General features: G+C 38.5%; 17 protein-coding genes, 1 long non-coding RNA gene and 1 pseudogene across 29 annotated transcripts in view; 9 read left to right on the forward strand and 10 right to left on the reverse strand.

The window, feature by feature from the left end:
- Window positions 1-19,376: 19,376 nt before the first annotated feature.
- Window positions 19,377-20,262, reverse strand: LOC106655641 (trafficking protein particle complex subunit 3-like). Its single transcript, XM_014376139.2, has 2 exons — window positions 20,044-20,262; window positions 19,377-19,953 (listed from the first exon to the last, which is right to left on the reverse strand). The coding sequence occupies exons 1-2, from the start codon at window positions 20,080-20,082 to the stop codon at window positions 19,456-19,458; spliced, it is 537 nt and encodes a 178-aa protein (XP_014231625.1). The 5' UTR covers window positions 20,083-20,262; the 3' UTR covers window positions 19,377-19,455.
- A 1,087-nt stretch (window positions 20,263-21,349) lies between these two features.
- On the forward strand, window positions 21,350-26,798 carry LOC106655667 (actin-interacting protein 1). Of its 4 annotated transcripts, none has more exons than XR_002763517.1 (9): window positions 21,350-21,953; window positions 23,698-24,226; window positions 24,309-24,606; window positions 24,689-25,114; window positions 25,211-25,489; window positions 25,610-25,612; window positions 25,708-25,858; window positions 25,935-26,140; window positions 26,707-26,798. XR_002763517.1 is itself a non-coding variant. In XM_023459936.1 (8 exons), the coding sequence occupies exons 1-8, from the start codon at window positions 21,938-21,940 to the stop codon at window positions 26,042-26,044; spliced, it is 1,812 nt and encodes a 603-aa protein (XP_023315704.1). In that variant the 5' UTR covers window positions 21,350-21,937; the 3' UTR covers window positions 26,045-26,365. The 4 variants fall into 4 exon arrangements, 2 of the variants coding, with proteins under 2 accessions (XP_023315704.1, XP_014231667.1); XR_002763518.1 differs by having other exon boundaries at window positions 26,676-26,732; XM_023459936.1 differs by lacking the exon at window positions 26,707-26,798 and having other exon boundaries at window positions 25,935-26,365.
- A 41-nt stretch (window positions 26,799-26,839) lies between these two features.
- On the reverse strand, window positions 26,840-31,706 carry LOC106655668 (protein abrupt). Of its 3 annotated transcripts, none has more exons than XM_014376184.2 (4): window positions 31,439-31,706; window positions 29,176-29,388; window positions 28,904-29,080; window positions 26,840-27,878 (listed from the first exon to the last, which is right to left on the reverse strand). In XM_014376184.2, the coding sequence occupies exons 2-4, from the start codon at window positions 29,359-29,361 to the stop codon at window positions 26,853-26,855; spliced, it is 1,389 nt and encodes a 462-aa protein (XP_014231670.1). In that variant the 5' UTR covers window positions 29,362-29,388; window positions 31,439-31,706; the 3' UTR covers window positions 26,840-26,852. The 3 variants fall into 3 exon arrangements, 2 of the variants coding, with proteins under 2 accessions (XP_014231670.1, XP_014231669.1); XM_014376183.2 differs by lacking the exon at window positions 31,439-31,706 and adding an exon at window positions 30,619-30,925; XR_002763519.1 differs by lacking the exons at window positions 28,904-29,080; window positions 29,176-29,388; window positions 31,439-31,706 and adding an exon at window positions 28,167-28,888 and having other exon boundaries at window positions 27,792-27,878.
- A 346-nt stretch (window positions 31,707-32,052) lies between these two features.
- LOC106655633 lies at window positions 32,053-34,063 on the forward strand. Its single transcript, XM_014376130.2, has 2 exons — window positions 32,053-33,173; window positions 33,244-34,063. The coding sequence occupies exons 1-2, from the start codon at window positions 32,153-32,155 to the stop codon at window positions 33,822-33,824; spliced, it is 1,602 nt and encodes a 533-aa protein (XP_014231616.1). The 5' UTR covers window positions 32,053-32,152; the 3' UTR covers window positions 33,825-34,063.
- An 818-nt stretch (window positions 34,064-34,881) lies between these two features.
- On the forward strand, window positions 34,882-39,475 carry LOC106655655 (casein kinase II subunit beta). 2 transcript variants are annotated; one of them, XM_014376155.2, is made up of 5 exons: window positions 34,882-35,939; window positions 37,472-37,547; window positions 37,630-37,732; window positions 37,923-38,304; window positions 38,411-39,475. In XM_014376155.2, exons 2-5 carry the CDS (start codon window positions 37,476-37,478, stop codon window positions 38,517-38,519), a joined length of 666 nt encoding a protein of 221 aa, XP_014231641.1. In that variant the 5' UTR covers window positions 34,882-35,939; window positions 37,472-37,475; the 3' UTR covers window positions 38,520-39,475. The 2 variants fall into 2 exon arrangements, with proteins under 2 accessions (XP_014231641.1, XP_014231638.1); XM_014376152.2 differs by lacking the exon at window positions 34,882-35,939 and adding an exon at window positions 36,793-36,827.
- A 1,390-nt stretch (window positions 39,476-40,865) lies between these two features.
- On the forward strand, window positions 40,866-44,831 carry LOC106655652 (serine/threonine-protein kinase mph1). Its single transcript, XM_014376150.2, has 6 exons — window positions 40,866-42,462; window positions 42,542-43,282; window positions 43,356-43,519; window positions 43,589-43,809; window positions 43,890-44,246; window positions 44,330-44,831. The coding sequence occupies exons 1-6, from the start codon at window positions 41,441-41,443 to the stop codon at window positions 44,348-44,350; spliced, it is 2,526 nt and encodes an 841-aa protein (XP_014231636.1). The 5' UTR covers window positions 40,866-41,440; the 3' UTR covers window positions 44,351-44,831.
- A 131-nt stretch (window positions 44,832-44,962) lies between these two features.
- On the reverse strand, window positions 44,963-48,797 carry LOC106655654 (nucleolar complex protein 2 homolog). The gene is made up of 9 exons (XM_014376151.2): window positions 47,500-48,797; window positions 47,329-47,411; window positions 47,188-47,258; window positions 46,960-47,117; window positions 46,640-46,873; window positions 46,350-46,562; window positions 46,153-46,272; window positions 45,940-46,071; window positions 44,963-45,861 (listed from the first exon to the last, which is right to left on the reverse strand). Exons 1-9 carry the CDS (start codon window positions 47,587-47,589, stop codon window positions 45,367-45,369), a joined length of 1,596 nt encoding a protein of 531 aa, XP_014231637.1. The 5' UTR covers window positions 47,590-48,797; the 3' UTR covers window positions 44,963-45,366.
- A 160-nt stretch (window positions 48,798-48,957) lies between these two features.
- On the forward strand, window positions 48,958-56,805 carry LOC106655656 (RNA-binding protein 25). Of its 3 annotated transcripts, none has more exons than XM_014376156.2 (10): window positions 48,958-49,080; window positions 49,765-49,930; window positions 50,018-50,390; window positions 50,477-50,671; window positions 50,745-50,860; window positions 53,306-53,595; window positions 53,844-54,567; window positions 54,644-55,627; window positions 55,707-55,853; window positions 55,933-56,805. In XM_014376156.2, the coding sequence occupies exons 2-10, from the start codon at window positions 49,814-49,816 to the stop codon at window positions 56,023-56,025; spliced, it is 3,039 nt and encodes a 1,012-aa protein (XP_014231642.1). In that variant the 5' UTR covers window positions 48,958-49,080; window positions 49,765-49,813; the 3' UTR covers window positions 56,026-56,805. The 3 variants fall into 3 exon arrangements, with proteins under 3 accessions (XP_014231642.1, XP_014231643.1, XP_014231644.1); XM_014376157.2 differs by lacking the exon at window positions 48,958-49,080 and adding an exon at window positions 49,099-49,430; XM_014376158.2 differs by lacking the exon at window positions 48,958-49,080 and adding an exon at window positions 49,538-49,618.
- LOC111693886 lies at window positions 50,868-53,011 on the forward strand. The gene is made up of 3 exons (XR_002763525.1): window positions 50,868-51,138; window positions 51,241-52,505; window positions 52,935-53,011. It is a non-coding gene; the product is annotated as an uncharacterized LOC111693886 (long non-coding RNA).
- Window positions 56,806-56,944: 139 nt separating the features above from the next.
- On the forward strand, window positions 56,945-59,677 carry LOC106655657 (m7GpppX diphosphatase). Of its 2 annotated transcripts, XM_014376160.2 has the most exons (5): window positions 56,945-57,150; window positions 57,966-58,458; window positions 58,689-58,834; window positions 58,921-59,257; window positions 59,331-59,677. In XM_014376160.2, the coding sequence occupies exons 2-5, from the start codon at window positions 57,966-57,968 to the stop codon at window positions 59,504-59,506; spliced, it is 1,152 nt and encodes a 383-aa protein (XP_014231646.1). In that variant the 5' UTR covers window positions 56,945-57,150; the 3' UTR covers window positions 59,507-59,677. The 2 variants fall into 2 exon arrangements, with proteins under 2 accessions (XP_014231646.1, XP_014231645.1); XM_014376159.2 differs by lacking the exon at window positions 56,945-57,150 and having other exon boundaries at window positions 57,303-58,458.
- Window positions 59,678-60,388: 711 nt separating this feature from the next.
- Window positions 60,389-64,530, reverse strand: LOC106655614 (dyslexia-associated protein KIAA0319-like protein). Its single transcript, XM_023459962.1, has 10 exons — window positions 63,922-64,530; window positions 63,659-63,864; window positions 63,145-63,585; window positions 62,192-63,064; window positions 61,833-62,123; window positions 61,395-61,748; window positions 61,218-61,313; window positions 60,905-61,132; window positions 60,512-60,655; window positions 60,389-60,439 (listed from the first exon to the last, which is right to left on the reverse strand). The coding sequence occupies exons 1-9, from the start codon at window positions 64,359-64,361 to the stop codon at window positions 60,513-60,515; spliced, it is 3,072 nt and encodes a 1,023-aa protein (XP_023315730.1). The 5' UTR covers window positions 64,362-64,530; the 3' UTR covers window positions 60,389-60,439; window position 60,512.
- A 1,698-nt stretch (window positions 64,531-66,228) lies between these two features.
- On the forward strand, window positions 66,229-84,914 carry LOC106655650. Of its 3 annotated transcripts, XM_014376146.2 has the most exons (7): window positions 66,229-67,092; window positions 74,515-74,934; window positions 75,467-75,657; window positions 76,023-76,152; window positions 76,236-76,376; window positions 77,639-77,672; window positions 78,823-79,076. In XM_014376146.2, exons 1-7 carry the CDS (start codon window positions 66,915-66,917, stop codon window positions 78,842-78,844), a joined length of 1,116 nt encoding a protein of 371 aa, XP_014231632.1. In that variant the 5' UTR covers window positions 66,229-66,914; the 3' UTR covers window positions 78,845-79,076. The 3 variants fall into 3 exon arrangements, with proteins under 3 accessions (XP_014231632.1, XP_014231631.1, XP_014231633.1); XM_014376145.2 differs by lacking the exons at window positions 77,639-77,672; window positions 78,823-79,076 and adding an exon at window positions 79,295-84,914 and having other exon boundaries at window positions 66,230-67,092; XM_014376147.2 differs by lacking the exon at window positions 77,639-77,672 and having other exon boundaries at window positions 66,230-67,092; window positions 78,823-78,910.
- Window positions 71,428-73,122, reverse strand: LOC106655649 (zinc finger Y-chromosomal protein 2-like). The gene is made up of 3 exons (XM_014376144.2): window positions 73,001-73,122; window positions 72,814-72,925; window positions 71,428-72,742 (listed from the first exon to the last, which is right to left on the reverse strand). The coding sequence occupies exons 1-3, from the start codon at window positions 73,033-73,035 to the stop codon at window positions 71,528-71,530; spliced, it is 1,362 nt and encodes a 453-aa protein (XP_014231630.1). The 5' UTR covers window positions 73,036-73,122; the 3' UTR covers window positions 71,428-71,527.
- Window positions 84,915-85,915: 1,001 nt separating the features above from the next.
- LOC106655651 (uncharacterized protein C45G9.7-like) lies at window positions 85,916-88,000 on the reverse strand. Its single transcript, XM_014376148.2, has 3 exons — window positions 87,821-88,000; window positions 87,294-87,422; window positions 85,916-87,229 (listed from the first exon to the last, which is right to left on the reverse strand). The coding sequence occupies exons 1-3, from the start codon at window positions 87,875-87,877 to the stop codon at window positions 87,041-87,043; spliced, it is 375 nt and encodes a 124-aa protein (XP_014231634.1). The 5' UTR covers window positions 87,878-88,000; the 3' UTR covers window positions 85,916-87,040.
- Window positions 88,001-89,593: 1,593 nt separating this feature from the next.
- Window positions 89,594-90,545, reverse strand: LOC106655639 (exosome complex component RRP40). The gene is made up of 2 exons (XM_014376137.2): window positions 90,251-90,545; window positions 89,594-90,157 (listed from the first exon to the last, which is right to left on the reverse strand). The coding sequence occupies exons 1-2, from the start codon at window positions 90,436-90,438 to the stop codon at window positions 89,635-89,637; spliced, it is 711 nt and encodes a 236-aa protein (XP_014231623.1). The 5' UTR covers window positions 90,439-90,545; the 3' UTR covers window positions 89,594-89,634.
- A 338-nt stretch (window positions 90,546-90,883) lies between these two features.
- Window positions 90,884-92,066, reverse strand: LOC106655615 (putative choline-phosphate cytidylyltransferase). The gene is made up of 6 exons (XM_014376107.1): window positions 91,974-92,066; window positions 91,804-91,903; window positions 91,606-91,722; window positions 91,385-91,536; window positions 91,086-91,304; window positions 90,884-90,997 (listed from the first exon to the last, which is right to left on the reverse strand). Exons 1-6 carry the CDS (start codon window positions 92,064-92,066, stop codon window positions 90,884-90,886), a joined length of 795 nt encoding a protein of 264 aa, XP_014231593.1.
- A 787-nt stretch (window positions 92,067-92,853) lies between these two features.
- LOC106655616 (V-type proton ATPase catalytic subunit A-like) lies at window positions 92,854-94,895 on the reverse strand. The gene is made up of 3 exons (XM_014376108.1): window positions 94,353-94,895; window positions 93,404-94,274; window positions 92,854-93,332 (listed from the first exon to the last, which is right to left on the reverse strand). Exons 1-3 carry the CDS (start codon window positions 94,893-94,895, stop codon window positions 92,854-92,856), a joined length of 1,893 nt encoding a protein of 630 aa, XP_014231594.1.
- A 33,986-nt stretch (window positions 94,896-128,881) lies between these two features.
- On the forward strand, window positions 128,882-130,732 carry LOC106655617 (annotated as a pseudogene).
- Window positions 130,733-138,814: 8,082 nt separating this feature from the next.
- The window catches only part of LOC111693887, a 2,084-nt gene continuing 1,776 nt past the window's right edge, over window positions 138,815-139,122 (reverse strand). The window contains exons 11-12 of the mRNA XM_023459963.1: window positions 139,076-139,122; window positions 138,815-139,006 (exon numbers count right to left, since the gene is read on the reverse strand). The exon at window positions 139,076-139,122 is cut by the window's right edge and continues 49 nt beyond it. The gene's annotated coding sequence lies outside the window, so the exon portion shown is untranslated. The remainder of the gene's footprint in view (window positions 139,007-139,075) is intronic.

Here is a 139,122-nt window from a genome sequence, read left to right on the forward strand (position 1 = left end):
TTACCGTGTGGCTATCTGATAATCAGGCATACGTAGCGGCTTCGTCCGACGAGTCTTTGCTTCGTCATTAAAATTTTTAGCTCCATATACAAAATGTCTTCTGGACGAAATATCTCCTGTTTTTTTTTTTTTTGTGCGGCGTAGCGATTTGGTAAGGCCAACAAAGTTCCGCGAAGAGGAGAAAAAAAATCCAGTGGGACACATTTCGTTTACTCACTTTGCTTGAACACACACGACGACGGCGATCGCGCGCGGTAGCTACTTTGCTGCCAATTTGGAACGACACGATTTAACATAATATATAACCGCGCGCGGGATCGGTCATGTATAAAGGATCAACGACTGTCGTCGAGAAATTTATTGCCCATCGTGAATTTTACAAATGGTTTTGTAAATTCAAGTAATAGATGAATGGATATCCGATGTATACGTAATACACACCTCTGAACTCTTTTATGTGCGTTTGCCCACTTGACAGTCGGAGACGCGAGCTTCCTTTGCATTTAGTGCATTCTATACGGGATGCGTCGTACCGATCAGAAAAATAATGGACAAATTTGGGTTAAGGTCAGTTCGACCGTGATTTTTATAGTCAATGGAATTACCGAAAGTACAAGTGACGAGCAAACATTATACGCGGGTGACTAATAGCGTTAAAAGTGTAAAACAGAGTCAATATTTAGGTAAAATATTGGTCAGTCGGTCATTCAAATCAGCCACGAGTTTCAAAAAAATGTAACTACTCTTTCTTATTTTTTTAAGTAATAGATATTATAATTTATTATATTAAATAATTATTTATAAGAAAAATCCGATAATAATTAATTATGGATTATCTGGAAAATTTATTGAAACGAATTATTGGCAAAAAAATACACATTACGTAAAGTACGAAGATGTCTAATATACGTATTTATGCGTATCGATTAAAAACCATTTTAATGTAATAATAACAATAAATAAATAACAATGTAATAATGTACATTTACAGTAGCCCCTTGTATTACGTGGGGATAAAATCCTAAAAATCAACGGCATTAAATAAAATCACATAATGTAGGACTTATATTATGTAATAATAGTAAAACGTTCAGATTTGTTCGAAAATAAGTAATAAACAATTATATCACATTGATATACTAATTAGAATAGTAGGAATATCAATAGTAGAAACAGAGATTGGTAAAAAATATATTTGTAAAGAGAATGTAGAAATTTTATTTATGCGCCGAACTTAGCTATTTCACTTGCGATTTTCAGAATTGACACTTGTGCCAGCTTGTGGTGATTTACGTAATTACAGAAGTTGACAACGAGGCTGGCCGATGACTTAGAAGAAGCAACAGATCAATGTATGGGCTACATCAGAAAAAAGTTATATTTGGTAAAAAAAAATTACTTATCAACTGAATCTATCTTCCTATGGAACACGTAAAAAAGTAGCTTTATACGAAATGTCAGGTGTGTTTTCAACTCTTGCTACAGGACCTACAGCTGGAAGTTGAATTTTTATGTTATATTTTTTTATTCTTCTGCAGTATGAAGCGACTGCGAAGAAATGTTTAAATACTTTTTCATGTAATATTTTAAATCGAAAGTTATATTAAAAAAAAATTTATGAAAATTAAAATTCTGAATAGCAACTATTTGCATTATCAGCGTAAAAAAATATTTCTCAAGGTCGTTAGCTCGGGGCATCTTTATAAACAAAAAGAAAAAAAATTTTTCAGAAATCCTACAGCGAAAGTCGATTTTCGACTCACTTTTTGAGAGCATATAAACATCAATATTTGCAACTACGCCGAACTAACTCGACGCGTACATAACATTTTTTTTTACTTTCCGAAAAGCATTTCACTCGCTACTATATATTCATCTCTTCAAGCCTCTCTCTCTCTCTCTCTGCATTTGCAAAATAAGCGACGCAAAGTTTTCTAAAACAAAACACCAAAAAGAAAAAAAAAGAAGCCGAGCGCGAAGAGCATCGTGCGATGTGCTCCAGAAAACAAATCGAAAAAAAAAATACTTCACGCGCCGCGTGAAAGTGCAAACGTCGATATCGTACACGAAAAAAAGCTCGAGTGTAATAGCAGCAGCAGTCGGAACGCGCTCTCGGGGTTCAGGAATTTCCGAGCTCGCTGTGCATATTACGCGTCGCGCGTAAACTCGATCTGCTTTTTTTGACAGAGACGCGCGCGAGCAGTTGAACGTCGAAAAAGGGCACGTATTATAAAAAAAAAAAAGAAGAAGAGGCACACACACACGTCTCATCCTCAGAATGTTATTATAATAACGGGTTGAATGATTCGAGCCCTCACGACAGCTCTCGCGAGACGACGAGAGACGCGACGCGTGTCAGAGGAGAGGTGACTACGTTAATCGTTTCTTTCTCTCGCTCTCTGATCCCGATTGATGGATCGAAAAAAAAGCGTCGCGAAAAGATAACAAAGAAGAGAGAGAAAAATAATAATAACGTGAAATTTTCGTGCGAAGACGATCCGCGCAAGCCTACGCATATAAGAGAGGAAGACAAAAAAAAAGGAGGAAAAGCCAATATCACTTTCGCTTACTATTCGCGCGTGTTGGCTGAATTAATTACGCGGCTACCGCAGATACGCGTAATAACAGTGATTTTTCACGTCGTCGTCGTCGTCGTCGTCGTCGTGTAATAACCCTACGCACACAGATCAGCTCTATACCAGCCAAGCGACATTCTAGTTAAAAGAAGAAGCAAGAAGAAAAAATATATAAGGTGATTACGAGCTCACCGGCTTGTCGGCTTTATAGTTCTTTTCTCTCTCTTTCTCCTCTTGTGTACGATTGTTACCTGTTTTGTTTCTTTTTCTTTTTTAATTTCAATCCGTAAGGTCTCGGGGCTTATTAATTATCGGCCAAAATTATGCGCGATACACGGGAGCTGCTATTTGGCGGAAGTTAGACGCCGTTACCGATGTTGTCATTATGTTCGAGTTCACACGTACGTTATATCTAACGTAATGTGCCTGTCGAGAACAAAAAAAAAATATCTCCACCAAATTTCGGTCTATTCCAAGTAGTATAACTATACAAGTCGAGTTTAACCTAAATGTGCTGCTGCTCCTCTCAGATATGCGCGCGCGCGCGCGAAAGCCATCGTTAATGGTCATTATTATATATCGCGAGCTCGGGCTTGAGAAACCTCCGAGTCCATATAATCTAATCATCCTCCCGCCGTAGATATATGTGTCGGAGCCTAAAAGGGGCCCCGGCTTTTAAAAGAGAAAGATCGGCTCTCGTTGCCGAGGCCCGCGAGCCGTTGATCGAGTACTGCTGCTCAGCTACGAGAGAGTCTCTCGCTGGTGTTCTTAACTCTTTCTTTCAGCTGCCGAGCTCTTCTTTGTGCTGCTGCTGCTGCTATGTAAGAGATTAATACTCGACGAGACAGAAGACCATAAGATGCCCTTGGCTGCAGCTTAATTTTCTCGAGCGTGTATACGATGTTCACCACAAGCCCCTTCGCGTGCGCGCCTAAAAGTTGACCCAGTCGCAGCACATCCTCTCCGCATTATTATATATATAGCTTATCTATTGAAAAATGATTGGCAGATATACAACCTCCTCGGCTCTCGGCTGAGCAACGGGATAAGCGAGCGCATCTAGACCCCATTATAATATCCATAGACTTCTCCCGATCCCACAATAACGAAACACAATGCGACGATCGTCGCGTCTCGGGAAAAGGTTTTTGTGGTAGTGTATAAGAAGCGAATGAATCGTTAGCAATTACGCAATACGCGCGCCTGAGCCTAATGAAGTCCCATACACACACATACGGAGCGTCGCGCAAATATTACAACCGGTCTCTCGTGTGTGTGTGTGTGTGTCGCTGAGAGGTGCACACGCGCGAGCCTCTCTTGCCACCTTCGTTTTCGCTCGTACTACTTCCACATACAGGAACGAAGAGAGCAGCACCAGCAGCAGCAGCAGCCGCGGAGCCGAACACACAATTTATCATCGCCGCGTGATTTATTAATGATCAACGAATAAAATAGATAAGTGCCTCGAGTGCCTCGAGTGTGCGCAGTATCTACACGTGTGGGGATTATAAAGCTGCTCACGTATAGGTTTAATACTTTTGGGTGACTGACCCGCCTCGTATATTTATCCTCGCGTCTCGCGAAACCAACATTACTCTCTCTCTCTGTCTTTCTTTCTTTTTTCACTGAGGCATTAGAATACACAACGTGGTGCGCGCGGTTGAAAATTTTTCTAAGCCTTTTGTTTTGACGTTTGCTTCCGCGAATGTTTCTTACTTTCCAATATTGTTGTTGTGTTTTTTTTCATTTATTAATGTCCTTTACTGAGTAATGCGGTTACGAAGTGTAGTGATTGCGCAACGAATTTTGAAAAATTTGACAATGAAAGGAAATTGAAAGTTTTGTTTTGTTTGATTCAATCGTTCAATTTCAAAAATTTAACGAAGTCACTCAGCTTTTCTTTGTTAAATTCAATTCGATTACCTTTCAAATAATAAATAATTTTTCAAAATTCAATTATTAAATTCAAATGCATGTGAGAGCATTCATGTTCTTTTATTTATCACAAATTTTGAACTCAGAAGATGCTTCAACTTATACAATTATTTTCACTATGTCACTTGCAGATTTACAGATAAATGTACGTCGCCATCTATTGGTAGATGCTGGCCTTATTTTGATTAAATTTGCATGACTTTTTTGAACAATTTCAATCAAACTCAAATTAGATGATAGAATTAAAGTTTTGTAGAAGAATTTTTATAGTAGGCGTAACATATTTTCAACAAATTTTCATAGATAAATTTGCGTTGATTATGAATATTTGAATTTTTACGCTTTATTCATAGATCCGCGTCAGAAAGCTTGAAGGACCGAGGATATGATGAAGACAGTATGTTCGAATAATCCGGAATTACGAGGTGACTTATACAAATATTTTTACCAAGTCAATTGCAGTTTTACAAATTAAGGTAGCTGACACCTAGCGGTGGGGGCTGACTCGAAGAACGAGATCCTTTTGTTCATTCAAATTTAAGATTTCTTTTCAACGGTATGATTCAAGTTACAGTAGTCTGATTTACCTTTAATAATACTCTAAAAGAAAATAGAATACGATGCTCTCGCTAATCTGATTTTCTTTGCTGCTTTTCTTATAAATGCCCGAACCTTTCTCGAGATAAGTCGAGTCTCGTAAAAATAACCGCAGAAGTGCACAATTATAGCTTTAAGAATCGCGACCTGATTAGCGAGCCGCTTAAATATACTTATGTACACGTTTAGCCGAGAGCAGCTTGCATATTTCTGTCCATGTATAAGATTCGTCTCGAGGGGGCAGCTCGCGTATGCGCGCGCGAGTGGAAAATTCATAGGTACATATGTACGCCACGCGTCTCCGTCCCGTTTCAATGATAATTGCTAATTTAATGCACGAGCTGAGCTTTCGCGAGCTGCGCACGGTAAAAGATATTTTTGCCGCAATTCGTTTTTTCTCTGGCGTTATCGGCTGCTTTCTGCCAAAAATACAAGGAAAAAACTATTTATATTTTTTAATGCACAGAAATACGAGAGATTAACTAATTTATTTAGAGAGATTGTTCATCGACTACGAGACGATGATAAAGTATATGTGTCAACTCTTCATCAGCGTTGTGACGTTCCACGCCACAAAGTGTCAATTCTCCCTATCAAGACCCGAAGAATCTTTAAGATCTTAAATAAAAAAAAGCAAAAGCGTCATCTTGTCGAATCGCTCAAGGTCGAGAAAAGCAGCAGCAGCAGCAGCCGCAGCATCATGGACGAAGGGACGTCAGTCACATTTGCACCGTTACGCGTTCTCTCTCGACTCGTTTAGGAGCAACGCAGCCACTATATCCTCCTATACACAAGAGATGCTGCTGCTATATAATCACCACGTGCGAGCTATATTGTCCGGAAAAGAAGGAAGAAGAGTGGATTGTAATTGACAGCGACTGCGGGGCCCTTCTTCTTCTTTTGCTGCTGCTGCTTTCTCGATAAATATTATTAAGCCATTAGAGAGTTGGGAAAAGCCGTGTAATGATGGCAACACGCGAGCCACTATAACCGCGTGCCGGAGCACAGATTTTTATTTTTATTTTTATTTTTATTTTTTTTTTGGTACGTATAAGAATCGTAGCTGTTTTTTTGGGGGGGCACGACCTGTTATACGTCGAAAAATTACATTGTTCTCTCTCTCAAATTACGACGTATTAAAAGAACATTAAAAAAAAGGTGTTCTCCTCGGTCGATACGGTGTCAGTTTGAAGGACGCGTGGGAAAAACGAGGAAGACCGATCCTACGTACAATACGAGCTTAATTCTTCGCGTATATCCATCGCTGCTGCTGCTGCTGAAGCTGCTCTCTTATCGACGGATCCGTACTATATACACACACATGCACACTTATCTCTCTCGCACAAGTGCAGATAGTCGCAGACTGCCCCGTATTCGGGTCAATGTTGCATTTTATTACACACACATATCGCAGCTACACATAAACTTATACTTCCCCGATATTACGAAACTATAATAATGCGCTCAAGCTGCTGCCGACGTACGAGAGATCCCCGGGCCCATAGTATCAAAGCTATAACTCATATTACACACACACGTTGCGCGCGGCACACATATTTTTCTCTACTTTAAAACTTTATATATGCGCTGCTGCTGCTTCTGGTCCTCGGTATGTATCAAAGTTTAATAGATTTCACTACGTTCGGGATATAATTATGATCATAAATCACGTGGGCTGCGGTGCGCGGCCTGTGCGCGAGTCTGTATACATTACACATCGAGAGATTCGATTGATCTTGCTATACATACATGTACGGGAGGGTAGTTCAGCGTCTCGCGCGGTCAAATTGCGAAATTTTTCATCGCATTATTACCGATGTGCTGTTACACTTTGTTTTTTCTTTATAATATCTCTAGGTTTTATAATGCACACCACGCGGCACGCGAGAAAGTTTTGATACGATATACACCCGAGCTATACATATGCCCAATTTCTCATCTTTACCGTTAACTTTTTACGGCGCCTTGTAAAAATGTATCCTCCGCGCGGACCTCGCGAATTCTCGATGTGTCGTACACGCGCGCGCGTTTAACCGCAAGAAGAAGCCGAAAAAACATCGCGCACTGCACCGCACGCGTCTAAAGAGTTATTCATTTACCAAATTAAAAATATCGCCCGCGTGCCACGGCAAGAGATACTTGCATATCGCGTATGTGCGTACAAGCGCGTGCACAATTTATAAAATTTATCGTAAATTTTATTGCTCGAAATCGGCTAATAAAAATAATTTACGATTTTAAGAAAGAGAGGAAGGGAGAAAAAAGAAGGAAAAAGGGAGAGAACCCCCTGCGCGCAGTGATGAATTATCAAACTAAACTCGGATATATATCACCCCGAGTATTATATATAGCGTCTTTTTCTCTCTGTCTCGTCGCTTTTATTGCGAGTAATGAACTTGCGCGCGCGATCCATTGTCAAGTTCATGCTCGTGCAGCACAAAGTATATATGTGTGTGTGTATGTACGCGGCACATAAGTACCGCAGTTTGCATAAACAGGTTAATGAATCGAGCGAATAAACGTTCATAAAGGTCAACGATTATAAAAAAAAAAAAGAAACAGAGTCACGACATTATAGGATACTGCCGCACACTGACGTATGACAAAGAAGTGTCTGTACGGCGGCGACCTAACAGCAGCAGCAAAAATGAAACGACTCGACGACTCGACGACGACGAACAAGAATTTAACTGTTAACGATTCCGATTATTGTGATGATTGTATACATTGTGTGTATGCGACATATACACATATTAGCGGCGATTTTCCCGCGGCTTCCTTCGCACGCGCCAGCAGCAGTAGCTAACTCTCTGTCCTGCTTCTCGTTCTCTCCTCTCGTCGTCGTCGTCGTCTGCTTATTGAATTTTTTTTTCGGAAGCTCATTGTAATTCGCACTCTCACGCATACGCGCGCGGCTCGTATTGTATTATATATACGTACGTTAAAGTACGTAACGTCGCGTCGCGTTGTATGTGTCTTCGATTATTACTGGTAGTAGTAGTAGTAGCGAGCTTCATTATTATATCTGTGTCATGCGCCACTGGATAATAACCGTTACGTTACATACGTGCATGCGCCGCGACGCAACAGCAACAACATCTATCGGAATTGCGCTGCTTATAATGCACACAACAGACACAACAGACAACGAGACGCGCAACGTCATATATATATTGTAATCCCTCCCCCCGCATAATTATAATTCGCGCTATATATAACGATCGTGAGATCGCGACGACGACGAGGAAGAAAAAAAAATCATCGGTAAGAGGACAATCGATGTATAGGTACGATAGGAGGTAAACGAGAAGATGATGAAAAAAAAATTGAGTTGCGAAGGTCGTTCAGCGGTGATCCGATACGGTACGCTATGCGGTGGATATACCTTATAGTGGCGGCGGTATAGAGATTGTATTTCTTCCTCCGCGAAGGATAATAAAAAAAAGGACACGATGATAAACTTCGCTTAAGAGAAATGATTTAGGATTATGTTCGCATTGTATACAATAGAGATGGACGTTATAACCGCTATAGGAAGATCGCGATGAGAACAAAAACGCCGTCGTCGAGCGAGCTGCAGAGCTGACCTCTCTCTCTCTCTCTCTCTCATTCATGATATATCTATCATGAGCGCCCAGGACAATCGAGTAATTGCACACTTGCGATCCGCGAAAAAAAAACAACAACAACAACAACACGCGTTTGTATGTGTAAGTTCGGCTTATATATTATATTATATTATATTAAACTGAAAAAGTTGGTGCGTCCCGAACGCAGCAGCGGCGGCAGCACATGATTCACGAACTCGTCGCGGCGATGCACAGTCTGCACACACGGGCAGGTTCTCTTCTTCCCTCGCTGCGGAGCTCATTTTAAAAACTGCTTAATTTTAATTAGCGATCGGCTACGGCGACGTCCTTGAATCTCGTGTGTGTGTGCGCGCGCGACAAAGTTTCGTATACGCGTGCGTGCGTGTATATAATGCGTGTATATAGTGATAAATGATTCATGAGCCAAATAACAAAAATGGATGAATGCAAAAAAAATGTGTGTGTGCGGCGAGATAATAACGAGCTTCTTCGGCTCCGGTGTGTGTGTGTCTGCGTCTGCACATGCAGAAAATCGCGGAATGAAAAAAAGACAGGCAGATTACATTGTAAAGATAAACTTCGCCGCCGCCGACGACGACGACGTCGTTGCGTATATAATGTGTGAATGTGGGCCTCAACGTTCATTTATTGCAAATTAATGTGGAAACATAATTGCGAATATACATTATGTACGCTTCGAGCTGTCTAACCAGAGAGATTCGAGCAAAAAAAGAAAGAAACAACTATCGTCCTCGAAACATCGCGGGATATTCGGGGGACCGAGAGAGAAAACGGCAACGCGACGACAGCATCTTTTTAACTGTATACAATAATGATACCATATAATGTGTGTGTGCGGCGAGCTATTTTGCGATATCTAGTCGAAAAATACGAAAAAGCGAGTGCATATATAGCTACTGGCCTTATGGACACACACACACACAATAGTGCAACATCAGCGTTACAGACAACACACACATATATAGATCTGCACTCGAGGCTCCCGTTGTTTCACCGTTAACGAGTAAGCTTATTATTTATTTATGAGAAGCAAAAAAGACAACGCGCGCCAGCTATGGAGCTCCAGCGACAGATATGAATTTTCCAGCTTCGCAGAATATCCGGACACTCTCCGCGCGCTCCTTTGGGCTCAGCAGCAGCAGCTGTGGAGCTGCTCTTATCAGTTTATGTACGCTGCACTCTCTTTTTCTCTCGTGCTATTCTGGGTTCCGTGTGTGGGTCTGTATCATATTCGCGCGGTGCACACACATACGAGAGTCCTCCCCGTATTACATTGCGAGCTTATCGGCGTATCGGCATCGTATATTAATCGGCATATATGTGTATGCTAGTGGTCCGTCGACTAATGGTATGTTTATATACAGTACGTCAGTGGAAACGGCGATGGCGAGGGATTACACGCGCAGGATACACATAAATAAATGTTGCGATTCTCGTTGTTGTTGTTGTTGTTGTTGTTGAGTCGTTGTTGTTGTAGATTTTTTTTGCTGCTGCTGCAGTTAGGAAACTAAATAATTTATATGTCACGGATTGATGAAGCATGTGCTGCTGCCGCTGCTGCGGGGATCTTTTTTGCTGCTGCTACTTCTCTTCGACTTCTCGAGCTCTCGGGGTAAATTAAATCAGCTGTGTAGTGATACGAGCGCGCGGGGTAGTCTCAATTATTCCTTCATATACACGCATCCAATAACGTTTTAACAAATCCATATAAAGGCGCACGCAGTCCAAGAGTGTAGTAGCAGTTTGTAATAGAAGTAGTTGTAGTACCGAAGCATGTATCTCTCTCTCTCTCTCTCTCTCTCTCTCTCTCTCTGTCTCTACGTCTTGCGAGTCGCGCGCGCGACAAAAAGAAGCCGGTAAATCCGCATTTCTAAAGTGCCCAGAAGGGCTTTTTTCTCTCTCTTTCTCTCTCTCTCTCTCTCTCTCTCTCCCTCTCTCGCATTTTTTCTCTTCTCCTTTCTTTTCTCGGCGTTCATATTTTTCCAATTAACCAAAAAATAATTCGCTGGATTTATGTAAGGATGGAGAGTCTATGCTTATACAATTATGTTGACTTTTCCACTTGCAGATTATACTTGTAAAGATACTCGCCATCTGGCGGTGGATGCTGGCTTTAATGATAATTGAATTCCCATACAGGTCAACGCGAAACTTTTGTGGTTAATTAAACAAATTTTTTGGATCCTCATTTACATCGAATGAATGGCATTTCTCATCGAAATTGATAATGCACAAAAAAAGACAAAAATATTAACCACTATTTGGTGCAATACAAGTACAATTGTAACTCCTAGATTTTTAATTACGATAGAAAATTCCTCAAGTGCGCCAGCATAGACGGATCTCCCCGTGAGACACAGAATTTTTTAAATAATTGTGTTGCCAAGAGTGCTCGGATTAGGACATACTTTTGATATGTTACAGTTGATAAAAAAAGGATTCCTAAGCCGAGATTCTAAACCCCAATGTGACTTATACGCGACTCACTTCGTATCGAGGTCTATTTTCTTTCAATATCAATTTTTTCGCATAAAAAAATACCAGAAAAATGTAAAAATAGCTATTTATGCAACAAGTACCCAAAAGGCGTTTTTGGACATGAGTGTGCGGAAAAAATAACATGCCGAAAAAATAACAAGAGTATTAATTTTCAATCAAAATATTTCAGTTTGCGTGTAGAATTAAATTATCCTTATCGTTCATTCTTGCATTAAAAATAATGTATATTATAACATTTTTGGATATTTTTTTGTTGTTTAAAATAAAATCAGTACCGATACATTACTTTTCAACAAAGATTTCATTTAAAAGAACCTTAAATAAAATGCAATATCGTTCATTTTAATTTTAATGGCTTATTTTACATCGAGTCTTCGTGACATCTAAGACCTATTCAACGGCGTCCGCGTGTAGAATTAGGCGTGTACACATTTGTCACGCCTCGATATATATCGTCATGCCCTTTGTCAACTGCGTTTCATATGACAATTCGAGTGATCGGTCCCTAGACACCCGCTGCTGCTGTGCTCAAGGCGATCGAGACTCAACAAAAGCTCGACTGCAGCAGCAGCAGCATCCACAGAGACGTATATACACATTATTCGAGCTTACTATTATACGCGCACTAGACGCTTGTATTTATTATTAAATACGTGTGTGTGTATACGTCTGCTGCCGTGTGTACATATTTATAACGCAAGTCAATGGGTCGTTTTTGCCCGATGCGCCGCGCAGACGTTTATGAATAAATGTAGAGGCTCTTCTCTCTCTCTCCGCTCCTACACGCGCGCGCATAAATGTAGGTCCGCCAACGGCATATCTGCAGCGACGGCGACGACGAAGGCGACCACCGCGCCATGCGGGATGCAGCACAGCATTGCACTCGCACAAACACACACACACACACACGTAGACGGCAGGAACTCATAACGACGACGGCTTATAAGCGCCTCTATTTCTCTGAATCATATGTATGCGTGTATACCTTTATTAAAAGCTTCTAGATGTGAAAATGCGAGTACCAGTGGTATTAGCAGTCTGCTCTCTTTCTCGTGTATTTATAAGGCGCATTTAATGCGTCCATAATCCGAGAGACGATGTACGATATCGAGACCCAAAGTATACACATCGTGCAGATCGGGTCTCGCGATCGGATCGCGAGCTTGCAGCAGCAGCGGCAACAAAGCTTCGCGGGATTAATGTAACGGCTGTTACGTATATATCTCGTACAAGCGGGGAAAACTAATTTCAGGCAGCTCGTGTCCTTTGCTCCAAAGTACTACTGCGCACAAACACGCACTCGATCTCGCGAATACACGGATTTTCGTGAAAAAAATCCTACTGCCGTGCTCTCTTGCTCTATTATGGATCGTATGTGCGCGCCGAGTTGGTCACCGCCGCCTTTTTTAAGAGAGGATGCTGTGTAACAAGCCGCCCAGAATACAAGCTCTCGTATAGGTGCTCTTAATTGCTGTTTATCGTATAAATAACGTATAGGTAAGTAATACGGCGACAAGCCGGGGATAACGATCTTTTTACAAAACCACCTCGCGAATACGTATACACGACAACATGACTGTGTACACACACAACCCCATACATAAATGGATTTGACAAAAAGGCACTGCGAGCAATCGATGAAAGATGAATCGCAATGGAATCTCACGTATGTGTAATAATAATAACGCGTCGATCATTCTCGAATTCTTTCATATAACGAGAGGGGCACGTTGTAATCCCGCGCCAACTAGAGGTTCCGAAGAATGTAGGCGGCTGAAACACAGAGGGGGTATTAAGAAATTTCGCGCCAAAGGCTATAATGCAACGAAGACGTGCACTGTACGGAGAGGACAAAGTTTTGCGCGAGTGGCATTAGCAGCGCAGTGGAAGTGAGCGCAATTGCTACACCAGAGAGATAAAGCGAGAGAGAGAGAGATGAAGTTTTTGCACGTTGCTCGCTCGGCCGGGGCACGTGCGCCGCCGCGCACACAGAGCGATGATGAGGGAAAATGCGTCGAGGCTCACAGCTAGCTATATAGCTGGCTGTTAAATTAGGCGTGTTTTAAGCGGCATGAGAAACTTTTATGAGACTTCTACCCGGCGCGCGAGGCGCTCTATACGACGACGATGAAGCTTATTATTAACTCTTTTCTAACCGCGAGGAATGCGCACCCCCGCGAGAGATAGAAAGGAGCCACGATTTTATAATATATTTTAACGCGCGCGTGTGTGTAAGAGCGATACTAAGAAGGCTGCTGGGATATCGACGAAAAATAGATTAATAATATCTCGTTTATGAGACAAAAGTTTGGTTTATATTTTCATTCTTATTCTCTATACATAAAAAAAGCTCGATTGCCTCGAGTTTCCTTTGAGCCCGCGCGTCTAAGCAAAAAAAGGCACACTGCACACACACGTTCTCTCTCTCTCTCTCTCTCTCTCTCTCTCTCTCTCTCTCTCTCACCTTCAATCACTCATCTATATGTATACAACATATTTGTATTCGCCCGTTATATCAAAAATATATACCTATATACATGCACAGGTATAAAAGAGTGAGAAAGATAGACGAACGAGCGGGAGATCCATATAACTCAAGTAACCGGTCGCAATCGTGCGCTCGGCGGCGCCATATCCTGCGGGGCCTTTATATACCTCATTCCTTTCTCTCTCTCTCTTTCTCTCTCTCTCTCTCTCTCTTCCCTTTTGCCCGTAGATTTTCTCGGGCTCTCAGCTCGTGTATGTATATATGTATAAAGGCCTTATCGCTCGGTATGATCGACACCGTTTCACGCGGGCGCGCACTTGACCGCGAACCTTTTATATGCATGCGTGTATACGTGCATTATAATGTATGCGTGTGTGTGTGTGTGAGTTAGTATAGCATAGGGTGTATGTATCTCCACTGTATATACGTGCACTCGCGCAGTTCACTCGCTCCTTCGTCATTGCAATCGCCGCCGCCGCCGTGGGAGGCTAATGTCACTTTTTCGCTCGCGATCGTTTTGCAACTCTCTTCTGTATGCGCGTTATAACAATTGTCCCATTGTTGTTTGCACTCGCGATCGTGTCTTTACAAACTTTATGACTTTTGAACGCGGATTTAAATTATGCTTACAGTACGATTTTGTTAATTAATTAATTAATTAGCGCTCGCTGTTTCACGCGCTCCACCAATATCGTTTTTCAATTTAACGCGCGCGCGAGCCACGAGCGATTTTTATCACGTACAATAAAAAAAAAAGACAAAACATAGTGTGTGCACACTGCACATGCGATAATGAGATGGGTGCCCTTCGTGGCAAAGATCTACTGTTGCTGCTGCAGCTGATAATAAACGGTCGTCGACGACTCGCGAATGCCTGGCGCGCGACAAAGAATAATCTTATACGTTTCTGCTTAAGGTATCGAAGAAGGAGCCGAAAATTCCTCGGAAGGTTCAAAAGCCGAGGTGAGAATTCAAGCGAGAGATCGCTAAGAAAGTTTTCGATTATTCCAGGCACGATAACAACTATTCGCGCATCGCGCAACGTGCGTCGCCCGGCTCGGCTGCTCGCGGAGTAAACCATCGTGCAGGAGCAAACGCGCGGGAGGAACTCTTACATCGCCGTTGCTACAACGCTAAATTAATACGTTTAAATGTACACAAGAACGGAGGGAACGTTTTACAGCGTTAGATTTGAGTTTCTATTTTTATATATGGATGTCATATGAAATATTTAATCATTATTTTATAACAAGCCAACGACTGGCATGTGTCTGAAAAGTTTGAATTGTTTTGAATTGTGCCTTTCTGGAGTTTCTATGATAACATAGTATATGAATCATGATATCTTATGTAAAATTTCCTGAACACTTCATATTCATTGTTGAATAATTCATTTGGTACACGTGCAGTGAAAAACTGAAAAGTCTCAGAGTACATGTACAACTCAGCTGGTTATACATAACACAAAAATAGTATAGGCATTTTAGACGAAAATATATAACCTCAAAATTTAAAAAAATTTTCAAGACGTTCTTTAAAGGCTAATACCACAATTAAGCCAAAATTGAAATATACTTTTTAGAATACCATGGAAAATGCATAATAATAAAAAAAAAAATAAAGAAAAATCCAATGCCAATGGCCTGCAAATTCTTAGTACTCGGTCGATCGAGAGTGTCGATGGGTCTTCGATCACGTGTTCACCACCAACACGACACTGTTACAATACAAGAGCCTCGTGGCACGTTGGCCAACGTGCTGACTCCGTATAAGCAAATATATTTAAATTATTCAACTCACCTTGATTAATTTTTTTACATTTATTTAGTATATTATATAAAAGACGAAAAGAATGTAAAGGAGAAAATAATCAAAACGGAAATGATTCATTTTATTCTTTTTTTGTTGATCATCAATAGCAATATTTTACATTGAATGATTCGCATATCTTATGTTTTTGAATAATTTTTTACAAAAAATAATTCAACATTTTTGTATATTTGTTGAATAAATTACAAATATTTACAATTCTGTTCACTACTTTGCAATTATTTTTTCACGTACAGGTAACGTTTTTTAAGGTTATTTTTTTCCAATCTTTTAATAAACCTTTTCTGATGATACCAAGTACCGAAAATACCAAACCGAATTGCTTCTTTTTTTTTTTAAATTAAAGCTCTCAACAAATAATTAACAATTACATATGTTTAAAACCATTTGACTAAGTCGAAATCCATCTAAATTAATGTTTTATTTTAAGATGGTATATTCTCGTCGGTTTTGGGCGATATAATAATTTAATTAATTGTTATTTTTACTGTGTATGATTTTTATTGACAACTGTTTATTATAAACAAATTAATTGCATTTAACCTTTTTCATTAACGGTTATGTGCAAGTTGTAACGTTTGTTTTTTTTCGAAATAAACTTAATCGAGAAAATTTTTATTAATAATTTATTATGAACAATTTCGAATCAGTTTTATTCATATAATATTCGGCCTCGCTCTGGGTTATGCTACCCCAAAAAACGTTTAGTTCCGTCGCATCGGGGTTGAATAGTCGTTCGTTTTTCCTAGGAGAATAAATCTCTTCTTCGTTGATTTTTATTACTGAAGGAATAACTGTTGATATGTTAATATTTTTATTATGGTTCGAAACTGATAAATTATATGATAATGTCGATTCGAAATTGTTCATATTAAATAATTAATAAGAATTTTCTCGATTAAGTTTATTTCGAAAAAAAACAAACGTTACAACTTGCACATAACCATTAATGAAAAAGGTTAAATGCAATTAATTTGTTTATAATAAACAGTTGTCAATAAAAATCATACACAGTAAAAATAACAATTAATCAAATTATTATATCGCCCAAAACCGACGAGAATATACCATCTTAAAATAAAACATTAATTTAGATGGATTTCGACTTGGTCAAATGGTTTTAAACATATGTAATTGTTAATTATTTGTTGAGAGCTTTAATTTAAAAAAAAAAAGAAGCAATTCGGTTCAATAGAAGCCGAGATAACGTTATTTTTTCCAGTGCGCTTCATTTTGAAAAGTCAATTTCAAGTTTTTCGAGCGGCCGGAACAGCTCGCCTCGGCCTTCCCCCACTCCGCTACCCATGCGAGTGTATGACAGAGTCAGAATGTTTTGTTAGTTAATAATATTATCGTTGCAAAAATAACGGTGATTGATAGTTGCATTCGTTTACATATAAAAGTTCAACATTTCGTTCGAATGTATACCAAATTTCAGCTTTTAATGTTTATAAACAAAGGCGTGGTGATTTTTTAAAAAAAAAAGCCTAACTTCGTTTCCAATATAGTTAAAGAGGTCAATTTTTTTTTAAAATTTGCGTAAAAATGCAAGGAACAAGATGCCGAAATTCGATTTGACTTACGACTTCTGGTTCGGCAGATAAGTCAATTTGTTTATAAGAATTTTCGTACACATTTATATCTGGTGTTTATTTTTCATGTCTTTATGAAAAAATTATTGTTTTTATTGTTGCAAATTGACTGGGAGGTCTCTACCTTTAATTTGCGCTGTGTCTGGTCTTCGTACGTTGAGCCAACTCAAAGTTATTTAACAATCACTAGGGGAGTGTTTTTTAATAAACAAATGCAATATCTCGATAAATAATGCACTTAGCGAGATTTTGAAAAATGCATTGGATTCTGCGTAACGAGGGCTACATTTTCTCAAGATTTCATTGCCGTAGCACGTTTTAATAAATAATTATAAACAATTGTAAAAACGGCCACTTTTAGAGGTTTTTTCGACCTAGAGAATAAACAAATGGACGAAAAAATATGAAAAAAATACCAGAATAAAGGTCTTGAAAATGCCTACAACTTTTGTTTGAAACATTTTATCGTAAAACTTATACTTTACGAGTTAAAAAATATAATATGCTTTTTTGCATTTTTAAAGGCTTATAAACAAAAACGCAGGAACAAAAAACAGTGGCATTTTATGAAAATTAGTTGTTTAGGGTACCCAAAATAAGAATCCGTCGTAAAATTCTGGTTGCGAATTTTTTTTTTTCAAAACCTTTATTGATTGGACTAGTGTCTATCTTCTTTGCTTGAAGTATTGAACAGGTATCGCATTTGCTCAAACCCCAAAGAATAGTACATGAGGGTCGTAAAGATTACGCTTGCGACGTTCGTGCAAAAAAATGTGTTTATTCAAGCAGTTCAAGCAGACACAAAAAAACCATCTACAAAAGTCGCAAGTACAACAAATGGTAGAAGAAATATGAAAAAAATCAAATTTACTTTTGCACGTAAGAACAGTCTACGAAGGTCGCAGAGATTATGCATGCCTCAATTGCGAAAGAAAACTTGGTCTAAAATCAGATTTTTTAAAACACCGAAGAACAGTCCATGAAAATCGGAATTATTTTGCATGTGACGAGTTCCAGAAGAAATTTGGGGATCGAAGCAATTTTATAAAACATAAAAAAATTTATAAAAAATAGTCCACGAATGTTTAAAAGGTCACGAATGTGGTAACCATGTTCCTACTGAAAAAACCAAAGTGGAAACAATTTGATAATTTAATTAACTTCAAAAAATTTTGCCAATAATTCTGTAAAACTATTGAAATTGTTTTTTTTTGTAGTGCCTTTATAAATTCACAATTTCATTTGAATATTTTTGTTTTTCCAAAAATGACAAAATAAAATTTGCGAGGAAGTGGCACTGTTTCTTATTTACCACTGAGAACGTAGCGCACTTGCAAAAACGAAATTTTTGGCAATTTTTATAAATAAAATTCATTGACCATCAGTGAAATTTTTAGTGTATAGTCGTTCATTTTCAGTAATATTTTATAATTTTACATTGGCAATACTAATGTATTTCATACATAATAAATTATGATAATTTGTCAGCTAAATTTGGTTTCATCAACTGAACAATAAATTACCTTATTTGTAGAAAAAAAATTGGAGATCGCGATAGATCGTCCTCAACATCGTAGTATTTTTTTGAATTTTGCTTAGATGATCTGAGGCATATTACAAAACATGCCACTCTCTCGTTTTTTTTTAATATCAAATTCAAGATCTTTTTACTATCATTATTATCTATTTACTATCATTAATAATTAAAATTTACTATAATTATTTTTAAAATGATTAATTTATTAATTGCAATTGAAAAATTACAGATTTAAGAAATCTTAAAACTGACAGAAAACGCAGGTTTTACTATAGATGAATGTAAAGATATGACTGAATTTTTACAATCTGAATTTGTTGACGGTTGTAGACTTTTTTATCCTGATAAAACTGATGCCACGACATTCTGGGCTTATTTTAATAATTCTAGAGGAAAAAATATTGGATACTTGACCACTTTCTTTATTTTATTTTATAAATAACTCATAACAATTCATACTGTTAATATTATTTGCTTTCACGAGACCTGATTACTTCTTGTCTTCAGAAAGAAAGAAAAATAAAATATGTGATATATTCAATAGAGACAAAGTTTATGGTAGTGACCTTTGTCCTGTTATTTTTTATGGTAAATTGCAATAAAGGAATTAAACAAATTAAATAAATTAAATAAATTAAATAAATTAGATAAATTAAATGAAATTTTTCTTTTTTAAAAATGTAAAATTCAATAGAAAATTACACTCTTTATTGTAGTTCATCTGACACCATATTTATGACTTAACATCTAACTAATTTACAGTTGATAAAAATAATTATGAAAATCAGTTCTAATCTTCACCAGCTGGTATAGCATCTTCTAATCGTTTGATAAATTTAACTCTTAGTTCAGTGACACTATCATTTTTTAATTGATCTTGCACAAACCAAGCAGCAATCTCCATTTGTACCATTTCGCAAGCACCCCTCAATACTCCTGGTAGAAGGTTACAATATTTCAAGTTCAAGCAATGGTCTGGTAATTCCACAAATTCAGACATAGGATTCGTTTCAAAACATAGACTGAACTCATCACCAGCCACATTCCAATTAGTTATGCTTGGAGTGATTCCTAAAAATATTTTGAATCCACTTTGGATTTTTTCTGCAGTGTCCTTAAAGTCATAACACCTTCCAGATCCTGTACGTGCCAAAAAATCTTCTATTAACCGAATACCCATGTTGTATCCCATTCTTTCCAATTGCTTATTAACATCATCTACATTTTCATAATCTTTTAATAACTGAGATACAAGAGCTCCATACGTTAATGTAAAAAGTTCAGAGTTCTGAAACATAAAATTAGAATACATTTGAATTATAAAATGCTGTAAAAAATATTAATATATTTAAATGACACAATGAATAAGAAAACTTACAACTTTTTTTGCATCTAACTTTATAACATTTCTAGACATGATGTTAACTATTGGTATTGGGAAGATTTAATAACAAATAGCCTTATACTGTGTAATTGTATAGCTATTTATGGTTGCAAATGGAACAAAAAAGTCTATTTTTTTAAAATCGTAACCCCAAAACAATAACAATCGACCACTGTCAGACTGATATAAACATCCACTGATGTACGAATTGGTTCTTCATCTGTCAACTCATTGTATGCAAGTGGATTATGCTAGAGTCGGACGGAATATGTACGATTCACGCCACCGCCCACCGCAGTCACCATCGGGCCGGGCGGCTGTCCATTGCGCATGGAGCATTACGCACGACAACGCACGAAAATTGAAAAATTCAAAATTGTATTATCATTTCAAATTTTACTCACTGAAGTTTTCATGAAATACATTTTCTTTTTAATTATTTGTTGCGCTTTAAAAGAAATTTTGAAACGGACGCGCTTTACCTTAGTAAACGTAAATGAAACGTCATCGTGAATCGATAAATCAAAGCACAACAAATAAAAAGAAAATGTATTTCATGAAAACGTAGATAAATTTGCATTACGTGAGAGATCAGCAAGTAAGTTGAAATTTTTCGTCAAAAGTATCAGCGCGTGGCTCGACCGTGCGATTACAAAAAAAAAACAAAAGACGAGATTCATCTGCCGAGAAAATCAAAACCAAAGCAAATATCGAGGCCACTTTTAATGAAAGTTCCTACTAGAGGCGTAGGTGCAAACGAAAGTTGCGCGCATCAACCGAAACGAGGCTGCTGCACGAAGTCGAAAGCTCGCGAAGCAATATAATTATACTTATGCGGAATTTAGCATAAGTATACGTGCACCTGTCGAAGACATGGAATCTTTTTTATCCGGGCCCGATGAATCGTCTGGGAATTGTCTTATCGTCGAGCGAATTACAATCAGTTGTTAATATAAAATTATTACGAGTTCATGATAAACTAATTCGTAAATTTCAACGTGGCAACGGGGACGACAACGTATCAGGCAGCATCGAACGCAGCATATCGAGAAAAACTTGACAGATGTATATTCAAAATAACGTTTATTATAAACTCGAATGTATTCGAGGGCTCCGAAAAAAGACGAAGAGAGTCTCTCGTTGCTTCAGCGCGACGGCGGCGGTTCGCCGCTCTCTCTCTCTCTCTCTCTCTCTCTCTCACTTTTATAATCTCGCCGCAGTTACTGGTGTATACGGAGATAGCTCTCGCTGCTCCCATATAGTTCGCGCAGCAGTCACGACGACGGCAGCAGATCGTACACACACACATATACGTATTTAAGCACCTCACTCCGCTCGGCGACTCCGTATATACATACTGTATATATTCTGCGTGTGCAGAGAGCAACGAAATTTCGCGTGTCTATATGGACGTGCTGTTCATGTGTGCGTGTGCGTGAGCGTAAACTCATAATAGCGTGGCGCAGAGCGTCATTAAAGCGCCGAGAAAGAGAGTGCGAGTGAGCGAGGTACATATAAGATACACACGAGTCAGTCTTGGCGAAAACCTCGCAGCCGCCGCAATCTGCTTTTCTGCTGCTGCTGCTGCCGCTATCTCGTATATATAGCTCTGACACAGTGATTCGAGTGAGGCTCGAGGAGCAGCTCGCGAAGTATATCGAAAAAAACGACGCACACGCTATTTTGGCGGCGGCTGCTACTGCTGCTGCTGCAGTGACTCCCTGAATTTTCGTCGTTTCCAACGAAACAGTTTTGACTCCGATACGTAGTACTGTCGAAAAAGAAAAGGGACTTCTCTCTCCTACGTTAATAAAACATATACAACGGTACATATACATATACGTGTATCAGTGTGAGACCGAAACAACACACGGCCAGCAGAGCAACAATGTCCTACGAAACGAGTGAGTACTACATTTACGAAACTGCACTCGGTTCACGAGCGTAATAAAAATAATTGCGAACCCCCTTTTTTTTTCGTCCGTACCGTTAAAATTACATATTATACCTGCGGCACTCGACTGTTTATACGCACGCATTGTATGCCGCTGTGTACGCGATATTTATACGCGGCGTTTGGAGTAAAGTTATATTAGCGTCGATGTCTGCTAGATATATATAACATGACTCACGCCGACGACGACGACGATACGAGGCCTCGTTTCCGAGGTTTTCGTGCCTCGTTTCATATTATGTACACAGCCGTCGAAAAATAATACACTGCTCCGATCGGCGTGTCTTCGTTCGTTAAATTTTAAATCATTGCTTGTACGGGAGCCGCGATTGACGCATATAACGTGCGATGCGCGAGATTAAGTGCACACACGAGTTTTGAACGTCTAGCCGGCTGCAGCCGTGTGTGCGTATGGGTGTCCACAAGCGTGCACTTCCTCCAATGCGTATATACGCTTACATTGCTCATATAGGTATGTGTATCGTTAGTACGTGCAAATGTGTCGCGAACACGTCACGCCGACGCGCGAGAATGAATTCGCGTTGTTCGTGTGCAGCAGTCGATTCGGGCTTACTCTCTATATAATATACGCACGAGTTTCGATTTGTTTGCGGTTTTTTATGCCGTATCCTTTTGTGTGCGCGCGGCGATGAAATTACCTGCCTCGCAGCTCGGCAATGATAATGATTCGATGACATTTGGAACACGCAACGCTTTCTGGAGAAAAATCGAGCCAACGTTAGGCCGCGGGGGAATCGATCGATCGTCGTCGTCGCCGTCGTCTAAAAACGAACGACTGCCCGTAATAAATATAGATCACGCCGCGACGAGTGAAAAAGAAACAAGAACGAGCAGCTCGCGATTTTTCGATGCGCGACGCAACGTTATCCGCGCGACGATCGTGTGTCAATTATAAAAAAAAAGAGCAGCCGAGTCCGCGCACACGCCTATACTTATTATATATCGTTTATAACGAGTGCGTCCACTTCGATAAGACGCGCCTATAACGATCTCTCGTTTATATCATAATAATGTACGATGATCGTTGCGTTTTATCTACAAACCGAAAAATCAGCAGCAGCAACAACAACCAACGACAAAAAAAAACCCAATCGATTTGGTGATTCGTTTTTTTTTTTTTTATACACAACAAAAGTCGCGAGTTTAACAACGAACATAATTCCTTTCTCTCTCTCTCTCTTCAACCGTCCATAAAATTCGTCGGTCTCGAGAGTCTTGAAAATGTATTTCGAGAGATAGGACGTATGCACGCAGAGTTGACAAAGTCCTAATCATAGCATAATGTTGCATTTACGAAAATAGTGCTCGGGTGCACACGCTCCGTGCGATGTGGATGCACTCCTAACTCTCTCTCTCTCTCTCTCTCTCGTTCTCTCGCGAATGTCGCACCGGATATTTCGATCTGGTTGCCTGCCAAGAATCGAGGTGTTACACGACGTCAGCTAGATAGAGAGAGAAATTTTCGTTTCGTTTTCTTCGTCGATGTTGTTGTTGTTGTTGCTGTTTTGCATTTTTGATATTTTTGCCTCTCTTCGTTCATCGTATTATTATTATTATATATACGATCAAAGCTCGGCGTGGAGCTTTACGAGCGCGTTACGCGCTCACTTTTCATTCCGAATTCCTCGATTCGAACGCTGTAATACATATATATGCGTCTATCTTCCGCGCAGAGTACATCTTCGCGACGCTGCCGCGCACGGCCAGGGGCCAGCCCCTGGTGCTCGGCGGCGATCCCAAGGGCAAGAACTTCCTCTACACGAACGGCAACAGCGTGATCATACGCAACATCGATAATCCGGCGATCGCCGACATCTACACGGAGCACTCGTGCCCGGTGAACGTGGCCAAGTACTCGCCCAGCGGCTTCTACATCGCCTCGGGAGATCAGTCGGGCAAGGTGCGCATCTGGGACACGGTCAACAAGGAGCACATACTGAAGAACGAGTTCCATCCGATCGGGGGGCCGATCAAGGACATCGCCTGGTCGCCCGACAGCCAGCGCATGGTCGTGGTGGGCGAGGGACGCGAGCGCTTCGGCCACGTGTTCATGGCCGAGACCGGCACCTCCGTCGGCGAGATATCCGGCCAGAGCAAGCCCATCAACTCGTGCGACTTCAGGCCCGCGAGGCCCTTCAGGCTCGTCACCGGCAGCGAGGACAACACCATCGCCGTCTTCGAGGGTCCCCCCTTCAAGTTCAAGTAAGGCTAGACATTATCATCCGCGTCGTGTATCTGCTGTTTGTTTTTCGATGTTGCATTTTTTGTTCTATCCGATCGACAGGATGACCAAGCAGGAGCACTCGCGCTTCGTGCAGGCGGTCAGATACTCGCCGTCCGGGCATCTCTTCGCCTCGGCCGGATTCGACGGCAAGGTCTATCTGTACGACGGAACGAGCAGCGAACTGGTCGGCGAGGTGGGCTCGCCCGCTCACCAGGGCGGCGTCTACGGGCTCGCCTGGAAGCCCGACGGCACTCAGCTACTCACCTGCTCCGGGGACAAGACCTGCAAGCTCTGGGACGTCGAGACGAGGACCCTCGTCGACGAGTTCGTCATGGGCAATACGGTGGACGATCAGCAGGTATAACGATTCGATTATTGATATAATATACAGTGCAGTCGTTCGCTCCGAAGAGAGACTGATTAATTTTTTGTTTACACAGGTGAGCTGTCTGTGGCAAGGCAATCACGTGCTGTCCGTGTCGCTCAGCGGATTCATCAACTATCTCGACCTGAACAATCCGCTGAAGCCGCTGCGCATAATCAAGGGCCACAACAAGCCCATCACAGTATTAACCACGAGCCTGGACAAGAGCACGATCTACACGGGCTCGCACGACGGCTACGTGACCAGCTGGAAGTCGGCTACGGGCGAGAACGATCGCGTCCAAGGCCAGGGCCACGGCAATCAGATCAACGGCATGAAAGCCGGCGCCGATCTCGTCTACACGGCCGGCATCGATGACACACTTCGCACTTTCGACATAGCCACCAATTCGTACGAGAACACGCAGGTGCTGAGGCTTGGATCGCAGCCCAGAGGTTTGGATATTTATAACGGTATGGTGATCGTCTCCGCTGTAAAACAGGTATATACGTGTATACTATATACGCCAACTTTGAGAATTACCGATAATTCTGGCTTTTCGTTCGAGTAACGTTGAATGTGTTGTCGTTTTCGTTAGCTCGTGGTCACGAAGGAGGGTAGAAAATTGTCCGGCTTACCGATCAATTACGATCCGTCTAGCGTCAGTGTCAATCAAGAGACCGGCGACGTCGCCGTTGGCTCGAATTCCGATAACAAGGTGTACGTTTACACTTTGGACGGTAGCAATTTGACGCCGAAGGTGGAGCTGCAGCATCAAGGCCCAGTCACCGACGTATCCTTCAGTCCCGATAACAAGTATTTGGTGGCCTGCGACGGCAATCGCAAAGTTATTCTGTACGTCGCGCCGGAATATAAGGTAAACTCGATTCACTCCGAATATATTTTTTTGCGTCGCTCATTGACACAACTAACTGCTTTGTATGATAGAAATGAACTAACCCGCTTGATTTTTTTTTAACGCTTTGCCTAATGATAGACGGTGAGTAAAATTCCAAGATAATTCAATTTTAATTAAAATATGAATTATTCAATAAGTGCCTTTGTTGATTCTAATTCAATCTATTTTAATTAAAGCTGGCCCACAACAAAGAATGGGGCTTCCACAGTGCCAGAGTCAACTCTGTAGCTTGGAGTCCAGAGTCGAATATGGTTGCCAGTGGAAGTCTGGATACAACCATTATCATTTGGAGTGTTACTAATCCCGCGAAACACACAATCATCAAAAGTGAGTAAAGCCATTAATTTTAATTCAACTTGAATAATTTCAATTCAACATCGTGATCGTTTTTTTATCCGTCTAGATGCTCACTCGCAAAGTCAAATTACTCAACTTAGATGGTTGGACGAGGAGACGGTGATTTCCGTTGGACAAGACTGCAACACGAAAATATGGCGCGTAGAAAAAATCTGATTGAACTGAGGGGGAGAAAATCTGTTTTTTGTTCAATATTTTTCAATGAAGAACAGCTCATCATTAATAATGGATGCATTTTATTTTACTTCATAGGTATTTTTGAATTTAATCGAGTACTTTAAATCGAAATAATGGCACTGCATTATTAATTTTTAATGTGACAATTTATACATTAGTCAAAATTACTATTGTTTCGATTCCGTATTATTTTCAATACGTTACGGATCAAATATTTGTTGATTTTATTCTACCATCATTATTGTAAATTAGAAATGATTTTTTTTTTCTAAAACGTATTCAAAAATAATTTGGATTATAAATTTGTTTTCTTTTCTCAATAATAACAATTATTGATTTCGATAAAATTAATAATAATTATAATAATAATTGTTATTAAGTATAATTTTATATCATCATAAATTTTATAAACTATATACAAATAGTATATATATTATTTATCTATAAACAGATAATTCGAAGCTTTGGAATTGTTTTTCTTTTTTCGTCTCCTCCTAAAAACTAAACGTTCGCGACTAAAAATTTACATACAATATAATATTCAATATCTTCACGAGATCCAACAAATATTAAAACGAATTAACAATTATATATATATATGTCGTTTAAGCAAACAAAGTAACAATTAATGAACACTAAAGGGGGATACCGTAAGAAGGAACTTGCCTCTCGTCTCAATCGATTACGTCACAAATTATAATAAACTACACATCACATTATACGGCTCTCGAATCGATAGTGGGAGAACGCATCGAGAAATGAAGTTTGCACGATCGTCCCACTACTACTAGGGTTTGCTCGTCGTCGTCGGCGTCGTTGTCGCCGCCGCCGTTGTGCTCGTGGACGTCGCTGCCGACGCCGCCGCCGCCGCCGTCGTCGCATTGTGATACTTGGCCCTCTTCTGCTGGGAATTGACGGGCGGATGCCGATAGGACACGTGCTTCCTCAGGGCGTCTCGCGAGCGAGACACGTGGGAGCAGGCGACGCAGCTGTACGAGCTGTTGCTGTGCGTCTCCATGTGCACCCGCAAATTGTACTGATTGCTCAGCTGCTTGCCGCATATGAGGCAAGTGACGCTGGTCTTGTTGCAGCCGCCGCCGGAGGCTCGACTGCTCGCCGGGGCCGACGACGACGCTGGAGCCGGAGCCGCAGCTACTGGCATCTGTGGCGGAGGCGGTGGTGGCGGTGGCGGCTGCTGCTGTGCCACTGACCCCGCCGTCGTCGCCACCGCCGACGCGATGAACGATTTGTAATTCGGATCGGCAGCGAGCACCGACGTTTTGGCGTTGTCCAGCAGCTCTTCCTTCAGGATCAGCGGATGGCAGTGCGATGCCGCAGCAGCAGCGGCAGCAGCAGCCGCCGCCGCCGCCGCAGCCTCGAGCTTGAAACTCGTCGCTCTTCTCTCCCGCTGGTTGAGCTTCGCGTTGATGGAATAGTAGGGCTTGATCTTCAAACTGTAGGGCAGCAGTTCGTTGCCGATCTCGCTCAGGGCATTGGAATTGGAATCGGACTCGTGCACGGCGTCGGGGTGCATGTGTCGTTCGAGTCCCTCGACGCCGGGGAAATCCGCCGAGGACATCGTCTCCGCGATCGACGACGACTCGTGCTGTTGCAGCATATCGGCCTGCGTCATGTCGTCGTGGTCCTTGTTATTGCTCGAGTCGTTTTTCGAGACGCTACTGTGGTGCTGGTGTTGATGGTGGTGCAAATCGAATTTTTCCGATGACGACCGGTGGTGAAAACTTTTGCCGGAGTTCTCTTCGTGGATGCCTGGGTGCTCGAGCGTCTGGTTATTTTCGTATCTCGATGCTTTCTGGAAGACAAATCGGATCGTTTTAATCGAGGGCGCGCATTACTGGGCTTTAGTTGATTCGAGAAAAAAATATTACGCGACTATACATGAACAAAAAATTATTTTACATAGTTTTTAATTATTCAAAAAAATCGTAATTACTATTTTTACAGGTAGAAATTAATGGCAATTATCTTTGAAAAAAAGCATATCACATTTTTTTTACATGGCATCAAAGTTATTTTCAATAAAATAATGTTAAGATAAAATAAAGAAAAACTGATATAAGCATTGTAATATTATCAGTACCTTTGGAGCATACACATAACATGTTTGTTTTTCTACTGGCAGCGCTTAAGAAGGATAATCCAGTTTTTGTTTTGTTTATTTGGTTCGGGATTTGTTGCTGCTTTGCACTCTCACTTTTATATTGTTTGTTGAAACACACACTTAACGATTCTTGATCTCGTGAGGTATCGTTTTTTTTTTGTTGGTTTTTAGCTTGTTTGTAGTTGTTGTTTTATTATTGTCGTTTTGTTGTTCTGTTTTTTTTTTTATACATTTATTTTCTCAAATTCACTATCATTGCTCTCTCGCAGTCGGCGGCGACCATCGTCGTCGTCATTGATAATACAATTGACTCAATGACAGTGAATAAGATGTATTCGAGGTATGGTCGGATATTGAGAGTGGTTTATTGAGATTTTCGTGCTTAAGTCACCTGAACAACAAAAACAACGACGCAAAATCGTTCGATTTTAATAATTGTTAAACAAAGATTACGATAGTTTACGAGAAAAAAAGTGATATTAAATTGATGAATGATAGAGATGATCGAATTCGGCTATTGTATATTTATGAAATATTTATATAACGGATGAACAAAGCGCGTAGTTGTCATGCAGTGAATCGTGTGGATCGGGATATCTTTCGGATTTTTTCGAGGATCGATGAAGTTCGTGAATTCGATCACTGTAGTATGAAACATGGGTGCAATCGAAGGATGGATGAAAATCGAGCGAGAGAGAGACTTGGCGTTACGTTACCCCCGCGATGTCGGCCAAGCCGCGAATGTGTAGCGCGTCGGCCATGGCGAGGAGCGCCGGCAGCTGCTCCTGGTAGATGTTCACCTCGCCGTTGTACATGAAGGTGACGAGGGCGCAGAGATTCGCGTACTCCATGCCCGGCAGCACGATCACTGGGTGCTGCAGACTGTTCATGTCCTGTACACGCGATCAAGGGGGGGTATATACATGAGAAAAGATAAAAACAGGCAGAAAATCGTATATATATATGGAGGGATGATTTTGTTGTATACTTTGAACAATTCTTTGAAGTAGTAGCTGCAGGCGGAGAGTATGAGGCGGTGGGCGTGCACGTGTCGGCCGCCGGCGCTGAGGGTGACGTCCGTCAGGTAACCGCCGTCGAGGAGCTTGGGCAGCGAGCTCAGCAGCGTGTTCTGGAAGTTGTGCCAGCGCAGGCAGAACTGCTGCTGTCCCTCCATTTTTTATTATTTTATATCACACGAGGCCTGGAAAAACAATCGGATGAAAGTGAGCTTGGATCCTTGCCGATCTTCGACGCGCGTATATATACGCGCGCGGACGGACTGTTTTTCCAAGAGAGCTGACGCGAGTAAACAAGCCGAGCGAGAGAGAAGACGGCTTTGCTCAGCGAGGCACATGTGCGCAAGCACGCACACGTACACACACACACACACTCGCGCGTCGCTCCGCTTTTTGTAAATCGCGTTAAAGAACGATCGGATGCGTTGTCGATGCACAATTTTATACTTATACGGGGAACGTAGGCGCGTTACACTTTGCCGATCGCCTCGCAAGCTCGCTTAGCTCCGCAATTGCTCCACAGAGAGCTTGCAGCCGCCAGCCAGCCAGCCAGCGAGTCGGACGGGGTATACGCTGCGTGCACGTATGAAACTCGACACTCGATACTTATCTGGCTCGAACCTATTTATTTGATCGGAGGCAGCAGTCGTGTGTTTGTGCGTGCGTGTGTGCCGTCGTCGTCGAGCTTTAAAGCGCGCATATCTTTCAAGCCTAGAGTAGTAAAGCTCCGCATGCGTGTGTGCGTGTGTATATAATGCAGTATAGAACCAAGAGAGCAGCAGCAGGTTCCAGCCAAGTCTATTATTGTCGCTCTCAAGCTTCATCTCTCGCTCAGCGGGCAGCGGTGCACACGACGATATATAGCCGAGAAAGAGCCAATGCAAAGACGACGGCCGATGCGTAACTCTCTCTCGCCGAACGCGTGCATGGCATGACACATATACAGGCATAGGCCAAATGTATATACTTGGACAGACAGATAGAAAAGGTTATAGCTGCTGCTGCTGCTGCTGCTGTTGCTGCCGCGCGGAGCTGCGAAGCTCTAATAAAGAGCCTGGAGCAAGGTGAAACTCGCACACGCACACGCGCACACACTCGTGCAGATGCACGCGTAAGCGGCCTGCAAGCTCTCGAATATATACCGCGCGCGATTGCGTCGACACACACACGGCTTCTATATAAAAGCTCGATCGACAAGCGGGCCGAATGAATTATTGCATCTTTTGTATTTTATTTATATATGTGTATATCGTTGCGCTCGAATGTTGCTCGCGAGCGAAGAGGCTGAGTCGCGTCGTTAATCATATTTATTATACGAGCAGCAGCAGCAGCGCTCGACCGCATATTTTTTTTTCTTCCATCGAACGATCCATCGATCCGAGCTTTTTTTTTTGATCGAGTAAAGTTGAACTTACTTTCTATTCAATTTTCAAGTCCAACGACGATTTTTTACGTGCAGAGCTTTCTCGATTATGCGAACGACACTTGTTTTTTATTTTATTTTTACACTCGCGATGATCAACTTAACTACGATCACTTATTTTTCTTCCCTTTTTTTTTTTATGTAACAACCACACGCATACGTGCACTTTTTGATCGACGCGTCGATTGAACCACTCGGTAAAGCGCGATCGCACCTTTGAACTTTCGATAACGCACAATTTTTAGACACGACGGAGTGCCGATCGCTATTTACCCTTTCGCGTTACGCGCATATTTTTCTATTTTCTTCTCCAACAGGTACGTGTCCGTGTAAGCGCGTGGACCGTACGTAGGCAGCAGTAGCAGTAGTAGAATACACTTTATAATATATACGTTATGTTAAAACTAAATATATATACAGGGCAAAAATCGTGCGCTGCAACTCGGCGGTTGCGATCTCGTCGACTGTAGCGCAAAACGCACACGATCTCGCGCCGAGGCTCCTCCACGCTATAACAATTCGGCGCTTCTTCTTCGGACCTGCTGCAGGCACGCACTGCACTACTGCTACTACTACTACTACTGCACGTAATTTTTGACTTGCACAAGTCGGCGCGTATATGTTGTAATGATTATTTATATATAGGATCGAGTGAGTGAGAGAGAGAGAGAGAGAAAGAGAAATGACGAGCGCCGCTTTTGAAAGCGGGAAAAAGTCATGAGAATTTTAGTAAATGTTCGAGCAAAGTGAATGAAGTGATTCTAATTTTTTTGGTATAGATTTCGATGTCTCGGATTAAAAAGGCTGATTACCATACACAGCTGCTGTCTCAATCAGAAGGAAATTTTTCGAAAAAAATCCCTGTTCCAAAACACCGAAACCGTATGTATACCATAATGATGTAACTCCAGCCTCCAGGTGCATCAAGAGCCACGTTATAATACACATCTGATTTGATTCATATATCGATCTGTGTACGAGGACAGGCGTCGGTATATAGACAAGTCGAATAATAAACACGAGCGTAGCGCGGCAAAATTGTAACGCGTAAGTATATACAGAGTAAACAATGTGCGTATTAAAAGGGGGGGTATTTCGTAACGTATTTTTGTGAGGCAATAGGTTAATTTTGAATGAAAAATAAATTCAGAGCTCTCGGACCGCTATCTCGAGCGATCGTTATTTTTTTTTCTGTTCTCAAACCTTCCGCGCGTGCGCGTATTTTAAACAGTTCCATTATCCATACACGGTGACTCAATCTCGGCGCGAAAACAGACTCAAAACTTTCTCGGCGACCCGGGAATAAATTATATTATTTCCCAACCGCCTAACACGTGACCGCAGCAGCTTTGTGTGTATGATCGTGCGCCGCGCAACAGTATTAACCGTCGTTTCGCGTTCTCTCGCTCAGTCTCGATCGTGTGCCGCCCCGGTGTGCAGTGTGTTTTATACTACTTCGACTCGCTCGTGCCATATATATTATTGTTTGTTCTACGCCGTCATATCAGAGTTTGCTCTTGCCGAAAATGTATCTGTACGAAGACATGATGTTCGAGGCTGCGCAGGCTCATCTGCAAAAGTTCAAGACGGACGACGAGCGACGCAAGGAATTTTTCCACCTGGTGCATCGTAGCGCGATGGACACGGATCAACTGCTGAGCTTGTTGCACGCGACGTTCCCGGACGTGAGCCAGCACAGCGAGCTGCTGAGTCGGGCGATCGACAGCGACGATCGTCGCGTGGTGGAATTTCTGGTGCGCCACGACGAGCTCGTGCGCGAGCTGAAGTTCGAGGACGGACGCTCGGCCTATCATCACATCAGTCTGTACGACAAAACCAGGCGCATGTTGAAATTGTTCTTCGGGCACGTTACCGCGGACAATTGCCGCTACGAGAACGGCTTCACGTACTTTCACGGCGCTTGCTGGGTGGGCAACGTCGACGCGGTACTGGCCATGATCGCCAAGAAGCCCGAGGTCGTCAATCTCGACTCGTGGATGTTTACGCCGCTGTTCGTCGCCTGCCGATTCAGGCACGAGAGAATCGTCGAGATCCTGCTGGAGCACGGCGCGGACGTCCACGGCGAGGACATGGTGGGGAGAACGGCTCTGCACGCTCTGGCGTTGATCGTCGCGTGCGACTGTCGCGTCGACGCCAACTCGAGGGCCGCGTCGATCTGCGGCAGCAGAAAACCCCTGGGTAAAATGGTCGAGATGCTCCTCGAGAAGGGAGCCGACGTCAATGCGTGCCCGCGACTGGCGGAGAGTCCTCTGCAGATGGCGGTGTCGTATTTCGACGCGGAACTCGCGAAGAAGCTCTTGGATCACGGCGCGAGCCTCGACGGTTTGAAGAAGGACGAGCTATTCGCCCAGGAGTTCACACCCTTCGAGGTGCAAAACTTTCCCTTGACTCTGGACATCGTCGAGACGGTGAACTTTTTGAAATCGGTCGGCTTGAAGTGGGACTTGCGAGATCAACTCCGGATGCTGCGGTATTGGATGAAGCTACGAAGACAAGAGCCCGACCGTGCAGTGGTAGATTTCGATAGTAAGTCCTTCAATTTTTTAAACGTACAACGATCTCACGCGATCGATTTATCTTTCTCTCTCGTTCGTAGAATGCAAAGACGGCGCCGAGATGCTCAGCAAGGATGTATTCAACATTTATGACAAGTTAGAATTTCACATGAAACCAAAAACTGAGACGCACTTGCGGCAGCAACACGAGAAATGCGAATTGCTAAATTTGCGCATCACGTACTTCGATTTCATGAGGTACGATCTCGCGCTCGACAAGGAAGCCACGATGTTGGAGGGCATTCGGGTGAACGAGAACATCTCGCTCTATCAAATTTGTCAACTGAATTACGAGCAGGCCTACGAGATTTTGAGCGAGATCTTGAAAAACACGAAGGACTGGCGAGTGCCGGAACTGCACGACTTGCATCTGCTCAAGCCGATCGTAAAGAGACGAGTGGCGGATATTTTGATCAGGCGGCATTTGGAAACTTTCTTTATCGATCTTGAATCGACCAAGCATCGCGAATCGACTATGTCGCGCGACGATTTCAAAAAGCTTACCAGAACTATAAACTACGATGACTTGTATCGGTACTGCGAGGACAAGGATGAAAGTGATCTACCGGATTGCGTATCGATACCGACAAAAAATGCGATCAATGTTGCAAATAATTCGTAAAAACAACGACATTCGTATCTCGTACGAAATTTTTTGATAATTTTGTACCACGTGTGAATAATTAATATTTAGATATGTACTGGTCAATCGCGCATTTTGCTATAGATGAATAGTAAAATGGAATTATTGTTACTCAGCTTTGTATACTAGAAATGTAAATATTTTGACCTAGTGGAGTGGAAACTCTAGTTGCAGAATGCTGAGCAATTTCAATAAACCGAACGTTAGTGATAATACTATATCATTCAATTTTTAAAATTTCGAAAACCCTAATCTAATCATTTTCCAGCGCTTGTACGAAAATTTATATTTACAGAATACAAACATGTTTTTTTAGCAAAACGAGGCGGACTATGGCACGATTATGCTGGGAAAAACTGTACTTCTTATTCTAACACATTTTAGTAATGCACCCATTAAAATAAATTAAATAATAAATACAAAAAAGAACAGAAATTCGACTCGCTCTACTACCCAACTTTGACTTTCAAAAACTGAGCGCAAGCACAAAAATCAGCGTGAATTTACTCGCCTATGCAAATATCGTATCCTGGCGCGCGGCGTCTATTTTACAACAGAGAGCATAGGCTGTGACCAACATCGGAGTTGCGGACCTACACGCAAAAGCGCGACATCTATCCATCCGGTGATCTTTCTTCTATTCGATCAGTCGATGGCCTTTGCGTACGCAACACGAACACACATACAAACTGCATCGCAGAAGCACACATACACACACGTACTTGCGCACAAGCTGCGACGAACGCAAATCGCGGCGAGGCGACTCTTAACTTTGCAGGTCGGCCCGCCGCGAGTATATATAGTATAAAAGTGCGCATGTGTGTGTACAAGTTTTATACGACTGCACACACGCGTGTGCTTGCGACGGCCGACGACTACGACCGACGACGATCGTACCTTACACATATATATGCGCGCGTAATAAAATATATAACTATATATATAGGATACGATTCTCCCTTTTTGCATTAAGCGCTCGGCACTGCGAAGCGGCGTATTATACATATATATCGCTTGCAGTCGTCCGAGGCTCGACCGCGTATACGAGAGACCCGCGCTTTAGCTGACTGCAGTGTGTGCGTGCTAACGAGCGAACCTCCAACAACGGCATTTAAAGTTGTAAAAGAACAGCGCAACTCGTTAAAACAGCATTCGCTCGTTATTTTTCATGTACAGTGCTCTGCGTGGTGCGCGTCGAGTAACCAATAGAAACATTAATAATAATTGAAAAAAAAAACAACCTATCTCGACTGCTCCGCAAGGCGCGGAACGCGCAGACAGGCTCGTACAAACGCACACAAGCACCTACTACTATACACAAAACGCCACAGCGCAGTCACACACACACACATACGTACGTACGATACGCATACAAACACAAAATCGCACTCTCTCAGACAGAGAGGCAATTTTTTGACGGCGACGACGACGACGCGCGAGACTCTGTGCCTGCCTTTTAGCTCTCTCTCTCTCTTTCTGCACACGCTTCGTCCGTAAGACCAGTGCGTGACTGCGAAGAAAAAAGAAAAGCAAAACAACAAACAAACGAGGCAAGAAAAAAAAACAACGGAATTATCAAAACAAAAATTAACTGTGCAGCTGGTGCGAGACTCGCCACAGTGTGTGTCTCTGTGTGCGTGCGTGTGCGTTCTATAGTACAGCCAGCAGCATACGAGCCAGCCAAGCAACACAGCCGAGCAGTTATAAAGCAGTGTACGATATAGGTTCTCGCACGAGAGTTATCGTCGTCTCGTATAGTACTGCACGCAGGATCGCAGCGATACCGTATCGTTCCGAAAAAAAAGGGATTTACGAATAGTTCGCACGAGACGAGAGCCCACGGGTAAAAGGACTGCTGCTTGCGTCTGTCTCTGCGGAATCGAGAAGGGAAGCGCGCGTGTGTGTGGTTCTGCTCCGCTGCTGTATTTCAACGATAATAATAACAATAACGACACCATCGTCATCGGGGCATCGTCGTCATCCCCGCAGCGCAAGTGCGAGTTTAAGTGAATTGTTCTCGTCTCCACAATTGAAACCCGAGAAATAAGAGCCGATCAGTCTATTGGCAAGCGTGGCTAATCAAGGTACCAAAAGGTGGGTCTCACTCTCTCTCTCTCCTCTTCTATCGCTATCGTCATCATTATTATTATTAACTACGCCTCGCGATAAGCGCATCCTTCGTACTGGCTCTTTCATTTCGATTCCGTACGTATCGTAAATTGTCGAGTCAATATTGGCCCGTTTGTAACATCGGTGCTCGCGTTTTGGCGCAGGCATTATCTCTACTGCTCTTGGGTTTTTAGCTGCACTATATATAGATATAGTCGCGCACGCATGCGAGAGAGACTGCTGCTTGCTGCTGCTGGTATAAGCGTGTTATATATATACCACTATGGGCACATACCACCGCCTTCTCCTCGTCTCTCTCTGTCTCTCTTTGCGCCTTCGTGTTCGCGTTCCGTCCCGTTCTCGTCTCGCGCGAAATGCTTCTGTGTCAGTGCGCGTCTAAAATATAAGTCTGTGTGCGCGTGTATGTGTGTTTTGCCGCATACACTCGTTCGTACAGAGACAGAGACGCAGTCACACACATATATATGTGTGTGTCGTATCACAAATATACACATATATAAGCTCTAATGTGATTCCTCGCCGCTAGCAGCAGCAGCACCAGCAGAGTACCTATAATGTTGTAGCACTGCTGCGCTGCGAAAGAGAGAATCGTCGTCTTCGTCGCCGCGCGCTGTCTTTCTGGCTCCGCTGCTGCTAGCTCTGTGCCTGCTGCCGTGTCTCCTTCGCACTTTTCATACGCACGTTTGTTCTTTCCCGTATTAATATCGGGCATTTTGTCGCCAAAGTCAGTCAGTGCCTCTCTCTCTCTCTCTCTCTCTCTCTCTCTCTGTCTCACTCACCTATAGCTCTTTTTTTGCAATATAATAATTTTTAATCACAAATAGACTCGACGCAGACACAGACACACAGTGGGTATGAACCTTTTATTTTTTGTTTGCTCCTTCATTCGATCGTACGAATCTTGCTTCGAACTTATCCGAGTGTGTGTACATTGGTTATAGTGCGGTGCACGTATATACTCATATACGCGCGAGATTCGCAACTCCTATTTTTGCCTCGAATATATTGGCCCCGTCGCGTGTTCGCAGCAAGTATTGTATATAATATATATATATATGGTGGCACGGCACGATGCTACTGCTGAACTGTAAGCTTTTCGCGGGGCGCCTATATTTGCTTCCGCGAAAGAAGTACATCGTGGAACAACCTCCGAGATAACGACCTATCCTCTATTTCCCTCCTTAGGCGTCTTGCGTTATCGTGCAATGCTTCAACTCGCGAAGCCACGATGAGCAAATTTTGGCTTTTGCACGGCTCGTGAACGGCTTACCTTCTTTCTTTGGACTCGCTGTGCCGCGGTACTCTTTCACGTGTTCCCTCGGCACTCGCTCGTTTATGCAAGTTTCTTTCCCTCCTTACGTATATTTTCGAGAGTGATATGTGTGCTAGTCCGTGTGTCAATCAGAACGTACACGTATACCATCCACGATTGAGCTTTGATACGCGAGTTTGCTAAAAAAAGAAATGATAACCAACGTGATTTCATCTGTTTGCAGAAAGATGAGCAGTTCGGAGGAAGTCTCGTGGATTTCATGGTTCTGCGGCCTGAAAGGCAATGAATTCTTTTGCGAGGTCTGTATACATTTTTGTCATTGTGCGTTAATCATGCACTCTTGATCATTGTAACTGATTGGGCTTTACTCCCTGCTCACAGGTCGACGAGGATTACATTCAAGACAAGTTCAACCTGACTGGTTTGAATGAACAAGTACCACACTATCGTCAAGCTCTTGACATGATACTGGATTTAGAACCAGGTAAGAAAGTTTATTTCAACTGTACTTGAGGCCATATTTATTTGATTCGAATCTCATTAGCATTTAAATGCCGTATCTGAAGAATAAGTTTAATTACGTAGTTCGGTATAAGCATTCCAAACTAAATTCTAACAAGATTTTACATGTCTCATTTCGTATTATCTTAATAAAAATTGATATTTTCTTTTAGATGAGGATCTTGATGATAACCCTAATCAATCTGATTTGATTGAGCAGGCAGCAGAAATGCTCTATGGACTTATACACGCTCGTTATATTCTCACAAATCGAGGAATCGCTCAGATGATTGAAAAATATCAAGCTGGTGATTTTGGACACTGTCCACGTGTTTATTGTGAAACACAGCCAATGCTTCCATTGGGTCTAAGTGATGTTCCCGGTGAAGCAATGGTGAAAAGCTATTGTCCTAAGTGCATGGATGTTTACACTCCAAAAAGTTCCAGACATCATCATACCGATGGAGCTTACTTTGGCACAGGTTTCCCTCATATGTTGTTTATGGTTCATCCAGAATACAGACCAAAGCGTGCAGCCAATAACTTTGTACCAAGGTTAGTTCAAAATTATTGAAATTATTCATATTAATCAAATATCATTTTACTTTGATTCAATCTAAAATTTAAAAGAATTTATTCTAAAAATTTGATCTTTTTTTAGGTTATATGGATTTAAAATTCACCCTTTAGCCTATCAAGTGCAACAACAATCTGCAGCAACCTTTAAACAACCACTGCGCACACTGACTTACAATAATGGAAAGCGCTAAGACCATCAGTATAGTTTAGAAACAAAATAATTCACAAAAATTATTTCTCCACAACAACCGAAATGAAAATCTTAATTTCGTCCTAAGGATTAAATAAAATATTATTTTTTTATATGTGAAACTCTCTTATGCTCTTTACCTGTGACATTGCGTGGCGCATATCTCTGATATTGTTAGTAAAAAAACATCGTAACTTTTATCATTGCTACGTTGGGTCTCAGCAATAACTAATTTTGATGTAGTAGAAAGCTGAAGAGAGAGCAACCATGAGGCGATATTTGTATACTTCTTTTTTAATTTTTTCGATTAAATTTAACACGACTTGAATTTGTTTCTTTAACAAATTGTACTTGCGCATGAAGTCACAGAAATATTTTGTTGATAAGTAGAAATTTTACTGCATTGAAAGAGTAATAACAGTAACGCGAGAAGGGTAAAGTGAAATAATACTATTTGATTTTAAAGAGATAATACACCGTAAGATAGTAGCTAGGACTTATTAAGAGCAATGGACGACCTAACAACAATTTGTTTGTATTGAGTCAAGAGCGTCTTTGTTATAAAGTTGCTGCCAAGTAGTTCCTAAGCTCACACGAAAGCTTTCCCTTTTATTAAAGGGGCGCGCAGGTAGCACACACATAGAGCTAGGATAACTTGAGAATGAAATTGAAATAATACAAAGTAAAATGTGCATAAACTAAATTTCTTACTGCGAAAGATAAATGGATGCAAGAAATCGCGTATCGAACAAACTGAATAATAAGTAATATGATAAAGGTCTGTAAATTCGTGAAATATATTTTGTGATCCTCTGCAATCTCTTAGTGAAATCCACTATAGTTTATATACATACACATAATTGACGTAATTGACTTTTTTACTTTGTAAACCAGTGGGTTTCATTGAGATATTTGAGATGAAAAAAAAATAAATAAAACGAGTTGGTTATAACTTGACTTGAATGTTATACTATTATTATCTAATTATACATAAAAAAAGTCAAAACTGTTTTGAAAAGATAAAAAATAAATGTTTGTGCTTATTTTACTGTTTGATTTCGTAAAGTTTCCTCAAATTGACAACATATAAGAATAATATTCCATTTACTTATTTCTACATGGTTTTTGCTAGAATAATTGCGAACAAATGGTGAATGATAAAATCGTTTCATATACGTTGTAAAGACGAAATTGTAAGATAAAAATTAACAATGAAACGAGTGAATTGCGACCATAGTGAATTGTTGCGTAGATCAACGCATTATAACGATTTCGATTTCTTTTTAATAGAGATCGTTTTTGAGTACGGAGGTTAATTATTAAATATTAGAGACAAACTATAAAATAAAAGACTTAAATTCATACACAATAAAAAAAATAATTCAAGACACATTTGTTATTAAAAAAAAAAGAAAAAGAAATAGAGTTATTATAACGATTGAAAAAAAAAGAATAAAAAAATTTTGCCGACGATGAGAAATCTGTATGATATATAAAGTATACGCAGTTCCGATCGTCGTAAATAATGTGGAAAAATGACTCGCTATTCGCGAACCAACTGAACTTCGTGTGGTACGCTTCGATTACAAGAAAAAAAGTGCATAGTAGATTTTAGGGTACATTATAAATAAGTATTTTGACACAGAATGGCATTTTTGGTTCGTTTCTCATAGATTTTATAGACGATGTATAATAAAAAAAAAATACTTATCAACGATAATAAGTTGTTGTATAACGTATATATGCAACACAAATCATCGTCGCGAGCATACAACACGAAGAAGGTACCGTTGCGTCGCACGAATATTGCGAATCGAAGTAAATAGATTTTTTTAATTATCCGAAGAGAAAAGTAAAAAAAAAAGCGACAACAATTTTTTTATTGTACCAATAATGCGTATAATAAATATTATAGTTTACAAGTACGGGCGGAGACGAGCGTTTCCGTTGTTATAATTTTTAAGCAATTATTCCTCTCTTTTTTTTGTCTCCCTACTATTACAACCGTCGACTAGAGAGATCATAGAGAAATTTTGTTGTTTGAACGACGCTACAATGTAAAATCGATAAGATCAATTTGCGATTAATACACGACTTATTTAAAAATCAATCAGTCACGAATTTTCTTTCTCACCTCATGAAACACTCAATGGAATTGCGTTTGGCCTGAAATGTAAGTTTCAAAACTCCCTCCTACGACAACGCATGCTCGAGTTTCGAGGTCTCGCATTGGCTAACCTCATTCCTCGGGCAAACGAATGCTCGCGGCTCGGCCAATCGCGTTCGACCTTTACAATTTGAATTTTTGCGTACACCGCAAAAAGGAGTCGACTGCGTCAAAAGAACCGGTACTACCCAAATACGCACAATACAAGGCGACGGCGAGGGCAGGGGCATGCGAAATTATCTCGCCAATTCGCTGCCTTTTTCGTGTATAGGGCCGCTGACATAAATAAATAAACGCTCCAAGCTTTGTTACTGTTGAGTTTTGATAATACATCGAGTTGTGCGCGCAGTGTTGTTGTGATAGACAGTCAATCGTGACGATAAACAAAAAAAAAAAAAAATTCAGTTACGGGCCCAGCAGCTGAGCAAAAACAGGTGTGCGAAAAATATAAAAGAATATGATTCTCCATGGAGTACGGAAGGAACAAAGCCGGCGGTGATTTTGCGCATTCGACAAGATCATGCCTGAACTAACCGAAATAGACTTCATGTAAAGTTTTAAAAGCCGGTGATTTTTTTGTCTCCAATTTTATTGTTATTGTTGCTGTTGTTTGATGAATTGTTGTGATTTTTTTTCGGTAAACCACGGAAAACATAGCTTCATAGTAAATATTGCGTTTGAACATTTTTTTTAGACTCGAAAAATTCGAAACGTTCAATTCCATGATAAATTTGTAGTTAATTCGGTTATTAAATATGGATGAGCATTCATTTTTGGAAAAAGACGGTGCACCGGATAATTCGATGGCCAAACGTTTGTCCGAGTCGAGACCACTTTTCAAGCCAGTTTTAGTGAAAGACATTCTAGCCGAACACGACGGCGACGATGATGACAGTGATGATGAACAAATTATCAACTCCGATAATTCAGACGAAGAATCAATTGAACTTGATGGATGTCAGCCTTTATCAGATGAGGCTGGGAATGATGTCAGTGATGAGGGTAAAGAAAATCACATAGAAAACCAAGTTTTCAATCAACCAACACATCAGGAGCATCCGATTCAGCATGCATACCACAGAAATTCTGGTGACTACCCTAGTGAATCTAAAATAGCTGGTAAAAGTAAAGAAGTTTTTGATAAGGTGTACGATCAAGAACTTGCTGCAGAACATTCTCATTACAAAAGTGCAGCCGACTATGCAGCTAGGAGAACGGACTCTTATCCAGCTGATTTTCCAACAGACAAACCCCTAAAGGTTTCCAGAAGTTCTGATGAGATGGTATCTGCATCTGAAAATGCATATGGGCCCATAAAATCACAATCACTGTATCAGTATGCAGAGGAAAGAAAATTGGCAAGAGATCTACCTCAACACAAACATAGTTTGCAGAATATTGTTGTGAAACAAGATATAGAAATTAAAGAGGAAGAACATCATAAAAAGTATGTTGTAAAACAAAAGTCCACAGAAGTTCAACAAAAACTTACTCATAATAATATGCATGCTTCTGACACTCCAATGAAACATCCTCACCTAACAACAAGACCAAATCCAAGTACATCACATAGGAATATTTTTCAAACTCCTCAAAATAAAGCTGGAAATGAATTTACCAAAAATTCATTACAAACACCAGCAACAATATTCTCACACTCATGGCACAAACAACACATGGCTCAAACACCAATGCAAAGTCAACTTTCCAGTAGGGATTCTGTAAGAACTCCAGCTGCTAATTCAATGATATCTCAGACTTCTCGTGAGACTCCAAGGTAAAGTTTAATAAAATCAGAATATAGCTTTTTATTTTAATGATTAATTATTTAATTGAAAATTGAATTTTTTAAACAGAATTTATGGGAGTGAACATAAAAGTGTTCGTAGGCCGCTTGCTGAAACCATGGGATCTAGTCAGGCTTATGGTCCCCAATTACCAAGATTGCAAGAGGTACCAAATGAGTCTCAGATGACTCCACCACTGACACAAGATACTAGCAGTGCTAGTAGGCAAGGTAATTTGTCAGAAAGAAAGTCTGTGTATAAAACTACAATTTCAAACCAAGAAATTAATAACAGACACTCGAGTAACTCAGATAAAATTAGAAGCGAAGCAAATATTCAACAAAATTTGTCAGCACCCGATAGTAGTCATTCCAGTAATTCATTTGATGAAATGAAACCAAAAACTAATCATCATAACAATGCTTACCAAAGTTCCAAGAAATTACCTAGAGTAACTGATAATTATAATAATTATCCACCAAAAGAAAGTCACAGTTCGCAGCCTGTTGCACAGACCAAATCAAGTCAGTCTGAACCTGTACCAAAAATTCAGTGTACTGTACCACAAAAGGACACCAGACAAAGTAAAATCATTACTGTAAAAGATCGACAGTATCTAGTTTTAGGTGTACTTGGGACTGGTATGAGTTGCCAAGTTGTTAGAGCTCAAGATTTATCCACTTCAGAATTAAGAGCTATAAAATGTGTTAATTTGAATAAAATGGATAGAGAGGCAGCTGAAGGATGTTTGCAAGAAATTTGTATGCTTGACAAATTGAAAGCCCCATGCATAGTTCATATGTATGATTTGTAAGTGATTAATATACTATTTTATTTAAAAAATATAAGAGGGGAACAGCTCATCGCTATAAATTAATTTCAGTGAAATAAAAGCACCTTGGGTTCATGTTGTAATGGAGATAGGAGATACAGATTTGAGTCGTTTGTTGAAATCCATGCTGCAAGAAAAAAAACAAATTCCTCTTACAATGGTTCTGTATTATTGGACTGAAATGCTAACAGCAGTTCAACATATTCACAAAAATGGTAATTAAATATCTATCAAGAAACAAGTATTTTAATATTTAGTATTAATATCTTATTCATTATTTTCAGGTGTAATACATTCTGATTTAAAGCCAGCAAATTTCTTGTTAGTTAGAGGCCGATTGAAACTTATAGATTTTGGAATAGCATCAACAATAAATTCTGATATGACCTCTGTTGTTAAAAACTCTACAATTGGAACTTTAAATTATATTAGTCCAGAGGCATTGTTGGACGTAAATGCAGGAAATAATACTAATTCTCCAACATCTCAATGTAATAAGTATAAGGTGAGTGTGATAACTTTTTATTCTAATAAATATTAAAACAGTATGATTTTTATCTGTTTTCAATAAATAATACTTTATAGATTAATCATAAATCGGACGTTTGGTCTTTGGGATGCATTTTATACGGACTTGTCTATGGTGCGACGCCATTTCATCATATTCGTCAACAGTGGGCAAAATTGAGTGCAATCACTGATCCAAAGCATAAAATTAATTATCCATCAGATAATGGAACAGAGAATGTGCCAAAAATTCTTATTGACGTTATGAAAAAGTGCCTTCAGCGTGAACCAAAAGCTAGACCATCAGTCACTGATCTTTTGGAAGTTCCCTACTTGCAGAGCAACATTGCTCGACCAGTTCCTCAAATTCCTAGTACCATAATAAAGAAAATTAGAGAAGCCCTGACGGAAGAAGAATGGAATACACTTGCTGAGGTTTGTAAAATATTATATTTCGTTTCTAATGATTGATTTTTATAATTTAAATTTATTAAAATGATGTATATTTTTTATCAAAGGTACTAGTTGAAAGAAGATGAGCAAATTGGTGTTAATCAACAATTATACAAATTGTACAAAGTATCATTTTTATTGGCTTCAAAGGATGATATTATTATTGATTTACTTTAGCCAAATGTAAAATGTATGTATAAATATTTGCGAATTTACGTATTGTTCTATTTGTAACAAGATTTCTTGAAATATTTTTTAACAAATAGTAATATTGGTGTTAATAAAACATGTAACACTACTAAACATTATATTTTTGAATCATTTTTGTAAGGAATAAATGTTTTTTCAAGTTTCCTAGTTTTTAATAGATTTTATAGTGTTTTATAGTAGATAATAAGTATTTTGTATCTACTATAATTTTACTTTAATTATGCCTTGGAAAAAATTTTGCACCCAAACTTTTACTAATCCAAAACTTTTCAAATTTATATTTTTTTACATAGTATATTCGTATGTAGTGATAAAATACATGAAATAAATTATTCATACTATATCATTTATTTTTAATTATACGAGTCTGCGTTATTTTTTACTGTCGTTTAATTGGAATCATCAAATACTATTGCGTAAAAATGAAATATTTTCGTTTGTATCATAATCAAGAAAAATTTCTTTAGATATATAAAATAAATATTGATACTCTGATAGAAAAAAAAACCTTTGTGGTAAAAATTGATATTGTGGTTTTATTAAGCCTGTTTAATTTTTAATTTACTGATTTTTCGTATCATTTCAAAACTCCATTTAGCATTAAATACAAAATATAGAAAAAATTTTAAGAGCTTATTTTCTACAATTTCAAATACTGCATGTTATGATATTTGAAAAGTAATAAAATATTAGTTATTTTTATTTTTCATTGGCTATATACGTGTAAGTATAAAATAGTTTACTGAGATAACAATCATAAAAAATTAGTTTATATATTAACTATATAAAAAATATTTGACAAATTTACATGTAATTTGAATAATCATACTTGAGTAATCAAAAATTACTTTAACAACTAATAATCACCATTAAATTTATATAATTTTAACAACTAACTCTCAAAACGATCAAGAATTTTTGTTGTATTTACTGGCAAATAATTCTTTTTCGATTTTACTCGCTGTAGTAAAAATTTAGCCAATGGTGTATTTGTTCTTTTAGTCACTGATTCCCATGACTGTATTTCATGCATGTCCGTTAGACTGAGAGTAACGTTAGTTCTTTTCTGTACAATGAACCGGCAATTTTCTTCAATCTTTTCACTTAGCTGTTTAATTTTTTCGTTATAAATGGAAACTTCGCATTTTAATTGAAAAACCTTCAGCTTGCAAAGAACGTGAAGGACCATATCCGGAAAGTAACAGCAATGACTTTGTGATGCTGTGAATTCCAGGATTAATTCGTAAACAAAATTAATCACAGAGTCACTGTAGGCATTTTGATCGACATCCGAGGGAGCTTGCAATATATTTAAAAGCAACCATGGCGATAGAGGAGACCATCGAGGATTTTTTACTCTTCTGTTGAAATCGAATTTTTCTAGTACCTGTACATTTTACCATAAAAGTTAGTTAATAAACCAAAACAATAAATTGAAAATTACAAAATCTAAAAAATTTTATACCTCCGTAAGTAGAGGTAAAACTGGAAGATATACCCCAGCATTTTCACACATTTTTATCAGCATTCGAATGCAATGAAATCTCAAAGGATAAAATTTTTGACTAGGTTTGAGCTTTATCACTGCTATTATCATCTGTAATTATTAGCAAAAATTTATAGATATATATGTATTGAGTTAAATCCAAAGTAAATATTATTTAATTCTGAAACTCACTTGTGCGACAGGATGTAGTAGTTCACGTAAAGTTGATGGTTCTTCTGACATTGAAACTACTTCAGACAAAATTTGCAGCATACTAATGAATTCCCAGTTATAAATATCTTGGCAGTACTTCTGCAAATTTAAATCTTATAATTTGTTGCTATAGGAAGGAGTTAATTTTAATAACAAACTTTTGAAATTCTATTTACCGTGGACTGATCTGCATCAGCTTGTTCAATCATATATCCCATTTGTCGAAGATATGTAAAAGCTATTTTGTAAGAAGTATCATTTTGAAGCAGATAAAATTTCACTAAAAATAATTGCATACAACTCAATTTATTAAGAAATTTTTCAATTTCTTGTTCAGAGTTTTGTTGAAAAATGAGTATTCTTAATTTCACATATTCCATCAACATATCCTAAAAATAAAGTAAATAAATTTTCATAAAGACTTGATAATTAAGGTATGCCTTGATAAGAACTTTAAGCAATTTACCTTAAACAAAGATTCTGGACATATGTTAAATTTTTGATCCGCTACCACAGAAATAAGGCACATACTAGCTGCCATGACTGTTTTAGTCTTACAATCGAGAGACCAATGTGCCAAAACAATACATAAAAGTGGTTTATGTAATCGAGAAAAGCTCCGAATAAATGGTAACATGTCGCATAAGTGGTGTAAAAAGTGTGTACTTTTGACTTGGTTTGTTAATCCACAAGCTGATGCCTAAAATGAATAGATAGATAAAACAAAAAAAATATGAGTAAAATGTTTATGAAGCCATATAAAATGATTAACTAGTTTTACATTACCTTTAACAAACTGACAATGTATATCTTTAGAGACTTCTCAATTTTAGGAAACAATTTAGATTTATAAGGCTGCATTTTATAATCATCATCAATTCGTAGATAGTCCTTTAGAGCTTTCGGAATCAACTTTCCATATGAATTATAATAATTTTTGAAAACTGCAATCATGATAAAATTTAACTTTTGTTTTCTACGATTCCAACGATAACAAAAGTATAGTATGCTTACATTCCGCAAAGTCTGAAATTGTATGATGTTGAAAACTTTCTAATACATGATTTATGATCTTACTGGAGCACCTATGAAAATTATTTATTGTTTAATGAATGAAAAAAAGAGACATAAAACAAAATTGATTAAAAATATTACCCTTCTTGCTTCAATGCAGTTTGCCATTTCTGTATGGATTGTACTGTCAATATTTTCTGGCAGCTGACATCCTCGTCGGAAATCTGCGAGATACACGCGTAAGCCATGGACCAAATATTAGATCGAGAAAAATTAGAAATTTTACATGTTGCTAATAATAGCCTCCTTTACCTGTATATCATCGAGCAATTTCTCGAACGTGGATTCTTCGATTTGGCCCAAATCGTAGTAGGCCGACGTTTCCTGCTGCACGACGGACATCGCGATCAGGATGAGGAAGATCTGTCACTGCTGCGGGTTGTCAATTCTGTATGTGTATGTGTGTGTGTACGCAGCGTGTGTAATAAAGCGCGATCGCCTCCGCAGCGGTAAAATATATGACTGCCGCTGCAGCCAGCTGATGCGGTCCTGTGCTGTGTGTATCAACTCGCTAAAGCATGCGCGAGCGGTAGTTTTGAAATTATTTCGGATAATTGTTCAATGATTGCCAATCGGTGCGCATAATCGCGACCTTGTCCGCTAAATTTCGACCGGGAGCTTGAGCCGATGGTATATTCAATCGAAAGCAGCCTCGGGTTCGCTGTTAAAAAAAAAAAAAAAAATAACTCAATCAAGAGTCGAGCAATTCCGTCACTCGATATCGAGGAAGTCCCGCACGTCCCACACGTGCATCACGAGCTGCAACTGTAAACTGCTTATCTGCGCGTTATTTATAAGACTTCGCAATTCAAATCGCACGTGCGTGTTCCGCTCTTTTTTAAGACACAACACGGCGTTTCGTCGTGCCGCCGCCGCGAGCGAACAATTAAAATTTCGATTTTGTCACCAACCGCCGCAGAGCGTTTTATCCATTGAGGTGGGGAGGGGAGCTGGAAACAATTGTTTCGATTCAGTAAGTGTATATAATCTGTTCTCGTTAAAGATGTAAGAATGATCGAGATATTGAATGAAATCGTAAAAACTAATTATAAAAAATTACTCAAATATAAATGATAAAACGATGATATCTTAACAGCCAGAGGGTAATTACTTTCAACGGTGAACTAATCGTTATCGTTATGTAAAAGTGCAGATGACAGCAGTATAAAAGGTCTAGATTGCAGGAGATAATGTAAGTGTTATAACGTATCAGTGTCTAATGTACCAATACTTGGAAGTTGGATGAAAGGAAAGTGACTTTCCGGTCCTACCATTTCTAAGAAACGAATGAATGAAATAATCTCAAATGATTACATTAGTCTACCGTAATTATTTACGCAATCGATTATTCTTCATTATCCGTTCATTACTCGTAATTATCTTTTTCGACTTCGATATATTCGGGATCACGTGTGTGGTGTGTCTAACAGTGCCTGCACAAAGCGCATATCGGACGCGTCGCTTATGCACGGCTGGAATCCTTTATAATATTGCCGTATCCGCGAAATTTTGTACATCGCCCGCAGTATAAAGTAAGAGCCGCGCAGCAGCAGCGCAAGCGTGCGAAAAATTGCGGCGACCAGTCTCTGTGTCTGTGTCTTTGTTCGAAGCTGTGTGCGTGCGCGCGCCCGTGTTGTGTTGTGTCCATATACTTATACGTGTGTGTGCGTGTTAAACGAGCGCAATGGCGTCGACGAGATGAGGCGTCGTGCGACGAAGGCTGCTACCGAGTATATAGACTCCACCGCCAGTGAGAGAGAAATATATACTGTGTGCAGTAGCATATAAAGCGGTATAATCGCCCCAACGTGTGCAATTGTGAAAACCTTTAGTGTGAGTGTGCATTGCCATTCTTAATAAAAATATTCAAGAATATCTCCTGCGGGCTATATAACAATCGCGCCCGCGACGTGTTGAAAAACCTCGGGCTCGAGTTCTATTCTGTGTGTGTGTGTGTGTTGTAATATCGAACGGCGGGAGCCTCGCGAGCGATTAACGCTATGTTTCAGTCCGGGTCTACTTGACCAGCCTGTGTTTTTTTTTCTTATATCATACATAGATATATATAGACATATATACCTACGTATTTACATCTATATGTGTCTGTATGTGTGTTTGTTAACCAAGGCTTGCATTCATCAGGGACGAGATCATCTTTTCGATATATCTAACGTATTTAATAGGTACGAGTGCTGAGTGTTAGTTTTTCGTATGTGTTCGTGTAAATACCTGTGTATCTGTCGATAGTTCAATTCGTGTATATGCTTTCGTGAGCCCTGCAATCACTCGATAAAGTTTTAGCTTGTATACCTTAACTACGAATAATCTGGACGTGGTAACGATCCCATTAAATAATTTGATCAATAATAACGTGAGATATTCAACTTTCATTGAAAAATTGGTTAATGGTTAATTGACAGATCCTCATGGAGTGTGTGTCATGTGTTTAGCTTTTGTTTCGTTTGGACTAATAGGGTTAAGTTGTGTGAAGTTAATTATCAATCTCATTTGTTGCAGATTAAAGTTAAATATTATACTTGGATAAAGTATAAATATCATTGGCAGTATGTCTTATCCTGGACAAACGCCAATGGGCATACCGGGTATGCCTCCCATGCCTTACATGGTTGGCGCACCTCCATCAATGAATCCATTACTTGGTGGTGTCATGCCTATGGCACATGTAAGTTATTGAATTATTTAAATTAAATTATTTATTAACAAAAATACCAAATTTGCAATTTAACTCAATGAATGGAATCTTTTTTAGCCCATGGTACCTACTCCAGTATCAGCTATGCAAACGTCAGCTCCAGCTGTACGTTATGCACAACCTAGACTTAATGTGCCATCTCAAAAACTAACAGAAAAACCTAAGAGAGAGCGCGAAACAGGCCCACCAGTAACTGTGTTTGTGGGTAATATAATGGACCGTGCTCCGGATATTATGATCAGACATATTCTGGGAGCTTGTGGTCAGGTTCTTTCCTGGAAACGGGTTCAAGCATTTGGGTTCTGTGAGTTTGCAGGGCCAGATGCTGGCTTGAGAGCTGTTAGATTACTTCATGACATGGAAATTGGCACTAAAAAGCTAGTTGTTAAAGTAGATGCTAAAACTAAAGTTCAAATGGATCAATTCAAAGGTTTGTTTTTTTAATTTGACACCTGCTATTTAGCTTGTGATGAGTTGAGCATGACAATTTAACATTTTTTTTTAAATCTGTAACAGCTGAAAGAAGAAAAAAATTAAAAGGAAGTTCATCACCTTTGCAAGATGAGGCTTCTGCTGATCATGGAGAAACAGAAGACAACGATGATTATATGGATGATTCTATGAAGTCAACTGATGAAGAAGCTCTTTCTAGAATTAGAGAAATTATTTCAGAACACTTGAGTGATTTGGAAGCTATTATGAATGAAGCAGGTCAATAAACTTAACTATTATTGTAGAAATTATAAAACTTAAAAATTTTAATTTTACTTTTACTTATTTACAGAAGAACCACCAAAACAACAAGTGCCAAAAGCAGTCAACTTGGATGATGCTGAAATTGAAGAAAGTAAGCGAGACCTAATCACACGAGAAATTGGAAAGTTTCGTGAAGTCATGAAGGTAATGAGTAGCTTTATTTAAGTGGGAATTAATTGAATTTGCAAGTTTGGGGTTGAACAATGGGGTTAGAGATTCTGCGGCTGCATGGTGTAGAATAAAACTTGTTGTAAGTCAAGAAGAACCCACAGAAATATCAGTTATCAAAAAGAAACGGGGGTCATTTGTTTCATAGTTCTATTTTTTATTGTCAACTCCAGAAAGTACTTTACTTTTATTAGTACAACAGTGAAGCTTCAATCTTCAAAACTATTGTGTTTAAGTACATGTACTAGAAAAAAGTAAGGAAAAATTCCATCTTAACACAATTTCAAACAAAAAAAAAAACCATCAACGAGACGAGACGGAGAGCGTTCAGTTTGTTCTTTATTTTATGTAAACAGCCAGTGTTGCTCGGCCTCAAACGATCCGTCATGTACGTAGTACCATAGGTGCTCACATCTACAGCGCGCCTTGGCACTGCCGGCAGCCAACTTCGCATACCGTGAGTAAAATTCTCCACCAACAACAAAAAAATGACAAAAAAGCAACAACCAAAAAGGCAACGCATATAAACGCCTTTTAAAGATATAGTTTGAATACTGCCTTTCGCGTTATGGATGCGATTTATTGATGGAAAATAGCTAAATTGCTGCCATAAAATTCTTCTTTTTTTACTTCTCAATATTCATAAGCACATTGTCATTATCGCCCAAAGTCACTTATCATTTTTTTTATTTTTCATACTTTGTTAGTTGCTATCACTAAAAAAACCGTTTTCATATCTTTTATCTTCTAATATCCATAGAATAGAATCTCTTGTAAGGGCCCTTGGTGTACATAAAATATAGATTTTTTTTTCAAGAAAAGGCCTCTGAAAATTTGAAAAAATGAATTATAATATTACAATTTGATCAGTAACAACTTCATTTTTTCTAAAATTGAGGAACACTTTTTCTTATGTAAGTTTGCATTTATTTTGTGTGTATCGGTGGTCTTTAATATATATCAGAAGAAAAAATATTGGTTTTGTTACATTAGCGATACTTAAATTCAAGATTTGGTTGCATGATACCAAAGGCATACAAATATCAATATTTTTTCCTACTCCCAAAACAAAATGCATAATAAATTATGCTATGCATTCCTGCATGACGAATCAATCATCTTCTTGTCCCTTGCCAATGTCACTATGTAATAAATACAAGCATTGCACATCATATTCATCTTATTGCAATAGAATTGAATTGCTACTCTAGTACACACTTTCCACGAAAAAAAAAAACAAAACTAAAACAAAGATAGAAGTAAAGAACAAATAAACAAAAAAATTTAAGAGTTGGTTGAGGTTTGTCAGAAAAACTTTGTCGAGCACAACAAGCCAAGATACGTGCTTTTAAATTCAACAGCTGGGCGCGCTGATCAACTGTATAATGGCAAAGAAGAAAACTGACTCCCACGTGATACACGTACTCGATTGACGAGTGTGTCACAAGAGGAGAGAGGCAGAGAGAACCAACAATCGTTGACGATGGTTGGTTTTGCGTCAAGACGACGGTGTCTCGCGGCTCCAATTGAAGAAAACTCCGCCGTGTTTCGTTTAATCCAGTGCAACGACTACTAGCCAGTGTATTAGCCCAGACAGCTCGATGAAAAAATCTAAAAATTGGTATTATATCACTGAAACACTTTTTAATTAATTATAATAATCAATTAATTATCTCTATCTCGATTAAAGTTTTTTGTAATTTCTGCATTAGAAACTCTATTTGAAAATTAGGGTATTTTTTTTTTTTAAGGAGCTAAAACGGATTTGTTCACGTGTTGTGAGTACACGTTCAATGCCGTGAGCTCAAAATTATAAATGTTTTATTTTCTATTTTTATTTATAGTTAAATATAAATTAAAATTCCGTCAGTACGTTTTGTAGCAAATATCAAATTAACTGAGTAAAAGCTATGACATTTTTTTTTAATTTTGCAAGCCTAGTTCGTAAAAAAATAACTATAATACACTTGTTAAATATGTTTCGTCACCGACACTCTCTCTCAAATTCTCTTTTTTGGTTTTTCCTCTCGTTTATTTTTCTTGCAAAAAGGCTCTTCTCCAAACGTACATCAACGTTGCGTTCTCCTGAGTGTAAAATTTAACAGAGAAGGATTCGACACACACAGGTTTCCTCATCGAACATTCATTGTCGTGAGTAAGATTCTGGCAAAGACTGCGATTTATGATTTTTATATAATAATTTAAAAATACATACATTTAAATCTTAAGACATGTATTTAATTATATCGTTATTATTATTCTCATTGTTAAGCTGTAAAAGATGAAAATGTTATAACACATGTATCCCATATGAAGATCCTTTAATTCTACAAAATGCAAAAAAAAAAAAACATAATGAGATATAAATTTTTCCAAGATCGAAATTGTCTAAACGTTCTGGTGTCTGTTTGTTTTTTTTAGAAACAAGAAGAGGAAAAGGCTCGAGACAAAAAGAAGCGCGAGAAGGAGGAGCGCGAGGAGCGCGAAAAACGCGAGCGTCGCGAAAAGGAACGAGCGAGCCGCAGCAGTCATCACAACAGGGACGGCCGAGGCGGCGGCAGCGGAGACAACAACAACAAGGAAGAAGACGAGTCGTCCAGTAAAAAGGGCAGCGCCGACGAGGACGGCGAGATTAACAGTCCTCGAGCGGTCACCGGCCGAGAAGACAGCACCGACAGCCGGAGGCGAGACAGAAGGCGCAGCCGATCGAGGTTTGTTATAAAACATTGTTAACGACAATTACTCTCGCTTTATACGAAAACTGGCCTAAGCTCGTTCCTTCCACGAATTGAAAGCAGTCGGAAATGATATTCGACTCGAATTGAGCGATTCATGCATAGGCATTTTCGTAAACTCGTATATTTGTCTCTTGATAAGTCAAGTTATGAGTGACTTGACAAGAAAGTACTCTGGCTTTGCAAATAACTTTAAAGTTAACAATGATATTTCTGTGTTACAGGACTCGAGATCGGGATCGTCGCTCCAGGGAGCGAGATCGTTCACGAGAGCGGGATGGCGATCGTCGAGGCAGGACGCGCGAGCGCGACGGTGATCTGCGACATCATCGCAGCGACCGAGGTGGTGGTGGCGGCGGTGGTGCCGACAAGGACCGTGAGCTCCGCGAGCGGGAGCGCGACCGGGAGCAGCGCGAGCGCGAACGCGAGCAACGCGAGAGAGATCGCGAAAGGGAGCGAGAGCGCGAGCGCGACATGCGCGACAGAGAGCACCGGGACCGGGACAGAGATCGCGACGACGGGCGCAGGACCGAGCGCGAGATCATGCGCGAGCGCGAGGAGGAGGAAGAGGCCAAGGAGAGGAAAAAGAACGAGCGCAGAGCTCGGGAAAAGGATGCGGCCTATCAGGAGCGGCTGCGTGCCTGGGAGGCTCGCGAGCGACGAAAGGCAAAGGAGCACGAGAAGGAGAACGAGAAGAAGCGAGCCAAGAGGGACGCGAGGGAGCGCGAGGCCAAGCGACTCAAGGAGTTCTTGGAGGATTACGACGATGAGCGCGACGACTCAAAATACTACAAGGGCAAAGAGCTCTCGAGGCGCTTGGAGGAGAGAGCTTCCGAGGCCGAAGCCGACTCGAGGGACAGATGCGCCGAGAAACAGGAGCTGCAACGGCTCAAAGAGAAGCTATTTGCAGACTCGAGTTACACCGATCCTGCTGCCGAATTCGAGAGGGTAAGTTCAAATTTACCACGATGACGATACGATTCGAAAACAAACTATTGTAACTAATTCTTTTCTGGTCCAACAGTTGAAGCAAGAACGGGAAGAACAGTACAAACCCAAGCCAGTTATAACGATACTAGACGACGAGGACGATCCTCAACAAATCAAGGTGATCGAGAGGAATTCTCGCAATCGTAATCACAAGTCGAAAGAACCGTTGCCGCCGATCGAGACCGAGCCCATTGACAGTGACAGCGACGACGTGCATTACGCCGACAGCACGACGCCGGTCAATCAACAGCCAGTATTGGGTGGCACGCCACCGCGACCGCATCACATGTTGCAGCAGCAACAACAGCAGCAACAGCAGCAGCATCGCCATCATCGGCATCACAGGCACCGGGGACCCGGCGAGAATCATCACGGCGGCCGCGGCGGCGTCGAAATCATACACGACGACGAGGTACACGTACTCAAAGAAATCGAGAGGGACGACCATACGAAAAATCGTAAAGACAGACCAATGCCAATCGCTTCGCCGCCGGGAGGGAGGTCTCTCACGCCACCTCCACCGATCGACAGACATCATCACTATCACCATCACAATCATCCGCCTGGCCATCACGAAGAGGAGTCAAGAAATTCGCATCACAGTGAAAATGATAAAACCAGTGGTAGCAATTTCGTTCCGTTTGCCATGGCCCTCGGTGGCCCCAAGAACGCGGAACATCACGTGATTGGTAATAAAACTCCAGCTAGTCCGGGCAATCAGCCTATAAATCAGAATTCAAAGGATAAAAAGAAGACGCGTATCGACGTTAAAGACGTTTTCAATAATGACGATGACGATGATACGACGACCAATGCGAAAAAACGCAAACTCGTACCCATCGACTATGGCGAAGAGAAGAAAAATAAGAAGTCAGAAGACCTAGCGAAAAATATCAAGGAAGAAAATTCGAAATCATCAGAAGAAAAAAGAAAACACATTAAATCTCTTATTGATAAAATTCCCACAGACAAATCTGCTCTTTTTGGATATCAACTTGATTGGGCTATCATTGACAATGTAAATATTTCATTTTTTTTTTCACTCTGCATTGAAACTAACAGAGCTTATGCTGATTAAAATTTTATTCTAATTTCAGGCGTTAATGGAAAAAAGAATTCGTCCTTGGATTAATAAAAAAATTATTGAATACATTGGTGAACCAGAGCCTGCTTTAGTAGATTTTATATGTAGCAAAGTCATGGCTGGAAGCTCACCACAAGGAATTTTAGATGATGTACAAATGGTAATTATAATTATAGTAAAAAAAAAAATTTCTCAAGTATTTATGATTCAAATAATATTCAAAATTTGTTCAATTTCAGGTCCTCGATGAGGAAGCTGAGGTATTTGTTGTTAAAATGTGGAGGTTATTAATTTATGAAGTCGAAGCCAAAAAAATGGGCTTAGTGAAGTGAATAATTTGTGCTACTCCTATTTGAATTAAGTGTAGGCCCAGCACAAAGACTCTAATAATGAAATTTTTTAAACAAATTTTAATGTTCAGACTTAATGAATGAGCTTGATGAAACATGCGAAAATACTATATAAATAAAATAACTTATAGTGCGCTAAAGAAAATGAAGAAATGATAAAATTCAAACAAGTGAGATTTATTTATTTAAGTGAAAAAGTGCACGTAGACAATTAAATTCATTGAGTTTGCAATTATCAAGATTTTCTGGACTTGTCAAATAGCCCTAAATAGCAGTATCGACGAATTTTGCTATTTGCAGGCTTAGGTATGCGCATAATAACGTTATTTCATATTAATGATTATTATCTTCTCTTTAAAAAAGAAATCATTGTTCCACTTGAAGGCTCAGGCTATGTTTATATAATGAGAATCCTTTTGTTGAGTTGATGACAACCGATAAAATGCATTCTCAATTTGTACAATTATTTTTCATTTGTGTACAATAATATAACATAAAATATGTATAAAAATTTACGTAAGTACAACCATAAAGTAATACTTTAAGTAAACTTGTTCGATATATATCAGTTTTTTTTGGAGAGATACCGCGTAGCGACACTCCGATGTCAAATGTGTGTGTGGCTGCTCGTAACTCATGTTATAGGAAGGAATGAAAGCCCGTTCGAAAATGTCGTATGTATGAAAGCCTAGGATTATTTTAATTTAGTAATATATGTTTCAAATCAATAATTATAAATAAAAACATTTTGTTATAACTCAGCCGCAACTGCTTTTTGAATTTTTCCTTCTGCGTTGCCGTTGATTTCGAAGATGGCGCTCGGAGTTGACTTGTCTGCAATTCGGTAATTCAGGCTTTCCAGCCAATCTTGAGTTTCTGCAGTTTTGACTAATCATAGCTAAAATTAATTCACTACATCTAGCGTTTTTGAAAAATTTGCTTTGCTTCAGAACCAATTACAACTTGCAAAGGGGCATTTTGGTGTCTTCCGATTTTAACGAGTCTCAATAGTTTTGCTTCGTAAAATGAATAAATAAATCAAAGGAGTTTTTAATCAATTTTGAAAAGAAACTTCTTACCATTTCGACGTGCTTTTAAACTCAAAAGGTAAAGGATTTTAATTTTTTATTATTATTTTTTATTATGATTTTTCAATTATTATTATTTTTTTTTTAACGCGATTAATAATAATTGATCATTTTTAATTCTGCTCCAAAATTATATATGCGTGCGGGGCTTGAGTTTGACGCGACGAGCGTCTGCGTAGCATATCGCATACATGCTACACTTCCTATAATAAGTTACTATAGATTTATATAGGGGCATCTGCCTTTGCGCGAGCGAGAATCGTTTTAGCAACACACATACACCGACTGGAGAGTATTCGTGCGTGTGTGTGTGTAAGACTGTGGGTTCGTTCATGTATGTGCGCGTGCAGAGCTCCGAACCAGACAGCAATGAAGTGAAGTGAGAGTGCACCCATCCATACTCTCGCGGCTCTCCACACTTAGTACCTTACCGGCACGCATTGACTTTTCGCCGCCCTCCCCCGTGTGCTGCTGCGCGTGCATCACACGACACCAAGAGTAGTGACTCTCGTTCATTTTTTTTTTGCGCCGAGTGCGTCTGTCGACAGTCATTGTTACACGTTGTACGTAGCGCGGCATCGACTGTTAATCGAGCCACGGACACGATAACGCATCGTCGCTCCGAAGAAACGGAATCACCGGCCGGCGCGTGTAATTTCCCCACCTACACACACATACACGGCATAAGTTCGCGTGCACCGACGCACATACACGTCCAGCGGATATAGTGTATAGTGTATCATCTATATACACGCACACAGTCTTACACGCACACGCGCGAGCCGCGACCGCATATAGGTACCGCATATACATATTTTACATCTCTCGTGAAAGATGGCGGAGCAAGAAGTGTCGTCGGACGGCGAGAAGTGCAACAAAAGATTCAAATTCGACTCGGATCGAGACAACAACGTGAGCTCGACCTACGACGGCAGCAACAATGCCGAGGCCAACGAGCCCACGAGCAACAACGACCTGGTCGAGGCCGAGGAGGAGGAGGAGGAAGAGGAGCAGGAGGAGCTGGACAACAACGACGACGACGAGCAGGAGCTGAAGGACGGCAGCGTTCACGAGCAGCATCTCAGCCTGGCGAACTTTCAGCTGACGCGCGTGCTCAACGTCAACAGCGTGAGAAAGCAGATATTCGTCGAGGGCAAGTTTCGCGGCTACAGCAGCCCGGCCGTCGTCATACTCGAGAAGAAGGTCTTCCCGGAGGACGAGATATTCCTCAAGCGCGGCTTCTTCAACGAGGGCACCATCATCAGGCGGCTCTTTAGCAACGACGTCTATGGGAATTACGAGTGCTTTCCCACTCGCGAACACAATGGTAAGCTCGAGCTCCGACCAAAAAAAAGAGTCAATTGTCGCGGTCTGTGTTTTGTTTCCGTGTGACTGTCTTTTATTTCGTGTGTTATGGCAGTGATATTTTAGTGTGTTTCTCGGTTAAATTTCGATTTCCTCTGCAGTTTTTTTGCTTTGTTTGTTGAACAAAATGCATGTCATTGTTATGAGAATATCTGGAGATGATAATTTGAATATTCTTTTGAATAATTTTAGGTTTAAATACAACCATCATTCATCCTGCATCACAAAAGCATTTGGACAAATTCATAAGAAAAGAGCTTTACATGGTAGAAGAAAGCTATGAGACTTATCAAAATGTGACACTTCCTCATCTGGAAGCTAATAATTTTTCATTACAGGTAATATTATCTTTTTTCAATGTCAAATAGTTAATTTTATATTTCAAAGATATCAAGATATTTATTAAAAAATTTATTTCTTTTAGTGGGTCGACAATATTTTAACTCATAAAGCTGAATCTGAAAAAATCATTTTTGAAGACAAAGATCCAGATACCGGCTTTGTCATGCTCCCAGACTTGCAATGGGATGGACAACCAGCCACGTTAAATATTATCGTTATAGCAAGGAAAAGAATAAAATCTCTTAGAGAACTGAATGATACTCATTTACCTCTTTTAAAAAATATCAAGGATGCAGGAACAGATGTTATAATGAAGAAGTATAATATACCAGCAGCCCAATTGAGAATTTATTTGCATTATCAACCATCTTATTATCATTTACATGTACATTTTTCATACTTAATGTATGAAATTGCCGGTAAGATAAATTGTTTATATAAATATCTTATTTTGTATGAACTAGAATTATTGAAATTTTTTATGTTTTTCAGGTATTTATTGTGAAAGAGCACATTTACTCTCAAACGTTATTAGTAATATAGAAATGGTTCCAGATTACTATCAAAAGGCTGTTTTATCATTTGTAGTAAAGGAAGATGATCCTTTGTGCAAAAAATATCAAGAGAAAGGTATTTTAACTGTGATTGACAAGTCTGTCGAAAAGTAAAAAAGTGAATAGTGTAAATTAGGAAATTATTTTTTATCTTTAAATTTAACTAGCTTTTTGTACTGACGTCGAAAGTCTTCTGAATCAATATACCAAATAAATTGTGATGGATTACGATCTTTCTTAAAATTTAAATGATGAACTGATAATAAACTTTTCAAAGACATTTTATTACTGAACTTTTTACATAGAGCCTATCAATTCTAAAATATTTATAAGTATGAACACAGAATACTTATAAAAGTAGGTCGTTAGACTCATTGCGCCATTAGAATTTATATATAATATATATAATTTGTATAGAAAACATCTCAGTCGAACATATTAACAATCACAGTCTTGCAGATGTATGAAAAATGATTTTTAACAATAAATTTGTGCAATGACATATGATACATTTACGGGTACCTTTTGCTCAAAGCATCGCCGTTTTTAAAACGAATATGTAATATATTATCGTTAAAATTTGATAATCAATATAAAGTTAAAAACTGTAGTATTACAAAAGCAATAAACCTTTGTATAGTATGCGTAAATTCATCTTAAAAACTGTCGCCAGTTAAAAATGCAAATAATCGTTTTAGCACGTTATAGAAACAGTTAAAATTTAACATCTCGAATTTCCCTAATTATTGATCGAGATACAATTAATCTTTTGCAAAGATAGACGGTAATGCTAGACAGTTCATTTCTTTTTTACAAGGTGACCACTTGGTCCAGTAGTCCGTTGCTTTAAAAGCTATTTCGTTTTTACATTTTTTATATATTCTTATTATACATGTGACTCATTATTGTACTCTATACTGACTAGGCTTCTTCGTTCATTTCTTTTGTAATCGTCGAAGTCAGAAAGCCCGTGCAAGTGTCAGCTGCTTTATTTTGTTCTCTCTTACGTTATCTCCGCTATTTCGTGCTCCTCTATCGGATGGCGCTCTGTAAGTAATTATCATCGACACCGATTGGTTTCACAAAGAGCATCGTCGCAGTTGATCTATATATACTCACCTCATGTTTTCAGCCTCGTACTTTTCAGGAATCCGTTTCGCGACTTGGAGTATTTGCTGCTCTTGTCGTTGGCGAGCTTGTCGAACATCACGTCGTCCGAGTCTGTGTCCGAGTCCGACAGCACCACCTTGCGAGACGTCGAAACTGCAAGAGCCGAGGCGTACGAATCGAATGAGAAAAAATTACTACATCAAGTGGCATAATAAAATGTGATGATTCGGGGTATCCGCTCGGGAAATAACGTCAAGATCCAAATTTTTTTTTTAATAACAAAAAAGAGTCGAAAAATATTTATTCGTCAACATTCGCGAATGTTAAAGTACTCTCGCCTGACGATACAGTCCGAGCGGATACCCCGAGGACTCGTGACGATCGTCTCGTCGCGCTTCGTACAGGTCGTGTTCTCGTCGTCGTCGGCGAGCAGCGAGTATCTGGCCGGCTTCTTCTTCGACGGCGGACGCAGCAGCGAGGCCGGCGGCGCTCGTCTCCTTCCCCAGCAGCAGCAGCAGCAGGATAAGCAGCGGCAGGCGCGCTTGCAGCAGCACGCGATCAGCCACACGGCGCAGCTGCCGACGATGAGCGCGGCGAGGCCGCCGATTATCGCGTACAGAATGCTCCAATCTGGAAAAAAAGTTTCGGGGGAAAATGATTTTCAGACTCGTCGAGCGTGTGTGTGTTTTGAGTACAGAACGAGATGTTTTATTACCGCAATTGGAATCACCGGCTCTCGCCTTGATGAAGTTCTGCATCCAGAAAGCCTCGCAGACGCACTGTCTGGTCTCCTGGTCGCAGGTTCCGTGACCTACGATAAAAGTAAAACGAACTCGTAATTATCCTGGAAAAAAAAAATCTTGGCACACTGCTTTGAAACTCGTATAATCACCGGAGCAATTGTTTTGACAGATGCTGGTGTCGAGGCGCGCCACCGGCAACTGCATGCGACGGTGGCCCTTAGTCGAGTCGTCGCGGAGCTCGCGCTCGAGCTGGTCCACCACCCGCGAGGCCGGCAGGACGACCACCTCCCCCTTGTCCGTCTTCGACCGGACGAAGAACACGAGGATCAGCCGGTTGGTGCGAGGCTCGGCTCGCAAGCTCCGCACGACGATCGTTGCGTCGTCGCCGTCGTCGGTTTTCAGCATCTGTCGCAGCCTCGCGAGCAGCGCGTCCTTCTGCGCCTCGGTGAAGAGGTGCGCGTCGACGTTCAGCACCAGCTCGACCAGATTCAACGATTCGGGATCTGTGACAAAGAGTCGAACGTTTCCAAGATAAAATCCCCCTTCAACTGGTAATGTATAGGAAGCACAAAATATCGAATACCAACCAGGCTCGACGATCACGGTGGCCGTGTCCTCGCTCGCCTCGCCCTGGGCGTCGTAGATCGTCAACTTGAACACGTATCTGCCGGGCACGACGTCCGCGAGCATCAGCACCGGCGACTCGTCCGTGCCCTCGATCACGCGGCCGACGGCCAGACTCTGCGGCTGCCTCGACCAGAGCCAACGGGCGATCCCGAGATTGCCGCTCGATTTCGAGCCGTTGAAGACGAGGGCCGAGACGGGACCGCTGACGGTCCTGTTGCCACCCGCGTCCGCCCTCGACGTCACGTTCTTGTCTGCGTTAACACGAGTATAATATACACGAGCGATAAATATCAATCGCTGATATAATTCTACTACTTACTCTGAACGACTTTGAGGCGAACGCTGTCCTGGCCCGGATTCCCGTCGCTGTCCCTCACCGTCAGCTTGAACGTGTAATCGCCCAGCGACAATCCTCCGACTTGGGTCACGGACTCGTTTGCGGCGCCGAATCTGACCGGCGTCGGCCCGTCCACCAGCTCCCAGCGATAGGACACGATCCGCGCGTCGTCGCGGCTTCTCGAGCCGTTGAGAGTGACCTCGGTCGTGGGCAGGGCCACGATCGTGTCGTCCCCTGCGTCGGCCACCGGTGGCAGGCCCCTGGGCGGCTGCACGCTAACGTGCACCTCCGAGCTCGAGACCTGGCCCGCCGCGTCCTCCACCTCCAGCACGAACGTGTAGTAACCCCGCTCGAGCTTGGACACGCGCGGATACGGCGTGTCGGCGCCGTCCATCACCAGGCTCTTGTTCTGGAGGTCGCGCGTCGTCCACCTCCACTTGACGATGCCCCGGTCGTCCGCGCTCATGTTGCCGTTGAGCACGTAGCTGTTCTCGGGCAGATGGATCACGACGTTCTGGCCGGCGTCGGCGCTCGGCGGATAGTCCCTGCGCTCGATCACCGTGACGTTGGCCAGGGTCGAGTTTCGCGCCCGATCCGAATCCTCCACGGTCAATTGGAAGGTATAATTGCCGGCCACGAGATTGTCCAGCTGCAGAGTCGGCGCGTCGACGAGCAGATCCTTGTCCTGTTCGTAGCCCTTGGGAGTCTGTACCGGTTCCCAGTGGTAGGAGCGGATGTCGAGGTCGTCGCGACTGCTCGAGCCGTCCAGTACGGCTTGGTTGTTGGGCAGCTTGACGATCTGCGACGACGGTATCACGACGGCCACCGGAGGCTTGTTCACGCGTTTTCGTGGTTCTAATTTTTAACAACAAAAAAGTGTCACTCGGAGGTACTTCTTCAAGATCAGTATGCAACGAGTCCGCCTGGGCATTTACCTGGTAAAACGGTGACGTTGACGTAAGCCTCGCCCTCGCTACCGCTCACTCCCTTCGCCGTGACCTTGAGCTCGTACACTCCCTCCGAGAGGTTGGACAGCTGGACTTTCCTCTGGTCCTGGTCGCGCAAGCTCGCCGCGTTACGAGCTTCCGCGGGCTCTTTCAGCAGCGTCCAGGCGAACTTGTAGGGGCCATCGACGCGCTCCTGGACGGGCTTCGTCAACACCTTCAGGCTCACCGAGTTCTCCGGCAGTTCGATCACTTGGTTGCGCGCCCTTATCCACAATGGATTCTTTTTGGGCGACGACGACGACGACGATGACGACGACGACGATGGGGGCGAGGACTTTCGAGAAAATTTCTCGAGCCGCGGCTCGATCAGATCCGGCGCCGCGGGCGGTAAATTCAGATCCTGTATGTCGCGGAACGAGCTGCAGACACCTGAAACGATTTTTTTTTGTTTGTTTAAATATAAGTAACGAGTAATCGAGAGAGAGAGATATTCGTTGCGTACCAGCGAGATTCCTCTTGTATCCCGTCTCGCACTCGCATATGCCGACGCGCGACTTGCTGCTGCTCTTCCGGCAGACCTCGTTGTCCATGCAGTCTTCGCGCAAGGCGCAGCTCAGTCCGTCGGCCTCGAGTGTCACCAGTGGCGCATCATCGGCAGCAGCAGCAGCGGCAGCGGCTTCCGCCTCGAGATTGCCTCGATTATATTCGCTCGGTTCCTCGTCGTCGTCGTCATGTCGCTGTCTCGTGTCCTGCTGCTCGAGCAGCTCGCTCCAGGTAACGAGCCGACCGCCTCCGTCGTCGTCGTCCTCCACGGGCTTGACCAGCACCATGTTGGGCGGCGACGACTGGGCCAGCTCCGGATGATAGAGCGGCAGGCACATCCTCGAGCTGGTGCACTGCAGATGGTAGCAGGTCTTGTTGTAGGTGAGGGCGACGTGGCACTGCTCGTCCTGGCAGCAGGTGGCCACGCAGCCGCGCAGCTGGGTGACGCGCGGCTGGCGCCGATAGACGCCGCCGGTCAGATTGCCCACAGGCGCGTAGCTGGTGAAGACCTTCGGGTAGAGGGCCGGGCAGAGGATCTGCCAGTTGTTGCTGGCCCACTCGCCGCTGACCGAGTAGTAGCAGTTGGAGCCGCAGAGCAGCAGCAAGGCCAGCAGCAGACGCAGCAGCAGAGACCGCTGCGACGACGATGATCCCTGCGACATGGCGGTGGATTTTCACGAGTCTCGCGTTTCACCACGCGACGAACAACGACATGTTATCGAAACAAAAATGATGATGCACGAGCGAGACGAGAGAGCTCCGAGTCGGAGAGCGTCGAGCGAACTAGTGCGGAGCTTTCGTCGCGTTGCAAAAAGCACCCGAATATTATCGGGCGACATACGTATCACGCACACGTGCGCGAATACTTTTTCACGAATACATGATATATCTACTGATGAGTGTAACGCGCGACGAGCGGCAGCTGCCGCTGTGCGTAACGTATATTTTATTATCTCTTCCTGACGATGAGTCTCTCTCTGTTGTATTACAGAATTGATAAAACAGGAAAAACGTAAGCAGCAGCAGCACACGTATAAAGACAGAGAACAGAAGGAAATCTGTATCATTCGCGCGAGTGGGCAGCTACTATCGCATGTACATTACGCCGCCTCTACTTTTTTTTAATTAGCTCGTTAGTGCTCCTCGGCTATATAGCGTTTTGGTATTGTTGACGTCGTTGTCGTTGCTCATCGCGCGAGATAGCCTAGACGCGGAAGATGACGAGCAGCGGCAGGATTGACGACTACTGCTGGCTGCTGCTGCATAAATCCACGCTTAATTGGACGATCCAGGATATCCTCCCGATAGTAGCGGAGCATAATTACGACCTGTGTAAGCGCAGCTGCTATATTTTTTTCTCTTCTTCTTCTTGTTTCACTTCGCTTTTAATTTTGTCGTTGTTTATAAACACACACACACACACAAGCGCACAAACACGCGCGCGTAATTCGCGTTATTATTATTGGATTATAATTTTAACGCGCGTAATCGAGCTTTCGTCGTTGTTGACATACGTATTATACTACTCCTCACGCACACGCAGTCGTTGTCGTCGCGGGCCCGTCTGCTAAACAACAACGCGTTGTGTGTACGTGATGCAGCAGTTCTTCTGCTGCTGCTGCTGATTCTGGTAAGCAAAATTTGCGGGAGGTTCTCTCGGTCGCGATAACCTCATGTGTACACAACGCCAGGATAACGTTTTTGTGCTTGCAGCAGCCAGTGTAGGATTGCGATTGCGCAGCAGCAGCTACAGCTTTCCCCTTTGCGCGCTCGTGATATATCGTATACTCGCGGCTAATGAAAAGCTTAGGGGCGACGCGAGAGCGCAGCGCAGCGCGACATCAGCCGGGGGATGTAGAGAGAGTGGATGTGTTGCGCGTCTACAATACCAACCCTCGTGGTTGTTGACTACAAAAATTAACGAAATAATATTAACAGAAAATGATAAAGATTGTACGAGTAATGCGATTGAAAATGTAATCGCCATCTCGACGACTCTTTGTAATTGATACAAAAACAAATTACGTACGTAGAATTCATCGATCGATCGATTTGTCATCACTTTATCGTCAATTATACAGGATCGAAAAATACTTTGATATTTCCAGTATTCGAGCGCAGCCGAGTAATTAAGGTCGCGGCCATCGACGTACATCATACGCTACTCCTCCGAAAATTCGCGAAACGAACAGTACGATAATAAAGCGATAACCTCGAGCGATAAGGGCCGCGTCCGATATCGCAGCTGGATTTACTATTATTGTACGCGCGCAAGCTCTGCGAATCTCTCGGTCGCCGCTCGAGCGCCGAACTCAACATCGCGATTTATCATTCGCAATGCAATTACAATCGAATCGTCGCGCGCTCGTTAGCTGCTTATATATATACAAGCTCTCCTGTACGGCCGCCAATGCGACGACTTGCAGGTCCTATATATTATCTAGGTACAGTAGCGGCGGTGGTCACTCTCTACAGTTAGCGCTTGCGCGATAGCCACCTTTGCTACTTATAACATGACTCAGAGAGTCGAGAGTACAGTGTACGTTGTGCACACGCAGTGTCTGTGACGAAGAAGCAGCAGCAGCATAAGCTAGGAGCGATAGAGAGAAGCGCCTGCAGTCGTCGTAGTCGGCGCATCGCGACTCTGTGTGCGAGCTGTGCTGCACGGCTCGAAGTCGCCCCCCGCCGTCGTTGCAACGTCGTCCGTCTCTTCGAGCGAGGAGCTTTTTTTCCGCACAACGCAAACTCGACGCACATAATAAGCAGCGACACGCGCGAGACGCATCGATATCGAAAAGGTGCGAGCGAGTTCGGGGGCGAGGATGCGAGCGAAAAAATAGAGGGAATAATCATGCAGTTGTCCCGGAGCTGCGACCGCAGCAGCGAGCGTCGGAATCGTACGATCGCTCGTCCGAGTTGGTGAATCCATAAACGAAATCAGCAACAGGATCGAAGTATAGAGAATCAACGTCCGCGCGTGAATGGTGCTTTTTTCGTGCAACTGTGCAACGTGTGCTTTTTCGTGCGTGTGCTTTTCCCAGTGCAGCCCAAAAGGGATTGCAGTACACATACACACGTACACGCAAAGAGCGAGGCACATACAAAGATAAGCTCGTGGATCAGCTGCTACTGTGCTTATAGTGCTCGTAGTGTGTGTGTGCGCGCGCTCTGCTGCAGCTCTCTAACCCCTGGGCCAAACGAAATAATATGGAAGAATGTCGCACGTCCGCGCCAACGCGTGGCTGCTGCCCTCGACATCATCATCGTCGTCGTCGTCATCGCTGGTGCGCCTCAACAACAACGACAGCGGCAATCGTCATCGTCGTCACAGAGGGACGTCCTTCGCGCGGCTCCTCTACCTATACGCGCTCCTGCTGATCGTCCTTGCTTCGGGTAAATATACTCTTTTACTCGATATTATTGAACACACATCGGAGCACGTAACACTCGATGTGTACGATCATTGTACTACTCTATCCCCCGGCTAGCTGTGCTGTTCGAGCTACCGTGCGTCAAAAGTCCGCAACTCGCGGATCGTTACTTTCGCGATATCAAAGAGGAGAGCGAGAGAGAGAGCGAGAGCTTTGAAAAGCCGTCGAGCTTCCGCAAGCTCCGAGGCAAAATTTTCACATTTCTATCGAACACCCAGTCACACAGTTGCGCCTGTCTGTTTCTCTCTCTCTCTCTCTCTTTCTCGTTTGGACGTGAGTACGAATACGTATCATCGGTTATTTCGACGTACGTATATAGGAGAGCGGGGGAGGACGCGAGGGTAGGTGTCAATAGAGCGCAACACATATATTCGAGCACGTACACGTAGTTATAATATGACGTGTAACTATATAGACGCACGAGCGTCGAGCAACAGTCGACAGGACAGAGTAAGAGAGAGAAAGAGAGACAGGAGTATAGGCAGCAGCCTGGCAAGAGACGCAGCTGCGTGCGCGGCCGCGATATATAACATATTACAAAGCACACGAGGGTAAGAGAGAGGGTGAGAGAGATGCGCGAATACAATGCAACGCACCAATACACATGGCATTCGTATACACCAACGCGAACGGCGCGTCCTCGCCGACGACGACGCCAAGGGGGGAAAAGGCTGAAGGAAAGGTATATTACCTGCTGTCGCTGATATTATATACACACACACATATACGTACGCGTTCGGGCGAATTCGCGTGTACGTGTCTGCGGTGGGTGTCTGTGTGCATACATATAGGTACACACACATACAATATAAGGAGGTTCGATCCGAGCCGCGGCGGCGGCGGCGTCGCTCGTCCGCCTGTCCCATGTCGTCGTATATATACGCGAACGCCGAGTTTATTACCGTGCAGATCCGCGCTCAGTATAGAACGTATATAATTCCGTATCCTTTTCCAACTTTTATGGGCACGTTTGAGCGTGATTAATTTTTCGTATACATAACGATAATCGTTACACGATCAAACGTGATATTCGCTGCTTATTAAAAATTTTTAAATCCGCGCGGTCTCGCGGCATACATTTACGTGGTGTGCTTGCGGCGAATTATTGAATTTAAAGCAGCGTGACGATGTGTTGAGAAACGAGCGTGGCACGGCGCGCGGGACGATGGGTTGAGAAACGAGAATATTTCAATCTATACGCACGATATAATAACGAACGAGATTATGAAGTTCCATTTCACGCACCAAGGACGCACGCACGTATACGCGTTGATTAGCGCAAAATGTGTCGCGCGAAACGAGTTCATGCCCTTATAAACGCAAGCCTCGCGTATACCCGATGCAGGGACAAAATTATGATTATATACGCGTGCACGTCGAGCAGCTGCACGTTCGCTCGAGCTTTGCAAGCACACGCACACACAAACACACGCACGAGCGATGAAAATAATGTATAGCGCAGCTTTGAAAAAGGAACCAACTCTCGAACGACAGAGAGGATTTCGCTCTCGGGTGCGCGTAATTTCTCAGGCTCGAACGAATCTATATAAATTAAGGCCAGTATATACACAGGGAGTAGCTGCGGCACAAGCAGTGCAGCTTTTTTCGTGCTTATATAAACGCAAGCGAAGCGTCGATGTATATATGCATTTGGTTTAGATGCACACGGGACACGAGCCGTGCACGCATGCAAATCGTACAGACCGAGAGGGAGCGAGATAGAGAGAGAGAGAGAGAGAGAGTAAGGTGATTCACCGGTGAGCCCGAATCACAAGGGGAGATAAAGTTTCCAACAACAATAATAACAACAGCAGCAGCAGCGGCAGCGGCAACTTTACGCGCGCGCTAATTTATGAACAACGACTCTTTTTTATCGCCCACTCGCCCTGTAAATTTCTTCTTTTTTCTTCTCCCTCTCTCTCTCTTTCAGCTAATACGCTCCGTCGAGCTTTCGAGAGGCACCTTGTAATATAACACACAATATCGCTTATAGTGAGCGAGGCACTTGTGCGTGTCCATTGGAAAATTGCCCTGTCCAAGGGCCTCTCTCTCTTATCATGCTTCAGTTTTTTTTCTGCCTTTGCCTTTACAACACACACACACGTGACTCATCTGCAGCACTCTCGAGCGATGTACTCGCACGCAGAGCACAAGGTCGCAGAACGCGCTCGAGCGAGCGAGAGAGATAGAGATATTAGATAGAGATCGCTGAGCCTGATTTATCTAAAAATAAAAGTAGACGAGAAGAAGAAGAATAAAAATTAATTGCTCGTGCATGTGTGTGTGTGTGTGTGCGTGTAAGTACGAGCTTTTTTATTCGACGCAAAAGTGTGTCTCTACTTATACTCTCTCGAGGAGAAGCGAGCTTTCGAAAGTGGCTGCACGCTCGCTCGGAAAAAAAGGAGAAATAAAAACAACAAAAACGCGAAATAACGAAACAAAACAATGAGAAATAGAAACGGAGCGCTGCTGAGATACGAAAAAAATGTCACCGTCTCGCGTTAATTAATGCAGTGTAAAGTCCGCGCGCGCGCGAGATATATGCATATAAAAAAGATGAGACGACGCGCATACTAATTACTCTCTTTCTCCGCACGCGCACGAGTACAAAGTACTTTTACGTAATATAAAGGTAAAGAAAAAAGCTCGAAATCTCGAGGCTCGCGCGCATACAGGAAGACGAGAATCGTATCACTTACGGCTCTCGCGAGCGTCAATCCTCGTGGGTGCAACTGGGTGTCGGTCGCCCATCGCGATAACAATATATAATATTGTATTCTCCACGGACTTTGCGCGGAGCGGCTCGTCTATTTCATAAAAAGCTCCCAGTACTGGTAGTAGTAGTAGTCCACGAGACGTATATAATTCGCTAAAGACTCAATTGTCCCTTTTATACATAGATAGCTCGAGCGCGCGTGTGCTCTTTTCCATCATTGATTGCCGTTTCGGCTCGATTAGCCTAATCCCTCTTCCTCCGGCGATTACGCTAAATCACTCGCTCGAGCGTCGCCTTTGCTCGTTCGTCACAGCCGAAGTAGAGACGAGAGCTTTTATCGAGTTTTCGTATTTTCGCGAAAATTAGGTTGAATTATACACCCGCGCGCGTACATTATGGCCATCGTCGTCGTCGTCGTCGTCATCGTAGTGTCGGCCGAGTTTCTTCCGTCGACCCGCACGCAAATTCGAAATTCGTCCGCGGAATAAGTAAGTTTTTCGGGGTCGGAGAATTTATACATATTACACGTGCACACATAGGTATATATCTCTGCACGAACGAATCCGCTGCGCACACCACCACCACCACCACCTGCCCTTTGGCCTTTGTCCAACGTCTCTCTCTCTCTCTTTCAACATCGCCGCACGTGTGCCTTATACACCTATATTCCGTTCTTTTATCTACTTTTTTTTTCTCGCTCTATACCTTTTTACGAATTCGCTCGATCGCGACCGTCTGCTTATTGTGTATGATAAAAAAGAGAGAAAAATTTCTTCTTCTTCTTTTTTCATTCATTCATTTTTGTCTCTATATCCCGTGTACAGCTCGCACGAAAGAGATAAAAATTCCTCGATATGTAGTATAAATCGAATTTCCAGCCGGTATTACGTTTTCATTATTATCCTCGCTTTCGATCCGATCGTCGATACGAATACCGCAGTCCATTACATATACACCCACACACACACACACACACGTACACGTGAGGGCACTTTTACATGTTAATCCAATGTACATGTATCTGTGTCGTCCCATTGTGTGAGTGTGTTTGTCTGTGCGCCGAGCGAAAAACAATTCGCAAAGAGCTCGAGCTAGCTCTCATTATTATCTATGTGCCTTTTCGGTCTTTCGTTGTGCTGCGGGCCGCACCCCCTTCCCAAGCCCTGCCGTACGACGGGCACGAATCAATAAACGACCGAAATTTCGTGCCTCGCGAGTGTGTGTGTGTGTGTGTGTGTGTGTGTGTGTGAGTAAGTGTGTCTGTGGCATCGTGGCCTAAATGTAAATTACACGATATAGCATCGTGATACGCGCGGCAGCGCCAACAATTATTATTTTTCTACTCATTAAAAAGTCATGGACCGAAAAGAGAAGCCTTTCGAGGCAGCTTCAAGTTGGTCGAGTTACTTTTGCCTCCAACAGAAAAGAGATGAAAAGTGGCCTCCAATTTTTGATGGGTTCAAAATTATATTGGGTTGCAATTATGAATGTGTTTTATTTTACTCAAAAAATTTATTGAACTTTTCAAAGATTATTTGTACATGATGAGATAATATTGAGGGGAATTTATGATATTATAAATTAAAAATGTATAAATTAGAACATGTAGTGGAAATTTGATTCATCTGATATTGTGCATCATATTGTTGTGGGTTTTAAGATTACTCTTCTTTATATGACCTTATACGCATTTACCACGTGCATGTTTGACACCATTGTGCACCGAATCGATGTGTCTCTTGAGATTAAAATTATTTGAGTATTTCTTCTCGCAAATATCACATTCATGAATGATATTATTGTGCACCGCATCAATGTGAATTTTGAGATTACCCTTCGTCGAGAATTTCTTTCCGCAAATGTCACATGTATTAATGATTTTGTCATGTACCGAATCGATGTGGATTTTCAGATCATATTTTCGTGAAAATGACTTATCACATTTAACACATTTATGTTTGTTACCGTTATGCACAGAATCGATGTGTCTCTTGAGATTAATCTTATTTGAGTATTTCTTGCCACAAATATCACATTCATGAATGGTTTTATTATGCACCGAATCGATGTGATTTTTTAGATTAGCTTTTCGTGAACATTTCTTGCCACAAATATCACATTCATGAATGATTTTATGATGCACCGAATCGATGTGATTTTTTAGATTAGCTTTTAGTGAACATTTCTTGCCACAAATATCACATTCATGAATGATTTTATGATGCACTGAATCGATATGGGTTTTGAGAGAACCTTTTTGAGTATATGACTCGCCACATATATCACATTCATGAGTGATTTTATAGTGCACTGAATTGATATGGGTTTTGAGATTACCCTTCGTCGAGAATTTCTTTCCGCAAATATCACACGGATACGTGATACCATTGTGAACTCCATCCATGTGAGTTCTGATATCACATTTTCGTTTGAATACATTTCCACAAATATCGCACACGTATGTGATACCAAACTGCTCCGCATTAATGTGATTTTTAAGATTACTCTTCGTTAGGAATTTCTTTCTGCATGCGTGTGTTGTGTTATTATGCACTGTGCTGCTGCGTGTTTTGAGGTTATATTTGTTATTAAACTTTTTTGTAGTTTTTCTTTTTTTATCTTGTTTGATAAATTCACAGTCGGAATTCGATTCTTCCGCAGCGTCACCAAAAAATTCCAGTTTTACTTTATTTGAAGGTTCTTTTTTAATTATGTTTTGATTTTTAAACTCTTTACTATATTGTACATTACGTGAGTAATTAGGCGAATCATCGTCAATTTTCTTGATGGCTAATAAATTAAAATTGGGCTTGACGTCTTCACATTCAAAAACTATTTCGGTTTGGTCACCAAGTTCACTTTCATGATTGACGTCGCATTTTCGAAGGATATGTGTCTGTCGAAAAGTTAAATACGAGTTATGTATAATTTCAATAAGAGTTGCATTATATAATTATCAAGACTTACTGAGTTTTCTGGTGGAAATGGTGAAGGTTGAAAGTTTTTTAGATCGGGTTTCTCGTCAATCATCTCGCGATCGTTTTCACTACTAGAAATATCATTTGGCTCCTCTTTTACCCTGAAATAACCTCAATTGAATAAAGTATTGTTTTATGATATCTTTATAATTTCATTTTTGGAAGATGAAAATTACCTGACAGCACAGTTGAATAAACCAGTGGGATCCATCGTTCCCACTTGGAATTACGTTAACAATTTATCTTTCTATAAGTACGATGATCGAGCGAACTATACGTGAAAACTGACGAAAAGTACTGAGAGTTGTGGGCTCGTTTTCTGTTGTTTACGTCGCGCGTCCGTCGCACGCATACGAAGATGACCTCTATATGTTGCCTGATATTCGCGATGTTTTGCCATGCTTGCCGTAATAGCGCTAGGTGACACGGAGGGCTGCGAACGAACCAAAACTGAGTCATGATTACTTAATGTCATTGAAGAAATAGCGTTATGTATCTCATTTCTAACGAATAGAAACGTTTTTTCATCAGTGATTTACGGTTACGGAAAAATCAGATGAAAAACGATTCTACGGTGCACAAAGTGCTCAAAGAGTAGTGTTTTCTAACAAAAAGTTCATTTTACTCATGACCAGCGTAAGACAGTTCATCGAACACTATCCATCATTAAATTACATAGACGAAGGAAAAGAGAGAGAGAGAGAGAGAGAGATCCTGGAAGGATAGTAGTAATTTGCATCATACAGTAAGAGAGCGAGAGGAAAAAAGAATAAATAATCGCGCGCGAGTGAGTTCCGCTATATACGAAACACGTCCTGCGCGGCGTCTCATGCCGAGCGGAAAAATTAGTCCAAATACTCGCGAGCCGCAGCGGGCGAGAGAACAGGCAAGCCGCGTCGAAAGCACAGATAGTATAGTACGTGTGTGTGTGTGTGTGTGTCTGCATGAGAATTGCCTTGAAATTCGTCACGCACGTTCATCCACACGATTATTATTTCCAACACACGCTCGCTGCGGGCCGTGTCAGCCGGTGCTCGCTGCACAGCACACAACGCGATCATGTTGATTTATGTAATATGCGCGCCGTTTGTGTGCATAAGGTATCGTTTTTTTTTCTTTTAACTTTTTTTTTTTTATTTTTGGATCGCGAAAAAAATCGTTCCTGTAATAGACTTGCGTGCACTTAAAGCTCTGCAAGCTCCGTGAATGCTTCTGGGTTCTCTGTACGCGCGATTCTTTTTACTCGTCGATGAAAATATATAAGCGAATCGGAGCCCGAAACTACGTATAAGCGGAGCGACAGTCACAATGCCAAATTCGATTACAACTCGATTTACAAGAATGACCGGTATAATGTACGAATAGAAAGAGATAAAGAGAGAGAGAGAAACGTCGTGTGTGTGTGTAGCGTAGTGCGAGCGGCGTTGTGCATCGTCGGTATCAAAAGCGACAATCATCGAAGCCTGCACTGCTACCTGAGATACACTTACAAACAAACTCCGAACGCTATTTTTTTTTTTTTTTTTCAAGCGCACATTGCGTAATAACTCGTCGACCGGCACAGCTCGCGCAGCTGTACGCTCCGATGATTTTTTTCTCTCGCATTATTCTCCTTCTTTTTGTATCATCCTATATACGTTCGTCGAAAGCCAAAAAACCTCGGAAATTTTATTTTCCCTTCATTCGACAGGATGGCCAGTGGCAACGAGCTCGTCGAGCAGCAGCAGCAGCAGCACTACAACGGCGGCGCCACCCGTGAGGGTGCGCAACGTCAGCGTCGACGTGAGCGACAACGTGACTCTGGTCTGCGGCGGCGGCGGCGCCTCGAGCCACCCCAACGACCTCACGGGCAGCAGCGACGAGGAGTCGGTGGAGGAGGGCGAGATCCGGGTGTCGCCCTCGGTCCAGCCGGCCCTCACCAGCGCCGAGTCCAACGGCCTGTTCTGGATACGCGAGGGCCGCGAGGACGGCCAGAGCCAGCGACTGACGGTCGAGCCCAACGGACTGCTCAGATTGAAGAACGTCAGCAAGTTCGACTCGGGCTTCTACTACTGCTCGCTCAGGGATCACGAGGACACGATAAGGGATCGTATTTACGTGCAAGTTAGAAGTGAGTTTTCATGGATTTATATGAGAATTATTTGGTTAGAATGTTATATCGATAAAGTACACAGATTCAAGAGTATTTTGTGAAATTTCATCCAGAAATACTTGATTCTGGAAAAGTCGTGAAACTCGTAACTTTTTATGGGATTACCTGATATTAAACGTTTTAAATGACATCATTAGTTTATTAGTTTTTGCGGGTACCTGCGTTGAGCTTTTAGATTTCAATAGATTTTCCGAATTATGACGCAACCGCGCAATCATAGAGAAGTAAAATTATAAAATAATCGGTTTAATATTTTTCAAGTTACGTTTCTCCTCGCGATTTGAAAAATTTTATTTTGAAAAATCAAAATTTGAAGATAGCAAGTCTTAAAGATAAATCAATATAGATACCGACACTAAAAGTTCAATACCTTCATTTGGCTCCAATCGATCGAGCGGTACATTATCACAGGATACTCTTGAAAGTAGTTTATACAAATCTAAAAATAACGCGATAAAAAAAAATTACATCCACGTTTCTTGCGACGCAGCGGCTCCACCGGCTCTGCAAAATGTCTGGGTGAAGCCGTCGACGATTTTAGCGAACGTATTGTGGGAGGTGGCCGGCACGGGCGGCTATCCCATCATCGACTTCACGGCCGAGTACCGGCTCAAGCCCGTGCCCGGCGAGGAGCCCGAGGACTGGAAGTCGATCCTTCCTAATCACATTCCGCCGAATCTTGTAAGTATATTATTATATATCGTAGCGTCGACCTAGTTTTTCGCGATCTCGACACACGGCACGTCTCTCGATCAATGCCAAATGATAAAAGAAAAGAGAGTCGAGGCGAGCGCATCTTCTGGCAATAGATATAGGCTCGCGCGCGGGGTTAAAAATATGAACTTATCGCATCTATCAATCGGCTCGAGTCGAGGCTCACGTGTGTGTGTGTGTGTGTGTCTGTATATAATATCGATTCAACAAACTTCGCCCGCTAATATATATCGACGAAAAATGTCAAAGATAAAAAATGAAAAATGGTCTTCTCGCTCGACGTTCCCTCGTTCGTTTTATCATTATTCTGTCCAATTTCATTCATTACACAGAGACAAATAGACGTTTACCATTTGGAGCCCAACACGACCTACGTGTTTCGCGTCTGGGCGACCAATCAGCTCGGCCGCGGCGAAATCGTCGAGGTCGAGGGACACACGCATCACAGTATCGAGGAATTAGGTACGTAATTATTTATATTTATGTATATATCTCAAAACGACTAGATAGTTCATTTACTTTATAAAATAATTCTCGATCCGCAGAGTTAGCCAGACACCTGCTCGCGGGCGTCGAGAACTTCGACACGCGCGTCTGGGTGGCCGCAGTCGGCATCGTCATGGGCACACTCATGGTGCTCGGCTTCGGCACCTGCTACTTACTGTATCGAGAGTGCAAGGCACCCTGTAAGCATACGATTTTCACATTTCTTCTACTACTTTTTTTTACCAAAAAAAATATATATATATACAACTATTATCTAGCCGATACATACTATAAACTAAGCGCTTTACGCTTCTACTCTATCTCTTTTTTAATATAGAAATAATAATATATGAAAATACCTATTGTTGGATAATAATTACAGTACTTTTTCATCACTTTATATATACTATATTTACTATTTTACTTACTATATAACGTTGTTTCTGCTACTAATAATCAGGTTGTCATCTCGGCGAGGAAATTTGATACAATAATTTATCGAAAGACGAAAAAATGTTCAATTAATTTCACTTCAAGGCTCTTTTCATTTGAGAGAGTGAAAAATGAAAACAGTACGGAAAGTCGATAAAAACATGTGAACGCTTTTTTTTTCATTTTTTTTTATTTTTAGAGCGTAATAAAATGTAAGTCAGTAGCAGGGACAAGACAAACTTGACAATAATGTGCCCTCTGGCCTCTATGAACTTATCTACGGCCCTAATCTCTTTTGTATATCGTATTGTGTATTCTTCGCTTCATTCAAAAAGTGACACTCTCGCTCTTATCTGGTGTATTTTATCATTGATCTGTCGCAAGCTCTCAACTCTTTATACATGCCTATACATGTATTACGCGAGCACCAGTGTCTTTCGTTGTCGATTCAATAATTTTCAACTATTTTTTTTTTCTTTTTTTTCTTAACATCTGCAAAATAACGCTTTGTGTTTTTTTGATTCAAGTCCAACTATTACAATACGTTTTTTAATCTGTGTTATTTAATTTTCGATATCGATGGATATAACACATTTGCACGCGACTATTAATTGGCACTCACTCTCTCTTTCTCTCTCTCTCTCTCTTTTTCGTCAATCTCATTCGAAAAGCTCATGAACTTTGCACTTATCTAGCAGCAAAACAACAACAACAACAACAACAACTACTAAACGTTATACTCGCTCGCTGATTCACTTGTGTTTTTTTACTTACGTAATTACTTCAAACGCAAAATCTGCAAATGTGTGTATCAGCCACCAAACTTATTGAATTGTTCACATGAAAATAATTGTTATGACATTGCGTCTTAGTGACCGAAAATAAAACATCATTCTTTCATCCGCGCGACTTTTTAGAATTATATACGATTTTTATATTATTATTATGATTTTTTTACTACATATGAAACAAGTAATTCATTTAATATAACAATGATGAATAACCAGTTTTAATTTTATGCTATTTCAAGGTGTATCATTCCGATGCTTTCTCCTAAACTTAAGGTAATAAGTTTCGGTGGTTATTTATTATATTATTATTATTATGATTTTTTTTTTCTTATTGAACACAATTTTTTTGATTTTATGATTTTGTTATCGTATATAATCCATGAATATAGTGCATTGACCTGAACGTTGAGAAATGATGAACTAGTCAATTAGTAGAGCACCAGTTAAAAACAAATCAAGTCAATTAAAATGACAATTGAAAATCCAAATAGATTGATATAAACGGGCCTGTTAAGTAGATTTAGTTCAAATCGTAGCTAGACTGCATTTTGATAAAATAAATTAGTTTAAAAAAAAAATGAAATTACCTCTAGCTCACTGTATTATCAATAATTACGAAAACCGTTCCGTCAAAAGAACAAATATGATTCAAACGACCTCGAATTACGCTGACTTACTGCGTTTCGCATCACAATTCGTTCACATGGCATCATGTAAATATTCGCTGAAAAAATATTAAGAGATATCAACCGATCGACAACCATTAACATTTTTTTTAACAACATCAAGCTATATAGTAAATAGAATAGGCTTTGAATCATTCGAAAACTGGCATTACCAATTAATTGATCAGTCATTGGCATACATCGAAAGCTCATCTCCACTCATGTCACAAGCATATCATCGCTGTACATTCCTCTTTTATATATTTAAAAAGATTTTAAATTCTTGCTAACGCATAATAAATTATCTTTTCATTTCCTCTGAATGATATTTTAAACATTCGGTGTGTCGTGCCTCCTCGATGATGTACAATTTTTTAAGCAAAAGTCAATGACCATTTCATTCGCTATTAAGAAGCAATTACTCTTTTGTCGGAATTGATCCTTATAATTTAATTATGATGATGACTGATTGAAGCTGTCATTGAACTTAGTAAAAAAAAACGCCGAGAAGACTCGACACATTTATAAAAAAAATGTTTTGTTATTGCTATGCTTTATAACTTACAATCGTTCAAACCCTCTACTTTTGCTACTGTACAAATATGATCTATTCTTAGATACTCGTACTTAGTTTTTTTTTTATTGATATAAATTGAAATTTTCTAAATGCAAAAATTTTTAAACATATGAAAAAAAGAAATCGTTAATTTACATGATTTTGTCTTGTTTTTTTTTTTATAAACTTTGACACGATATAGAGATGAAAGCTTAAGTGAGTGAAAAAAACGTGATGATGATGATGATGACGATGATGATGACGATGATTAGTCAGTCAATGCAGTAATGCACAAAAAAAAGTGTTAAGCTCTAGCCCGCAAGGATAAAAATCAAAGAAATAGAGAGAGTGAGAGAGAGAGGGTAGAAGCTCACGATGCATCGCTACCCGCACGCACATCGGCCTACCGCGCGCACATCTCAAGCCCACAATCTTAAAAAAAAAAAAAAAAAAAATTAAAGAAAAAAAAAATAAAGTAATGAAAAATAAACAAAAAGTATATAATATTCTTAATCTTCGCTTCTAATTGCCTTCAACCCTTTCATCCGTGCGTACATGCACGCGCTCTCTCGAACACACACACGTGCTCTCTCGTACGTACACGTGGACGAAAATCAAAAAACAACCACAACAACAACAACCACCAAACGACGCAATCGACCGTCATCGAGCAGCGCCGCTGGAGGAGCAGGAAGTCATTGAGCTAGTGCCGAATATCATACTGAATCCGGGCTTCTTCGACGATCGGGGGGCCAACAACGGCGCCAACGGACTGCCGACCGACGAGAACTTCAACAGTCAGGCCTCGCAGATGAGGCTCAACAACAACAGCTACGTCCAGCCGAGGCGGCTTTAGCGACTCGTTCTGTGCGTCGCGGCGCACCCATCGACGCGCTCCGTGAAAAAGTAAAAGGAAAAAATTTATAATAACGACTTCGCGAAAAATCACATACGGAGATATCGACTTTTTTCATGAATATATTTGTATTACGAACGAACAAAAATTGATGATGTAAGATGGCTAGAACGACATTTGTAATATGTATACATTCCCTTGCATACATCACACAAAGAAAAACATGACACTTTACACATTACACAGTAGACGTGAAAGAGACTTATTTGTACATGTAAAAAAAAAAATTATATAAATGTGTATATTATGTAAACTCAATTTTCAAAGAGCAGCTGCGATGACGAGCGAATGTTTGTGCGTTTTTATGCTGTGCGATCTATATACTGTAATATGTAACTAGATTTACGACGTATGATATTTATTAAATTATTGCAAAAGCTCAATGAATTTGTGCGTGTAATTGTGTTTGAGTGACTCTCGATGTTTGCTAGATGGTGAAAATTCAAAGCTTTTTTTTATTAATTAATTTTTTCAAGTTCTATCGTATGTTATACTTCCATGGTTGTACATGAGAATTTAACCAAGTGCAAATGAGAAGTGAGGTTTTTACACTGTTTGAGGTGGTAAAAGTGTAACGAGCGAGTAAAAAAAATCGATTAGCCACGAGAAGGAGGAAGAAAAACGTTACCGCGCCCAACATACACGGTTTTCCGTATGAATTTGTTCGGTATAATTTTTGACAAGAAGAGAACCAAATAACGTCACGTAGGCGAGCTTTTTCCTCGAAAAACTTTAAATTTAAAATAATACTTCGCGAGCCGATCGCAATAATCCGCGCCAAATGGAATAGGAAAGTGCAAATCAAACAGTAAATCCGACGTTTCAAGAGCAGGTGAGGAGAGTTAGAGAGAGCTTTTACAATGTGTGCACGCGCAAGCTCGTAAATATCTGTTTACTTAAAAGCTCTCTCTCTCCGGCTCGCTCGTTCTAGCTTTTTGCGCGCGAAAGGTGGAATTTATCGAGAAGTATTGCACGTGGAGTTATCGATTTTTTTCGCGTACGTATATACGTTTTCTGTTCCTGCGCGATCGACCCTCGCAAGCTTGGCCGTGATGTAGGATGTAATAAGTTGGACGACGCAGAAGATGAAAAAAATATATAAATAAATAGAATATAAGATTCTTCGTGCGAACAGCAGCCTTTGTGTATTTTATTTTATCGTTTTTTTCATTCGTGCGGAAATTAAAATTATGCGTGCGTCTTTTGCGATCGAGTTCGAATGTGATTATAATACGATTGACCTCCTTCACGGCGACGAATGATGAATTACCACGCGTGCTAAGGTGAAAAAAAAAGTTATTTTTAAACTGCCGTTTTAACGAAAAATAAAAAAGTCTTCACGCGAAACTATTATTGTACAAGTAAAAAAAAAAACACATACACTTACCACACACATGATACATAATGAGCATGATATATTGCAAACGCACTACGCATTTGTTGCGTGCATTTTTAGAAAAAAATAAATAAACAAATGAATATGTTCGAAAAAAATGGAAAAAAAAGAACGATTAACTAAAATGAAAAATCGATGAATCATGACGAGTTCTCTAAACGCCCGGACGCGGCTGTACGTACGTTGTATTTTACACGATGTGCGTGCAAAATATAGACTAAAGTAATTTTTTTACCGATAATAGTTAATGGAAATAAAAAAAATTAAATAAAAGTGATTTTAATCGGAAAAATAATTATCAATCGTCGAAGAAGCTTAATAGTACACGTAAGGCACAGAGTGATTTTCTCCAAGTGCGCCGGACCCACGACAACCATCATAAAGCGCGTGAATAATTTTCAACTTTTTGAGACAACTTGTACGTTATAATCATACGTGTGAAAATATTTGTTCGTCTGCTCATGCTAGATATTAATTAAAGTATTATTATAAAAAGCGAAAATAAGTCGAGATAAGTCCTGGAAAGATGAAAAATAGAATGATCTCGCAGTCGTGTCTTTTTCATTCCTCAATTTAGCAACACATTTTTTTCGCGTCATCGCGCACCTACAACGTTGTAATTTCCCGACATTAGTCGCCAAAAATCAATCGTTTTTCCACTGTTATATTCGACGAGAGCCCCTTCTTCGTGGTCGCTTAAATTCACCCCGCAAAGTATAGACAATTCATCGTTGAAAGTACGCTTAATAGCTAAAAACTAAAAAAAAATATTGATATTAATACGTGTAATCGAGCTTTTCTCATACATACAACTTACCCATGTGTAAACGCGATCGAGCGTTATACAAATACGTCGCATACATACACACACACACAGACACGATAATTTCGCCCCGTCGTTGCGGCGCAGCGCACTCATCGTCAATTTGGAGCGCCGCCGCTGCTGCTATCATTCTCATACACGTGCTTATTACATATCTGTGACACACGTAATTGGGCCCGCTTTATCCGCGCGACTCGCGCGTTTCCTTTCCTTCAATTTTGCTCGTGCGCCGGCAGATGTATAATACATAAAGTAAACGCGTTATTGCTTATACGAAGAAGTAAAAACCGAATTATTTTAGATGTGAATTGGACGTTTTTTTGTCTATGTACGCTAATCTCTCGTGGACATTCGTTGAAAAGTATTATTATTATTATAACTATTATTATTATTATTATTATGTATATACGAAAATATCCATGTTGATTGTTTCCAATGGTATAAAATTAATATATATAATATATGTGTAATTATATTCGAACGGTGAACGTGATGGGGTGTACTGCCACCAAAACCAGTATATAATCAAAAAACATAAAATGGTAACAATGAAAAAAAAAACAAAAAAAAAATCGATGAAGAAAAACAAAAAAACGAAACTCTACATGAATCGATGATCTGCAGCGTACCAGTTCCGCACTCATCCGGTTGTACACACATACACACCACGGAGTGATATGAATATGTATTATACCTAACAAAAAAAAAATGAAAAAAAAAGCTCTTGTTCCTTGATTTGCGCGATAAATAAACGGAAAAGCTAATATGTATACTGGTTGTGCAATAAACGTGTTGAAAAAATTGGTTGTGCATAACGTCGCGTGTCGTTATTTATTAATATTATTGCGTTTAAATTAATGCATTGCGCGCGCGCGAGTCAGTAGTCATTATTATGTAAGGTACTATGATATTATTATACGTATATGGGTCATATCTGTAGCTAAGAGTAACGTACGAATAGAAACGCTTATAATCGAATCTTACTCATATTTTTTGTATTTTTTATTTTTTGATTCAAGCTTCGTCAGCCAACAAAAAAAAAGATGGCACACTCTGCGTTGTGAATGCTGTATCTGTATCTATATGATTTACGCACGATATCATTATGTATGTTAATAATTGTTCGCAGTGGTATGAAACAACTTGTATGGGGATAATCATTATTCTACAACGGGTTGTTTCTTATTTATCTCGCCGTCGAGCTTTTTTCACTTTGCTTGAACTTAAAAGTGAAGAACCTCTTGAGAGAGTTGCAGCTATTGGTTTTTTTTCATTTTCAAGGGCAAGCTCTTTGAAAAAAGCTTGGCAACGAGCGTTGGTAGACAAGGGACAACCTGATATAAACACGATGAGGCAGAAAAAAATGTTACGAAAAAGAAAATGGAATAAAAATGAAAAAAACATTGAACAATAATGATGACGCGAGGATGTAAACGATAATATATAAATCTATATATTTATATATGTATGATAATAGCCAAGGCATCGTAATATTTTAGCTATGTATATCATTAATAAGGCAAAGACAATTTTTTATACGCGTATATATATCATGACATATAAAATATATATGTAATGAAAATATAATTGATGAATGTCGATGTAGGCGTTCACTGTAATCGGGACGAGATAATATATAAATTATATTATATATGCAATACACGCGTGTGTGTAAGCGAACGATTGTTTTGATTCTTGTAATAATCAAATACGAAACGAGAGCTTCGACGATGAAAAGTGATCCAAAAAAAAGGAAACTACTGATAACGATCCCTTCGACTTCCTTGCAATCGTTTGACAGTTTTTGTTCCATTTCATCCGCTAATCCTAAAGTATTTTCTTCGTAAAAGTGTGTAAAATATACATTTCACTGTATTTTTTTTCTCTCTTTTTTTTTTGATAACGTGATGTAAAATAGAGCGAGAAAATTACAAATAATCCGTAGATAATGTGATATTACGTAAAAACACAAACAAACAAATGAATAAATAAAATCGATTCAACCAATCAACAAAATAACAGAGGAAAATAGTAACGGTAACGATAACTTTTTTAAAAAAAACCCCTTCGAGAGTAAAAGTAAGATGACGAAGAAAAAAATTTATTCTTGTATTCGATTACGGAACCAAAATGTAACGCGCTGTAATCGGCGCGTTATTTAGAAGTAGGTTTTTTCTAGACTCTCATGCTCGTATCACAATAAAAAAGAATTCATCTCGTCTGCTCGAAAGTAAACCGCGTTTGGTTTTTATACGTACTTTCTTCTTTTATTTTCGAATTGCATAGCCCATTTCGTCGCGTTTTTCCAGATACTCGGCAGTCTTGCAATAATTAATACAAATACTGTATTTTTTTACCAGATTAGCTGAAAATTATGGAAACTTTACCTGGGTTCGCATTACCAAATGTAGTAAATAGGCAGACGTTCATTCATCGTCATATCCATATCATACAAATAATACCCCGAATACCTGATGGTAGAGTTTACATAGATCTCAATCTTGACTTTTTGCATTCCAATGAGTAAACGTACATGTATTCGTGCTAAGTGCGCCGCGTGATCAAGAGAAGCTATAAAAGATGCATCCCGCGTGCTTGGAAATTATAAAAAAATAATAACGTATATTAATCAACGCGCGCGTTCTATCATTATAGTCCTAATATGGAAAGTCAAGCGAGACACTTTTGCGAATTGTCTTGAAAAAAAAATACTGTTTAAGATGCATAATCGATTAATTATAAACTTCACTGTTATGGTTGCTGGCAAAACCATCACTTTTTCTATTTTTGTCTCCTATTAGCTATATTTTATCTTTTTAATCAACGTGTACTCAATTTTCCATTAATTCGTATACCCGCGTACCTACCGTAATTTATGGCTTAAGAATGTATGTATAGCAATTAGTTTGTCATGAATCCCCCCTCCCCCCTCAGCATTTAAAAGCGAAAAATTGTAAGAACAAAAATTCAGAAATCTAAAAATTTGTCTAAAATCGTGAAACGTTAAAAAATTGCTCGAATAAGATTATACAAGTTTCGTGAATAATAGATGTATAGATTGGCACAAGGAAAAATATATATTTTATTTACCAAACTAATACGGTGTAAATAAGTATCATATAGTTTTTTGACGATTAATTGAACTTGCAGTTGTTGAAATGAAAAAATTAAGTGAGCGATTGGATGATTATCGAATCATTTTCTAATTATACGTTTCGTTATAGAAGAAAAGAAAATTAAGAAAAAAACTTGTACCTCACAATTATATATAATAGGTATTGTACAAGTACAAAAGTGCTCTAAATATTATGATATATTATAACATTATACGCTTTCATAATTGAATGTAAATGTGCATTAAATACATGCCAGAATGGAATAGAAACGCAATACGTTACGTTGTGATTTTCTATTTTTTTGTTTGTTTCGTTGACATATAATATATTATAACTATAATAACAGCTAAGCATTTATTATTTTAGCGAGAAACATGTGATTAAAACAGAATTAAAGGTTGATGATTCATTATAACGAGTGAAATATTACGGGTTGGCCGCTCTCGCGTGCACCTATGTGCGAGTTTTGGCAATGAAAACAAAAAGAAATACTACAATTTTCCGTAAAACGCGTGGTTGTGCACGAAAAATTGAAATTACAGTCACTTTCTTCTCTCTGCGATATGGGCACGCACACATATTATGATAAACGTATAAAGACACAATTTTTAAGCTGCTGTGCTTCGTGAGCGAGTATATGATAATTATAATATAGGCACATATCACTTGTGAGAAAAATAAAATTATATTAAACAAATTTTATCATATATTTATCATAATAATCGATTTCCTTTGTGAATGAAAAAAAAAAAAAACTAATCATGTTCCAAAAAATATATAACGATGCTTGTGTGCTAATCAATCATTAATTTTAAGTACATTATAGTTTGAATCGTGCAATGTTGAAAAAGGACATTTAATTTTTCGCGAAAAACTAATGTAACGGTAGAATTTTAGTTTACCACACAAATTGTATAAAGTGCTCCGAGAAAAGAGCACATATAAATATTTTAATATGTAAATCGTTTCATTGTACACATGATATTTTATGAAGTTACTTTACTTTTCATGGTTGTGCAGACTTCGAAAAACAATCTTTCCATGTTTAGTTGTGAAAAATAAGTGTAAGCAGCCGAGATACATCTCGCCTCTATGTATATTATATTGGCATTAATGAAGACCTCCAAATATTGCGGCCGATTGTAGGAGTAAATGCATGTGTTAGGCCAAGTATTCGATATTTATATTCAACGCGCGATATTTGGCAAAATTTTTATAAAATTGTTTTGTTATTCAATAAAGACAATATCCTTAAAAAATTTATTCGATTCAATGTTATTAATACCAAAAATTTTTATTTGTGCCTTACATTTAGTTTATGATTTATTAGAAATTTGTTCAATTTCGAGTGTTTATAATTATTTTGAATGAAATATTCGTTCAAAAGAACTAACTCTAAATCATTCTGAAAGTAAATAAATTATATCAAATTTAGGAAAATTCTATGGAGAAGCTGATTATATTATAACTTTTATCATGATATTAGTAGTTTACAATGGGAGTTTGGTTTCTAATTTTTGATTATTTTTGGCTGAATATGAATAAAACATTTACTATAACTTTTTATAAAAAATTTAAGGAAGTAATGATACTACTCCATATAACATAATTATACATTTATAAAACAATATATGCACCAATAAAAATAAAAAATATTTAAAGCATTTTGGTAATAAATTAACAATGATCTTGAAAGACTAGTTACAGGATGAAAATATTAATTTTATAAAAAATTAAAAATTTATGTTAACTTGATTCTCTGCAAAACTATTTACATATAAACGAATGTATAACATTTTAATTTGATTTTTTCTGCACAAAAAAATATTCAGTGCTTACTGATAATTATGCAAAAGGTAAGTCATAAATCATTTCATTACACCAAAGTGTCTAGTAATCAAGTTATCAAACAGTCATAAGCCTGGAATATAAAACTTAAAAACTAAAATCACTTTGTACATATTGTTTTACCTCTGATTTTATAATTGTATCTCTTTCAAAGAAATATACCATTTCTCATACTCAATTATGATTGTACATATGAATAAGTATAATTTTTTTAGGTAACATTAAGTTTTTGTAAAAAAACTTTATCTCATCTAATCTTTTATGCAAAAATTTTACTAGAACAAGCTATAAATTTAGCACATCTTGTTATTTACTTTGAGTTTAAGTACTCGTAACACCCTTTCTAGCTACCAATATATTCAACACTGGGTGCTTACGAATGTATCCAACAGCTTTTTTATGAGTTACCATTGTAAAATCATAACCATTACATTGTAATATTTTATCGTGTATTCGTAACCCACTTCTAGCTGCCGGAGATTCTTCATGCACTTCTGTGACATATATGCCCTGTAATTGAATAATAAAAATAAATCATCTCCACAGAATTTGTTGTAAGCTAATATTTCCTTACGTTATCTGTGTAACCTTGAGGACTTTTCTTGTAATCTTGGTCAATACCACCTCCAATTTTAAAACCACATTTCATAACTTCTTCTCCATTAGCGTTGATTTCAACTTCTTTGTGGAGTGTTATAGGAATCTATGGAATTATTGAAAATTAAATTTGATTACCAAGTTATAATAGATGTTGGTAAATGTTTTACGTGAGTTATACAGTGTCGAAAAAAATTCATACAAAAAAAATCAATAGCCCTATACAATGAAAAAAAAATAGTTACATGATGGCAAAGAGCATATGTCAAAGATGTCATTGATTATAGATTTAGTAAGGTCACATTAAACCTATAGTGTCTTTAAGATATAGTATTATAAAAGTCTCAAAAGTAAAGAACAGCTGTTTTCCTGCATCATCTGTCACTATGCTAGACTTGTGGAATGGCAGCAATTAGCATGGGAAAAAAGGAAAAGAATAAGAGCCAAGAGATAATTACGCATGAGGATTTCGGATCCAAAATAAATACTAGTCTCAGAACTTACACTGAGGCATTCCATGGCAGTGCCAGGCTGATGCTGGAAAGCCATTTTCGCGCTCATACTGTCACCGACTGCAGACAGCGACTGACTGCTGCACAGGATAAACAAACTCTCCGCGGCTCGACGCGGCGGTGCGGCATTGCAGACAAGATTCGCTGCACTTGCGACCCCGAGAGCGCTCGTGCGAGAGTTATCAGCATAATTTTGACTGACATAAATCAATTATAAAAACCGTGGATTTTGTTTAAATCAAAAAAATTGTATTTGTTTCTTTAAAAAACGGCTTATATGATTGCCCATGCAAAAATATTAACATACTATCTAATACATTTTTGTCTCACTTTTTCAAAGCTGTTTTTAGATTCGAAAGATTCTTTAATTTTACTGAGATACAGCTTTATTAGTGAGATGCGATTTGAAGTTTTAGATTCAATAATTCTGCTTCACTCGAGTTATCAAAAAAACACGTTTTTCCTCACTCTTAATTACAAACCGTGAAAACTATTGGATCAAAATATTAGAAATTAATTATGCAAATATTATCTCTCGAATGTTACCTGCAATTTTTACAAGATACAAGCTATTAACTTTCTTAATTTTATCATTTTTTTTCTGATTGATTTATAACATGAAATCAACGAAAGTAATTCATAGAAGTATTTAAAAAGCTACTTGTAATGTATTTTATCCTAAAATTTTAAACATTATACTTTAAAAACCTACGCTTAAAAAAGATAGCTATTTCAAATTATTAAGTACAGTGTATTACAATGAATAGCATTATAATAAACGCATTGCAATTCATCTTCTACCGGTCATGCATTATACAATTAATGTCTAACAGGTTCGCAGGCGATTCACTTCGTCGTATTGGAAACGGTGGTGGTTACATTAAGAATCTGTTGGTAAGTTTTAGGGTTTTTTTTAGATAGCTTGTGGCCTTGTCGATAAGCTTCTTCGTCTGAGCTTTCAGCCCCTTCGGATCAACTTACTTCCGCCATTGCATCAAATTATTAGCCATAACTTTTGGTTTACTTTTAATTTTGGCTTTTGTCTTACATGTTTGCATCTAATGAATACAACAAAGTATTTCACAGTGATTCCGACCAGTGAAACCAATCATGAAAGATACAAATATGACACTATGTATTGAGAAAAAAAATAGTTCCAAGTTTAATTGTCAATTAGTTTGTACCTGACTAGTCTGGCAGTACACTAAACGGTTAATTTTACTCAGCAACAGAAAAATAAATTTTCAATTTTGAAGGGTAAATAAAGATAATTGCAGATTCTCTTATTAGTATAGTAATAGAAAGATGTACCTATATCTTTGCTTTATGCATGTGCATTTTAAAGCTCAATGGTTTTCATTTTGGCTATAAGAGTCTCATTTTTTCAATCTTAGCCTGAATTTTTTTATTACTTGTTTACCATTCAGAGGCTTTTATAAAATGCTTTACTTTTTGAGCCATCATTTCTAATAGTAAATAAATGTAAAAATCGTAACCACTCTAAGCTTGTGTCATGAACCTCTTATAGAAAAATGATGCTATCAAAAATGTATTGTGCAGTTGTAAAGAAATAGTTGATACAACATCCAACCAAATGCATCGCATTATCCAAGCAACTTTCAACTATAGATATCACACTGCTATGTATTCATAAAACTTTCTCATCATAAAAACTGTCATGATTTATTTATAAAACTAATGAAAAATCTTGTTACAAATATTGGTACAATAAATAAAGATCCAGTCATAATTATAAATATTCTTATTTACATCTAACTGTATATACAAAAAATAAGAGTTACTTTTTTATCTTAAAACAGTTAATGCCTGCATTATACTATTTCGCAAGGATGGATATTCACTCGGAATTGTGTATTCAGATGCAAGTATGGCATTTGCAATTGCAATTGTATCTTGAACACTGTTTTTAGATTTTATCCAAATTTTTCCATTCATTCCGACAGCTACTTCATATTTTAATTCTTCTGATAGTAATTTCAACAGAGGATAGTCTGGTTTTAAAACTTTTCTGACAAGATTTAATGAACAAGAAAACATCATTCCTTCTGGGCTCAAAATGCCAAGCTTTCCTTTTTTACCAAATGAATCAACGCAAACTAATTCTGATTCCATATATTTACCGGCCACAGCTAACTTAGCATAAACAATATCGCCAACTTGTACATCAGGTCGATTTCTCTTGCTAGATCCTTCAAATGCCAGATACGACAGTACAGCTGGTTCGCTGGCTCCAATATCCACTTTATATAAATCACCTGCTTTTTGAGTTACAACACCCACAACATTCTCACCTTGACTTGGTATATACCTGAACAAGTAAATAAAAGAAAAATACACTTAAAACACAGTTGAGATGTAAAATACTCAATTTCTATGAGTATGTTCGAATTCATGTACGCACCTCTTTTGATGACAATCCACATAATAAATTGCAAGTCTTTTTTTTAATATTCCGGCTTTGGTAGTATAAACATCCTCGCCATCCGTTCGCAAACCGGGTCCAAGAATGACTTTCTTTTTACTACCGACTTTTTCAATTGGTTTTAATTTATCCCCTGGCATAACAATGTCATCCACGGCTACTTCCATCGTGCCAAATTTATTTACTTTCAAAAAAAATACAAGCGATGTTTTGAAGTATTGTTATTTAATTCGAGAGGTTACAATCCCACCTCAGTTCTTCTCACATGTGCAGACGGCCGCAGACTGGGCTTTTTTGTCTGCTAGTTATTTACCCGTAGCGAGCGTGTCACTGTCATGTTATGATTGTCATGAAACTTACTGGTTTGCTTTGAAGCTTATATGACAATCAAATTGTCGGCTGCAAGTTGAAATGAAGAAACGGAAAACACAGTGACATTTGTGTAAAAATATGAGTGACAATAACGAAAACAAACAAAGCTCGGATTGTATTTTTTGTTATAAAAAAACACGTTTATTTGTTTATAACAAACATAAAAACTAAAGATCTATAGGAAGGGTATACGTTAAAATGAAATCTGTTTTACAAAACTGTTAAAAATAAAACGGATACCTAAAGAAAGGTAGTATATGACGCATACAAAACAATTGCTACGATTATAAGTAAAACCATCAATATATCCTTGGTTAGCCAATAAAAAACGTCTTGTGCGATGAACGATGCTCTCTGGGTGTTTAAAAAAAAAAAGTATACATTATTCAAGCAATAACGATTGAAAATTAAACTGAAACAGGGAGCAATCATCGAAACTCACGTGCATCAGCGATAGATTCAAATCTTTCGCGCTGTATCCTCTGGCCAAATTTCTTCGGACGTATAAGTCGTAGTTTTTTATTATTCTTTTAACGATATCCGAAGTAGAAACGCCCGGCGTTCTCTGCGTTTCGAGAAACATTCCCTTGTCCTTTAGCTTTGCATAAAAATCGACTTGTCCTTCGGTCTCGTAGACATCGTCGTGGGCCACGAAGTCAATCTGTAAAGTAACCCTCAGGTATGATTCAAGTATAAATCGTGTGTGGCTTGAGTCAATTCGTTGAGTCTGGTGATTTGTACCTTGTGTTTTTTTATAAACTCATCATTAAGGATCCAGGGAGCACTGCGAACGACTTCGTCCACGTATCGGCAGTGCCTTACCGCCTCGTACCTCTCCGCATCCGTCATTACGGTCCGGCCTTTTTTGGAGTGCGTCAACTCGTCGTTGCAAACTTGGGAATTGGGAATTTTAAAGCATATTTCAAAAAGCAATTTTACACAATCACTTTTTTTTTACTTACCTCCTACGATTAGATGTACGTTAGAAAATCGGTTTTTGGCCTGCATCAGCTGCCGGGCATGGCCTTGATGAAACAAATCGTATATTCCATCAGCGTACACACGCACTTTTCGTGGAGCTAAAAAAGTCGAATAAAAGTTTCGTAAACTTTTCTGGAAAAAAGTACATTTTAAGGGATTAAGGTTTAAGGTGAATGAACCTTCGCCGGATTCTGCTGAAATTTTTATCGAATAATCACAATTTTCTCGCTCTTGCACAGCCTCCGGATCGTCGCTAAATGGAGCTTTTTTAAAATGAAACTAACAAGACACGAAATTATTTTAAAAATCATGAACATTGAATTCAGAATATTAAAATTAAATTAATTACACCCGATTCATCGATCGACTTTATCGTTTCTTTTTCTTTTCGTTCATTCCGTTCTTTTGACGTTTTCACGTCGGCAGCGATTTTTTGTTGCATTTCTTAAAATAGAAAATTAAAATTTTCCTTTATAACGTACTCCAAAAAACAATTAAAAACTTAAAATATAGATAGATTTAAATTTTAATCGTTAAAATACAATGTACATTATCAAGTTAAGCTTGTATACAGCTGTGCGATGGTAAAAATATTTGAGCCATTTGTTTGGTTGTCAAGGCATGTACAAACAAAACAAACAAACTGAACTCGAAACAATTCCAATTTTCAAAAGTTAGTTCAGTACGGAATGATCGCAAGTTTATTTTTCAAAAATGTCTAATGAACGTCTTCACTGTCCGTTAACAAATCTGATCCGTACGATTTTTTCAGGCTCAGCTCATTATCATGCAAATGTTATTATATTATTCAAAAGAATACGCGCGATATTTAAAATCTTTCTATCTCATGAGAGTTAGATGAATATTGCTCATCTTTTTGATTTTTAAGAGCAGTGAATCCAGCTTTAATTTTTCAAGTTCAATATCACAGTTTTCAAGTGAAAAAAAATTTACCACATGAATATTTTGAGTTCGCTACAGTTTTTCATTATATCCGATTTTTTATAGTAGCTGTAAGGCTAAAATATCTGCTATTGCGAATTGCATGGCATTTTAATAAATATAGGTCACGTTTCATAAATAAGGTGCATGGCTATTTAATGAGAAAAAATCGGTAAACTTCCTTGAACGATCTCTCGTCTAAACACAAATGAAAATTAATCTAAATCCCAGATGAATGTAACATAAAGCGATGAATGAACTTACACATTACGAAAGCCGATCGGCAACTAAATATCTTCGAAAGCCTTCTCGATGGCGCGAGCGAGCTCGCGCAGCTCCTCGACGATGACGCGCTCGCCGTCGTGCACCGGGCACAGATACTTCATGATGGCGAGGCGATCGATCGTGTCGGCCAGCTTGGTCCTGATGCGGGCCCAGGTCATCGCGGGCTCGTCGTCGTCGTTGTCGTGGCCCTGCCTCGTCTCGATCGCGCGCAGCCCGAGCTCGTAAAATAGCACCAAGTTCCGCATCATGCCCAGAGTCTTGTAGAAGGGACAGAAGCGATCCTGGCTCGACTGGGCGTTCTGCTGGAGGAAGTCCTCGCTGAGCATGCGCGCCACGGCCAGCAGCAGTTTCTCCGGCTCGGACAGCGAGGTGGGGCCGATTATCTGGGTGAGCCTCTCGAGCTCGTGCTCCCGCTGCAGCATCTCGAGGATCTTCCGCCTCAGCTCGGCGAACTCGGGGAAATTCGCCTCGTAGTAGTGAGCTGAAAGCAACGAAACGACGATGCAATATATACTCGTTGCGGGAAATCGACGTAACACGGCTCTCGCTCACTCAGCGGCTCGATGCTCTTGCTGTAGCTGAGGCTCCAGTTGATGGCCGGGAAGTGCTTCCTCTCGGCGAGCTTCTTGTCGAGGGCCCAGTAGGTCTGGACGACGCCGAGGGTGGCGCTGGTCACGGGATCGGCCATGTCGCCGCCGGGCGGCGACACCACGCCGACGATGCTCACGGATCCCTCGCGCCTCGGGCTGCCGCGGCAGCGCACGCGTCCCGCGCGCTCGTAAAAGTTGGCCAGGCGCGCATTGAGGTAGGCCGGGTAGCCCTGGTCGGCGGGCATCTCGCCGAGGCGGCCGCTGATCTCGCGCAGCGCCTCGGCCCAGCGCGACGTCGAGTCCGCCAGCAGCGCCACGTTCTGGCCCTGATCGCGAAAGTACTCGGCGATGCTGCAGCCCGTGTAGATGCTGGCCTCGCGCGCCGCCACCGGCATGTTCGAGGCGTTCGCCACGAGGACGCTGCGCTTCATGATCGACTCGCTGCTGCTGGCCCCCCCGTCCTGCACCTCCACCCGGAGCTTGGGAAAGTCGCGCAGCAGCTCGGCCATCTCGTTGCCGCGCTCGCCGCAGCCCACGTACACGACCACGTCGCTGTTGGAGTACTTGGCCAGGGCCTGTGACAGGCCCGTCTTGCCGCAGCCGAAGGCGCCGGGCAGGGCGCAGGTGGCGCCCTGGGCGCAGGGGAACAGGCCGTCGAGGACTCGCTGGCCCGTGACGATGGGCCGACGCGGCCTCATCTTGTCGGCGTAGGGCCGGGCCCGGCGCACCGGCCAGATCTGCAGCATCGACTGGTCGATCGTCCGGTCCTCGTACTCGAGCTGGAGAATGACCTCGTCGACGGTGTACGAGCCGGCGGGCGCCAGGTACTTCAACTGAGCGCGTCCGATCGTGGTCGCGTTAAAAATCGCTACATATATAAGATACACGTGGATCGAGCTGTATTATTATACCCGGCCGCAGGTGTCGGGCGCCACCATGATCCGATGCTTGAGCAGCTTGTTCTCGTAGACGAGGCCGACGAGATCGCCCCCGGTGAGCGGCTGGCCGCGCTTGAGCCGCGGCAGCGGGCAGAACTCCCAGTAGGCCGTGCGCGACACCGCGGGCAGGTCCAGGCCGCGGCCCATGTAGATCGAGCCCGTGGCGAGGTGAACGTCGCGCAGCGGCCGCTGAATGCCGTCGAAGATCGAGCCGAGCAGACCGGGCGCGAGCTCGACCGCGAGGGGCCGGCCGGTGCGCTCGACGGGATCGCCCGCGGCCAGGCCCGAGGTGTCCTCGTAGACCTGGACGGTGGCCCGGTCACCCTCCAGCCTGATCACCTCGCCGAGCATGCGCGAGTGGCCGACTCGCACGAGCTCGTACATGGCGCAGGCCCGCATGCGGCGGGCGGTCACCACGGGCCCGCTGACGCCCTCCACGTAGCCCTGGTCCGATTCTCTGCTGGCCGATCGGCGCCGCTGCCTCGTCGTCCGCTCCGTTGCCACGGAGCTACGCATGATTGTGATTGCGCGTTCGCGTGCGCTGGATGATTATATACGTACGCTGCGTCTTCTTTCGATGTATCGTTATACTTGTAGCCCGAACTAACAACAAATAGCAGACGTGAGCACGCCGCTTAGAAGGGTTATAGTCTCTGGCGAAATACGACGATATTATAGACTAGAAATGGAGCAGCGCGTTTGAATTAAATGGTGTTGAACTTTCGTACTATTTTTTGACAGTGCAGACAAACTTTATGATTCAATTGCATATACGGTGAATCCTCTTTATTAATAAAAGAAATTTTTTAATACTATACTTAAATTCTATACAATACTTTATGTATATATGGCCGATTCTCTGTCAACTAAACCGGTCAAAATTTTTTCTCTATATCTAATGTGATGAATACATTGCTTGGAATAAAGGAGGCACAAATCTATCGAAATCAATGTCTGCTAGGATGCGGAAAAGGTGGCCTAATCGGTGCACCCGATATGAATATCGACCTGGCGACGACTTTCTCCGAGGAAGTCGAACTGTTTTTGCTACTTCGCCCACCCTGGTGGCCGACTCGGTGTACCAAGTATGATTATCGACCCGGCGACGATATTCCCTGAAAAAGTCGAATTGTTTTCGCTATTTCATGTACCCGGGTGGCCTACTGGGTACAAAATCGACCCAGCGACGACTTTCTCCACGAAAGTTGAGATGTTATGACTACATTATGCCCCAGGTGCGTATACCAACCGACGATGGCTTACTCCAAAGAGTCGAAGTTTAAAATTCATTAAGATAAGATCTACACTTTAAAATAGAAAAATCTTATTTTTTACCTTGACGTCAAGAAATTGTACCTTTTGATGCAAAAGGAAAACTATTCATGCTATTGATCTAAAATTTTACAAGCTATTATGAAATAATTAGTTAAAGTACATACTCAAATATCATGATAACAGCATGCAAAGTCTTGTTTTCAACTTTGAAACAGTTGAATCTCATTCATCACTTACGTCAAGAAATTGTACCTTTTGTTGATAAATTAAAACTATTCATGCTACGGATACGGGTTCCGTAAAGAACCCGTTAAAGCCGTGTTCAGCGTGAGCTACAGTCCCGAAAGCCGAGGTATTAGCAGACGAGACAGAACTCGTGGGGACTGGTATGGACCCTACATGAAAGAGTTTGCCGTCACTGTGGCTGCACCATTTATAAAAGGTGCGAAAGTCGTTGCAGTTGTGCTATTTGGAGAAGAGATACCAGTCACTGTGCTGGAAATGTCAGTAGCAGACGAAATCGTCCGGGTGTCATTGCTGCTGACGGACGCTGCCGTTGTTGTGGCATCAGGGACTAACTGCTGTGTGAGTGGTGTCACAATGACGGGTTTTGTCTCTCGCATGGCTTGTAATTCAGCCTGAAGGGTTGTTGATTTTCGTAGACTGAAAGTTTAGCCATGAGATGCCTTTCAATCTCAACAGCATCACCACCGTCGTATGTCAAAATAGAAGAGTTTTGCTGATCTTTCTCGTCACCCATGATGTCATGTTGATGAGGTGTGAAAGAAAAATGCAAAAGATGTGAAAAGAAAAAAGAAAAAAATTTTTTATGCACGTGTGACCTTAGGTCCAATTAATTATATACGATCGCCTTTAGAGCCTAGGTTTCACCCTAATAGCTCAAAGTCCCATTGTTTGAAGTGAGTTTAGTTAATGTAATCCCCTTATTGTAGAAATACTGAGGAACCTCTATAACAAGTGGCGGTTTTATTACAACGGTGCTGAAAGACCTTTGTAATTATTGGGCAGAGACCTTAACATAAAGGTGCTGAAGGACCTTGACGAAAGAAAAGAATTTATTGCAAAAGTACTGAGGGACCTTGGCAATAGATGAAAGTAGATGTTATTGTAGAAGTACTGAAGGACCTCTACAATATTTAATAGGCTTTGTTACAAAAGTGCTGAAGGACCTTTGTAACGAGTAGACAAAAATTTTATCGTAATAAAGGTGCTGAAGGACCTTTACGATAAATAGTAGTTAGTCAGATTAGGATAACTCGGGTAAAAATGATTTGATTAATATTTTAGGCTGTAACATAGTTGTAAATGTTCATAGAAATAGTGGCATATGTTGTATGATGACTCGGTAGTTTCAAGGTTATACCGAGTCATGCATAACTAATACAATCAATTTGTATATTATAACTTATGATTTAAGGTTTGTACCTATTTAACATAAGAATACATGTATCCTAATAAAACATCGCTAGGTGTTATAATTGTTTTGTTTATTATTTAAATAAAATAAAAGTTCGCCATGTGAATGCACATGGTGATCTTTAAATTCCAAATTTAATTATTAATATAAATGTTTGTGGTTTTATTTTTATATTTTTTGATAGCTTGTTTTATTTAGCGTCGATTAATTTTATTGTTATGTATTTATTATTAATTTTAATATTATTAATAAAAGAGTAAAACCTATGATAATTATGGTAAGGTAGATTATGCGATAATGTAGTATGATAAGGAATGGTACAGAATGGTAAAACAACGGTACCGGTGCAGTCATAGCTGTAATGAATGGGACTTTCGATGCGTTACAAAAAGCGAGAAACTTGGAGAGCAAGAAAATGTGCGTGCTAACAAACTTACAGAGATTGATTGATAAAAAATTAATTATACATTTTTCAACAGTTGAAGATACAAAAACAAAATATTGGAGCATAGAACAAAGCATCGAATAATGTTATAATATGTACATCTTAAATGCAGGAGTGCTTTGGATGTTGGCGAGGGCGGCAGGTAGATCATTCCAGAAGCGTGAGCCCCACAAGACAGAGAGAGAGAGAGAGAGAGAGAGAGAGAGAGAGAGAGAGAGAGAGAGAGGTAGAAAAAGAAAGAGATAGAAGAGTGGAGAACCTGAAGAGCGGAGAACCTGAAGAGCTCGATTGACTTTTTCTTTTCTTTTTTAAAAATTTACTTAACGCGTGGGGCGTGGGGTCACTCTGAAACTCGCATGTCTTTATTGCGCACAATTTTAAATTAAGAAAATTAATCTTATTAAAAAGAAAACAATATTTCACTATGTATTTAAATTCTTAAAACTTAAGAGTTTTTTGTATAGTCTTCTTTAAATATTTCTTTTAGCACTTTCAAATGTCAGCGAGCATAAAATTTTATCAATCCTGATTTATTGTCAAGTGCACTGTAGAAACGAGGCGACGACACTCGATACAAAGCACAAAAATAGAAGTTGATACCGCTGCAGCCGTTGCCTGCTTGGCGCCACTGCGCGCGACGATCGGGACGGAGCTGCGATGCGAAGCGACGCGGCGGAGGACACCGTCGCTAACGGCGCTTCTACATAAGATCTTCGTCTCGGATGCATCGGACGGACAGTACCAACTTCGAATAATAAATATTCCTTCTATTGTATTTTATTCTATTATGAGGTTAAAATATAATAGAAGGAATATTTATTATTTGAAGTTGGCACTATCCGTCCGATCCGTCCGTATGGAGCCCGAAACTCAGATGAAAATCATATGTAGAAGCGCCCTAAGACGGGTGCCGCGTCGCAGAAGATGAGAGAACGAAGGGAATCACCACTGAGAAGATTTAAGGACCACGGTTCGGTCTTGGAGGTTCTTGAAGCCTCGGTTGACGAGAGGCGGAGAGGGTGACCGAAATCCTTCACGATGTTAAGTTTAACTGGAGCTTTATTGCGTGTGTCTCGTGAGACTCGTGTGGTGGTAGAGCTCCTACTGTCACTATAGCTGCGCAGCGTCGCAGATTCAAGGTCGGAGGGGGGAGGGAAAAAAAGTACAATACAATTTTTATATGAATTCTGGGAGTTATTGTTCTAGTTACGACGTCACCGAATCGGTTAGTCCTTGGGGAAACAAATTGAAAGTTTTTTATATAGTAAAAGTACGAGTGTGTTTGTGCGCGAGTGCCCACAACGATGTCGAGCTTGGAAAATTTGACGAGTTTACGGAAAAATTTCAATTTAGAGATCGATGAGGATCGATTGGAGCTTTTCGATCAATTTGACTATCTGATCAGTGATTGGAAGGGCCAACTTCCTAACCTTCGGGATATTTTTTGTCCCGAAGAAATTGAGTGTCTTCTCTTTCAATCTATAAGATACATGCTATCGTCGCACATGTTTGAAGACAAAAGTTATTGTCAGGGAGAACGATTCATCGATTTCGTGGTCCGAAGCGGGTACAAGGATGAGCCGAAAATTGACGAAGACGGCAAGCCGCCGTCGCTGTGTCGCACCACGCCCCTGCATCGAGCCTTCAAAAGTTTATTTCAGCACGAGGATATCGTGGTTCGTAATCTTTTTAAAATTTACGACAGGGTTGACTTGAATTACACTAACGAGTCGGGACTGTCGCATTTCCACATAGCCTGCTTCGAGCCTGGCTGTGTCGAGGTCGTCGTAAAATTCCTCGAGTTCGGCCAGGACCCAAATCTCATCTGGTTAGAAACAGGCAACTCGCCGCTTCACTTGGCCTTGGCCAACAAACGCTACGAGGTGGCCGAATCTTTGCTGAAGTATGGGGCTAATCCCAATTTGGCTGACGACGAGGGATCGACTCTTTTACACCTAATGTGCATTGAGAGTGATGACGATGATGACGACGATAGCATGGCGGAGAAGTTCTTCAAGATCATTGACGACCCGCGACATGAGCCGTTGTTTACCGACGCCAAAGATAAATCAGGTAACACACCTTTGCATTTAGCTGTGGCCAGAAGATGCACGAAGATGGTCCAATTACTACTGAAAAGAGGCGCAAGCCTTAACTTGTTCAATGCGAACGGATTGACTCCTCTGCACTTTAGTTGCATGAGAATCGACGACGACGACGATTTGGTGATGATGTTGCTCAAGTTCAGCATCGTCGAGAATCGACCGGTGCAGGTGGATGCCGTGGACAATAAGTCGAGCCAAACTCCGCTACACTATGCTCTGGCCCACGGCAAGAAACCTCGAATCATTCGAGCGCTGCTGACGGCTGGAGCAGATCCAAACTTAGCCGACTGTAACGGATTCACACCGTTGCATGTTATTTGCAATAGATACGACGACGATGCTGATTTATTAAAAATATTCTTTGAGACCTGCAAAGAAGTCAATCGAATGGTGCAGGTAGATGCCCGAGATAATAAATTCGGCTTGACACCGTTGGAATGGGCCGTGGCGAGCTTCTTACTGGATACGATTAACGTACTCCTGGATAATGGCGCTGATCTGTCTAAGTTTGTCTTTCCCAGTGTGGATCAGTTCACTGAAAAATTAGAAGCCGACCGCTTCTTTGATCGTTTTAGGCATTCTAAATTGATACTAGCATCTGGTCTATTGGCCGTCATCGATCGTCTCGATGAAAGAGGATACGAAGTGACCCAAAAAGTCGCCCAAGAAGTCGTCCTCACGATCATGACATTGTTTGCCAATCATGGATTATTCGCCAAGTCGACGGATCTTGACAAATCGATTTATGAAGACGAGGAATTTGCTACCGAGGTGAAGAAAATAATGATAATTCCAGACTTGTCGCTCTACGACTTAATCCAATTGCAATCCCATGAGTCAAAAAAACGACTCAAGTATATCGATTACTTCAAGTTCTGTAATTCGAATAAATTGTGGAAAATTCCTAGAAACTACTTTGAAGATTGCATCGTGCACCTTTGCGAAAAACTATCGAGAAGATTTTTCCGTGGATGGGCACTGAATCTCTTTATAGAGATGATGTATGTAGTCGAACGTATAGGCTACTGGATAACGGTCGAGGACTTTGAAAAGATCATCGAAAAGTTAATGAATGAAGATTTATATAATGTTTGCTTAGCGATGGAAAACAAAATCTAAACCTCATCATAATGTGATAATCAGTGTATGATAATATGATAATGTTGTAATGATCTATCAATCATCTATTTTATAAATGACCTGGCAAGAAATACGCGTCGTAAGTAGTGTATTTCATTTAATGTCATGTGTCAATTCTGATTATAAGGAAAAAAGCGCTCCTTTTGCCATAATTTTCTTAGTGTCACGCAAATACAAAATGCGAGTTTAATATGTAGTAGAAAAAGAAAATAACGCCAAAACAAATCACAATTACAGTTAATTCTTTAAGTAGTGAACATTAAAAAAAAATGTTAAAATTGGAAGCAGTGAAGAAGGAGTAAGACATGAAATAGATTTCGACAGTGTGCAGATATTGCATAGGGAAATGAATGATAAAAGACGTAGGTTTGTCGAAATGGTGTATTTAAAAAAACAAGGTGATGATGCGTTGAACAAAATAACAGATTTGGATGATTTTCCGGCCATATATCGTCGCCCCAGCGTAGGAAGGTATCTATTCCAATTCTGTAGCAAGAAGAATACTTACTCGCGCGCAGAGGCCAAAAGGTATCTAACTCAAGCGCAGCGGCAAAAAAGTATTTAATTCGAGCGTAGAAGCAAAAAAGTAGTTTATTCAAACGAAGTGGCAAGAAAGTTTTGACGCGCTGAATTTAGGTTGGCAACGCAGCCGTAAATGATAAAATTTTGTTTTGTATTAGAGCAAAAAAGAGAAAAAATAAGTGAGCTAGTGTAATGATTTTCATCCTTTTGTAATGCGAGCAAACAAATCAATCTCACCGCGATTTCGACTAAATTTGCCACTTATGGAGAACTTTGTATGTTCTGAGAGGAAAGTAGAAGTTATCGGCTTTACATAACTTTGAATTAAATGTTGAATGTTCAATGTTGAATGTTTAAACAAAATTGTATCATTTACGGCTGCGTTGCCAACCTAAATTCAGCGCGTCAAAACTTTCTTGCCACTTCGTTTGAAAAAGCTACTTTTTTGCTTCTACCCTCGAAATAGATACCTTTTCACCGCTGCGCTCGAGTTAGATACCTTTTTGCCTCTGCGCGCGAGTAAGTATCCTTCGTGCTACAGCTTGGAAATAGATACCTTCCTGCGCTGGGGCGACGATATATCGCCGTTGCTTACGAGTAAAAACATAGTGAAAAACGCTACGAAAAAAAACATACTGATAAAATGCCCCGAAAAAAAACACAGCTCATTGAATGCTGTGAAAAAAAACACAGCACATTGGATACCGAGAAAAAAAAACACAGCTCATTGGATGCCGCGAAAAAAAAACACAGCTCATTGGATGCCGCGAAAAAAAACACACCTCATTGGATGCCGCGAAAAAAAACACAGTAGAATAAAAACGCAACAAATTTCGATTCGGTGTGTTTTTTTTCGCAGCGTTCCAAAGAGGTGTGTTTTTTTTCACGGCGCTTCGATGATGTGTGTTTTTACTCGTAAGCAACGGCGATATATCTAACTAAGGTACGTTACTGGAATAAGAGTTATTGAATTTGTTAATTTTGTAAAATTTCTTGAGTGTCATATATTCTTCAATAAATAATTTGTTTAAGCTACTGAGAAGGACTTGCGGAAAGCAAGTCGAAACGTTGAGCAAATTGGAAAAAATAAAGAAGGTGGTCTGTTGTCAGTCATTGAATTTTAATAAAAAATTAATTTCTATATATGTTTGACAAAAAACTGTGATTATAAAATTCTAAATTAAACTATACTTGTGACAATTATTTGTTTCGTTTTAATTTTATTTTCAACTTATATTGCTTAATGGTAATAATACGAGAAATGCGTTCAGCATTTGAGATTTGTATACACGTTGAAAGAAAACATTTTTTTTAATCAGTTATAAAAATTGTATATTGAATAAGAAAAATAATGAGCGATGATATGCTTAAAGGTTTATAATATGAAAATATAGTTACATGGTATCATTGGAATGAAGAAAAAAAACTTTATTGATGTTAATATGCATTATAATATAAAGGAAACCTTATATGATAAGAAAAAAAATTGTGTAAAGACACACTATAATGAAATCCACATGTTAACATTATATTGAATTGATGAAAATAATAAAGAAACTTATTAACTTAATAACAATTTATATAGTTATCGTGAAAATATTTTCAATTGTTAATTCAAAACCTCCATCCAACCTTTTAAAAACCTTTCGATTCTCGAAAAAATGATGCCATTTCAATTTTTTTTTTCAATGTTAGCAGTTAATAATTAAGAAGCCCATTATTTTATCTTTCGTAAATTTTAAGACGGTAATTTGGCCATGTTACTGTTTAAGATGTTTTCTTTGAATCATTTTCTTTAAATATCATCTATCCTTCCAAATAAATTCGCAAAAATCGTATAATTTTCAATGGTGTAAACCAGAATGCTCCCTTAAGATCAATTTAGTACAAATAAAAAGTTTCAGTGAAATGTTTTTCAATTCTAATCAAAGGTACCTTTTAAAAAAATCATTTTCTTGTAGTTTGAAGGTGTAAGGTGCCCTTAAAAAGAATATCACATTCAGATTAGATTCACATTTTCAATTTACAAATCTAATCTTATTTACAAGCCAATGTAGTTATAGAATTGGTAATATCCTAATCATACATTTATACTAAAGATTTACATACGTAACTCTAAATTCGAATAACAATTTTGTAGAAAATAGAGCCTACCCTACCGAAAATACTCATATGGAATAACATATAGAAAAAGATATGTTATCACATATGAATAACCATATGTAAATCAATATGGGTTCCTACGTGGATTCCCATATACGAGACGATGTGGCAGTTTGATTGGGGATCCCATGTGGAAAACCATATGTAATGCGATATATAATCATTATTGACTGTATTCTTAATTAAGTTAATACTTGATACGAGTGTTCGTTTTGCCATTAAATTTAAAGTTATTTTTATTATTACAAAAGATATTTGAAGAATAATAATATAGGTTAAAAAAAATTAAAATTCGAATTTTTGAAGTATTTGGTATTTTATTTCATTAAAACGATAGTATTGTCAATAAAATTAATATTGTAAGCGTTCACAATACTTAATAATATTTTCATATTTCGCCCATCTCACAATCGCGAATAACAATTGTTTGAACGCTTACACACAACATTCCCAGAAACGAATAAGCAATCATTTTTTATCTTGCTCTTAAGTATAAGTAACTCCTTAAATAGTTTACCGATCTTATACATTAAATATATAAACTTTAATTATTTCTTCCAGCTCTCTCGAAAGTTTGATTGCGTATATCTTTAATTTTATCGCCAACGTGCTTATTCAAGTTTTTCAGATATATATTTTTATTGGCTCTATAAGCAGGTTTTCCATCGATGAAATCTACATACAGCACTGAAAAGTTCATAAAATTTGTCAATTATTTAGGAATATTTCAAGGTGCATAAAATATTTTGCTTTCCTTACTTCTCAGTACATTATATTTTCTTGGTGTCAATTGTTTTCTTGGGCTTCTTCCATGCAAGACTTTAATTTTTAATTTCGACGGTTTAAAGGAGCGGTTCATCAAAACAGTTTTGCCCCAAAGAATTTGTACCAGGTCTCGAGCCAAATTATAAGGAGTTCTATGACTTTTTAAATATCTCCATAGCTGATGAGTCATAGCTTTACCTTCGCCTAAATGAATCTGAAAAAATCAGTTTATGAAAGATTATTCTATTAGAAAAATGTAGTTTTTCTATTGGTGACATAGCGCTCTTCAAAAGACACTATCGTCGAACCTTCTTTTTGCTCATCTTATATTATTATTTATACAAAACCTTTAACAGAGCCTCAGCGCGTACAACACACAGACAGGCTCTGAAAATAGTAGGGATCCTCCGTTGAAAAGAGGAAGTACTACTACTAGTACGACTATATACTTTTCCAAAAATCATTGGGAATTTCCCATGACAGTTGATTCGTCCATGGATTTGGCTACGCATAGCAGGTAGCAGAAATTATCAAACTAGCATATGAAACTTGAAGGCACATTTTCATTGATGAGCAAGACACGGTGGGCCTGAAGTCGCGATTGGTTTCATCAAAATGGCCACCAAAACTGATTGCACCACTGTTTAGTCGGTCAATCACAGATGAAAACCCCGTTCGTACCAAAATTCTAGCTGATCCTGTTCAAAAGTTATACGTATTTTTCTATTTTTATCCAAAAACCTCTATTTATACTCCGGACGCTGGCTCGGTTTTCGTAAAAATTTCCGACTCCACGGCATTTTTACACGTTTCTAGGCGTATTTTGATGCGCTGAATCGATTTTTCGAGGTGGATTTTCTCGAATCAGGTGCGTTTAAAAGTTATAAACAAATTAATTGTTTAAACGGCCATATCTTGTAAAGATAGATCGAAACAATTTTTTTTATTTTATTTGTCTTTAAAAGACGAAGAATTTCCATTAAATTAATTGAAAATCCGTCCACTAGAAAAAAAGTTATGCAATATTTAGTGCAAAATTACTAGAAATACGTCCTTTTTTATCTTTCAACCCCCGTAACTTGGCTCGTATTAGTGTGATCGAGCTCATCGACGTCTCATTTTAAAGGTAATAACCTACACAACAATTCGGTATAGCTTTTATCCCAGTATGATTGTTTATAAAGCAATTATTAGCTGTTTTGAGACGTAATTTAATGACTGTCACGTACTTTTCATTTGTTTATACGCGTTTTTCGATGGGATAAATTATTATAATAACGTAGCAACTTAATACAAATGAAAGTACATCAAAAAACGAAAATTTTAAGACGTTCCAAAAGGTAATCGATCAAGTAGACGCCAATTGTTTTAATCTATCTTCAATATTTTACATGATATGGCCGTTTAAACAATTAATTTGCTTATAACTTTTAAACGCATCTGATTCGAGAAAATCCACCTCGAAAAATCGATTCAGCGCATCAAAATACGCCTAGAAACGTGTAAAAATGCCGTGGAGTCGGAAATTTTTACGAAAACCGAGCCAGCGTCCGGAGTATAAATAGAGGTTTTTGGATAAAAATAGAAAAATACGTATAACTTTTGAACAGGATCAGCTAGGATTTTGGTTCGAACAGGGTTTTCATCTGTGATTGACCGACTAAACAGTGGTGCAATCAGTTTTGGTGGCCATTTTGATGAAACCTATCGCGGCTTCAGGCCCCCCGTGAAGAAGAAGGTTCTATATTAGAATTTGGAACCTAATTAATTTTTTTATAATTATGTGAAGAGAAAATAAAGATTTCTTACATGTTCCACATCATCCAGTTCAAAAAGATCATAAATGTTCTTTCCAGCAGGATCAACATTTATGCCACCTTCTTCTGAAACAAGAATAGGATTTGAAAGATCAACTTCTAAAGTGTTCTCTATTCCTGAAAGTTAAAAATCATTAATGAAAAATCAATGAATAATTTAATGTAAATAATGCAAATAAAATACAAACTGTGTCTGGGACGAAGTACAGGTTCAATTTCGGGTAAAACCACATTATAAGCATCTTTGGCAAAATTATTATGCTCCTGACCTGGTGGAACTGGATCACCAAGAATATTTTGAACCTGACAAATCTGCTGCTCGTCATCAATGTCAAATGGCTCCTGACCTCGTGGAACTTGATCATCAAGAATATTTTGCACCTGATGAACCTGCTGATCTCCATCAATGGAAAATGGCTCCTGACCTCGTGGAACTTGATCGTCAAGAATATTTTGATGCTCACGAGTCTGCTGTACTCCATCCATACCATTTTGCTCCTCTAGTGGTGGAACTATTTCTAGAAACATATTAAAGAAAGAGCGAATTACATAAGAACTATGAAAGAAACATTATTTGATTGACCACCAATACCTGCTTACCAGTAGCTTATTTACCTAAGTTTCTATCTTTGTCTTTATTTGGATTTGAAACTGTTGGGTGTTCACTTTCCCTTTCAGCTAAAAGATCCGCCAATGAATTATTTTCTTTTCGAAACGTTGAATTCATACTTGGATTATTATAAGTTTTTTTTTCTGAATCATTTTTACTTAAAGAATCATTATTTTTACTGGCAGCTGTAGGATTTCCATTTTTAGCTGTAAGATTTAGAATTTGACTGTTTTTGCCTACAGTCGTTGGGCTTACACTTGAATTATTATAAGCTTTAATTCCTGTCAAACATTATTTGTAAGATAAATAAAAGCATTACAATATAAATAACAATAAAAATCTATATAAATTTTAAGGTACCCTCTACACTAGATTCACTGTCATAGCTCAATCTCCTAGAACATCTTTTCTTGGTGACAGGTGAAAACAATGCATCGGATGACTTTGAAGACTCTTTATCGTTCAATGCAGTCATTTTAACAGAATCACTCAAATCTAGATTAATAACATGAAATTTTAATTAATAAATGTGCTGTACAAGTACAGAGTCATATGAGTATTTTTGGTGTAGTACACATTTTAATATTGAAATATCAATTAAAATGAAACATTGAAAAAGTCTTCATTTAAATTAGCTCAACTCACTGAATGCTGTATGCGAAATAATAGAATGATCTTCATCTGCATCCTCATCCATTAATACATCAGAGTCTATCAATCTTTTTCGATTGTTGATACCATTTTCTTTCTTATATTTTTCAAACAATTTTTTATTCATTGCTTCGTTCACCACCTCAATCTTCTTCACGCGTTATTTCTTTAAATGGAGTAACAATTTCATTAATTGTAATTTTATGTTTTATAAAAAAAATACAATACCCTTTTATTTTTTTCTATAGATTCTGAAATTTGGCTACTGCTGCTTTCTTCATCACAATATCTCTCTAATTCACTGGCGTGTAATTCCGGAAACAGATCTCTCGATTTAGATAAAGCTTGAACTTCTTTGTCACCACCTTTAATAGATATACATGTATGAGATGAAAACCTCGTCGAGATGAAAAAAAAATAAACATAAATGAACTTCTTACGTGCTATGCCACCAATTTGAACACCTAATTTTATTCCTTCTATATTCTTTTCATCTTTTCACAACGCTTTATACAACTTAGTTTTATCAAAACCATTTTTGTCAAACGTTTCTTGATCAAAATCCACCATATCAGTAATAGGGATGATTATTTTGATTATTTAATTTGTTTATTATTGGGACTGTGGGGTATAAACCCTATACGGCCCCGAGGTCGATTGATATAGATAGTAAGAATTGAAGTTAACATAAAGATGATAATAGCAAGTTTTAGCAGATGAATACAAGATACAACAACAACAATTTAATATATATACAACAAGACAACAGATTTATATATAACAATTAAATTAGGACTAACAACAATATGTACATATTTACAAACAGAAGCATGAGTGCGCAGTGACCCGCACGCGAGCACACTACGAACGCCGACCCGCAGTCGGACGAGCGATGACGCAGAAGCCTCCCGGCAGCCCCAATGCTCAGCCAAAGCAAGCAGTTGAAATTTTAGGTTAAACGGTTAATGAAAGGAGGCCTGTTAGAGGAAGAGGAATGGGTGTGAGATTCTCAGTTACACAGCGCTGCAGCCACTCTGTTTTCTCAAGAGAGAGGAAATGGTTCAGTAAGAGGAATCGAGGATTTGGTGTATTGGGTCGAAGGGAAAAAGGGCAAGGTATGGAGTTGATGAGTTTCGTGGTTGTATATGTGAATGAACGATGAAGTGTTGATGTATTGGCAGATAGATAATCAAGTCGCGGAGGGATTCGTCGGGTGACTCTGCGAGTCGGTTCTTGGCCTTCAAGCAATTTGAAACGTGTGGCAAGGCACGATGGAGTGTTTGAAATAAGAATTTTTCTTCCTCAAGGACCATTAGCTGATGACGGTGTTATGTTGCGTCTGTACTCTAATAGCCCACGATATTATAGCACGCCATAAATGCACGTGAATAAATGCATTGGACACATAAGTGCTTATAAAAATTGTATGTTTATCATATCGCAATAGGTCGTGGTTATGAAGTTTTTTTAGAAACAGGCCGGCTTGCAGATGCATCAGAAAGTATGATTCGTCGATTGAGAAAAAGAAAACCAATTCATGTAAGTAAAAACTGTATTTTCTATTTGATGAACATTTTGAACTTTTCTTGTGCAAAATTATTGACTTAATACTGAACAAAAATTTGAAAATATTTGTGTATTACAACTGTAAGATCAAACAGCTAAGTAGTTTTTCTTTTTTATAATAGAATGCTGTCAATGTAATTCAAGATTTTGCACTGCAAGCGTTTGGAGACTTGTCTGCTGCCAATAATAACATTGGTAAAAAAATATACACAATCAGCCCAATTGATCAAGAAAAAATTATAAAAAATTTTAATTTAGAAGCTAATATTCAGCAGGAGTCTGAGCTGTTTTGTGAAATTCACTCATCAAATTTACCTACAAACCAAAGTGCACGAGGATATCATCGACTTTCAAACACTAGCTGAAATCCAACATGAACAAGAAAGTGAAAATTGCTTTGGCAAATCAACTGACATTTCACCAACGACAGATAATGTACAATTCTCGAGCTTATATTTATATAAGTGTATTTTTCATATGAAATATATAAAATTGTATAATTTATAGGTTGTTATGAAGAAATAGAAGTCGACTCAATACGACACTGAATTATTAGCTGAATTACTTGACTTCAATGAAGAAATAATTCCACTATGCGATTGAATCGTATGAATGTAGCTAGAATGATTATATTATTTATGAACACCGTCACATGTTTACAGTGTCATTTGAGAATATATCGTTATTATATATCAAAAATGGAATATATATCGTTTGAAAAATAAAATATAATTAAGTTCTTGGACACCTACTAATGACGTAAATTTCTCCGAAGAAGGCAACTATGAATATAATGATTCAAGCATAAAAAAATTATTGGAAGCGATTCAAGTCTTGATGAAAGTTTCGATGATATTTTGATTAAAACGATAGTGACGATGAAGTCTGTGTAAATAAAAAACGCGCATCTGTGATTGTTAACGCTTTGAAAGATTGGCCGTACAAAAACGATATTAATCATTCAACATTCGATATATTTTTGATAGTTACTCATAACATTCATACTATATTATAAATATGAATTGAAAAGAAATTTGATCGCGAGTACATACTTGCATCCGTTCGATCAAAACATACAGACTTTTGAGCTACTAATGGCACTACAATCACGTCGCGAAAGGTTATGTTTACACTACCCTCCGGGCAAGGTCTGGGCCGGATAAGGTACTGATTACACCCGTAAAATTCCCCTGACTTTGTTCTGATCCAGGCCGGATCTTGGCCCGAGGCTAGCACGCTAACCACTGAGCCAATGACCGCTCTCATCCATATGCTCTATTCCATATGAGTATTTTCGGTAGGGTTGCAAAACTTAGAACAAAGATGTTATTGTATTATAATGAAACGCTATGGCCACATTACAACTTTTTGTTTATTTAGTTTTTCGTGATCAAATAGATTCCTGAACTTATCCGAGTTTTTTTTCTTTTTTTATTGCAACTGATTTTCGTTTACAATTTGTTTACGAAACATTGAACATTTTAGAAATGTCCCAAATCGACAATAGGTAAATATTTAGGGCAACTAGTGGATAACAGAGGCAGATAAATTGTTCTAGTTTTCGACATTGATCTTGCTAACAAGGCAAGTATTAACATTCATAATGGGTAATCTTCCGTGAGGGATTATTACCTTTTAAACCCAGAAAAGAAACATAAAAATCTTATAAGAGAGAGAGAGTAAAAATAATAATAAAAAAATTAAAAACATTATCATTTTTAAAGGCCAAAACTTTGGTCGATCCTCTGTTTCGTTTGGAGAAATAACTGGTAATCTTATTTCTTCCAGAGCTTCCAGAGCTATCTGAGTTTGGTTTTGAAGTTGGCTCTATAAAAATTATATTTCAACCGTTAATTTCAATATACAGAGAGAAAGGTGAGTTAAATAATAGGGCATAATAGTATTTTTTTACAATATATGCATTCATTGTCGATAGTAATTAAACCATAATCCAAAAAGGTTACAATTAGATAGTGTTCGAGTCAATACGAACAACAGCTAAATTCACGTATTTGAAAAATAAAAGAAAAAGGAAAGTTGCGAAGAAGAGGAATCGACATTGATCATCGTGATTTCGCCCGAGTGAGAAAAAAAATTCGTTTTGCTCCGTTACTTCATAAGTTAATTTAACCTTAAATTAAATATTAATACGAAAAAGTATTTGTAGAAAAGTAATTGTAAAATAAAAACTCTGAATACTAACCGAGCGACAGATTCACGTTCTGCATATTGTAAAGGTCGACGCGGTTATGATCATCCGAGTCCGGAGACATTTTTCTACGATCTCTAATAAATGCGATCGTGCAATCTATTGTAACTGTGGATAGTTATTGAAGCGAGCGTCGCAATTGTAAATAGTTTGAAAAAGCGCGAGAAAGACTACACGTAGATAAAGTATACACATTTTTTCATTTTTTTCAATTAACTTTAACGTGTTTAAGAAAATATCGACTACATTACAAACAACATGAAGTTAGTTTGTTGATTGAAAACGAAAAAAATCTTACGGTATATGTTGACATTTTAACTGTCAACACGCAAAGTCACGTTTAATAAAGAAGAATTTGAATTCCTTCACACTGTGAACACTCTAGAGGTACCAGTGAGAAGACTGCAATATGAACGCAAGTGCCAGTTGCAGTTGAAATGGCTGCAGCACCGTACAAGTTGAAATTTTTTGCTTGCAAGACCTGTAAGCAAAAAAGGAGTAAGTTTAGAAATGATTATCCCACCAATAATTTTAGAGCAATAGTTGTAATTATATTTTGAGTTTAGCTTTTAAAGCACCAATTAATCCATAGCTACTCCCTATACTAATGCCAATATTTTTTATGCATTATTTTAGTTAATAGATTTCTCATGTTTCACGGACATCTTCGAACTATTGTTACAAATTCCCATGCGGTGAAAAATTAATATCCAAGCCTGAACTTACGTAACCCATTATGTCCTCGCACTACGCGCCCGTTTGGGTCACATGTATCCCTTGGCTCTGCAGTTCCGTTCTAACGCGTAGAGGCTTCCTAACATATACAAAGGGTACACCAATTACGCATGAAAAGTGTACACTTTGACATCTACGGACTCGTGTGCCTGCATTTTAACGCATATTAAAGCCTCTCTCTGTCGGAAAATCTGTTTAAGTCTATATTTGCAGATCCATACAGTATGCGTTTCGATCGATAGATATTTGAACCTTTAATTTATGTACTGCGACGGTCGGTACATGTTGTATTTGCGCTCGAGGCTTATCATGTAGATTATTATTTGTAATTTTATGTAAATTTACACTGAACTATTTTATACGAAGGCGAGATCGGTTGCGAGATTATTTACAAATATCTAACAGAATCATACACAATGATATATCTACAGTACATCGTACGTGAAATTTTAAAATGTAATTTTAAGAAAATAAAACGAAGTAACTCATCGTATCTGAGATCATCTACAAACATTCTGTCATATCGAAAATAACAATTAACCCGTATGAATTTTTCTCTACATATTTTCAACCTTGCTTGTTAACGCTCGCTCGGTTTGTCAGAGTTTTCTTAGAATTTTGAAGAAAGCAAGAAATATAAAACAAGTTTTTACAAAATTCTATTTAAGCTATAATTTTGGACTGATCTTTGAGTTATTTATAAAATGATGTACCTGGTTAATTATCAAAAAAAGGAGATATTTGATGTCTCGGCTCTTATAAATATTAATTAAACCAACGGTATAAATTATTATGTGCTTTAAGATTATTTCCATATAAAAATGACAGAAATGAAAATTTTATACTGAAAAACGAGATTATATAAAATTCATAACACGAGGAATATTTCCAAATTTACTTTGAGCTTGTATCGATTAATAATTTCAATTCTGGCGATATAAAATCGGCGAAATTCGCAGATCTAAAAAACAAGATGTTTTCAAATTGAAAATTTGAGCACGAGAAAAATGAAAATCAATCCGAAATACGATACAACATGGCCGAACGACAAAACGCGAAAACTCTGGATTTCCCACGTAAAATCACCCGGACACAGACATACATACACTCTGGACAACTATCTTGGAAGACCCGCGATACACGACACGCGTAAGCCGAGCATGATACACACTGTAAGTAAAAATTTCCATAAAGTTATCAACTCGATCAAGACTCTAAAATTTAGCTAAATTTTAATAAAGCAGCCAGGGAAATAATAAAAAAACGACTTACGCAAACACAAACGCTGGGAAGTTGACAAAGCTGTAATTGTTGTTAGATGATGATGGACGATGTATTTCCGCAAGCTGGTGTAACATCCAGAGGAGCTACATAAAAAAATAATTGCAGATCTTATTCTGGCTGGAGAGAAGGGTAGAGTTTATAAATAAAATGTGAGAACACTATAATAATATTGAGTACATTAAAGGGTAATTTATTCTATTCTAACGACTTACAAAACTCGCAGAATCTTAAATATAATTAAATTAACTCGATACAAATTATTGGCACTCACACCGATACCCTGGTTCTTGTCCCACTCTCGATTTTTTGTACTCCGGACAAAAATTTGTTTTAATTAAAAAAAAAATGTATACGTAATTTTATTCAGTTTACTATATATTTCCCAATAACAATGTTAGCTTTGTTTGATTGTATTTTAATTTTGATGGAACACAACAGTTTCTGATCATACTTTTTTTGCGTCATAAACATTTTTTATGCTACTTATATATATGCACTCGAGATCTCTCTTTATTTGCAGAATTTATTTTAGGTAACGAGTCCTCTCTTTTGCGTTTTTATTTAAATTGATTTTTAATTTTTGGATATAAAACTCATGCATTTATGGGTGTGTCATTTTTTGTAAATATAGCATGTTCTATAACATGAATTGCACCAAGCGATTCACCTTTTAAATGAAAGATACCCACGTATTCACGAATAAGATCAATAATTTTATTCAATTTTTTGCTCCAATTATATTTATGTCCAAGTGTTTTCATTAACTTATGGAATCTTTAATTTTCATTAATAACAACATTATCATAATTTTTATTAACATTTGATTCGTACGATTCATTAATATGCATTACGCGTTCGTTTACGATAATATTCATCTTAAATAATAATCATACGTAAATCTTTTTCTAACATTGTTTCAACCATAAATAATTCTTTTATTTTATCTTTTTCATATTTACTATTGTTTATTTCTTCAATATTCGACTGAATAATTTTTTCAATATCAATATTTTCATCATTTTCTTTTTATTAAAATGTCAAATTATTCTCATAACAGATTTCATTATTATTTTTACTCAAATCAACATTTTAAATATCATCACTTTCATTTAAATGAACATTTCCAATAGTATCAATTTTATATAAATCAGCATCTTAAACATTATCTACACCTTTTACAACATTTTCAAAGTTATTAGTTTTATTTGAAGCAAAATTCTCAACTTGAACAGAAACATCATTTTTTCTCTCATTCGTACGCGATGATTCTTCATTTACGATCAGAATATTATTTTTAACAATTTCATATAACGCGTATAACGAGGTAGGCCTGTACTTCATTTATTTTGTCCAATAAAGCTTCTCTATGTGAAGCATTTAGAACAACTTTAAATTTTTTATTTAATTTATCATTTTCAATATTTGACTTTACTACTACCTCGTGGGTTTGGTTCGTAACTTTCACTAATCTGACTCGTGTTCGTGTAAGGTGTGGACTTCTGATCTTTATCTGTCTTTTAAAAATTCTCCTTCGAATGTAATTGATGCGATGTTACGCATATAGACAAAGTTTGTCGATCGTTGTAAAAAGTTTTAAGTTTATGACATCCGCGCACAAACTGATGAATTTTTTTTAATTTATCATAATTTAACATTTACTTTATTGAAGCTAAGGACTGAAGTTCACCATAGCCCACAGGCAGCTTTACAGCCTCCCGGTCAACAACGCGGACACAGGCATGAGTATTACATACAATTTTGATTATTTTTAAGGGAGAGAAAAGAATAAGAAAAGAAGAAAAAAGAATAAATGTGCACAAAAAATGAAAATAAATATAAAAAAACAGTCAATGAACATAGGTAGGTAAGTGAATTTTTCTTTTAGACGCAATATAAACGTTTTTTGATCGTTTTCGTTCGCTAAAGATTTACCCGCAAGTCTACAATCTTTCACGAACCGACGCGTATTTTGTTTAGTTGACCCGTCAAAGTTAGAGTTACCCTTTGACAATTGTTTAAATAATTTACTTTGCGCTTCAGCGGCCATTTTTACGTTTAAAGTTTCGTTATCGCGCTCTTCACCACTATTATCAATCACGTGATTACTCGCGTTGCCGTTGGTAGTAACTTCAGTCTTTACAGTGAGGACCGCGGCTGCAATATTTTTAAATTGTTTGTCTCGGAAAAAAAATTTCCAAGAGGATTAATCAATCTATCAACGATATAAAGATTTTTTACTGTTTCGTCTTCACCGCAAAGGGCGTCAGTAACCGACTCGTTGATGCCCTTTTCATCAGTTTCAAACTCCTTTTTAATTTATTCTACGTCCTCTGATATAGACTTTAAGAAAATATCAACTCGCGATACGATTTTATTTTTAACTTTGAGTGTGCTAGTGTGAAATTTAAGTGCGGCTGATTTTAATGAGAATTTATTTGACGATAGGCCTGCTTGTTCAATTATTGAGATATCTTCTTCTGATTCAATTTGCTATGCAGCAAGAGTTTTAGGCGTAAATTTATTTAAAAGTTCTTTCTTTTTCTGTCTCAATTTAGAAATCGTTAGCCTATCTTTGTTATCTTCAATTGCCGCTTGAAGTTAGTAAAGCCTTTTCAAGGTTAAATTTTCAAAAAGTTCTGACACCGAAATTCATTTATAACCCACCATTCTCTTGCCCGAAATATCATTATTTTTTGCAAAGCTTATCCAATCATAGGAGTCCTTAAAGCGAAGCACCAATTTATAACATCCAGAGGAGCTGCATTAGTAAATATTTACAGATCTTATTCTAGCTGATAAGAACAACTTATAAAACTCACGGATTTATACTTAATCGTAAATGTAATTAAATTAACATACAATTGTTATTTTTATTTAGACGACTCCCTGTGGTGTATTCCCACTGGCTTCTGATGTTCCGTGAAGCTGCTGTTGTAGAATAAAGCTCGCGAAGATGAAATGCCAGACAAAATAGCACCTATTACAGACAAATATTCACTGATTAGAAAACTAGGTTTGTCGACCAAAATTTAATCAACCAGATTCTTAGCGCGTATCGTTAATTGTTTGGTATGCAAAAGTCGACGACTTACCGCGTTCGCGCAAAGGCCACGCCGAGAGTTGGCTAAAGAGTGTCTCGGTAGTGTATCATTCGAACGGAGCGATGCCCGCCCCTCTGTTCGAAAGGCTTCGAGGCATGCGCAATGATGGCCGCATCTACCACTGCAACTGCTGCAACTTGTAAGAGAAAACAGACGAGCTAATTGAATCTGAAATCAGAACACAGGTCGTCCAATTAGTTTGATACTTTTTTTTACGTGATCGTGGCTTTTGGATATGATTTATTTTTCAGGACTCTAGGTATGAAAAATAGTCGACAGGTCTAAGGCGCGAAAAAAGGAGAGTCCCAGAGCCCGTGTTTATCGGCTGCGTTTGCCTTAAACACTAATTACAATATAAATAAGTTTTCCTCCAGCCGCTTGGCCTCCAACACAGCGTTCGAGCAGCTAAAGATTAATTATACAATAAATCTACTGCGTATATATGCGAATACAAGCTATTGAAAAATAAATCGAATTAGTGGACATTTTTTTGTGTTAGTAAAATAAGTTCATTCTACCTGATTGACCAAAAAAAAACTTCTAGATTCAACAACTGATGGCTGGCGCTCTGCAGCTATTTCCCAAGGTTATATAGAAAACTTTCTTGCTAATCGAGAGGACATATTTAATCGTATAGCTCGTGCGAGACCAAAAAGCGATGGCAATTTATCTAAAAATAAAAAATTTTAGCTATGCCATCCACCAGTAAACAGGTGATACATTTCGAAGACATAGGGAATTTAAAAAAATTATTGATGCAGTAAAATTAAAAATGGAATTGATATGTTACGCTTACGGCTTCGTCCACACGACCAAGACGCTTGAGTTGTCTGCGTCTCTCTTCATGCATCGCGTTTCGATTCGCCCTGCGTCCAGGTGCTCTATAGTCAATATTTTCTAGAAATGGTATTTGAAAATTTTCAGATACACATCGCACAATATATATAAATAAATATTTGAATACTGCAAATCAATATAAAAAAAAGGAAAAACAGTACCTTTACCCGATTAAAATTTTCTTCCGCTCGTGCTCTCCTTCTTGATTTTTCTTCCTCTCTTGCTCGCTAGCTGGCCTCTTCATCCTCTCGTGCTCTTTCTTTGGCCACGCATTTCTAAAGTTTACAAAAGAAATGGGTGAATGCCTTAACATTATGAATATTTGAAACAATACCTCATCCTGATTAATCTCTTCATTCCTCATAGGGGCTCTTTTATTTTTTCCTTCCGATTCATTTTCCGATTCCGTTTCGATCAGTTCCTCCGATTCATCACTCTCTTCCTTTCGACGCTTATTCTCGATATCTTCATAAGACTCTTTTTCAATATCTTTTTATGTTTTTTTTTCATTAATGTATCTTTTATTTCGGTGGTACATTTTTCTTCGCTTGAATTCTCAAAAATCGAAGCGGCTTTTGACCTGCCTTGTGCCTTTTTGACGGTATTTTCTCACTGCGGGGAGCTTTGGAGGTCAATTTTTTAGGTATTATCATTGCATCCTCGACAGATACGTGCAATGAGTTTAAGTATCTTCCGTCATCTAGGAAAAATAATAAACATACTTTGAAGAAATACACATTGAAAATTGTGATGTAATTTGAAGAGTATACGACTTACGACTTTTTTGACGATCTTGGTCTGAAATTTCTATTATCTTTATAGAGAACCGTAATTATTTCCCCTTCATTGACATCCAGAAACCGATTTTCATCATTCACAATACTCGTTTCTCAAAATCACGTGTAGAAATTCTCGAGGCTGACAGTCGACTAGATGTGGTGGAAATCGAGTTTGATATTGATAACATAGTAAGCTAAACAACTTTTGACACTCGTTGTTTATTATTTTGTATTTTATTCAACATGAGATATTTAAAAATATTTAACACAATCATATACAATGATATATCTACAGTACATCGTACGTGAAATTTTAAAATGTAATTTTAATAAGTAACTCATCGTATCCGAGATCATCTACAAGCATTCCGTCATATCGAAAATAACAATTAACCCGTATGAATGTTTTACAAGTGGTAGATGAAAAAATTTTGCGACAATTAATAAAGAGAAACTCGGAGAAGAGGTAAAATACGAGTTAGATGAAGTGGATAGACAATCGATATGCGCTCTCTAAATTATTTTAATTATATTATCTCGCTGACGTTCGCTCGGTTTGTCAGAGTTTTGTTAGAATTTTGAAGAAAGCAAAAAATGTAAAACAAGTTTTTACAAAATGCTATTGAAGCTATAATTTTGGAATGATCTTTGAGTTATTTATAACATTATCTACCTAGTTAATTATCAAAAAAAGGATATATTTGATGTCTCGACTCCTATACATATGTGATGATTGAATAAAATTTTTTAAGTGCATTTTTTATGGCAAGAGAGTTAATGAAACAAGAAAACCCACCATTTTTGATTCTTTAATTATTTTAGTTTTTATTAAATAAGATTTTAAAGTTTCATTTTCCTGTAGTTTCCAAAAACATTAAAACTTATTTCTATTTTTAATTCCAAATCGAATGATGTACATATCATCTACCTTTGAAAAGAATTTTACCTGTCCCGAAGTACCGTATACAAATATGCCATTTTTTTTACAATTACCCACCTATGGTTTATTCGAACATCAATAAGCCTGTTTGTTCGATTGGAAAATAATAAATTTGAAAAAAAATAATGTGTGTGTGTGTTTTTTTTTTCTATGCCACCCCATTCGGACACTCACCGGTAACCGCCCCTAGACATTGCTTCGGTGAGGCTGGGGTTAGTTGAGCATTTCCTGCTACTTCTATGTTAGTCGTTTCCATACGTCCCCGATCCGTTGCATAGTGATATGTGACGATTAGGGGTTCGGGGACTTCATCTTTTTTTACTTGGTGAACCCCCTTACCCTGCGCGATACCATCTCTCGATTGTCGTGTCCCCCTTTCAGAGCCGCAAACGCGCGCGTGTGTGTGTGTGTGTGTGTGCGTGTATGTGTGTTTATTTATTTTTTCTAAATTTTAAATGCCTATTTGTGTTCTTTGATAAACTTTTAGCTGAAAGTGTTTCTAGTAAAATTTTCGTTAAATTATTATTTATCAAGATATTAAGACTCAAAGCGTAAGCTCAAGTTAGATCAATTTTAGACAAGGCATTTTAAACTTAAAAACTTGATCTTAAAGATGATATTAATATTAAACATGATTTATCATACTGGAGATTTTTTGGCACTACAAATATCGATGTGTCAGAGCGTGTAATCGCACGCATATACGCTCGCTATCATTGTTGAAAAAAATTTTCAATTCGCAATTACATTGTGTATTCAATTGATTCATTTTTTACACAAATAAAAGTTTTCTTTTATTTTACAGAAAAGAAACATTTTTGCTGTAATCGCTACGATTGATATTAAACTTTAAGATTATTTTTCACGAGGTCATAATGCGTAAACGCTATTGTAATTAAATTTTATTAAGCTATAACGCTATTATTAGTTGAATAAAATTATATATGATACATTGAGTTTTAAAAAATGATTAATTACATTTGTATTTATGCAGAAAATGAATATTAAATTATATTGCAGTAGCGGCAAAATTCTCATTTATTTACTTAGAATAACATGTTAACTATATTAAAAGGTTAAATACTAATACCACGGTAATTAATTTACTAGTTACAGTAGTCCCTCCTTATTCGTGTAATCAGTATTCATGATTTACGTATTCGCGGCTTTGTGAATTAAGGACGCGAATTTTAATGTAAATTAACTTTAAATCTATAATATTTGGCACACACGAAAGAATTTCTTGTAGATGTGGCTCGACAAAAACGAGTTTGAAAAATCTAGAAATCTGATATTAGGACATTTGCTTAACGACAGAGAAAATGTAATTTCCGGCTCGAGAAGTAGTCTAGGCTTTGCTGAAGAAAATATTATAGCTGTGAGTGCGTTCCTACCGGAGAACAATGAATCCAACAGATTACCAAGCTGTGCATCGACATCAAATGCCATAACATTATGCAACTGTAAAAACTTAGTGGCCGAATCAACAAGCAAGGAGCGAGCCAAAGACGCAAAACTGAGTTGCCAGCAAAAGGAAAGTTTAATACATTCTGCCGAAGATCCTGCGAAAAAAGCACCGGTAACGTAATAATTATCATTAATCTTGAGCCGGTGAGTCAAAATCTTGGCAACGTGTGTGTCAATCGGAGCTGTAAAATCGCCTAATAGACAAATACTAATCTTAAAGCTAATAGCAAGAATAATTAATTTTCACCGCCCGTAAATCGATAATATTTACCGCACGTACCACGTTTGCGTTTCCCTGGCCGCTTCCAGGCTCTCGCAAAGCTAATAACACGGGGACGCACCAGTATTAAAGTGTGAAAATGATTAATAGTAGTTAAACAACGCATCAATCAAGTTTTAACAAATACAGAAATAATCCGTGTTTTTTTGCTTCATTTTGAATGCAAAAAACCATTACGGACCCCTAGCATATCAATTTAACTGTAATGACCGCACTAAAACAAGTTTTCAGCTTCGATAAATACTTACAACAGGATTCTAAAGTGAGTTTTTAACCAATTTTAATTAAAATCTTTGTAAAAGTATTTTCCTCCACTTAAATGTAACAGAATTTTGAAAAATGTCATACGATGCTTCGTATTAGTATTTTATAATGAAATGTAAGCATTTATATGTATAGAATTTCAATATTTTACAATTACGAGCAAGCGGACGGTGCAGTGAGAATACCAATTCTCCTATAGCACCAGGGCACAAATGCTTAATAGTGGGTAATTTTAGAAAAGAATAAAAAGAAAATTACATCCATGCCGTTCGTGCACGCGCGCGTGTGAATATGGGTCATATCAGAAATGAGTTGATAGGTCCAAAAATGACCTATCAACTAAATGCATTTCTTAAAAGTACATGAAAAAACAAAACTTTTCATGTGTTTAAAAAGTGCCATGGTTCCTTCCTTCAAAATCTACAGCTGCTCAAAGTTAGAATCTGAAAACTAACTTTTTTCTCCATAAGCCCAACGTAGCTCTGAAAAATAAATCAAACATAGTATTTTTATGTATTTTTTGATTAGAAATTCATTGGTGATATGTAAAAAGTGATTCAGATACTCTTACACCATTAAAAATCAAAAAAATGCATTTTAGGCCCAAAATAGATGTGTTCGTCCTCTTGGATTTGCCTGAAATTAATAGAGTATCATTACAACATCAAAATAAAGTCCTCTACCAAGTGGCATTCACCCCTAATTCATATGTAATCAATTAATAACTTCATTTATGCTAGATAAGTAATACTAGTATGCACTGTTTGGATTGAATATTACTTTAGCGTTTGTTTCATTCACAGTGGTATTAAATATGAACTCTGTGCAAAAAGTACTTGTGATTGAACTTGAAAAAGATAAATTAGTGTTTCTAGCTTGCTTTTAATGCAGTTCATTGCTCTAGGCAGTATCGATAGTCGACATTCAGTCTATCATGATGTAAAAGTGAAAGATGGCCGCATGTCATAGTATATCTTCCTCGATATTGGCCAACCGATAATGCCACTTGGTAGAGGACTTTATTTTGATGTTGTAATGATACTCTATTAATTTCAGGCAAATCCAAGAGGACGAACACATCTATTTTGGGCCTAAAATGCATTTTTTTGATTTTTAATGGTGTAAGAGTATCTGAATCACTTTTTACATATCACCAATGAATTTCTAATCAAAAAATACATAAAAATACTGTGTTTGATTTATTTTTCAGAGCTACATTGGGCTTATGGAGAAAAAAGTTAGTTTTCAGATTCTAACTTTGAGCAGCTGTAGATTTTGAAGGAAGGAACCATGGCACTTTTTAAACACATGAAAAGTTTTGTTTTTTCATGTACTTTTAAGAAATGCATTTAGTTGATAGGTCATTTTTGGACCTATCAACTCATTTCTGATATGACCCATATATTTTGTGTCGTCAAATAGGAAAGAGATATGAAAATGATTTCTTTTTTCTCATCTCTACGCAGTAATTATATGATGAGCTCGTATACTTCGAGAACAAACACAAACAGACTCCGAAATTTAGCTAAATTGTAATAAAGCAGGGGAAATAATGAAAAAACGACTTACTCAAAGGCTGGGTATTTGAAAGAACTGACGTCATAAGCGAGCGGGAGGTTGACCAAATAGTAGGGTTGAGTGACCACGCAGAGCCAAGTCGATAAACAACATGATTCTTTATGTATTTTTGGTCGCCGCATCCGAATATGATATTAATTTTTCCCTAAAATTACATCGTAATTGAGAAAAACGCAATTTTCATGAGAAATGCGTAAACAATTTTTTTTAATTTTTTTATGTTCAACTCGCTGTATCTTGCAGAGTTTTGGATATTTTTCGATGAAATTTGAACCGTATATTCTTGAGATCGTTTGAAAAAATACGAGCTGCTGTTAATTAGAACCAGAGATATGATTTTTTAAACTTTTACTGTCCGATATAGCGGAGGGGCAACTACGAACTAAAATGTTATGTGACGAAAGTTCGAAATTGGATTTTTAAATACGACAACATTAAAATATAAGGTACAAAGAAGTTTTTGGTAAATTTTAGCCAGAAATATCACTTGGGAAAAAAATTGCAAGAGTTTTAAGATTGCGTACCGACCGCGCGCTGGCCTGCCGCGCGACTCGGCGGCGCATTGCTTGTTTAAACTTGTTTATTAGCTTATCAATGCATGTTCTCAGCCGAATTTCGTTCATTGTTAGTTTTGTTAGTTATCGTTATTAAGTAGTGCATCAATCTAAAAATAGCCAGAATCCAAGCCAGCTTTTGAAAAGCAATCTTAAAACTCTTGCCATTTTTTTCCTAATTTATATTTCTGGCTGAAATTATACCAAAAACTTCTTTGTACCTTATATTTTAAAGTTGTGTGTTTAAAAATCCAATTTCGAACTTTCGTCATACAACATTGCAACGAAGATCGCGTGATCGGTAATGCACAAGACTTGGTTGGTGATTCGTGAAATTCGAACGATTCGCAGGCGCAAACCTGTGCGTGTAATTAAACTGCTGTATACAGACTATGGGCTGTAAACATTGGTGGAGGGGTACACTTTTCGGCACAATGCGCCTCCTGGGATGCGCATAACGCACGGTAGAAAAATCAATATGTCATTACGCCCAGACACTGTAGCTGAAAAAAAAAATTTTTAAATCACCTTTTTTTATCTTTAGATAATAAATAGGTATTTTTTCAATACAAAAAGTACGTTAATTTATATCAAGTTTAAAATAAAGCGCTATTAAAACTGTAAGTAACTTGCCGGCTTTGATCTACGCATAACAGGTCATGTACTTATGCTTATCCATGATATAAAATCCCTCTTCTAGTAACGATGTAATCAAGTCGATGCAATTGACGTGGTACAAAGAAGTCACGTTCCCGGGCGGGTGCTTCGGCCTAGCTAGAAGCGGGGGTAGCAATAGGCTCTCTATCAGCCGAAGGAACTCGGGCTTATTCATCTTTCAGCTAACTCCGAAAAGTAAAGCCCCTCCTATCTCCCACCGCAAGATAAGGAAAATATGCCAATGGCTCGAACTTGGCCGAATCGGCATTGCTACGATAAACGCTAACCGGTCCCAGACAATGCTGAATATCGTCCTTGTAATTCGACGTCTTCATCTTGTTGATTTTCTCGATAACACGAACATCGAAAGCCTCCACTAACTTTCTGAAAAAGACAAATTTAAACGGAGGTGAGCAACTGTTTTACCTTTCTTTCTAGTAGTAAAAGAGTAATAGAGTTTAGGTGGGAGAGGGACGTTAGCTGCTTCATCCACTTGCCAGTCAAAAATGATATAATATTCTACGCGTTGCATAATAAATTTATAGGTCTTGTACGTGTGTAAATATATAGTAGGAGCTATTTTTAAACTTTTTATCGATCGTTTGACAAAAAACTTGAAATATTTCACGTGCACTTGAAAATGCCAAAACTCGAGGCGAGCCTGATTCAGATACAGACCTGTGCGTACAGTGGCAATATGTATATGAGCCGCTGCGTGTATCTTTTGTGTACATTGCTAAAATGTCCATATTACGTGTACCATCTCGATTGAAATTTTATCATATTGTCTCTCGACGATTTACCGAGATCGATACTTCGTTTATATGGGGTGCCTAGCTCAATGTGTGTGATATTAATTTATTTAAAATAAAGTTGTTGGCTAAGTATTTCAAGCAACAAAATGGTAAATATTATGTTGCTAAATCATACTCGTCATAGTCACATGTGGAAAAGGGGTTGCTTCTTCTAGCCTATACGCAATGAAAAGTAAACATTTTTTCAGGAGGGATGGAAAAAAATTGTTTTTACAGCTTAACTTACTTCAAAGTCCCCTATTCTGAACAACTCTAGACCGTACAGAGCAGGTTTATATTCGAAGTGAATTTCGTCGATCGTTCGTCCTTTGTGCGGGCCTGACGAAGTATTTCCAGTTGTCTAGTAGCTGGGTAATACGTATTATTCTGTCACCTGACCGATTATTTTCATTTTCGTCCCGATTTACGTAGATTCTTTCAACGTTCTTCTTTCAACTCACGCACGTCTCTTTTTCTGGAATTTTCGTATACGCGAGAGTTTGCAAAAAAAACTCCAGTGAGCATTACGGTGACGACACAGTTGTGCGCACGTCTAGGCGATCAACGCGCGCTTATCAAATTGCCCCGGAAAGTCGACAAGGCATTGGCTGATGAGGCAATTTCGGAGTCATCCGTCGGGTCGAGCGAAAACGGCGTAGTATATGAGATAATTCACGATACGGGCGCGCAAGTAACGATAGTTACTCCACCGGTTGCGAAAGCATTGAAAAGCCGACTTCGTCCTGCAGTATCGGGCATTACGATACACTTTTTACCAGTATCGCCGCAGGGTCATGATTGGTAATTTGCAAAGGCACGAAATTTGCGAGAAACGGCGCCTATTTGCCAAAAGATATTTTTTCCCACTCTAACCTAAAATACGCAACTTTGCCGCTAATTTTAGGCTTTCGTAGGAAAAAATAGTATCTCAAACTGGTGCAGATATGGTTTTTTAACAAAACTCGTTACAGCACTCGCTTTCGGCTCGTGCTATAATCCCTCGTTTTGCTAAAAAACCATCTGTGCACCCGTTGAGAAATATACTATAGGCCGCCGTCGTGACAAAATCCGCCTCGTCCTCGCTCTTGTCAATTTTTCAGCCGTCGAAAATTGAAAGTTTTTCTTACCATCTTGTACTCGGAGATGACCTCGTGGTTGTCGAGATCTGATTAATTCCAAATGGACGATGCTCCCACACTTGGCTGCAAATGCTCGAACTGGCCACGAGCAACTCTATGACAGAAAGAGAGAAAGGTTGGTAGAAATAATTGGCGAAACAACAAATAATTGATTGGACTATTATATAAAGCGACTAATAACGTGAGTTAATAAGGCGGACTCGTACAAATGCAGAGTTGCCACGATTCCCGACGGACAAAAACCGTTCAAGAAAAAGTAAAAGTAGTAACTAAAACCATCGTATTAAATTGTAAAATGTAATAACATGTAAAATTACTAGCGATTTCGGACAGTAAATGCTTTAAAAAAGGCAGCATAAAATCACATTTTTTACACTTTTTTACAGTTTCTTCAATATGCTATCCGCGTGTGATAGCATCGACCGCAGAAATGATTTTCGTGAAAAAAATGTATTGATTTTTATGAATAAATTAAGACAAATTATGATGGATATGTATATAAACTAAATTCAGTCATCTCAGTACTTCTCAGTACATCTATGATAATGTTATAAGACTTTCTGCTGCATTAGAGTAAGTTCACTTTTTTCACGAAAATCACTTGCTGCGGTCAATTCGATCACATAAGTAAAAATTGTAACATTTAAATTTATTATTACAGAATTTTATGTTTTTTTACACTTTTTTACTTTTTCCATGTAACTTTAATGAGCTTGAATTCATAGGGTTTTCATCTCTCTAATTATAGGTAAACAAATGTAATAAACTGTCATGAAAAGTAAAAAAAGTGTAGAAAAACGTATCACATGTCCGAAACCGTTAGTAATCTTACATTTTTTAAACGTTTTTACTTTTTATCGCAGTTCACAACATTATTATGCACTTTATTTGAAAAAAAATTTCCGCTGGAGATCATCGACTACGGCCACACTGACTGGTGACTGGACGGCCACACTGAGAGAGCGCGGCCTGAAACTGAACAGCGCCGAACGTTGGCAAGCAGAGATAAAGGGCAATGGCAATCCTACAAGCAGCACTGTACAAGTACTCGCGCGAGAATGCCGGTCATGGCTTTTTTTTTTCGCTTGGCAAACACGCGGTGGCAACCCCGAAATATAGCAATATCTATCATATGCGCATGCACATGTGACGTATTCCACGCTCGACCAGACAGTGCACTCGTGCGGTGGCATTTTTTAATGTATCGCAATTTTTCTAACTCGCCGTGACTGTCGCAATTATGTCTGAAAAAATATTGCGCACATGCCTTCCGATAGATTTTTGTCTGTTCTTTCCAATGGCGGTATCAGTTTTTTGAAAAAAGTTAATTTTCATGGAGAAAATTGACTTCAAAGTTAACTCAATTTTTCGGCAAGTATGCCCCCTTCGATTTTATTCGTAGATATCTCAATCGATAGGTAATCTAATAACAAAGGTCTGTGTAAAATTTCAAGTTGGAGACTCAAACGGTTCAAAAGTTATGAACAATTAAGTAGCAAAAAACGTGGCTTTCGGACGAATTCGGCCGCTCGCGTCTATTCTCGTTGACCCCTGTTACCCCCTCTCCTACCGGCTGAGCGGAGAGCAATATGTGTACGTCCTCAAGTTGTTTTCGTGCACTGTGCACTGAACGTAGCCCAATATTTTTGCTGTGACAGCAAAATATCTTTTTCTGATCCAGCTATCAACTTTAGTTGGACTTGCCTCTAAGATTTTTCTTCAGTGTGTATTTACATGTTGCATAATTTTGTTTACAAGATTTTATTCTGATTCAAAGACGAAGAAAAATACACATACGTAGACACTCAAACACGTACAATGCGTGAGTCCTTAAGGGCTCTCTATACACACTCAGTCGATCACAAGTACGTAATTATTTTGTACCCATTTTTTTATTCTCTGGTCAACCATTGAACTTAAAACTTCGTAGAAGTAATTATGAAACTTATAAAAATGTGCCTCTGGAGCCAGTTTTCAATTAAATGACCGGTACTTTCAAACCAACTTGATTTTCTATTATCCCACTTTTATAACATAAAAAGTAACGTATTCTCAAACAATTAGTTAAAATGATTTTATAAAATATTTTATTGAAAACTGGCGCCAGGGGCACATTTTTATAAGTTTCATAATCACTCCCACGAAGTTTCAAGTTTAACGGTTGTCTAGAGAATAAAAAAATGGATAAAAAATAATATCGGTATGTCGGTATTTGTCTCTCTGTATAGAGGAGCCTTAAACTCCTAAACGACGTCTGAAGAAATAAATAGCCCCGAACAACGGGTGAAGAAAAAATAAACACTAGCACGAATCCCCCTTTGTTACAGAGCGTTCGTTACTAGTTTTGTTTTATATCGCTCTCTCTCTCTCTCTCTCTCTCTCTCTCTCTCTCTCTCTCTGTAAATACCACTGTGCTGAATGGGGCTTGCCCTCTAGCCGAATAAAGTTTTTCAAATCAAATTGAATCGCTCTCCCTTTCTGCGTCTCTCTCTCTTTCTTTCTCTCCTTCTCTCTCTTTTTCGCTCACACTCAAAGTAGCACTAGGTGGAAGGGGAAAATTTTGAAAAGCGAATACTGCGATTACTGCGTCATAATTTAGATATAATTTTATATATCCTCGCGCTCGGCTGATGCAGCAGTATATTCTCTGCTGAAGAAAGCTATAATGCAGAAGGCTTTTTATTGATCGTCAGTCAGAGGTGAGGGACGTCCGGACAATTATATTTACGTTTTGGATTACGCGCGGTGCCCGTGTGCATGATTACGCATATTATAGTATATTTTGACGAGCCTGTGTCACGTATCACGGGATACATGTTTCACGCCTTGGATCAATAAATATTCGAGCGTACTGACGCATTATAATGAGAAATGTGGAGAAAAAAGTACATCGATATGCGCTCTCTAAATTATTTTAACTAGCTGTATACCTCACTTGTTGGGTTTGTTACAGTTTTGCAAGAATTTTAAAAAGAATTTAAGAAATAATAATGTGGGTGTGATTAAATATATAATAAATCAATTGCATGTACAGCCTGCAAACTTAAACTCATGCATCTCGTCGAGACAGTGGCGACCAGTGCAACGGGTTCAGACTCCGCCTCATTAGCCCAGGGAAATTAGATGAAGCTTAGCAAATGAGTCCTACTAATAGCTTGAAAATTCGGGTTTAAAACTTTCAAACAGAAAAATCTCATTTTTTATCTTTACGACAAGAAATTGTACTTTTTGTTGAAAAATCAAACTTTTTGACTCTCGCCACTATTCAACACCAGATGACGTGAACTGTCTACGCTTTCAGTTGTAAAAGATTCGAAAAATGAACGTTAGTCTCACATTGCACGGATCTAGCAATAAAGCATCTTGATCGAATATCTCGTTTACAACATGGCTTCAGAAAATTCTAGCGAGGTAAGTTTTTAATTCAGACGTCGTAGGACAATTAAGCTTTGGCCGATAATTATACGTCCTTCATGACTATTTTGTTTTTCACGGCCTAGGGTAGCAATATTCTATTGCCAAAAACTTTACCGCGGGGTTTCTGTTCCGATTGTTACATTCATTAGTAAGCAAAGAGACTTTTAAGTGAATCATTCAAAAAGAACTTTCATTATTTTTGAAATAGGGTTATCTATTAATTTATCAGAATTTCATATCTAAAAGTAGAAAAAATCACATTTTCAATAGGAAGCTCTTTCCCAAAGTATTGACAGTTTTCTTTCATATTATCCATCTATCTATCCATATATTGATGATACTTACGATGACTATATCTTTTTTAAATGCAGACAAATTCCTGTATCGAAGAAATTCTCTTTTTTTCAAAATGCGGCGAAAAAAATTACTCATTCGATTCGTAATTCAGACTTTTTCATAAACTTGTAATGACTAGATCTAAAAAAGCGGGTTAATTCTTATATTAAAAAACTATCCTGCTGCTGTTTTGAAAAGAGGATTTTCTGTGTAGGCACCATCGATATGACGTATTCCACGCTCAACCAGACAGTGCGCGGGGCATTTTGCTTCCTCATAGAGGAAGCTCTGTGATAGGCTCGAAAACGAGATTTTCAACCAGACCTCGTAGGACAATCTGGTTTACATATTTGTAAACTAGATTAAATTCTGAACAAATGCCCGTATGTATGTATGTGTGTTTGTGTGTTTGTTTTCTCGGCCTTTTGGTAGCAAGGTAATCTTACACGAAATTCTAGAAATCTTTAAGTTTTTTAGGAGTTTCGTATGCATTAAAAAAAACGGAATTTGAAATTCAAAAATGAAATACGAATTTTCCTGTTAACAATCAAACCCTTTCATTAATATAATTTTTTATGAGGAAGCACTTTGCCAATGAATTTTTTTCTCTCTCTATTATTACTCTATTTCTCTATTTTGACAGCTAATCACGCGATGATTACGTGTTTTTTTTTAAACTATCGAAATCAGAGGACCGACCTCATAGCTCCGTCTTCATCTCACATTATTTTTTCAATCAATGAAAAAAATTTAAAACATTTGACTAATATCTTTTTTAATTTTATTATAGATGCCAATTCTCCATTTGAAAACTTCTGACAATATTATTTTTGACGTGGAGTTAACAATCGCTAAGCGCTTAGGAATGATACAAACAATGATTGAAAGCTTAGGCGAAGATAACTTGGATGAAGTTCTTCCTCTAACAAAAATTAAGTCTGATATTTTAAAAAAGGTTATTAAATTCGTACTCATCATAAAAATGATCCCATGTCAAAAAGGAGACAGCAAGGAAGAAAACACTCGAATGACAGTATGGAATCAAGCATTTCTAAAGGTATTTAAAAAATATTAAGTTTCAATATTCTTTTTGTTGGAATTTAGTTGAACATTTTAACTTAAATTTCGAATTTAAAGTCGAACGAGCCAAAATTATATTATTTTTTGCTTTGCTTAATAATGTCGTCAATACAATATCTACACTTAATTATTCCGTAAAATTAATAGTGCGTACACGTAGATCAAGATTGAATTTAATAACTTGAATTACAGAAATAAGCTTAAAATCTCAATTTTTTACAAAAATTATATTTACTACTTAACATATCAGCAAAATTCTTAAAATATTTTGCAATAATGTTACAGCTTGATTTGGACACTCTTATTGAAATTACCTTAGCAGCCAATTATTTAGATATGAAAGATTTGTTAGATTTGGTAACGCAAGCAATAGCCCAAGGATATTTTAAAGGAAAATGCCCATAGTTGATGTGGAAAACTTCACAATCAATGTTGTCAAACTAGAGAAGCACCCTCTGCTTATGATGATGTCAATGTCTTACAGAAAGCTTTCGTTACATTGTTTTGTAAGGTTCGCATCGATTCTGATTGAGACGGCCCGGCAAGAGTCATAAGTAAAGTTTTTTCATACAAATGATAACTTTACATGATCGAACGAAATTATAATTTCACTTTTTGTACTACATACTGAAATAGTTTCCATAAAAATCACGTAATGAATTATTTTTATGACTTTTAGTATAATTAAAGTTTCAAAAGGAAAATTTCATTTTGCGTATGAATAGTTATCAGAATATGTTTGATTTCATTACTATCATAGCTCATTAAATAATTGTTTAATTGTACTTTGATATTAAATCTTTCCAAAATCAGGAAAATAAAAAATTTTGGAGTTAGTTTTGAATAATAAGGATAGGACTGTCATACTTGCACTCGTGTAATCTTTTGAAAAAAGTATTACCAGGATTTTAAATTATTGTATGGTAAACTATTTGATTTGATATATTATTCGAAAAATAAAAATTTCGGTTATGCTGAATAGTTGTCAGAATATAGTTGATTTCATTCATATCATAGCTATAAATTGAACAATGGTGGATTGAGATTTAATACTAAGCATTTTGTTACTTTGAAAAGTATCCAATTAGATTTAGATCAATGCGATAAACAGTTTTCATTTTTCAACAAAATTTCTTAAAGGTAAAAAATGAGATTTTTCTATTTAAAAGTTTAAAATCAGAATTTTAAGGCTATTATACTGATTATATGAGCTATTTCACAACAGGTGTTGCAGGACAAAAATGAATCTATTCCCTGATATTGTATGCTTATGGAGCACATGACAGAAAGGTGAAATTTCGCCAAACAAGTGACCTCTGAGTTTCTTCGATTGGCCTCCTCGTAGACTCAACAATGAACTTGAAAAATTGATTTATTCCTCCAAAAGCCACTCGTTACTCTAAAAAAATAAGTAAACATAGGTTTTTTTGGTAAAAAACTGTGAGAAATTTGAATTTGTACGTTACAAGTCTACACGTATACTGTTTTCCCATTAAATATGAAAAAAATGAATGAAAGTCCAAAAATAACTATGTTCCTATATCTCAATTTGGATCAGAATAAAGTATATGCTTTCTGATAATAACACACAGCTCTCACACACATTTTATGGCTGAATCTCTATTGTAACACATAGATTTCTACTAAAATGAGAAATAAGATGAATAAAACTTTATTCCTTATACTAATACAGTCAAACTATATCTGTAACTTGATTTTAGTGGAATTTTGTACTTTCTTATACTTTAATAAGTATACATCAACTGCTTATTTATGATAAAACATCAAGTACCATGTTTACATGTATATGAGCAATTCTTTAAATGAAACGCATTTTTGGAGGTATAATCGCGGCAAATTTTTTCATCTCACCTCACCCCCAGAGACAACCGCGAGTAGAGTCAAGCCTTCAGTCAGACGACACATATTATTATTGATATTATTATTAAAGTAATCGACGGGCAAGAAAGGTCGAGTGTTCGAGTCTCTGAACAATTCTATAATTTTCTATGCGCAATGCTGCATATATACTTAACAGGCCAAAATTAACTAATACGTAGAAAAATTGCATAAATGCGTTATTTTCGAATTTTCCCTGCGTTTACTTTTCGGTTATAATATTAGTTAAAAATATAACTTCAATAATATTGAAAAAAAAAATAGATTACAATTATAAAAAGAATATGAAAAGACAATACTAATATTTTAAAGTTAAAAAAAAATATGAGGAAGCTACTTGCCAATACATTGGCAGCGGTTTTTTCATTTTTAACATAGGGTCAGATTTAATTTGACTGGACTACCTACTGAGTAACCCAAGCTGGGAACCCGGTCTTGAAAGAATTCAAGATGGCGCTCGGGTGCGAGATTCAAAACCTTCAAAACCTGAATATGAAAAATTGTTAGGAAAAAAAGCATTAAAAATTTTAAAAATGTTAGAGAATGTTAGAAAATGCAAACCAAAGTAGTCACCTTCGCAACCCAGCTCGCTTTTATTTAAATAATTTAATTGGCTATTATTACAACAATTAAACTGCAAATCAAAACAGTACCTTCGCGACCCAGCTCGCTATAATTTCAATTCATTTAACCGGATATTATTTGAACCATTATACTGCAAAATCAAGTTCAATTTCAAATGCACTGAGACAATCATGAATATTGTGATTTTATTTTATGCTCGAATAAGATAATTATGCACAGAACTTTAATTGATAAAGATTTTTTAGAGACACAACTTTTAAAATCAAAGTCTTACTATGATATTGTAATAGTGCCAGAATTGATTGGTGAATATTACACAAGAGAAAAAAATCCTAACAGATCAGTTGATCAGTGGATGTTTAATTAATATAAATAAAAGACAAAATTTTATCAGTAACTTTAATATTTTTATTTCTCCTTGAATTTAAAGATAATTTTTATGCAAGCATTTTAAAAGCATTCCCACGCCATATCACTTACAACAATATCAACAATTGCATAGTTACAACAATTCCACGCACAACAACTTACTATTATCAAACATAGCACATTATTGCTCTGTAATTATTGAAGGACTTAAATTAAAAAGAGCACTACTAACTATAATGACTTTGTCTATTGGACTTTCCCTTTGAGAATTTGGATACAGCATGTATAATGGTAATCTACCACAACTTTGGTATCTCTGTTTTAAAACACCTATCACTTTTTCCACATGAATTCTGACGTGGGCGATTGTTCGCGTTTTTTGTAAATCCATTGGATGCAGCTGATTGACTCCTACAATGTATCAAATAGAATGAGAGTGAATTGCTAAATTTCAGAAAAAAAATTATAAAAAATATATCTTACCTTTGATAAAAGCTGGAATGTTTAATGAAACCCCAATACTATCAAGTGACTCTTGAACAAGGAAGCCTCGGCCTTACCCCACTCCGCTGCCCGTGCGAGAGCATGATAGAGTCAGAATGTTTTGTTAGTTAATAATGTTATCGTTGCAAAAATAACGGTGATTGATAGTTGCATTAGTTTACATATAAAAGTTCAAAATTTCGTTTGAATGTATACCAAATTTCAGCTCTTAATGTTAATAAACAAAGCCGTGGTGATTTTTTATAAAAAAAAGCTTAATTTCGCTTCTAATATAGTTAGAGAAGTAAATCTTTTTTTAAATTTGCGTCAAAATGCCAGGAACAAGATGCTGAAATTCAATTTGACTTACGACTTCTGGTTCGGCAGATAAGTTAATTTGTTTATAAGAATTTTCGTACCCGTTTATTTCTGGTGTTAATTTTGCAAGTCTTCAAGAACAAATTATCGTTTTTATTATTGCAAATTAACTGAGAGGTCTCTATCTTTCATTTGCACCCTGCCCGATCTTCGTACGTTGAGCTAACTCCGAGATAATAAACAATCTCTAGGGGAGTATTTTTTAATAAACAAATGCAATATCTCGATAGATAATGCATTTAGCGAGATTTTGAAAAATGTATTGGATTCTGCGTAACGAGGGCTACATTTGTAAAAGATTTCATTGCTGTAGCACGTTTTAATAAATAATTATAAACAATTGTAAAAACGGCCACTTTTTAAGGTTTTTTCGACCTGAGAAATAAACAAATGGACGAAAAAAATTTTTAAAAATACCAGAATAAAGGTCTTGAAAATGCCTACGACTTTTGTTTGAAACATTTTATCCTTAAACTTACACTTACACATTTTATGAAAATTAGCTGCTTATGGTACCCAGAATAAGAATCCGTCGTAAAATTCTGGTTACAAACTCTGGTTTTTTTTTTTTAACATAGAGACAGATTTTCATTGATTGGGCTAAAGCTTTAGATATAAAACTTTTACTTCCATGTGCTGTGATGCCGATTAAAACTTTGATTGTTTTATGATGTTTGTATATAGAGACCAACTTTCTGCGTTGGAAAGAAGATCTTTAGATCCTTCAATAAAAATCTCAAAACAATCAATTATAACTCTTATGCGCTTCAAAATATGTGGAATGCTGCAAATTTAATATCTCTTTTTCTAGACAGACAATTAATTCAGAAAAACATATAAATAAAATATTAATAGTGTTCCTGAAAGTTCTAGAAGCTGTGGATAAGAAAATATTAAACCTAAAAAGAAAAGTAAGATATGAGTTAACTAAAATTAATTACCATGTATGATCATCAAAGTATACCTCTCAGTAAGATCTGCAAAGGGTTAATTTAAGTGTAACCTAATTGAAGTTAAAATTAGTTTCTGAAATATGCTTAAGGCACATTTGCTCTTGATAGGTTTTAAGTACCTGTGGACAGTTTCATGAATTATGAATAAGGTTTCAGTGTTAGAAAGACCAGTGTAATATAAGGTTCTTGAATTAATTGTCACCTAAAATAAATCTTTGGAAAATTCTTTAGCTTTAATTTGAAAATTTAGTTGCTCGATAACTTTTTCATTATTTTTTAACTTCAATAATAGTTGTTTAACATAATCAACATTGAAATTATTTTCGAACGTTTGAGTAGACTTTTCCAAAGATTCATTAAATAGATGTTCAATATCTTCAATTTCATCTTCACAAATAAGACCAATTAAATTTTTATCATTAGTCTGGACTATTTACATCTAATATAACAGCAAGCTTACCTGTTACAAATAAAAATAAAGAAGAAAGAGTAATCAAAATAGATGTAATTGAGGTTGCTATAAACGAGAGAGATCTAAAAATATACCTGAGATAAAATGCCTGCTGCATACTTTAAAATGATTTAATTTTTTGTCTGTGAAGGGTTCTTGTTTGAGAGCTCTTATCCACGTATATTGCTTTTTTCGACTCAGTTCCCTTAATTCTTCAGAATTTCTATTATTTTTCGACTTTTGTTTTGGTATACAAAAGAAGGAAAACTTTTCATTTTGGGAATTAGCTTTGCATCCTGTGACATAACACTTCAACGCCATTTTTTATTTTATGATTGCAGATTGATCGATAGAAAACAAAATCAAATCTCAAATATCGCTAAAAACGACCATGGACACGCGCTAATCGGTGTTGACAGTATTCGCCGAGCAGCGAGTAAGACTCCGAAATGACCGAAATTTCAACAATTTTTACTACATTAACAAAGGTGAAATGGAAAAATCCGCTTCGATAGATGAAAAGATGAAGTCTTCTCCTACGTCAAGGGATTTTTTAATATATTTTCATCTAAACTTACTTAGTTGTAATTTGCAATTAAACTAATCGACTGTACATATAAAGTGAATGAAGCCGGGTTTGTTATGCCTATACAAGCAAATCAGCTGTTTGAGAGTAGCGGTTAGTGACGGTTACTAAAAACGCTCTCATGTTGTAATCTGACCGGTGTCAAGTGGGCAACTATAGTGCTCTCAAAAGCAGCACCCAGATTAAGCGTGAAATTCAAATTGGTGCAAAAATTTAATGTGAAATATTTATAAAAAATTTTCATTTTTTTGTTATTAAAAGTTAGTAGTAGTATTAGTAGGTAGTTTTGTTATTAAGAGTAGCCAAGTGCATTCGAAGTCAAAACTAAAAAAAAGCAGGTGGCTACCCTGTTGTAAATTTGTGAGTCGTTGAAAAATTTTCCCGCCAATTTACATAAATTTATTTAAAGTTGTAGGAAAAAATGCATACAAGTGCATAAAGAGTTGAAAAATAAATACCTTTTATGTAATCAGATCTCCATCTGCATAGCCTTAACAACGACCAAAATTTTCATAATGATCGGTCAACTCGTATTCTCGAAATCGTTGACAAAAAAACGATACAAAACACTAAGCTGAAAGGAAGACGACTTTGCTTCGCTCAGCATTAATCAAAAGATCACCAAATTATTTATAATCTGTCACTATCTGCCGGTATAAAGTGACTCTTTTTACTGTCCAGGTTTCCAAAAGAAGATTGGTTTGCCTTTATTACACTTTCAAAAAATTGATTTGCACGAAATACTTTTATGATTGAAGTAGTATTATCTAAAAAAGAGTAATCTGCGTTTGTCACTCTTTTCCAAAGAGTAATATGAACAGATTACTCTTTTAAGTTTTAGCGTAAATACCGTTACAGTCTGGCTCAATACCGATACGAGCACGTTAACATGCCCTATATAGTACGTCGGTGACGGAGTTCAGAACGTATCTAACCCTAGCTACCATATAAAAGGTATAGTAGGTATAAGTGCATATAATATGTCACTGTATTAGAAATTTTGTACGCAGCTGTAGTAAGTAAAGTTGTAAGTAGTAGGAGCATAGCGGCCTTTTCAATGACTTATTTCTCCCTCCTTCTCTCTTTCTCTCTCTCTCTCTCTCTCTCTCTCTCTCACACGGTCCGTTTCAAAATAAAACTCAAACTCAAACTCTCTCTCTATCCATCATCTCCTCATGTGCATACATATTTGCGTCGAATAAATTTTGTACATATTTTTCTTAATATGCTCATCAACTCTTTATATATATTTAATACCATTCATTTTTGTATCGATTGTGCCAAATTTCTCGAAGTCCGAATAAAGTTATCTATTCATCTATTTATCTCCCTCTTTATTTTCTTTTTACACCTGAATTCACACGAGTATTAACAGTCGGTGAGACAAATGACAAAAGAAAACATTCTATTTCTGAATGGTCTAGGTCTCTTTTTTTCAGTGGATCGTGGGAACAAAAGATATATTGACACATATTGCTTTTCAAGCAGTTTTAAATCATGAGGTTACGCACGAAACGCAGTCTAGCTTTAGCGTAACGTGAGAACCACGTTGCTTTTTTACCATTGTTGCGAATGTTTCTTACTCGGAGAGAAAAATCCGTTGATCATCGGTGGCGATCAAGGTTCGCAGCCATTATTATTGCATCGCACATATCATTGCACTGCTTTGAAGCGTTATAATAGAATAGAAATTTTATTCAGACCTTCTTTATTAGGCTACCTTTCAATTGACTAAGCTACGAACAAAATCAGTGAAAAATTGAGTTAATTTAAAAGTCTATTTTCTCCTGTCGCTCGAAAGGTGCCTCCAGATACTGGATAAACGATTAAATTAAGACGTTCACGTAATTTAATTCGATTCTGTCTGTGTTACTTCAACTTGGGAAATAATGAAATTCAAAGTTTTGGCCACTTAACATTGAATCAATTGGGAAGTGGCAGTTTTCGGTGTACTGTGAGCTTAAATCGCTTTAGAAGTTAATGAAATTAATTTATGTTATAGAAAATTTCATTAGCTTCCGAATTACATAATTATAAATGGGCGTTTCCAGGCAAATAAAAAAGATATTAAGAGTCCAACAAATTTCCCCTTTGTTCTGTTACCGGACACTTAAGGAAATTTCCTATTATAATCGATAGGGGGAGCTTACTCGTTTGATAAAAATTTTTTTTGAATATACCATCTTTTAGGAAATTTTCTGCTCTTTCTAATGCGTATGTTTATTTTTACCTAAAATAATTTTTTCAGCTATTTTAAGAGGAATTTCTAAAAAAAACCGAAAATGCTAGTTTTCGGACACTTTTTTTAGTTTTCGGACACTTTTCTTTTAGTTTTCGGACACCCTAAAAATTAGCTTGTAAATCAATAATAATGTTCGCGTGAGTAATATAAATGAAATAAATGAACTAAAAAATTATATACTAAACTATTTTATTATGTTATTAATAAAAAATTATTTACAAATTTAATTTTACAACTTTTTTTCTCTCTCTCGATCCTTCTTTTTTCGGCTTTTCGAATTCATGAATAATTTCCCTTTTAATTTTTTTTTCTAATGGTTCTTCTCCTACTGATTGATTCGTTGATGAAACTGTGTTTTTGACTTTGTCAAATTTTTTTATGGCTTTTTGAATTTTTTGACGTTCTTGACTTACTTTCCTTTTAATTTTTTTGAATAAGTCTTCTTCGTGTTGGCTTTCAGCTTTTTGAATTTTTTCTTCCTTTTTTTTTTGTTTCAAAATCTCTTCTTCTCTTTTTTTATTTCTTATAATCTCTTTTTCCTCTTTCTTTTTATTTTTCATCATTTCTTTTTCCTCTTTTTCTTTAATTTTTTTAGACAGTTGGTCTTGAAATGCTGCAGAAGAAATTGCATTTACCAATTTTTCTGTCGGTTTTTTCTGTTGCTTTGTTATTGGTGTTGGATAGCATAAATGTTTCTCAAACGATGGGGCCAGTTGCTTGAAAGTTTGAGATTCTTTTGACAAAAAACAAAAAATGTTTAAAAGTTCAACTTTTTTAAATAATACACTAAAAATTAGCTTACTATATTGTCCGGTTGTAATAGTATGACTGGTACCGTTTGAAGCATTG

Source organism: Trichogramma pretiosum, unplaced genomic scaffold (assembly GCF_000599845.2).
Source record: "Trichogramma pretiosum strain Unisexual culture from Peru unplaced genomic scaffold, Tpre_2.0 scaffold10, whole genome shotgun sequence".
In the NCBI taxonomy this organism is placed as follows: domain Eukaryota; kingdom Metazoa; phylum Arthropoda; class Insecta; order Hymenoptera; family Trichogrammatidae; genus Trichogramma; species Trichogramma pretiosum.

Excerpts from the sequence above, each read along its gene's own strand:
- LOC106655641 (XM_014376139.2), bottom strand. The coding sequence starts at position 20,082 with ATGTCTAGAAATGTTATAAAGTTAGATGCAAAAAAAGTT. Across the intron at positions 19,954-20,043 it reads AGTTAGATGCAAAAAAAGTT|AACTCTGAACTTTTTACATT; the intron begins GTAAGTTTTCTT and ends TTTATGTTTCAG.
- LOC106655667 (XM_023459936.1), top strand. Across the intron at positions 24,607-24,688 it reads ATACGGTGGACGATCAGCAG|GTGAGCTGTCTGTGGCAAGG; the intron begins GTATAACGATTC and ends TTGTTTACACAG. Across the intron at positions 25,859-25,934 it reads GAAACACACAATCATCAAAA|ATGCTCACTCGCAAAGTCAA; the intron begins GTGAGTAAAGCC and ends TTATCCGTCTAG.
- LOC106655668 (XM_014376184.2), bottom strand. The coding sequence starts at position 29,361 with ATGGAGGGACAGCAGCAGTTCTGCCTGCGCTGGCACAACTTCCAGAAC. Across the intron at positions 29,081-29,175 it reads ACTTCAAAGAATTGTTCAAA|GACATGAACAGTCTGCAGCA; the intron begins GTATACAACAAA and ends TCGCGTGTACAG. Across the intron at positions 27,879-28,903 it reads GCTTGGCCGACATCGCGGGG|AAAGCATCGAGATACGAAAA; the intron begins GTAACGTAACGC and ends TTTGTCTTCCAG.
- LOC106655633 (XM_014376130.2), top strand. The coding sequence starts at position 32,153 with ATGTATCTGTACGAAGACATGATGTTCGAGGCTGCGCAGGCTCATCTG. Across the intron at positions 33,174-33,243 it reads TGCAGTGGTAGATTTCGATA|AATGCAAAGACGGCGCCGAG; the intron begins GTAAGTCCTTCA and ends TCTCGTTCGTAG.
- LOC106655655 (XM_014376155.2), top strand. The coding sequence starts at position 37,476 with ATGAGCAGTTCGGAGGAAGTCTCGTGGATTTCATGGTTCTGCGGCCTG. Across the intron at positions 37,548-37,629 it reads GCAATGAATTCTTTTGCGAG|GTCGACGAGGATTACATTCA; the intron begins GTCTGTATACAT and ends CCCTGCTCACAG. Across the intron at positions 37,733-37,922 it reads GATACTGGATTTAGAACCAG|ATGAGGATCTTGATGATAAC; the intron begins GTAAGAAAGTTT and ends ATTTTCTTTTAG.
- LOC106655652 (XM_014376150.2), top strand. The coding sequence starts at position 41,441 with ATGGATGAGCATTCATTTTTGGAAAAAGACGGTGCACCGGATAATTCG. Across the intron at positions 43,520-43,588 it reads TCAACATATTCACAAAAATG|GTGTAATACATTCTGATTTA; the intron begins GTAATTAAATAT and ends CATTATTTTCAG. Across the intron at positions 43,810-43,889 it reads CTCAATGTAATAAGTATAAG|ATTAATCATAAATCGGACGT; the intron begins GTGAGTGTGATA and ends AATACTTTATAG.
- LOC106655654 (XM_014376151.2), bottom strand. The coding sequence starts at position 47,589 with ATGTCCGTCGTGCAGCAGGAAACGTCGGCCTACTACGATTTGGGCCAA. Across the intron at positions 47,118-47,187 it reads AATTTCAGACTTTGCGGAAT|TTTTCAAAAATTATTATAAT; the intron begins GTAAGCATACTA and ends TCATGATTGCAG. Across the intron at positions 46,874-46,959 it reads ACATTGTCAGTTTGTTAAAG|GCATCAGCTTGTGGATTAAC; the intron begins GTAATGTAAAAC and ends TATTCATTTTAG.
- LOC106655656 (XM_014376156.2), top strand. The coding sequence starts at position 49,814 with ATGTCTTATCCTGGACAAACGCCAATGGGCATACCGGGTATGCCTCCC. Across the intron at positions 50,672-50,744 it reads AGCTATTATGAATGAAGCAG|AAGAACCACCAAAACAACAA; the intron begins GTCAATAAACTT and ends ACTTATTTACAG. Across the intron at positions 54,568-54,643 it reads CTGCTGCCGAATTCGAGAGG|TTGAAGCAAGAACGGGAAGA; the intron begins GTAAGTTCAAAT and ends CTGGTCCAACAG.
- LOC106655657 (XM_014376160.2), top strand. The coding sequence starts at position 57,966 with ATGGCGGAGCAAGAAGTGTCGTCGGACGGCGAGAAGTGCAACAAAAGA. Across the intron at positions 58,835-58,920 it reads CTAATAATTTTTCATTACAG|TGGGTCGACAATATTTTAAC; the intron begins GTAATATTATCT and ends TATTTCTTTTAG. Across the intron at positions 59,258-59,330 it reads CTTAATGTATGAAATTGCCG|GTATTTATTGTGAAAGAGCA; the intron begins GTAAGATAAATT and ends TATGTTTTTCAG.
- LOC106655614 (XM_023459962.1), bottom strand. The coding sequence starts at position 64,361 with ATGTCGCAGGGATCATCGTCGTCGCAGCGGTCTCTGCTGCTGCGTCTG. Across the intron at positions 62,124-62,191 it reads TCGCCTCAAAGTCGTTCAGA|ACAAGAACGTGACGTCGAGG; the intron begins GTAAGTAGTAGA and ends GTGTTAACGCAG. Across the intron at positions 61,314-61,394 it reads CTGTCAAAACAATTGCTCCG|GTCACGGAACCTGCGACCAG; the intron begins GTGATTATACGA and ends CTTTTATCGTAG.
- LOC106655650 (XM_014376145.2), top strand. The coding sequence starts at position 66,915 with ATGTCGCACGTCCGCGCCAACGCGTGGCTGCTGCCCTCGACATCATCA. Across the intron at positions 75,658-76,022 it reads ATCACATTCCGCCGAATCTT|AGACAAATAGACGTTTACCA; the intron begins GTAAGTATATTA and ends TTCATTACACAG. Across the intron at positions 76,377-79,294 it reads TCGAGAGTGCAAGGCACCCT|CGCCGCTGGAGGAGCAGGAA; the intron begins GTAAGCATACGA and ends GTCATCGAGCAG.
- LOC106655649 (XM_014376144.2), bottom strand. The coding sequence starts at position 73,035 with ATGGATCCCACTGGTTTATTCAACTGTGCTGTCAG. Across the intron at positions 72,926-73,000 it reads TTATTCAACTGTGCTGTCAG|GGTAAAAGAGGAGCCAAATG; the intron begins GTAATTTTCATC and ends AGGTTATTTCAG. Across the intron at positions 72,743-72,813 it reads CATTTCCACCAGAAAACTCA|ACACATATCCTTCGAAAATG; the intron begins GTAAGTCTTGAT and ends ACTTTTCGACAG.
- LOC106655651 (XM_014376148.2), bottom strand. The coding sequence starts at position 87,877 with ATGAGCGCGAAAATGGCTTTCCAGCATCAGCCTGGCACTGCCATGGAA. Across the intron at positions 87,423-87,820 it reads CTGCCATGGAATGCCTCAGT|ATTCCTATAACACTCCACAA; the intron begins GTAAGTTCTGAG and ends ATAATTCCATAG. Across the intron at positions 87,230-87,293 it reads CTCAAGGTTACACAGATAAC|GGCATATATGTCACAGAAGT; the intron begins GTAAGGAAATAT and ends ATTCAATTACAG.
- LOC106655639 (XM_014376137.2), bottom strand. The coding sequence starts at position 90,438 with ATGGAAGTAGCCGTGGATGACATTGTTATGCCAGGGGATAAATTAAAA. Across the intron at positions 90,158-90,250 it reads GTGGATTGTCATCAAAAGAG|GTATATACCAAGTCAAGGTG; the intron begins GTGCGTACATGA and ends TTACTTGTTCAG.
- LOC106655615 (XM_014376107.1), bottom strand. The coding sequence starts at position 92,066 with ATGCAACAAAAAATCGCTGCCGACGTGAAAACGTCAAAAGAACGGAAT. Across the intron at positions 91,904-91,973 it reads AGTCGATCGATGAATCGGGT|TTTCATTTTAAAAAAGCTCC; the intron begins GTAATTAATTTA and ends GTGTCTTGTTAG. Across the intron at positions 91,305-91,384 it reads AGTTTATAAAAAAACACAAG|ATTGACTTCGTGGCCCACGA; the intron begins GTACAAATCACC and ends GTTACTTTACAG.
- LOC106655616 (XM_014376108.1), bottom strand. The coding sequence starts at position 94,895 with ATGCGTAGCTCCGTGGCAACGGAGCGGACGACGAGGCAGCGGCGCCGA. Across the intron at positions 94,275-94,352 it reads CGCCCGACACCTGCGGCCGG|TTGAAGTACCTGGCGCCCGC; the intron begins GTATAATAATAC and ends GGACGCGCTCAG. Across the intron at positions 93,333-93,403 it reads CAAGAGCATCGAGCCGCTGA|CTCACTACTACGAGGCGAAT; the intron begins GTGAGCGAGAGC and ends CGTTGCTTTCAG.